Below are 137348 nucleotides of genomic sequence, written 5' to 3' on the forward strand. Positions count from 1 at the left end.
AGTACCCACCCAGGCCCTACCCTTGGGGTTCCCAGCCTGAGGAGGGCTCTGGCCCCACTTGGAAGCCCAGTCTAAGTGAGGTGAAACGCTTAACACATGTACTTTTACTATTTTAATTTCTATTTATTTATTTATTCGTTCATTCATTCATTTATTTATTTTTAACACATGTACTTTTTTTTTCTTTGCGGTACGCGGGCCTCTCACTGTTGTGGCCTCTCCCGTTGCGGAGCACAGGCTCCGGACGCGCAGGCTCAGCGGCCATGGCTCACGGGCCCAGCCACTCTGCGGCATGTGGGATCTTCCCGGACCGGGGCACGAACCCATGTCCCCTGCATCGGCAGGCAGACTCTCAATCACTGTGCCACCAGGGAAGCCCAACACATGTACTTTTTAAAAGGCGCGCTGCACGCCCTGCTGTATGTAAAGAGCCGCGTACTAGGCCGTGAGGCGCCGGGGCCCGGGTGCGCTGCTTGGGAGAAGGCTGCACCACTCAGGGTCCCTGACAGTGCCCACCACCCTCAGGGCCGGGGCCGGCCAGGGCCTCCTCCGCAGTGACACAGGGATGGACAAGGGGGACACAGAGTCCAGGGCAGAACACGCTAGGAGAGGAGATGGGGGTGGGGGGAGGGGGAGCCTCAGGGCTGCTCGCTGACAGGCTGGGAGGGGAAGGCAGGGTTGAACTTGTTTTGGGGTGACTTTGGCTGCTTCAAGAACCCACGAAGGAACAAACTGCTGGCGTTCCTCCTCCACCCCCTCGCAGGGGCCCGCCTGGAGAATGAGTGGAACACAACCCAGAGACAAGAGCTGAGGGGGAAGACCACCAGGCTCCCCTCCCTGCCCCTGGGCACATGCCCAGCCACAGCCTCCTCTGCTTCTCTATGGTACTGGGTAGATAGGCTGAGAACCCCTCCTTTTTGCCCCAGCTGTCTTGAGTTGGCTTTTGTCACTTTCACCCAAAAAGGTCCTCACCGCCACATTACCACACCACTGAGCTTGTGCATGGGCAGGCAGTGTCCCAGGGAAGGCCTCTGGCCCAGCACATGAGCCCAGGACTGACTCTTCCACAGAGATGGTGGGGACCCTGCACTCCATTTTCTTCCACCCTCATGCCCTCCTTGCAAGGAGCCCATTTCTTGAGCACCTTAGGGTCAAGGGTAGGTTTGGGGTCACTTCTAGACCATGATAGCCCCACTCAAGTTCCTTGCTACCACACTGTCCATGTTACCCTCAGAGGCACTCGCTGCTGCCCGCTTCCTCCCAGTGTGGCTCCAGTCACCTGTCATGCTGCCAACATCGTCGCCCCCCGCAACGGTTTTCACTGTCCTCACCTGGCAAACCCCAGCCCCGCACAGTCCCGCCCATCCGTCTCCTCGAGGCCTGCAGCGCCAGCTGGTGCAGAGTAGCCACAGTGACCCCGCGGCCCCAGCTGTGGATGCACTCTCGCCACTGCCCAGCCTGCTGACATCTGGTCAGCTCTGTTCTCTCTGCAGTCTCCTCTGACCCCCTTCCCGTGTCTCAGAAATGACCCCACTGCCCTCCTTCACAGAGAAAACAGACTTGCATCACCCCAAGTCTGCCCCCTCACCCCCGCCTCCCCCTCCACAGCGACCACAGAGGCTCTGCCCCTCCTGCCCCCTCTCCACCTCTGGCTCTTTGCTAGGTGCCCCCATCCTCAATCTTCCTCTCTATGGATCCTCGCCATCGGGATTAAACTCAGTCTCTCTCACCTGAAAACACTCAAGCAAAACCTCCCTAGATGTTGTCTGCCCAGCCAATTGCCACCCTCGTTTTTCCTGCTCCACGATGATTTCTCTCTAAAGCATTCCTCCAGGGGAACCTCTGGAGGTTCTGTGTGCTTCTTGTGTGTTTCCATGGGTGAGCGGTGCTCTGGGTGGCTCCGCAGAAGCGGCTCCTCCACCGAGGACCAGTGGGGGAAGCCCGTGGATTTCCCCTTTGGGGGCACATGAACAGTTACAGACCACAAGTGCCACGAGCTGTGCTGTGCAGGGGCTGTGGGATCACAGGGGGTCTCTGATCCAGTCAAGAGGGATAGGGGTGAAGTAAGCTCCCAGGCTGAGGCCTGAGGCCAGAGGACACCCTGCCCGTGGCCTGTCGGGGAAATGAGACCCTAGGCCTGCGGTGGCAGCCAGTGTTCTGAGAGAAAGAGTGCAGTGGCCGAGGGCCTAAGAGACTGCGAATTTGTTTCTATTTCTTCTTTATTGGTGGGGTGAGTGATACGGTCCCATGTGTTTTGGAAAGACGGTACTGGCAGCGCTGTGGAAGGCAGATTGAGGGAGGATGGGGGTGCTGGTGGGAGAAGCAGTAGCTGCAGAACCGGGCCACCCCTGGGGTCCCTTGCCTGCCCCTCTTCCCACGCTGTCCTCTCTCTTCACTCTCTGTGGTGATGCTCACCACACTTCTCACCTCTCAGAGCCTTGCCAGTTCCAAAGCTCCCCAGACTGTGTGCCAGGGCTGCCTTCTTTTCAGCCCCAGGCCCAGGACGCTGGAGGCCAGCAAGACATCCCTGCCAGGATGTCCCCCATGTAGCTAACCCCTCCCCCCACCCTCTCTGCCTCAGCAAACAGATGGGTGGGCTGACCCTCCTCATCGGCCCCCCTGCTCTGCTCTGTTTCTCTGACCCATCCTCTCTGTCCCCACTGCACCCTTCCTGCCAGCCCTTCAGCACCCACCTGCCTGCTGAATTCCACTTTTCTAATATAAATGTGATCACATCACCCACCCTCTTTCCGGTAAAAATAAATAAATAGAAACGAGAATACCTGCTGATGCTTCCCTACCACTCTTTAACACGGCAGGTGGTCACCACTTGTTGATTTATTCATCCAGCTAATGTTTGTTGAGCTCCCACGGGGCGTGCAGAAGGAGGGACGGAGAGTGACCAGGTCACTCGTGATGACCCGATAGAGGGAGCAAGACTGGGGCAGGGAAGACAGAAGAGGAAATACAAATGGATGCAGAGATGCTCAGATGATCAGAAATGCCTGAGTGTGTGATGGGATAATTGTCCCCTCTCAGAGGGACAAAGGGATGAAGAACCCTGGCACCAAGTCCATTATCGGTTGACAGTGCATCAGCTTTGTGGAGAGCAGTTTGGCTCCATCTGTCAACACAAACACGGGCTCACCTTCAGCCAGAATTCCCATGTCTGCGAAAGTATCCTATAGAGACACATCCATGAGCTCATGAAGAAGGGTTCTTGCTCTTGGAAGGCTTGGAAATCACCTAATTGCTTCCCAATAAAGGATCAATTAAGTCACAGGACACCTACATTTTAGTGTAGGATCAACCATAAGAAAGAATGGCAGTCTCTATGTTTACATATATTTTTACCTATATGTGCATATGTGTCTGTATATAGTGCACACACACAGGATGCAACCCCCCGTCAACAAAATGCACACAAGAGAAAGTCAAGAATGGGGCGCCCATCCGGACCTGGGAGAGGAATCCACCGGATGGCAGTGAGAGGTTCTCACTTTCTACTTATTTAAATTTCTTACAAAAACCAGTTAATACTTCAGTGATGGTGCGGGGGTGGGGAGGGTAGAGTTTTTAGGAATAGAGCTGCTAGGACCTCTTGAGGAGGGGTCTCAAAATCGCCTCTGGCCAGGCCCCTGCCACTCTCCGGCGCGGATATTTGGGAGGCGAGGCCCAGGGACCTAGAGGTGGTGGGCGGGACGCAGCCCCGCCGATCGCACGCCGCAGCACCCAGTTCTTTACCCCTCCAGGCTCAGGGACAGTGTCCCCCACCAGAAGGTGGCAGAGGTGAGGCTGGCCCGCCGGGGTCTCTGGCTAGCCGCCCGCGCTCCCTACGGCCGCCGCCCTCTCTCGGGCGGCGGGCGGAGTTGGGGTCCGGGCGGGAGCACCCCGCCCCGCCCCGCCGGCGCGTCCGGCTCCGCCTCCTTGGAAGACTATTTAGCCCCGAGGCGCTGAGGCTCCGGCCCCAGCAGGGCCCCGGCCGCCAGCTGACCCAGGAGGTTCACGCACCACCTGCAGGAGACTCGCCCGCCCGCTTCGTGTCGCTTCGTGTTGGAGACCCTCGCCGACCTACCGGCGCCAGCCCGCGCGCCCCGAGGTGCGGGCGGAAGCGGTGGCTCAGCCTAGGGCCGCCCCCAACACCTGCCCGGCTCACTGCCCCCTCCGGCCCCGCCCTCATGGCCCGGCTCTTGACGGTCACCCTCGGTTGCATCAGCTTCCTCTACCTGCAGCTCCCAGGCGCGTTGTCCCTCGGCCTGGCCCGGAGCCGGCCGCCCGCGCGAGCCAGGTGAGCAGGTCTCAGACCACCCTGGCTGTCGGGGCAGGAAACCAGAGTGCTCGGGGGAGGCCTCCCTCCGACCCCGACCCCTCCCCAGGCCCTCTAGCCCCTGGTTGGGGAAACCCCCCACCTGCTGCTGGGGCTCACCCCCTAGATCAAGGGCCAGCCCCAGGCCTTAAGCAACCCCCGAGCAGGGCAAGAGGCTCCTCTTTCTCTGCCTCTCCTCCTAAGGCATGCCCACTCCTCCCCTGGCAGAGCAGACCCCTCAAAAGGAAAGGTCAGCTGTGGGAGGGAAGGCTGGAGGGGCCCTCAGGCCTGCCCACCCCACCCCCAAGGGAAGGGCTGAGAGGGAGTCACCTGAGTCCTGAGCTTAGTGGCCCACAGAGGCCAGGGCTGCCCCTTGCCCAGGGAGGAGCAGGTAAATGGGCTACTGAGTGGCTGAGGGCCAGGCCCTGAGCCCTGAGCTCAGTGGGCTTCCCCTGCCAGTGACCCCAGGCCTGTGTGGAAGGGAAAGTGGGTGGGTTTATGGGTCCCTGAAAGGCTGGCCCGCCGGGCTTACTTCCTCCATCTCCCTCTGCAGGGAGCCCCCAGCCCGGACTCCTTCCAGTGGCTTGCAGTCCCGGCACCCTGCAGCCCGGCCTGTGTCCTGGAAGCTGCACCAGGCCCTCCAGCCCCAAAGGAGTGCCAGCATGGCCCGTGCTATGGGTCAGCCTCTCCGGAATGGCCCCCGCCGACACTTGGGTCCCCGCAGGCCCCGAGCCCAGCTCCTGCGTGTGGGCTGTATGCTGGGCACCTGCCAGGTGCAGAACCTCAGCCACCGCCTATGGCAGCTTGTCGGCTCAGCCAGCCCACACGACTCCGCCCCTGTGGACCCCAGCAGCCCTCACAGCTACGGCTGAGGCGCGGCAGGCCATACCCCTGCCTGTCCCAGCTGGGATGCTGCGCCCTAATCCCAGAGCTGAAGCTGAGCCCCCAGCCCAGAACCAGCCCCGAAGCTCCTGCAAAGAGCAGTCACTGGAACAGCGGAGCAGGCTCCTGAGGACACCCCCGCCCCACCCTACCCCCACCAGGTTCTGCAGCAGCCAACCTCGAATGACCGTGGACACAGAAGCCAGTGCACGTGTGTGGACCCAGCAGATCCTGAACACCAAGGGGCTCTGCCCCTGGGGAGTGTAACACTTGGAGGCGGTTGGCAGCATTAGAGGACAGGGTCTGCCCAAGGACGTAGGGCAGATGCCAGGGACCTGAACACCCTGGGCCACCTCTGGGCAAGCAGGAGAGAGGAGGGGCCCAGAGTTGGCCCAGCATGGCCTCTTCCCTGCTGGTCCTGACATGGTAGGATTAAGGCTGGACTGCCCTGTTCCAGCTGGGCCCAAGGTCACAATGGAGACTCCCTGCCTGGGTGCCCTGAGGGCAGCTGGGGAAAGGGTATAGGGGTTCTGGGGCAGAGCAGGGCAGAACACCCTTCCCACTCTCTAGGGCAGGGTGGGAGTGGGGTGGGGCAAATCTCCTAGCCCAGATCTCTCAGTTAAGGCAGAAGCACCACCACCTCAAGGTGGGTAGGGATGGCCGAACAAGGGTTGGGGTCCCGCGGGCCACAGGGGCTCCCTGAGCCCCATCCTGCCTGGTGTTGGGACAACAGGAGGCTGGAGCAGGCTTGCCAGGAGCCTGGGGGAGGGGACTGGCCTCAAATTATCAGAACAAGTCCACAGCCAGAGGGCGGAGTTCCTAGTGTGTGTCTGCCCCCGCCTCCTCGCGCCGCCACGGGGTGGGGGGGAGGGAGGGGGAGGGGCTTTAAGTGACACCAGAGCCTTTTGCTAGTCCTGTAGTACTGGCGCCTTATGCCTCACGGGTTCAGAAATGTGGTTTCCGTTATTTAACAAATGTTCATACAGCACTTAATTTGTCAACGTTTGCCATGTCACCCTCTCAGCCACCCTGTGAAGAGAGCATGCCTTTATACCCAGCTCTTCAGCCAGAGATCAGGGAGGTGCCTGCGGTCCCTGCAGTGCCCACCCACAGAGCCCATACCCTGGGTCGCTGGCAGGCCTGCCCCTCAGACCCCCGGGGGCCCCCTAAGGGCGGGAGGCTCCTGGAAGCGCCATCTGGCCTCCCACCCTTGCGCTTGCTCTTCCAGCTCAGGGCTCACCTTCCTTCCAGCAGGCCCCGTGGGAATAGTTCAGGCTGGTCCCTGCCCTGCTGGGGAGATGAACTGAGGACGGCAGGGGCCCCGGGGGAGGAGCCGAGAGCACCCAGGCCCTGAGCCCAGGGGAGGCGTAGATGTTGGGGGGAGGCTGGAACAGGTGTGTGCGTGGGGGCTGGATGGGCGGCAGGCTGGGCCTCAGAGCTGGGAGCCTGTGGCCACCGAGGGGTGTCGGTAGAGCAGGCAGGGAGGGTGGGCTATGGCACAGGGCCAGGGGGACTGGGGGATAAGGAAGAGGAGGGCTCCGGGAGGGCCCAGTCAGGGAGAGTCAGGAGCTCAGCTCGGGCCAAGACCCTCCCTGGCTCCAGCCCTGGGGCAAAGTCCCTTGCGGTCCAGTTCTCCACGCCGGATGCTCCCCCTGCCAGAACACCACCCCACACTGCACCCTCCTTGTGGCAACACAGACTGCCAGGAGGCCCCCAGGATTGCACCACCTGGTGCCCTTGCCGAGGTGCTGCCTGAGCCTTGGGCTGTTTTTCCTTAGGGTCACCTGCCATGGTCACAGCATCGCACTGTGGTCCACATGGCCCCTGAGCTCCAGACCGTGTCCTGGCTGCCTATCTGGCGCCCCACTTGGAGGCCTGGTGGCAGCCCTCCAGCCCCCACAGCTCTCCCACCTGCTGCCCTCCCACTGCTGCTGCTCCCCTCCCTCCTCATCTGGATCCCTTGGCCGGCCCTTTGTCCCTTCTCTTGGTCCAAGCCACCACCTGCTTTGGGGTGATGGTTCCAGTCCCCATCCTACCTCCCCAGGCCCCTCTCCATACTTGCAGCCAATATTTTCTGAGCACTTGTGGAAACAGAGAATAAACCCTGCCCCCCACCCCCAGGGACTGAGATTCCAGTGGGAGGAGGCAGAGGAAACCAACCTCAAAAGTACGGTGCATGAGGGATGCACATGCACCTGGGAAGCTGGAGGCGCTATGGGCTCACAGGGGCCGAGGGCACTTTGCCGTTTTAAGTGGGGCCCGGTTGATTCTCAGCGTGGGCAGGAGGCACCTCGCGGAGTGCCCAGCACCTCGCACCTCGCCCACTGCCCTCTCCCGTCCCACTCACCCTGACTGCACTCGGTGCCCGTCCTTCGTCAGAGCGCCGGCCTCTTTCCAGTGACGGGACCGTCGGCTCCAGGCGGTGCGGTCCCTGCTGTGTCCTCACTGCCTAACTCAGCCCGCACATGACCAGTGCTGTGAATTCATCTCTGCCCTGACTCGAGATGGAGCCCCTCGCTCCAAGAGCCTGACAAAGACCCCCGGGACCAAACGTGAGCCCAAGGCTCCAGCCTCGCCCAGTATTAGCAAAAATCAGGCCCTTGACAGAATCCTGGGGTTTAGCAAGAGTGCCCCCACCCTTGATGTCTCCTCTGGCTATTTTCCCTCCTGACCCCTGCCCACCCAGCCCACCCCAGGCCCCCACCCTGCCTGGTGGCTGTAAATCCCCAGCTGACTGTGCTGGGGATTTACTCTGTGTTCAGAGTGGAGCCCGACCTCTCCCTTCTAGGAAAACGTGAATAAAGTCTTCTATCCCATTTTAACAAGTGTCAAAATGATTTTCTGAAATAAGCCCCGCCCCGCCCCGCCCCAAATCCCAGGTGCCTGGGGATGATAGGGTGTTGGGAGGGGCCTACCGCCTGGGGCATGGAGGTGTTTAAAGCTTGGGAAGCAGGAGTGGGAGTCTGGCTACAGAGCAGCCTCGACCTCCCAGGCAGGTCAGTTGCTCCAGGGACGCTGAGGTTGGCTGGGGGGGGGGTGGGGGGGGTGGGGGGCGCGGCCACTGGGACTGCTCCTGTGCTGACACATTAACTCTCAGAGGCCAGGAGGACGGTGGATGGTCACTCATTACCGAGGGCCAAGGCCAAGGGGCTGGGTGGTGTCCGGTCACTTATGTAACCTGTGGGCATATATACGGGCACCCGGGCCTGTGGAGCTCTGCCCCCTCTCAGGATGAAGGTGGCTGTGGTGAGTACCCCAGACCCCGCACAGGCTGCTCTCTCGGGGAAAGGGCAGCAGCACCATGCCCTCTCCCAGCGGGTTTCTGCCGGCCCGCTCATCTGGGTCAAAGGTCTCCCTCCTTCCTGTCGTGGTCTAGCTGGGGCAAGGGTCATCGGCCCAACCCCTGGGCTCCCTGCGGACCCAGGTCTTGAGGAGGAGATGCCGGGTAGGGGTGCTGCCAGAGCCGTGCATCACTGGGGAAGCAGTCATCCTCGGCATCCACCCTGCAGCTAAGGACACCAGGAGCCTGGAGTAGCCACCCTGCCTGTGCTGGGAGGGGCTGTGCCCTGGGGCGCCCACTGCATCCCGGCTGCTCCACCTCTGACAAGTCTCGTGCCCCCTTGGGGATGTCCTCACTCCCTCACGGAGCTGGCATTGTGGTGAAATGGGTTCACTCCCCCACCCAACCAGGACCCGGACCCTTCCCTGGTCTACCGGCCTGATATGGAGCCAGAGGCGGCCAAAGACAAAGGCAGCTTCCGAAACTACACGGTGAGCACCTGCGGCCACCGCCCCCTGCGCCCCTGCCTTTCCCGCCCCTGGGAAGGGCAGCACCTGTCCCCTTGCACAGCTCCAGGGGCCACCCTGGGGATACCCCGTTCACATCTTGTGGGGCCAGGCCTGGGAGAGGGAGGCAGTGGCCCCCTGGGTGTGAAGGGCAGGGGTTGGCGAGCTGCCTGGCTGACCCTCTGTCCTGCAGTCCGGCCCTCTCCTGGACCGTGTCTTCACCACCTACAAGCTTATGCACACGTGGCAGACCGTGGACTTCGTCAGGAGGAAGGTAGCTGGAAGACTCCTAACCCGAACCCCCCAGGGCCGACCCTGGGGCTATGCTGACCTCTCCCTTACTGGCCCAGCATGCCCAGTTTGGGAGCTTCTCCTATAAGAGAATGACTGTCATGGAGGCTGTGGACATGCTGGATGCGCTGGTGGACGAGTCGGACCCCGACGTGGACTTCCCCAACTCCTTCCATGCCTTCCAGACGGCCGAGGGCATCCGGAAGGCCCATCCCGACAAGGGTGTGCTCCCCACCCGCCCCGGCTGGTGGTGGGGGAGGGTGGAGGTCCGGCCCTCTCCCAGCAGGCCCTGCCCCCACCCCGGCCCCAAGGCTGTCCCTCTGCCCTGGCCCCTGCACCCCCTCTAGCCTGCCCTGCCCCTCTCTCTCCCCCAGACTGGTTCCACCTCGCCGGGCTCCTGCACGACCTGGGCAAGATCCTGGCTCTGGCAGGGGAGCCCCAGGTGAGGAGAGGGGTGGAGGGGGTGGGCAGGGCGGGGCCCAGGGCAGCCTCGGCTCTGGGCTCTGGACACCCACTTGGTGGGCAGGCCAGTCAGGCCCGCCCACCGCTGCCTGTCCCTCCCCAGTGGGCAGTCGTTGGAGACACCTTCCCAGTTGGCTGCCGTCCCCAAGGCTCTGTGCTTTTCTGTGACTCTACCTTCCAGGACAACCCTGACCTCCAGCATCCTCTGTACAGGTATGCCTCCCTCACTGTTGGGCCTCCCCCCTGCAGGGTGCTCCTGAGCCCCCCTCACACTCTGTCTCTCCCTGCAGCACAGAGCTTGGCATGTACCAGCCCCACTGTGGGCTCGAGAACGTCCTCATGTCCTGGGGCCATGACGGTGAGGCCAGTTAGAGACAGGAACAGTGGGGACTGAGGTGGGGGCCGCGCCTCTGGGTGCCTGGGAGTGACACCGTCTCTCCCCCAGAGTACATGTACCAGATGATGAAGTTCAACAAATTCTCCCTCCCACCGGAGGTAGGTGTGGGGGAGGAACCAAACCAAGAACCCCACCCAGCCTAGCCCAGTCCATCCCAGTTCATCCCAGTCCATCCCAGCCTGGAGCGTGGGGTGTGGTTCCTCCTGCCCCAGGCCTTCTACATCATCCGGTTCCACTCCTTCTACCCGTGGCACACGGGCGGCGACTACCAGCAGCTGTGCAACGAGCAGGACTTGGCCATGCTGCCCTGGGTGCAGGAGTTCAAGTACGGTCATGCCCGTGGGGGGGGGGCGGGGCGGGGGAGGGGACCCGGGGCTTCACGAGGCACTGTCCCTCTGCGCTGCAGCAAGTTTGATCTCTACACCAAGAGCTCTGACCTGCCAGACGTGGACAAGCTGCGGCCCTATTACCAGGGGCTCATTGACAAGTACTGCCCTGGTGTCCTCCGCTGGTGACCGGCCTGCCCACCCTGCCCACACCCGGCTGGGTGCCCTGGGGTGACAGGCACTGTCGGGCACAGTGACGACCCACCCTGGCCTTTCTAGGGGACCCCACATACCCACCTGCATTCCCTGCCCTGTTGGCCCCTCTCCCCGGTTGCAATAAAGACTTTAAAGCAGCTCGTGAGTCTGACCCTCAAACCCTCATTGAGACCGAGGCGTGTCGTGGCAGGGCAGTCACTTGAGGGGGCGGGGGGCGGGAGGGGCAAGTCTGCGATCTCGTGGACACGCGTGCCTGGCCATTCCTGCTGCCATAAACATCTTGCTCGTCCTCCCAGCTCTGGTGTCAGGACCTGGGGTCACCCTGCCCACCTCCACATTCTGAAAACAGCCACCGAGTCCTCTGGGCTCAGTCCCCTTAAAGAAAACAATACAAAATACCTGATAGCTAGAAGAACGCACTACAGGAAACGTCATGATAAATGCTCAGGTTAACTGCCATGAACACGACCCACGAAAACACGCCAAGAAACCCTCCGTGGGCCCCAGGGTGCAGCCCTCACCTTGGCCGACAATCACCTTCTTTTCCTTGTGGTTTCATCCCCCAAGTGTGCACCCCTCATGCTGCAGCTCAGCGTCAGCCTTCCCTCTGCTAGAAGTTTATTCCTTTGAAGAAAGTGGCTCATGTGTCTAGGGACTTCCTGTTGGGATTTGCTGGTTGCGTCCCCATGGTATCTATTAGTAGACTTTCCTCGGTCTTTCTTGCTAACTGGTAAATAAATTTAGAGGCTTAGTAGGATTCAGGTTTGACTTGTTGAGGGCAGGGGTGCCCTAGAGGCGGGGGGGGGGGGGGGCTGTGCTCTATCAGGAAGCCCCGCTGTTTCCTGTGTTGTCAGAAGCTGCTGTGCAGCAGTTTCGGGTCTAAGAACACCCTCCACCGGATAGAGTGAGAACAGCAAGGCTCCATTTCCATCCTCGCTCACCTGGTAGAACCCGGCAGTAAAGAGCCGCTCCCCTGGTGCTGTTTGCTTCCTGTTTATGGAGGAAAGGGAAGTAAATGCTCCTGTCTTCTCACTTAATGTACCATTTTGCAACAGCCGGTTCCCTAGCATCCTTCAAACATGATCAAGTTGTCTGCTTTTGAATAAAGAACGCATAGATTTCAGCATATTTGCGCCTCAGTGAGTTATTCTTACTGGTGCTCAGACAGGGTTGGGGAGGGTCTTTCCTGTGGGCCCCTGTCTCCTTCTGACCATCGCAAGGGTCTCTGGGATGTCTTGCCATCTGGTGTAACAAGACGCCCGACTGTTTGTTTCCTGTGTCTGCTGTAACAAATTACCACAAGCTTGGTGACTTAAAACAACAGAAGTTTATTCTCTCAAGTGCTGGAAGGAAGCCAGAAGTCTGAGATCAGTGTGTCAGCAGTGCCCTCGCCGGAGGCTCCGGGAAGATCCAGACTCAGGTGACAGCCAGCATACCCTGGCTGGTGGATGCCTGTCTCTCCTCTGCCTTCACACAGCTCCTTCTCTGTGTGTCTGTCTCCCTCTGCCCCTCTTATAAAGACACTTGTGATGGCATTTAGTGCCCACCCAAACTATCCAGGATGACCTCCTCATCTCAAGGTCCATAATTATATCTGCAAGATGCTTTTTCCAAATAAGGTTACACTCACAAGTTCCAGGGATCGGATGTGGACATCTTTGGGGGCCATTTTCCAGTTTACCACAGAGGCTGCCCTAGACGTAGAATTGGCCCTTTCTCCAAGGAACCTTGGTTTTGCTGAGTGGGAGGTGGTATTACAAATCCACGTGCTGGGGCTGAAGACCCAATCACTTCTTGAATGTCCACTGGTTGTAGCCATGAAAGGTGGCGTTGCCCGCTGCCCTCCCTGCCTTGCCCAGGCTGCTGCATGGTCAGACCCTCCTGTTCTGCTCAAACCCCACCCCGGCCCTCCCTGTGTACCCCAGCCCCTCTGGGCGCTGGTGTCAGGAGAGGACAGGCTCGAGTGTGTCAAGAGGCTTTGCCCAAGCTCTTCTCCACTCGCTGTGCTTCCTTCTGGAGAATTCCTGCCTGCCTTGGGCTCCCTCGCACCGTCCCTGGGCAGCCTTCCCAGCCGCGGCCCCCTCTCAGCCTTTGAGCTCAGGCAGGGCAGGTGCAGGGCGCCAAGGGGGTCCCTCCCTAAAGTTGCTTGTGGGGTGCAGGGGGCTCTGAGCCTGGACTGGGTGTGGGCAACGGGGCCTCTCAGCCTTCCTGAGAGCAGGGAAGAGGCTGGGGTGAGGAAGAGAAACATGAGCCCCGGAGCTGGGGCAGGGGGATGTTTGACAGACTGCCCCTCTGGGCCCGAAGTTATCACCCTGAAACCCCCCCGCGGGAGCCTCCCCAGTGCAGAGCAGGAGTGGTCACCTTTGCCCCTGCCCCTGGGTCCTCAGGCCTCTCTGTGGCCCTGCAGACCCTACCCTGGCCATCTCCAAAAAGGCCCCAGTGTGGGGGAAGGGCAGCGGGGGCCAGGGCTCCCGTATTTCTGTCTACCAGGGCCCCACTGGGAGCCTCAGGGCACTGGGGCAGCTGAGGAGCCCGCAGAGAGGAGGAGGGGCTTGGTCCTCCCTCCAGCCTGCTCTGTTTTCCACCACCGGACCCGCTGCCTCACTGCACCCACCCCTCCTGCAGCCCGCCGACTCCCACGGCCTGGGTCAGGCCTTCCAGCACCCTTCTAACTAGCCACGTTTCTCTGTCAAGGAGCCAGTTTCTTCTAAGAGAGTGGTAGCAAGCCACAGAGTCTTAGAGGAATGTAGAATTTCTTATCAGGCCCGTTTGGGGCTGAAAGTTGGCAACGCCTGCTGGTAATGAAAATCTGGCGGGTTCGTGGCCTGCAGGAGCTTAGCGGCTGATTATGGCCGTTGTTACTCTGGCCAGGCCGAGGGGACTGTGACCAGGCACTAGAGGAAGGTGGCTGCTTCCAAGGGCACTGATGGCCTAAGAAAATACAACAATAAGTTCAAACCCCTAAATTTCAGGCGCAAGCCTGGACTGAAAGAGAAACAGTCTGTGGCTGTACCTAGACCGCAGCCCTTAGGGTTTGGTTGGCAGCTGCCTGGCTGCCCCCGAAACTCTAGGCTGTCAGGGGCCCGTGAGGTCACTGCTATTTTCACCCAGAGACGTCATTGCCTTTTCACTGAGCTCACATTCCCATGGTGACAGAATGTCACAATGGGGGCAACGGTCATGGCCTGGCCATGTCCCTCTAGTCCTCACTCTTGCAGTTTAAAAAAAGGTAAGTTTTGGGCTTCCCTGGTGGCGCAGTGGTTGAGATTCCGCCTGCCGATGCAGGGAACATGGGTTCGTGCCCTGGTCCGGGAAGATCCCACATGCCGCGGAGCGGCTGGGCCCGTGAGCCATGGCCGCTGAGCCTGCGCGTCTGGAGCCTGTGCTCCGCAACGGGAGAGCCACAACAGTGAGAGGCCCGCGTACCGCAAAAAGAAAAAAAAAAAAAAAAGAAAGAAAAAGGTAAGTTTTACTTAAGAATGTCTTTTTTAATCTTTTGGGCCACGCCATGTGGCTTGCGGGATCTTAGTTCCCCAACCAGGGATTGAACCCAGGCCCTCGGCAGTGAAAATGCCGAGTCCTAACCACTGGACAGCCACGGAATTCCCAAAAATGTCTTTGATGAAGTAGTAAAAGCTATTGATACTGTTAAGTCTCCTCCTTGAGTGCAGCTCTTTTTTAAGCTGGGGGGACAGGAAGCTCTGTGCGGGCATCAGCAGGACAGCTGCCTAGGGAGAGCAGGTGTGGCCCCAGCTGCCAGCTCAGCGCGTCAGTCTTACTCGGGAGAACAACTGACAAACACACGAGTCACTCAGCCTTGGGGATTTGGTGATCATTTCCTCAAAAATGGACAAAGTGAGGGCTTCCCTGGTGGTGCAGTGGTTAAGAATCCACCTGCCAATGTAGGGGACATGGGTTCGAGCCCTGGTCCGGGAAGATCCCACATGCTGCGGAGCAACTAAGCCCGTGAGCCACAACTACCGAAGCCTGCGTGCCGCATCGAAGAGTAGCCCCCGCTTGCTGCAACTAGAGAAAGCCCCCGCGCAGCAATGAAGACCCAACACAGCCATAAATAAATAAATAAATAAATAAATTTATTGTTTAAAAAAATGGACAAAGGAAAACGATGACAGCATTTATCGCCAGTGATAACAATTTAGCTTTCAAGAAAAAACTGGGATTTGGGAAAACTTGTGTCCACCACTGTGAACTTGACAGCTTCCTCATACTTAAAGATTTGTTAAAGATTTGTCTGATAAGGTGGATGGTGAAATTAATGAGTGTGATTTTTTTAGACTGTATGATGGAATGTGTCAACATCTGGAAGATTTGCATAACTCACTGAGATTTTCCAAATGACCAATATGTGACCCACCAAAATCTCTCCTGAGTAAAAATATCCATTCAGAGGGAAAGATGCACACATGGATTTTCACGTGGTAGAGGACAGAAAGCTCACTGGTAAGGTTTCAGATTCCAAATTGCAGTAAACCCCCAAGTAACTACCACTCACACCCCACGACCCCAAATCAATGATCTGATGGAATGGTGCAGCCGCCAGTCGAAGCCCCAGCTGTGGTGCCAGCTTGGAGACGGTGCCTCTGGGAGTCAGGCTGTGGAAAATGCCCTGTGTCTGGGAGCCATCTGGTGCATGTGGGCAAGTGGCTCTCACTCCTGCACCCGCGACCCCTGGAGAAGCTGTTGCTGCCTGCCCCAGTGACCGGGTGATGCTGCATGTGGAATGCACTTCTCAAGGAAGCAGTGCTTCCTCCCACAGACAGCCCTCTGAGCTGGGCAAGGCCAGCCACGTGGCTCTTCTGAGCACCTCGACCGCTGAATGAGCAGGCAGCTGAGGGGCGCGACCAGTGCTGACCTCCACTGGGAAAAGGCTGCTGGTGCAGGACTGAGAGGCCAGGAGGACTGGGAACAAGCTCCTGGAGACCCATAGATGTGCAGTGCTGAATCCAGCAGCCAGTTTAGTGGAAGACGGCAGCGCCCTCTGCAGACGGGCCCGAGGACTCAGATGCCTCAAGATGGTGGGCGTGGAGGCCCGACCAGCCCTACCTCGTGATTGTTGCAGGACCAAGCACAAACTGTATTTTTTCCTTGCTGTCCTTCAAACATCTTCTGGTGGCTAACTTCACCGTTCAATGAGATGTGAGATGTAGAATTTTGAGATGCGACTGTACTGAGCTCAGGGGTGGGTGTCCAGCTGGAGCCTGGAAGTGATGTGGGTGCCTCCTCACCTGGCATGAGCGAGGGGTTTCGAGTGAGATGTAGAGTGGCTGCCTTGCGTTAGTGGAACGTTGAGTGGGTGTGGGGAGGGAGTGTGAATCAGACAGATGGACTCATCAGGGGCCTGGGCACCTAAGGGGGTGGGTGTCGGAACTCTTCCTGTGGACGGAGGCTCTGCCTTTCCACGAGTCTGGGTGGGAGGCTGGGCTGCACTTCCTCTCCCACCTTTCCTTTTGGAAGCCAAGAAGGGGAGAAAGTTGGTGCTCGCCCAGGAGCCATGGGGCCCACATCCCAGCCCCACTGGACTCCGGAGTCAGCTCTGGGTCCCGGCACTCTGTGTCCTCACCAGGCCAGGCTATGGTAAGGTTTTGCCTCTGGTCAATCTTAGTAAGTTTATTCTTGGTAAAGGGAGGTTCAAGTGAATTACTGGCTCATTGCATTTGTATGTTTATTCATTTATGGGGTTTTTTTTGAAGCTTGGGAAGATTGTGTTGCATCAGATGACTGAACAGTTAAAAAATAAATTAAATTTGTAAAGCACCTAGAATATTTTAGGCATTTAAAATTTATAAATGGAACCCTTCAGAGTTATTGCTAAAACCTGCTAGAGTTAAATAGAAGAGGGAAAATGAAAGTACATGGATTGGGAGGCTCACTATTGTTAAGAAGACAATACAGTTAACCCTTGAACAACTCCGGTTTGAACGGCAAGGTCCACTTGTATGTGGAGTTTTTTCACTAAATACATATTACAGCACCACATGACCCTCGGTAGGTTGAATCTGTGGATTTGGAACCTCGGGTATGAACGGCAAACTGTAAGGTTATCCTCGGATTTTCGACTGGTTAGGGTCGGCGTTCCTAACCTCAGTGCTGTTTAAGGGTCAAACTGTACTATCAAAGTGATCTACAGATTCCATGCAATCTCTATCAAAATTCCAATGGCACTTTTTTCTTGCAGAAATAAAAAAATCCATTCTAAAATTTCAAGGGATCCCAAATAGCCAAAAAATCTTGAAAAACAATAAAGCTGAAGGACTCACACTTCCCAATTTCAAAACTCACTATAAACCTACAGTAATCAAAACAGTGTGAGGGACTTCCCTGGCAGTCCAGTGGTTAAAACTCCACACTTCCACTGCAGGGGGAGTGGGTTTGATCCCTGATCTGGGAATAATGATCCAGCGTACCACGTGGCGAGGCCAAAAAAGAAAAGGGGGGGGCAAAGGACTTGGATAGACAGTTCTCCAAAGGAGATATACAAATGGCCAATAAGCACATGAAAATATGCTCAACATCATTAGCCATTGGGCAAATGCAAATCAAAACCACTTGGAGGACTTCCCTGGTGGTGCAGTGGTTAAGAATCCACCTGCCAATGCAGGGGACACGGGTTCGAGCCCTGGTCCAGGAAGATCCCACATGCTGCGGAGCACCTAAGCCCGTGCGCCACAACTACTGAGCCTGCGCTATACAGCCCGCGAGCCACAACTACTGAGCCCACGTGCCACAACTACTGAAGCCCGCGCGCCTAGAGCCCACGCTCGGCAACAAGAGAGGCCACAACAATGAGAAGCCCGCACACCACAACGAAGAGTAGCCCCCGCTCGCCGCAACTAGAGAAAACCTGCATGCAGCCACGAAGACCCAACACAGCCAAAAATAAATAAATTAAAACAAAACAAAAACAAACCACTTTGAGATACTATTTCTTACCCATGAGGATGGCTTTTATCAAAAACGGGAAAATAACAAGTGTTAGTGAGGATGTGAAGAAACGGGAACCTTGGTACACTGCTGGAGGGAATGTAAAATTTAAAAGATGCAGCTGCTGTGATAAAGTTTGGTGGCTCCTCAAAAAGTTAAACGTAAAATTGCCATACGATCCTGCAATTCTACTTCTAGGTATACACTCAAAAGAACTGAAAGCAGGGACTCAAACAGATACTTGTGCACCCACGTTCACAGCAACATTATTCACAACAGCCAAAATGTGAGAATAACCCAAATGTCTAGTGATGGATCAATGGACAAAATGTGGCATAAACGTACAATGGAATATTATTCAGCCATAAAAAGGAATGAAGTTCTGACACAGGCTACTGCACAGATACACCTTGAAAATATTATGCTAAGTGAAAGAAGCCAGACATATAAGGGCACAAATTGTATGATTCCATTTACATGAAGTGTCCAGAATAGCTAACTCCACGAAGACAAAAAGTAGATTAGTGGTTGCTGAGGTCATGGGAAGGAGGGGTTGGAAGATGCCAGCTAGGCAGAACAGGGTTTCTTCTTGAGATGATAAAAAGGTTTTAAAATTGACTATGGTGATTGATGCACAACTCTGTGAATCTACTGAGAGCCACTGAACTGTGTCCTTTAAGTGGGTGAGTTGTATGGCACGTGAATTACATCTCAAAGCTGTTATGGAAAACAAAACACCTCCCCCACCCCGCTCCAAAAGAGATTCATACACTGAGCTTAAAAGCCTAAGAAAAAGAACAGATTTTTAAAATTTAAATATATTAGTTTAAATATATATATAGTTTAAACTGTTATATTACAGTTGTCCCTCCATATCCAGGGGGGATTGGTTCCAGGAATCCCCCCAGATACCAAAATCCACAGATGCTCAAGTTCCCTTACATAAAATGGTGTAGTGTTTGCATATACCTACACACACCCTCCATACACTCTAGTCTCTAGATTACTTATAATACCTAATACAAGGGAAATGCTATATAAATAGTTGTTGATTGTGTAACCAATTCAAGTTTTGTTTTTTGGAACTTTCCGGAATTGTTTTCGATTATTTTCAACCCGAGGGTGGTTCAGTCCGTGGATGCAGAAGCTGAGGATACAGAGGGCCAACTGTACTGTCTTTGTTTTGCTCTGTTTTCTTCATTGCTTTCTATTCCGTTGATTTTTGCTCGTTTTAAAAAATATTTTTTATGGCTGTGTCGGGTCTTAGTTGTGGCATGTGGGATCTTTTGTTGTAGCGTACAGGCTCTCTAGTTGCGGTGCGCAGGCTTAGTTGCCTCGTGGCATGTGGGATCTTAGTGTCTGGACCAGGGGTTGAACCCGAATCCCCTGCGTTGGAAGGCGGATTCTCAACTATCTGACCACCATGGAAGTCCGCGGGCTGCTATGTACTGTCTTAAGCCAAAGGTCAACTTATAGATCGTTTAATTGTGTCTAAGAGCATCCGAAGGCTCAGGTCACAGGTCCCCTTGAGCCACGTGTGACAGTGGGCACGGGCTGAGCATGGAGCACTGTCTACTTGGGTCAGTCGGGGGGGCTCAGTGACTTGGGGGGAGGGGTTGGGCACACTGGGGGGCTCTCCAGGGGTCTGTGAGGTGAGAGCATGAGGGGTAGGGGCTGAGGGCAGAGCCAGACACAGGGGAGGCAGTGACTTCCTGATTGACAACCGATCTCCAAACCGAAACCTGGACAGTGTCTTCAACTGCTGCTCCCAGGAACTGGTCAGAGCACAGGTGGTCATACGTGTCCTCCCTCTTCCGCCCCCAGTCCAGGGCCTCTGTCCCTCCATGCTCTCCCAACCCACACCCCATTCCGCTGTCACGGGCCTGACGAGTTCCCTCCCCCACCTCTGCTCCATCCCTGCCTAGGCAAGGGCCAGTGTGCTGACCCTTCAGTTCTGCCCTGAGATGAGGAAGCAGGGAGCAGGAGAGTAGGAAGGGGCTGTGTTCTGGTGAATTCTCCAGCCCTCAAGATGGTTTCAGGCCCCACATTCCAGCACCAACCTCGCGGCCTTGATGTGTACAGCTGACAGGCCGGCCAGGCTGTGCGGCACTGAGGCTCAGGGCCTCAGGCAGTACCAGCTCAGACCCTTGCATCCATTTAATAAACGAGAATGTTGAGGACTGCACAGCGAAGGCACCCAGGAAGACTGGTCAGCGATCAGCCGGACAGTATCTGGGCTGTGTCCACCGTCAAAGGCAGGGACGGCCCACTGCCCTCAGGCCTCCCCAGTGGGAAGGAAATGGCAGGCACAGGATCAAGCACGAACTGGCTTTATTCGTTCACGGATCCGAATGACAGGACAGGCTGCTGTGGAGATGACCTCAGGGTCGTCTTTCCTCCTCTCCCGCTAGCAGGTCAGCCTCATCCCTTCCTGTGCAGGAGCTCGCGTCAGGGGCATCAGGCTTGGACCCCTACGGTGGGAGCAAAAGGGAAGGACCTCCCACAGCCCTGATTACAATGCCCTGGGAAGGACCCTGGGCCAAGTAACACACGGGCCTCCTGGGCCATCCATCAGGCCAGAGAATGCCCTGGGACGGGACGTGGTTAGCGTGGGTGGACGAGTGGGCCCTCGAAGCAAAAGGGCAGCCAGTGCCTGCCCCACAGGGCAGCACCCCAACCTGCGTCTGCGTGGCAGCTGGCTAAGGCACAGTGGCTGGGCCACGTCCTGCTGCAGAAGGCCAGAGACGAGCCGGGACCCTGACCCTCTCCGGACGTGTGGCTGACAGAATGGGGCTACTTCTTCCGCCGAGGAGTCTGGGAACCGCTGCTTACGTCGCGGGCTGGGGAAGTTTGTTTGCTGGTGGCCACTGAGTCCTCCGGCGGGGCTAGCCTGTGCTTCTCCCCCTTGGCCCGAGGGGAGGACTGGGGGCCCAGTAGGGCCTGCATGACCCTAATGGCCCCCACGGTTCCAAGGAGCCCCCAGAGCAGGGCAGGGGCCTCCAGGGGAGACAGCTGTTTCCGCATCCAGTGGAGCGCCTGAGCCAGGGTGCTGCTGGAGCTGCGGGCCCGGGGCGGGCTCTTGTCCTGGGGGGGTTGGGGGGTGGAGTAAGGCGTGGGCCCATCCCTGCCGCCCACCCCTGCCGCCCACCCCAGGCTGGCTAACGCCTTCCCACCTGAAGGCCAAACTGCCCGAGCAGCGTGTCCAGCGTCGGGTCCCCCAAGGACACGGACGGGAAAAATTCCTCCACCCACTGGCGTCGCCACCACTGGCTGCAACAGCACGGGGCACTTAGGCGGCGCCAGTACACAGGCCCCGCACCCCGCCTGGCGCCCGGCCTTACCCCTGCTCCCCGGGCTTCGAGAACCGGTACTTGTAGCGCTGGGCCCGCACGTAAGTGGGCGGCTGCTTGTGGAAGGGGTACCTGGGCGTGTGGTTCTGGATGAGGCGGATCACTGCGAGGGGCGGGGAGCTAGCTCAGCACCCGGCAGCTCCCTCAGCCTGGCCCCCACCGCGGCCCCCCCAGGCCCCGCCCCTCCCCGCGACACCTCCAGCAGCCCTGCCCCCGCAGATCTCCCAGACCTGCCTATAGGCTCCGCCCCACAGCCCAGGCTCACCAGGCTCTTTGCCCTGCAGCAGGCGGAGGACCAAGCTTGTGAACCAGGGACTGTGCGTGTGCGGGCCCAGGGCCGCGAACCACATCTGCCAATCCAGGCGCGGCTGGTGGGGCGCCACGATGGGGGGCGCCCGGCTCACGTTACCGGGCTTGTACATGAACTCGATTTCCTGCTGGGCAGAGTTAGGGTTAGCATTGCCATCAGGACCTGGTTCCCGGCTCTTCCCCCCAACCCCATGCCTGTGGCTCCCCAGCCCCGTGGAGCCCGCCAGGCGCCCCAGGCAGGGGCCCCAGGGAGCTCTCACCGTCCAGTGATGCCCGTCATAGCTGCCCTCGAGCACCACCTCGGGCCGTCCACCCAGACCAGTCATCCGGCGGAAGAGGCCATAGGAGTGGGCCAGCTGCAGGTGCTCCACGGTGCCAAACAGGCGGTGGGCCCCAGTCCAGAGGCGCCCATGGGTCGAGGGCTCCATGTAGGAGTATGGCACCTAGACACAGGTAGGCAGAGGCTCAGCAATGACCTTCCAGCCCTCTCCCGACCCCCTACCCCGGCCGCAAGGGACTACTCACCAGGCTGATCATGAACAGAGCCACCGTGGCAGTGCCAAAGATGGACAGCTGGACTGCAGCACAGAACTTCTGCAGCCACCCTCGCACTTGGGTCCACCTGGGAGGCAGGGGACCGAAACGCAGTCAGGCCTGCTCTGCACAGCCCTACCCCACCCCCGTAGACTATGTACCTCCAGAGGGCGGTCAGCAGTTCCCAGGCAAGGGAGGCTGCACCCAACCACATGGTGGGTAGGGTCACCATCTTCAGCCACTGGGAGAACTGGTGGAAGGTGAAGGCTGTGGAAGGAAGGGGGTGTGAGGAGGGATGGTCCAGCCTCTGCCCTCTGAGCCCCCAGCTGGCACTCACTGGTTTTGGAGTGAACAGTGTGCTGCTCCCAGTCCACCTCCAGGCCAAAGCAGTGCACCACGCCATAGGCCAGCAGCCCATAGACGGCCAATTCCAGCAGCAGGGCCAGCAGGGCCAGCAGAGCCTTGGGCCAGGCTGCAGGGCAAGAAGGTCATGGGTCGGTTGGGAATAGGGCTGGAGGGTCTACGGCCGGGGGCTGGGGCGGAGCTAGAGCAGGGTCACTTGGGGGGTGCTGGCAACACTCTGGCGGGCAGCAGGGGTGAGGATGGCTGTCTGTCCGGGACAGGCTGACACTCACAGGTGGGCGTCTTCTTGCGGCGGCTGTTGCCAGGCTCAGCAGCCAGGTGTGCGTCATCCAGGAGGGCAGTGGTGAGCACCAGGGTGAGCAAGTTGAAGAAGTTATAATTGCCAGTGACGATAATCAGGACTTGCAGCAAGACCTGGGAGGATCTGGACTCAGCGCTTGCAGCAACCGCCCCTTCCCGGGCCCGTCAGAGCCCACTTCCAGGCCCCTCTGCACCATCCCCACCCCCCCGCCCCACCTAGATCTCTCCTGCAGGCTCCTGTGCCCTCCTCGTCACTGCACGCAGGCCTCTGTTTTCCCACTCCACCTGTCCTCCCCCTGGGCTCACACCTTCCATGGCTCCCCACCACCACCTGGACAAAACCCGAGCTCAGCACGCCTCACGCGGCGCCCTTTCCCCACCTGCCCCTGCTGACCCAAGATGGACATCCTCCAGCGAGGCTGCAGCCCTGCCCCATAGGTACACCTTCAACCTCAGGCTGACTCACTCCTCTGCCCATGAGGCCTTCCTGACCGCTGGCAGCAGACACCCCATCCCCAGTGGGACCCTCTGGGCAGTGCAGTGCACGTCCTGCCTGTCTTCCTGATGGCTAAGGACCCCACCCACCTGGGAGTAGAAGGCAGCCAAGCGCAGGCGGCGAACAGGAGCGAAGAACAGAGGGGGCACTGCAATCTCGATGAGGAAAGTGGCCACCACGCCGAGCTTGTGCAGCCAGACGGGCAGATGGTGGGCAAACCAGGAGGCGGGCGTGGGCAAGCACTGAGTCTCGAAGTGATAGGTGAGGGCTGCGGGTGACAGGCGGGTGGTCAGGGCTGGGCAGAGCCCCCAAGACTGCCCCACGTCCAGACAAGGACCTCACCGGTGAGCCCCCACCACGCGGGGCAACGGCTGGTCAGCTTGACCACACCCGAGGCAAACATGAGGCGAAACAGCAGCCAGCGCACGAGCCAGAAGGGGAGGTCTTCGTGGGGCAAGACCCCTGCCAGCCTGCCCTGGGCCTGCTTGTGGCGCGGGGGCAGCCTCAGAGGGGCCACCAACAAGGCCAGGAAGCCAGTCTCCAGCAGAAGGGAATCCCTGTGGGGAGAAAAAATTGCACAAAGGACCTCCTCCCCATCAAGGCTGCTCCCCTAAGGGGTCCTCCCGGGAGAGACAAACACACCCCACCCCATCCCACCCAGCCTCCTGCAGCCCCACACCCAATAGTCACTCACCACTGGAAATAAAGAAACACCTGGCCCACCTGCAGGGAGAAGGGCTGTCAGGGAACAGGGGGTGTGTGTCTGCAAAGGCAGGCAAGGCAGAGGCAGGGGTGGGGTGGAGAGCGCATGGGCCTGGAGTGAGCTGGAGATAAGGGTCCCAGTGGTGTAGGGGGTAGCAGGCAGCCCTCACTTGCCTGGTAGGCAGACAGGTAGGCGGCCCAGAGCAGCAGGTAGACAAGGAGGTGGCGCAGCTGGTGCAGCAGCAGGGCTCCCAGGGCCAGCAGGGTGCCCAGCAGGCTCAGCAGCTCCAGGCCCTGCGCTGTGTCCAGCCCCAGTAGCGGAGTCTCCCACAGCAGTGTTGGGGTCTCCCACAGCTGCGGCCAGCGTCCCTTTCCCTGCGGCCGCAGTGTCCTCCGTGCAGGCAGGATGCCCTCAGGGCCGTACAGGCCTGTGAGAGGGCACGTCAGGGCCAGGCACTGGACACTGCCCTCCAAGGATTGACTCCTCCCACCAGTCAGGGCCTTCAGACCCGCCTCCCCAGGTCAAGCCCTGCAGACCCCCCCCCCCAAATCTAGGTCAGGACCTGCTGACTCTACCCGCTCACAGGTCAAGGCCTGCAGACCCTCCAGACACCCCCACCCAGGTCAGGCCCCAGGCCTACCCGACGCCCCCAAGTCAGGATCTTCCACCCGGCAGGGCCCTGTTCCCCCTTCCTCCACGCCAGAGCCTGTTCTTTTACCTGCCCACCAGGTCTGGGCCCACCCCCCTCAGGGCTCTGACCCCCGCCCCAGGTCAGAACGCAGAACCCTACTGAAAAGGGACCCTTGCACGCCTTCCCACTGCCCACACCCCCGCGGCCCGCAGGACACAAACCGCAGCCCCCTACCCCGTGCATCAAGGCCTGGACCTCACTCCCGCCCCCAGGCAGCGGAGTCTCGGGTGGGGAGATGAGGGGTCACAGGGCGCGGGTTGTCGGGGGGGGTCCCGCCCTCGGCGCCCTCACCCGGGATCTGCATGTAGAGGGAAGCGAAGGCGAACATGAAGACGGCGGCCACGCCCTGGAGAAAGAGCTGCCGCGGGAGCCGGGAGCCAGCCATAACCGCTACGCTGCTGCGGGATGGAACGGATCCCAGGGTCCGGTCCGCCCCGCCCCGCCCCGCCCCACCCCACGCAGACGCAGGCCCCGTCCCCACGCATGCCCCGCCTCCGGCGCGTCCTGAGACCCTTCCGGCGCGATCCGGCAGCTCACGTCAGAGATGTGCGCGCGTCGCTGCGCGCTACGTATTTTCCTGGGCGGGAACAGTAAAATGGCGCCAGAACTAGTGGCGGGCTGAGCACACTGGGACACTCGAAGCCGGCCCTGCGGTCCCCGGGCCGACCCGGCCCCTCCCGGACATGGAGGACGTGGAGGCGCGCTTCGCTCACCTCCTGCAGCCCATCCGCGACCTCACCAAGAACTGGGAGGTGGATGTGGCGGCCCAGCTGGGCGAATATCTTGAGGAGGTGAGGGCGGCTCCCGGGGAGTGGCGGGGGGCGGGGGCTGCCGGGGGCCCCGCCGCCTCCTTGTGTGTGTCCATCTGGCGCTCTGATCGCACTCATCCTCAGGGTCGTTTCTTTTTTCCCAGCCCCGTCTCTGCCCCTCGAAATCATCCTTTATTAGATTAACCTGGAGCTGTCCTTACAGCACCTGTAACTACCCGTTAGGCAGCCTTGAAATCGACTTAGTGAGTGGCGACCAGCATTTTTCTCTGATAGAGTAGAATACGATTTGTGTGCATGTGTGGGTGTGTGAGAGGTCTGGATCACGATGTAAGAGGGATATCTTATGTTAGATTTTCAAACCAGTTTCAAGCGACTGCCATGTTCCATCTCGTCAGCATTTAACCTTTTTTCCCTATTTGACAGCTGTGTCTAGACGTCGTTAAGGAGCTGTCCGCTCCATTTCTGCACTTCACTTTCACTCCTCAGCCCGCTTGGACTGCTCTTGTCTTGATCAATAATGATATGCCTCTTACCAAATCCTAGGGTCACCAGAAGTGTCATCTTATTCAACTCAGCAGCATTTGGTGGGTTGACCACATCCTCTTTTTTTTTTTTTTTTTTTTTTTTTTTTGCGGTACGCGGGCCTCTCACTGTTGTGGCTTCTCCCGTTGCGGAGCACAGGCTCAGCGGTCATGGCTCAAGGGCCCAGCCGCTCTGCGGCCTGTGGGATCCTCCCGGACCGGGGCACGAACCCGCGTCCCCTGCATCGGCAGGCGGACTCCCAACCACTACGCCACCAGGGAAGCCCTGCCTAGTTCTTTTTATGACTAATTCTTTCGCATCCTGTATCTCTCAGTTGAAATATCAGCTGATCACCATGTCTAAAACAGTTCTCTGTCATAGTACCTTCTGTGTTTTAGAGTGTTCATCGTAAGCTATTCTCTAACTTGTTTATGGTCTGTTTCCACCCTAGAATGTAAGTTATGTGAGGGCAGGGACTATGTTCATGCTCTCTCTCCTTTGCTTAATAGAATGCCTGACACATAGTAGGTGCAGAATAAATGTTTGTGAAATGGACACTTGATCTGACAATTGACCTCTGCTTGGACATAGAGTCTCCTGAGAACATGCAGAGAACTATGCTAGGTGGGGCTGCTGTGGATTCAGGCTTCCGCACTGAGCAGGGTGCTTGTGGATGCCTGGTAAACCTACTTGCTTGGTCAGCTTCCCTCCTGCTTCATGTGTCTGCTTTTCCAAACCTTCTCTGCCCGCTGAAGTTCTGATTTCTCTTCCTCTAGTTTTGTCTTTCTCCTTTCATTTTCCACATAGCTACCAGAACATTCTTTCTTTCTTTCTTTTTTTTAAAACACATTTTATGTTGCTGTCCTCTTCACAGACTTCCTCTGTCTTTCAGGAATTAGCAGGAGCGGTGCCATGGTGGCTCCTCTCAGACTCTCCCCCTTTGTTGTGCCGCCATAGTATCTAGTATCTCGCCTTATTCCCCAGCTCACCCTCTGCTTTGGACATGTTTGCATAGTACTCATTTACCTAAATCGTTGAAACCTGTGTCTGCTAACTGCCTCTGTGTGGGTGCCTTTGCTCTTCCTAAAATGCCGTTCCCTTGATCTGTCTGGGGAGCATCGATCTGTCTTCAGGCGTAGCTCCGCTGTCACCACCTTGCTCATCAGACATTTACTGAACACCGGTGTCGGGCACTGAGCTGAAGGCTGGAATCACCCTAACGTTGCTCACAGTCCACTGGGGAAGGAGAGCCTCGGTGTGACAAGACCACCCTAGCGGTGGTGAGGCCCAAGGCATGTCCTAGGGAGACTGCTGAAGGGGTCAGTCTGAGCACGCTGGGGCTGGACGTTCCAGGCAGATGGAAAGCAAAGGCAAAGAGCTTGAAAACCATGTGGAGGCTTCAGAGTACGGTTCCCTGAGAGGAGCAGGGAGGCGCCGGGTTGTGGGGAAGGTCCTGAGTTAAGTGGACATAGAGTTTGGGGACTTTGGATGTCTTGGTGGACACACCTAGTGGGCAGCTATAAACACAGTTCTGCAGCTTAGGAGAGAGAGCTGGTCTAGATGGGTTTGGGGACTGTTGGCATATGGTTGGTGGACACAGATTTAAGGGGTGGTAGGAATTGGGGCTCGTGAGGGGCTGTGGAGTTGGTGGTTGCAGAGGAAGGAGGAGGATGTACTTGGAAGTGTTTCCTGACTTTCCTGCTCAAAGGATTGAGACCCCAGCATTTTGTCTCTGTCTCCCCCACCCCTGAGGGTCCTCAGTCCTTCTCTCGGGGTGGGCGTCTTCCTGCTGGAGTCTGGCTGAGTAGGCCCCGACTAGGATGGGTGAGGTGTGAGCACCTCTGGAGAGGAGGTGGTGTGTAGCTCTGGCCGTTCGTGGACGATACTCTCTAGGGGCCTCCCGCTTCCAAAACACTAGGTCTCAGAGGTTACAGGAAGTAGGGAAAATCACAAAGACCTGTCTTTTGCCTCTAAAAAAATGCACAACCGGTGAGCCCTAAGCAGAGCCAGAGCTGTCGTTCTGAGGGGCTGCTTGTGGTGATGGGTACTTTGGGCCAGTGGCACTGGGAGAAGGTGGGGTGGCGGGTGGGCTGCCGGCGAGAAGGGTGCATAGACTTCCCACTGCCCTGCGTCGTGTCTTGCAGCTGGACCAGATCTGCATTTCTTTTGACGAAGGCAAAACCACAATGAACTTCATTGAGGCAGCACTACTGATCCAGGGCTCCGCTTGTGTCTACAGTAAGAAGGTGGGCCCCTCCTGGCTACTGGTCTTGGTGTTGTAGTGTCTCGTGAGACCGAGGTCTGCTGTCCTGCCGGGGCAGGTGGCAGGCTCACCAGCGCCTCCCACCTCCTCCCCGAATTCCTCGCCACCTTTTAACACCGAAGAACAAACTTGGATTTAATAATTGCAGGGTTGGGACTTCCCTGGCCGTCCTGTGGTTAGGACTCCACGCTTCCAGGGGGCATGGGTTTGATTCCTGGTTGGGGAACTAAGATCCCACATGCCGTGCAATGTGGCCAAAAAAAAAAAAAAAGAAGAAGAAGAAAAAGAAAGAAAGACATTTTATTGTAAAGGGAAGGAAAGAGATTGGGCAAATACTAAATCGGTGGCTCTCAACCCAGGCTACACTCCAATTAATCACCAGTGCCTTGGCCTAACCCAGACTGATTAAATCAGGATCCCCGGGTGGTGGGGTGGAGGGGCAGGCAGGTCGCAGGACTTTCTGAACTACCCTCTGACAACCAGAATTGAAAACCACGGAAATGGGGTGGCCAGCCGGGTGTGGGGAGGGGAAAGGGGAGCTGGGAGAGGAAAATGGATGAAACAAGGAACCAGAAGAAATAGGTAAGGAATGGTTCAGAAACATGGGCTGACGGGCTTGCCTTGAAAAAAAGAAAAGACAACTCATCTCAGGAGACTGCAGGGAGAAACGCTGATGCAGAGAAGGTGGTCCCAACAGTTTGCAGAGTTCACACCTAAGGCCCCAGTTTTCACAATGGAGCATGTAAGTCAGCTACTGAGAATCAGCTACTGGATAGGAAATTTGGAGAGTGAGGTTTGGCGAAAGTTCAAAATATTTGCTGAGGGGAATGCAAAATAAAAAATTAATTGAAAGCATTGGTAGTCTAGTGAAGATTAAATGCTGGAAATCCTTCTCCAGCAGCAGTAGCTGTCCCCTAGTGGAGGAGCGTGGAAAAGCGGACCGCAGCACTGATCCCAAATTGGTGGTTTAGTGGGAGGGGGGAAAATAAAAAGTGCACAGGAGCTAAGAGTCCAGACGTGTGTTGAGGAGATCAGAAATGGAGTCCCAGCCAGACAGAGGAGGGGGAGTAACCTACATGCAGGTTAACAGGCGCAGGGCACAGCGGACCTACCTCTGCACACTGTAAGTTATTAAGATGGTCTGAGATTTCATTGGTTTTTGTTCTAGATGATCCAACTAAATTGGATTCTTTTGTTCTGCATTTGTCCTAAGAAGGAATATCTGCAACTAACTTTGAAAGCACAAAACCTAAGGTGAACCGATAGACAAATATGTAGCCGGGTAGATATGTGATAAAGCAGGTGTAACAATGTTAGCATGAAGTCTGGAAGGTGTGAGGGGAGCGTTGGCTGTAGTCAGCACCATCCAGCCGGACCTTCCGAGGTGATGGGAACGTTCTATGATCTGTGCTGTCCAATACGTGCGGCTCCTGAGCCCTTGAAATGTGGCAGGCGTGACTGAGGCATCTTGCGTTTTATTAACTTTTAATAACATTTAAGTTGATTGCGCCACCTGTGGCTCATGGCTGCTGTATTAGATGGTGCACTGGATTTCTACATCCCGGGTGCAAGTCCTGGACCCACTACTGACTGAGGTTACTTTGACTCTCTGAGTCTCAGTTTATCTCGTATACAATGAGAATAGTGATGGCACTTAATTCAGACAGAGTAAATGAGATGAAGCATGAAGCACAGTCCTGTGTATGTGACAAACACTTAAGAAAGTTAATGTTTATTATTCCTGGTGAGTGGGATCCATGCGATCAGGGGCCACCATCTGTTTTGCTCACCACTGTCTTCTATCGGGCGCTGTCACCCCAGAGGAAATGGCCCAGGGGCAGCGTGTGTATGTACCCTCCTGGTGGGTGCTTTGTGGTATCTGGAAGATCCCAACCCTCACCCTAACAGTGGGGCCCCACAGGTTGTGGCTGGAGCTGTGACGGGCTGGCAGAGACCCCCTGGGTGCTGCTGCAGGCAGGCTGGTTGGTGTGCCAGCAGTGAAGGCAGACAGGGCTGCGTGGAGCACAGGGCGGGGTGCCACAGTGTGGAGGCGGCCACACCTGCTGCGGCGTGGTGTGAGGACGCAGAGCAGCGGTTAGGTAATTCTGGGGAAACATACCAGTTTGATTGGACAAGTATTTCTGGCAGCCACGTTGGCAGGAATTGTGCTGGGGGTTTTGGAGAGGACACCTGGGCTTCTCCGTGTACTCGGACGACTGGTTGGAAAGGCTCTGGGGAGGGCCCCTCCTCTCTGCATCCTCACTGCCCGCTTCTGGTTGCCAGGTGGAATATCTCTACTCGCTGGTCTACCAGGCTCTTGATTTCATCTCTGGCAAGAAGTGAGTACTGGAGGTGGGGCCTGCATGCAGCTCGGGAGGCCCCGCGGCCTCCTGTGATGCCCTTGCACTGATTCTCTCTCAGGCGGGCCAAGCAGCTCTCCTGTGAGCAGGAAGATGGGCCCATTGGGGACGCCGGCTCCAGGGCCCCCCAGGAAGTGGAGTATGAGGTGAGGTTTCCTGGGTGCCTGGCATTGCCCCCTGTGCTTGCCAGGCACCCCCTTCTGAGCTCTCCATTCCCCCGCAGTTCCTGTCGTTGGATGACCTCTCTGATTCCCGTGCTAACGTGGATCTGAGGAGTGACCAGGCCCCCAGTGTGAGCGCCCCTCTCCCGCGTTTAGCTGATGGGGGTGTTGGAAGGTGGTGTCATGCCACGTGGGTTCTCATGGTTCACCCACTCTTGGCCTCTGTTCAGGAGACCCTCATCGTCCCCCTCCTGCCCATGGCCCTGGTAGCCCCTGATGAGATGGAGAAGAATAATAACCCCCTGTACAGGTGCGGGCCTGAGCCTGGTGGGTGGAGGGTGGGCTGTGCTGGGGAAGGGTCACTGTAGCACGTGTGTTTGTGCCAGCACAGCTGTCGGGGGGAGGTCCTGACCAGCCGGAAGGATTTTAGGATGAATACGTGCACCCCCCACCCCAGAGGAGCCTTCATGTTGGAGCCGATGGGCATGTCCCCCATGGGGGCACTGCTGCCGAGGAACCAGAAGGGTGAGGGCTCGGATGTTGGTGGGAAGGAAGGGGCCTTCTGAGGGGTAAGCGGGGCTGGCTCCGTTCAATCCCCCGTCTCTCCCAGAGGCTGGGAGGGCTGAGGAGCAGCCAGTGGAAGCCTCTGCGTGCAGGAGCCCAGTCCCGGTGCTCAGCATCTCCCAGGAGCCAGGTGAGGAGAGAGCTGCTGGGTGGAGCTGCAGGGGGGGTGGGGGGATGGGGCCCTGCACTCCTCCACCCCAGCCTGCCCACCGCTGTACAGCCTGTGGAGGGGTGAGGCGTGGGGAGCAGGCCTCTGTGCTCAGGGCCCACCTTGGCCAGCCGTGCTGTCTTGGTTCAGTGACCACCCCCTGACCATTCTGGGGCCCTGAGGTTTGGGCCCACCCCCTCCTCTCTGGGCAGACAGAGGTGGCAGCATTTAAAGAGAAGAATTACTAAGAAATAAAATGAACCAAACAAAGCAACAGTATGATGAGAGTGTAAAACGCCCTGCTGCATTGTCTGGTTGTAACAAACAAAGCTGAGAGGAATGGCCTCTCAGGTTCTCCTTGGGGTTGGCCCCTCATCCCAGAGGGGCAGCCCCCCTTCTGCTGTCTGGTCTTCAGGCTCCTTGGGGCTGACTGGTCTCTTCCTTCCCTGCCTAGGCACCACTACAGAAGGCCCAGTGCCCGGAGGTGGGGGTGAGGAAGAGGATACAGAGGGGGCAGCAGAGCCCCCCGAGGCCTCAGCCCCTGAGGTCCCAATGGAGCTGCAGGAGCCCAGGAGCCCAGAGCAGGTGGGACCCACAGTCCGGCCTGCAAAGCTCTAGCCCTCAGCCCTGGCGGGGAGAGTCTCGCTTACACAGGGAAGGCAGTCCCCTGGTCTTTGCTCCCAGGCCCGCTGGTCTCTGCCCCCTCTCTGGTCCTTGCACACCAGGGCAGTGGGTGCATCCCCCAGCCAGCCCTAGACCTGGCCCTGCACCCTGCCCTTTTGGGCAGCAGCTTTCATGTCTCTCCCCTCTCCGAGCAGAGCAGCTGCTGCTCTCAGAGGGGGCGGCTGGTGTCCAAGGGTCCAAGGCCCACGGTGCTCAGGGTTACTACCCAGAATGGCAGCTGGTCTCCAGAGCTGACTCTCCCAAGGCCAGGCTGGCAGGAGTGGACAGGCCGGCCTCCCTCACCCCCGAGGGTCACCTCTGTGCTCCAGCCTAGAGCTAAGAAATCTTTTTTTATAAGGAAAAATCCTGACACATATAGGAAAAAATGTTAACATTTGTCAATATTGGCTGGTAGATACATGGATATCATATCATTCTATTCTTCTCTTTTTTAAAGAAAAAGTACCCCGTGACCACTAGTTTACTGATTTGTATGTTCTCCTAAAGTTTTTCCTAGAACTTTTGTTTTACCTTTTAGTCATTAAACTATTTGAACTTCCTGCCCCCAGAGAAGATCCCTGCAGGGTTCTTGGTGTCTGGCCCCAGAGCAGGGCTGCTGGGGTGCCTGGAGCCTTGGGTGGAGGAGGAGAGGGGAACCCTCGGCGTTTTTTTTGCAGAGTGCGGCCCAGCCCAGGAGGTGTGCACTACGGGAGCAAAGGGAGGCCCTGGAGCCTGCGTCCCGGCTGAAGGTGAGGGCTGGTGGGGCCTGGACCCCCAGCAGGGAGGGTATGCTTGAGGCCCCTCTGCAGTGGCTGTCTTTCGAGCAATCTTCTTCCCCAGAATTGGACCTCTCTCCTGCAGCCCCAGGGCACCTCCCTCCCTATGTCTCTCGACTGGGGGGAGGGTGCATGTCCTCCACTCTCCTGTGTCTGCTTGTGCTCTGTGCTCAGGAGACCCCAGACCCCTGGCAGGGCCTGGACCCCTTCGACTCCCTGGACTCTAAGCCCTTCAGGAAAGGTAACTGGGGGAGAGGCACTGCCCCTGGGCACCTGGGGCTGGGCTCACCTGGCTTGAGTGGAGGCTGGGGCTCCAGGGCCTGTGGGCATGGTGATCTGCTCTGGGCCATGGTTGTGCTCCGAGACCGTCTGTTTGCCCCCAGGTAGGCCCTACTCTGTGCCCCCCTGTGTGGAGGAGGCTCCAGGACAGAAGCGTAAGAGGAAGGGTGCTGTCAAGCTGCAGGACTTCCACCAGTGGTACCTGGCTGCCTGTGCGTGGGCCTGGGGGCTGGGCCAGGGCCAGAGGGCCTGGGTGTGGCTGTGGGACTTGGCTAGGCGCCTGCTGACCCAGTCCTCTTGCAGATGCTGACCACGCTGACAGCAGGAGGCCCCGGCGAAAGGGCCCTTCCTTTGCAGGTGAGGCCGGGGCCTTGTGGGCTCTTCTGAGGGATGATGGCACCATGCTCTGCCAGCTCTCCTCAGCCTGGGGACACCTAAGGCCCTGGGTGGATTCGGGTGGACCTGGGCAGGATGAGGGGGCCCTTCTCACAAAGCTTTCGTGTGCAGACATGGAGGTCCTGTACTGGAGACACGTGAGGGAGCAGCTGGAGACCCTCCGGAAGCTGCAGAGGAGGGAGGCAAGTACCGGCCACCACCTGAACCCCACTTGGCCCCTGGTGGGAGGCGGCAGTGCCCCTCAGATGCTCTCTTTGCGCAGGCAGCTGAGCGGTGGCTGCCGAGGGCTCAGGAGGAAGCGTGGCCTGCGGAGGAGGATCGGCTGGAGGACTCCCTGGAGGACCTGGGAGCGGCAGGTGGGTGCCTACTGGGGGCAGGCTGGGTCGGGGCTCAGCGCCGGCTGTGGGCTAACCTGCCTTCTGCTCGGGTCCTCCCCTCCCAGCAGGTGACTTTCTAGAGCCCGAGGAGTACGCAGAGCCTGAGGGGGCCGAGCCTGGGGAAGACGCAGACCTGGGTAGGTCTGGGAGTGGGCTGCCGGCCAGGGGACCCTGAGGGGAGGAAGGAGAAGGTGAGGCTCACGGCCGGAGCACCTCATGGCTGCCCTTTTCCAGAAGCAGAAGCCATGCCGGCGTCCCTAAGCTACGAGGAGCTGGTCCGAAGGAACGTGGTAGGCCCAGGTCAGAGCGGGTGGGGGAGCCGGGCAGTGGGCGCTGCACAGAGGCGACAGCCCCTGCTCCTCCTGCAGGAGCTCTTCATCGCCACCTCGCAGAAATTCGTCCAGGAGACAGAGCTGAGCCAGCGCGTCAGGGACTGGGAGGACGTCATCCAGCCCCTGCTCCAGGAGCAGGTGAGGTGGGCTGGGCCAGGGCCTCTGGTGGACAGCTGGAGCCTCCTGCTGCCTGCCTTGGGCCAGCCCCAGGACCTGCCCCTCCCCTTTGCAGGAGCAGCATGTGCCCTTTGACATCCACACTTACGGGGACCAGGTAGTCTCAAGGTTCAGCCAACTCAACCAGTGGTGTCCCTTTGCGGAGTTGGTGGCTGGCCAGCCTGCCTTTGAGGTGTGTCGTTCCATGCTGGCCTCCCTGCAGCTGGTGAGTGGCCTGGGAGCCTGGGAGGGAGGCGGTCCCTGGTCTCTGCTGACAGTCTGTCTCTACAGGCTAATGACTACACAGTGGAGATCACCCAGCAGCCTGGGCTAGAGGCGGCGGTGGATACCATGTCCCTGAGACTGCTCACGTACCAGCGGGCCCACAAGCGCTTCCAGACCTATGCTGCCCCCTCCATGGTCCAGCCCTGAGTGGGGAGCACTGAGACCGGGGTTGGGCCCTGAAGCCCTGTCCCCTGCAGGTGCTGGGCATGCGTCTGCTCACTCCACTTTGCTTCCTGGCTCGCCCAGCCCAATAAAGTGTTGTCATTCCGCCAATCCCTTTAAAAAACCTTTACAAAACCGTTCCGTGTGGAGGAAAGGGCTGTCTGTCCTCTGCACCCCAGGAAGCTACCATGTCTCCAGCCCCTTTCCTGCCATGGCCTCCAGGGGCTGCTGGTACAGATCTCAGGCACACACAGCTCCACCACATCCTTTTAATGACCCGGCTCAGTGCAGGACGCTGCGGAAGGCAGCCATATGGCGCCGCACGCTGTCTGCGACCTGCTCGGCCGACCTGGCCCTGCCGTAGTAGTCTGTGAAGAGGCCGTCAGGGCTGAGCAGGTAGATGGCGATGGAATGGTCCACGATATAATCCTGGTCCTCGTCCTTGGGGCTGGCGCTGTAGTACACGCGGTAGCTGCGGCTCACCTGGGCAACCTGCTCAGCAGAGCCGGTCAGGCCCAACAGCCTGGGGTGGAAGTCCTGCACATAGCGGGCCATGGCCGCCACATCATCCCGCTCGGGGTCCACGGTAATGAAGATGGGCTGCACGGGGGGCAGGCCAGGCTCCGCCTCCAGCTGCCGCACCACCTGCACCAGCTTCTCCAGTTCCTCGGGGCAGATGTCAGGGCAGTGAGTGAAGCCGAAGTACATCAGCACCCACTGGCCCCGGAAGTCAGCTTTGCAGCGAGCCTGGCCCCGGTGATCCAGCAGGCTGAAGTCACCCTGGCCCACGGCAGCTTGGCGCAGGGCCTCTGTCCGTCGTTGCTGCTGCCACTGCTCCTTCTCAGCTCTCATGGCCAGCCAGACCCCACCCAGCCCAGCCCCAATCAAGGCTGTGATCAGCAACCTAGTTCGTAGCCCAGGGCCCTGGGGCTGGTCCTGCCTTCCCGTCTCTGCAGGGCCCTGCCTTGATAGGAGCCGGCACCTCACATGCTGGGCCTCTCCTCCTGGGGTCCTAGGGAGGGCTGGAGGCTTGAGCTGAAAGAGCCTGTGCCAAGCCTTGGGTGCCTGAGCCAGCAACAGCATGGCCTAACGCTCCTGGAAAAGAGCAAGGGTGTCAGGAGCCAGAAGGTGCCTCGGCCTACTGGGTCATACCCCATCACTCTGGAGATGCTTGCTGCCATCTGAAGGACCAGCCCTACACAGGGTCTGCTATCAGCAGCTGCTCACCTGGGGTCAGAACTGCTTCACCTCTGAAACCTCAAACTCCAGCTTAGGTGTCATCAAGCGTCCACCCTTGTCCCTCCTGTCCTTTAGCCTGAGAGCCTCAGTCTATCGCATCCCACCCGGACTCTGCCCCCGGTCCTGTGCCTGCAGCTCTAACCAGCCCAGCCCTCGCCTGCACCACAGCGTCTGAGCTGACCAGGAGCATTCCAAGCGCATGCCTCGCCCGGATTCCTGAGCATATTTATCTGTTTGCAATAAACTCCCATTTCTTGAAAGGAGGTAGGTGAGTCTCTGGCCTCAACACCCCCCACCACCACCACCAAGACTGACTCCTCCGGCCCTTTTGCAGCCTCTCCCCTCTGAGGCCGCTTCAACCGTGGTGCTTTGGGCCCCAGCCCCGCGGAAATCCTGTGCCACCCGCACCGCAGCCTGCAGCACCTTCCCCCCGAGCCCCTCGCACGTAGAAACTTCCGGCCGGCAGTCACCCTGGAAGAGAAACAAGGTTTCCACTTGCCTCGAGCCCACTCTCTTCACAGCCGGGTACCCGACAGCAGCTCAGAGCTCGTGGCCCACGCCCTGCTGTTGCTTCGGTGACCTCTGTGCCTTTCTCAGGGCCCTCTGGAGGTTTGCTAGGCGGAGGTCTTAGGACCCCGCCCCCACCCCCACCCCCCGCCTCACCTGTTCAGCTGCTGCTGGGAGGACCCTCTGGAAGACTCCTGGACGACCTTGGATACGCCCCTTAGCCTGTTCACATCAGCTTCCTCCTTTACAAAATGTGTTCTAAGCGGTGCACGAGATGGACCTGCAAAAGGAGGCAGCCTGCGAACGTTTCCAGGGCCCCTCTCCGGGAGGCCCCTTTCCTCCGGGAGCCCCGTTCAGGGCGCCCTCCCGGAACGCGCCTCGCGGGCCGGTCTTCCAGGTCCCCGGCGCCGGGGTCGGTGTCAGGAGTCTGGGGACGCGACCTGGGAAGCTGCAGAGATCATCCGCCTCGCACCACACCAGCGCGCATGCGTCAACGACGCCGCGCTCGCGCAGACTGGCCTGGAGCTGGCCGGCGCTCGGCCGTGCGCGTGCGCCGAAGGTGGTGGGTCCGCCAGAGGTCACGTGTTGGAGGCGGGGCTTCCCTGCGCCTCCGCCCGCCGCGGCGGCGGCTCCTTGTTCGGCGCTGTCTCTAGTCGCTGGCCCTACCCGCCCTCTCGCTTACGACTCCGGCGCACCAGGTACCTGCACGGCTGCGCGCCGCTCGGGCTTCGTTGCTGCGTGTCGGCCTGCGCGCGCGGTGGGACGGGGAGTGAGGAGCCGGGCTCAGGAGGGGAGGGGGTCTCTGGGCGTAGGGCTGAGCCAGAGCGGGTGCCCCTTTCCCTGTCCCCTCACCGAGCCTGGTGATGGGTGACCGGGTCCGCAGGCCCGGTGGCCCCAGGCCGTCCAAGCACAGCAGCGCTTCCTCCACTCCAAAGCGCGGCCTACGGCGGGGTTGTCCCTGGCGATCAGAGCGGCTGCCCCATGCCAACCTGCGGAGACACGGTTCAGCGTGGACCCACCCCGCGTCTCGCGTGCAAACTCCAGCCCCTGATGCCCCCTTGGTTGCCAGTTCCCCTGGAGTGAGGGGGCGGGGGAGACGTGAAGCGGCAGTGTGCCTGACTTCAGAGGTGGGGGTCAGGAAGACCTTGTACCCGGCCTGGGCGGGAGGGCAGTGAGGGTTTCCCCAGACCCGAGGCCAGGTCAGCCTTGCTCGGATAAGGTCACTGGGTTGGAGTTGAAGAAGTTGGGGGCGGGGGGACCTGCCAGCGGTGAGGCCTGTCCCGGCAGAAGCAGGGTGAGACAGGGCTGCTGAGGTACCTGAGAACCAAGGCTGCCGGAGTTATGAACGGGAGGTTGGGGCCACATAAGGAGATCCACGCCAACAGACATGCCACAGCCACATGGGGACCCCTATGGAGAGGCCACACAGGCTCCAGGTGCTCCGGGGCCTGTGCCTGGCTGGGAAGGACTGCGGCCTCTCTGAACTTCCTGCCTACCATCAGAGCAGACAGGCTGTCCGCTGCCTTCTTACTGAGGATGAAGGCTGTGTGGGGGAGGCTAAGGTGATGGAGATCCTGCAGCTTCCTGTGAGATGCAGGTGATGCTGACTCTCGAGTCAGTCATGAGGGGTCAGGGACCCTGAGCATGGAAGGTCAAGTCCCCTATGTGATGGGATGACCGGTGCATCAGTCAGGTCACCTTCTTGAGTGGGTGGTCAAGCATCCTGTGATGTGGGACACTGACCCTGGGTTTGGGTCAGATCACCTGTGGTTGTGTGTGTTCATAGGTCCCGGGTCTTTAACATGCAGGAGGTGGACCCCGGAGTCTGGGGTCAGGTCACACATGATGAGTGGCAGGCTGTCGACAGTGGCCATCACATCTCTTGCTTCATGCAGGATTCCATCTGCAGGAACAAGCTTCCTGCTCTGACCCACAATACAGTGGCCCACTTGCCCTGGCAGCCCTTGCATCTGGCCAACCTCCCCTGCATCAGGGCTCCCAGTGACCCTCAGTGGCCTCTGATCAGTGATCGCATCACTGACCCTGACCAAGGACTCATCAGCAACCTTGACAAATGTCCAAAATAATGACCAGTGACGTGAACGGTTCTGATAAGTCCTCACTAATGACCCATCAAAGATATGAATCAATGTCCTATGGCCCATTAATGATTGATCAGAAGCCCATCAGTTATTTTGACCAAGTCCCTATTAATGACTCCAATCAAATTTCTGTTGATGATCTTGACCAAAGTCCAATGACCCATAAATAACTGATCAGTATCCTCCCCAATGATCCTTCAGAGATTCTGGCCAATGTTTCTATCAATAACCCAGATCAATGACCAATCAGTGGCCGGCCTGTACATGCTCTGGGCTCTGGGTGACAGTGAATCCATGAATAGACTCCAGTTTACCCAAAGTGCCCCCCCACGTCCCCCAGACCACGTCTGCTGACTATTGGTACATGCTAGGCAAGGATGCTGTTCACCTGCACAGTCACCTCCCCACCCCCACATTTTTCCTCACCTTCCTTGGTTAGGACTCAGCTGGAGTTAAGTATTTACTGAGCAGTGTAGTGGGTGTCCAGCTGGAGAGGGAGTGGAAAATATATTGTCCTTGTTTGGGATGGGGGGTGTCAATTGGGGGAGGAGGCTGGTACCTACTGCTGGGGGTACAAGTGTGGGGGATGGAGGGAGAGCAGTACACAGCTCTTCCCTTGGGAACCGAAGGGGAAGGGGCAGCTGGATAATTTGGTCCTGTTATTGGGGGCTGACGGGAAGGGAGATCCAAGTTCTGTCCTGGGGCTGAGAAACCTGGGTCCTGCCTTTGGGGGCTCTGTCTGGGTCAGGCGTGAGGTTAGGAGCTGCCTGTGGCTGCTGGCCTTTTTGAGGTCAGCGGTTCTGGTCTGGAGAGGAGGTGCCTTCTAACCTTGCAGCCACAGGCAGCCAGGGCAGGTGCCAGGACTCTGCCTCAGGGCATGTTTGTCCCCAAGGTATTGGCACCAGGCTTGCGGCCACTCCAGCTGCTGCCCAGACTTGGCCAGGGCCGCGGTCTCCTCCAGATTCATGCTTCGCCAGATGGCCAAGAGCATGGCCCCTCGGCATGGGTAAGGTGGTGTAGACAGCACAAAGGGGGCGTTCCCACAGCAATGGGTTATCCTCAGTGTCAGTGACAGTGGTGGGGCGCTGTGGCATCCCTGGGGGCAGGCAGTCTCTGGGCCTGACCTCTGGGTCGGGGTCAGGGGCAGCCAGCCGTCCTCACGCACGGATGTGTGCGCCCTGCGCGTCCGGTCCAGCACAGCGCGCACGAAGCCTCTGATGTACCCTTGCTTCAGGCGGATCAGCCCCGGCAGCTGCTTGTGCTCTGGCTCCCGCCCCGGGAGAGATCAGCAGGTGCGACAGGGGTAGGTGGGGCCGCCACCACTCCGGGCTGCGACATACATCTGGAACCTGTCGCCGCCCTGTGTCCGTGTCACTGAGGCCAAGTGCCCTTGTCCCGACCCCGTTCTCGTTTCTCTCCCGTGTCCGCCCCTCAGTCCCGTGTCTGTGTCGCCCGTGTGCATGTCTCCGTGTCTGGCTCTCACGTCTCGGTCTCACAACTTGATCCGGGGCCGTACCTGTCCTGCACAGCGGCGCTCGCCGGTCCTTTTCGGATCCCAACCGGTTGCCGTCCCGTCTTGCGGGAGGCCACAGGGTGGGAACAGTGGGACTGCGCGCCTGGCCGGAGCCGCGGAGGGGCGGGGCCTCCCGACAGGCAGGGTTTTAGGCCAATCGCCGCCTCGGAGGGGCAGGACTACCCGGCTCACTTCAGTCCTGGCCAATCACGAGGGCCTGCGGGAGCTTGAGAAGTCCGGGACTTCGCGGGCCCTCCCACCTGTCCGTTTTGCCCGCCCACCTCGCCGCAAGCACAGAGAGGCCGACAGGCTGCTGGCTCCAGAGGTTTTAAGAAACATTCGTGGGGCCGCGCCCACCCGGCTGGTCAGTCATCCACGTCGATCACCATCGGGGCCAGGTAGTCCGAGTGCCGGATCCCGAAGCTCCAGCCGCGAGGCTTCCGGTGCTGCGGACCCAGGAGACGTCGCTGGCCTGGCGCGGCCGGCCGGCCCAGGGCTCCCGGGTCCCAACCTCACACCTCAGCCCCTCGATCCAGACCCGGACCCCTTTACCCCGCTTCTGACCCTTGACCCTGAACTGCAGAGCACCTGGTCCACGTTGTAGGCTGCAGGCCCGGGATTCAGACTGTTGCCTTGGGGGAGCGAAGTCCGCCCCAGCATCGAGAACTGGGGGGCCCGGGGCTTGTAGATACCAGGGCTCACCACATGGTAGGCGCAGGGCCCGGGGGTCTGCGGGAGGGCGGGAGGGGCGCTGTGTCCGGCTTCTCGGACCGTCGACCGCTGACCCCTCCCCGCGCGGTGCGGGCAGCCCCTTCCCCACCTTACTGAGGTCCTCGCAGAAGCTGCCCACCGCGCTGCGGCCGTAGATGGAGTAAATCGGGGCCGAGACTTCACCGACGACGCGCGGGCCCAGGAGCGACGGCACAGTGTAGGTCCCGGGGCCTGGGGGAGCCAGCGAGGATGGGTCTTTGAGGACCGGCCGGTCTCCCCGCCGCAGCCAGTGTAGGGTGGGCCTTCCTGGGCTCACCTGGGGTCTGCGACTCCGCGCGGAGGCCCCAGTTTCGGGGAGCGATGGTGTGCCGAGGCGCGCTGGGGTACGCCGCGTTCCCCGCTCGCTCCGGGAAGTACCTGCCTACGGGGCGGACCGGGGTGTGGGCCGGAACTGCATTGGGGGCCTGGTGAGTGCCCAGGCTGGAGTCCAGGGATTAGGGGGAATTCGAACCACGATTTGTCAAAGCCCGGTGAGGCTTGGAGCTCTTTTGAGATCCGGAGATGGGGGGACCGAATTGGGAGTGTTAGGGTGCCCGAGGGGGACTCGAGCTCAGTGGGGGGTTCCCGAGTGGGCGTCCCTGGAGGCGGCTCGGCGTTGGGGAGGCCGGGGTCCCAGGGTCCTGACCCGGTCCGGGAGTGAGGAAGGGCGCTGCGTGGCGCGGGCGGCCGAAGATGGAGTAGGCGGGGGCGCCGTCGCGGCCGCGCACGGTCATGCGAGCGGGCAGCAGGTGACCTGGCCCGGGGCCGCGCGAAGTCTGCTGCGTGGGGAGGCGTGCGCCGAAAGTGAAGGCGGGGGCGCGGGGCCGCGATGGGTCGTGCAGGATGTAACCTGCGGGGCGCCCCAGAATCACCAGGGTTAGGGTTAGGGTTAGGGTTAGCCCCTGCCTGCCCGCCTCCCCCGGCCCGCCGCTGGTACCGGTGCTGGCTGGCAGCTTGTACTTGGGCCCCGGGCCGCTGTAGAGCGCTGCGATGGGGCCGCGGGGCCGGTGCGGCCGCCACGGGCCGACCCAGACTTCCGAGCCCATGGTACGATGGGAGCGCTTGCTGCCGGCAACACCTGCGGACACAAGGTGGCGGCCCCGGCCTCTCCACCCTGACTCGCGAGGCCGCACTCCCTATCCCCTCCAGACGGGCCGGACTCCGGGGCGGGGCCCGCGCCTATCCCAAGTACCAGGGAAACAAACGGTAGCTTTCCCAGCTCCAAAGGGGCGCGGGGCAGGGACAGAGCTTCGAGGCCGTCTCTCGTCCCCCACCCCCAAAATGAGTTCAGTGGAGGTGTATGTGCGCGCTCCAAGTTTGGACTCAACCCTGCGGGAGAGGAACTCCCCGGGGTTCTGGAGAACTGGGATATTTTAGGGACATTGGGGGAGGATACCGAGGCGAGGGAGCGGCGTGGGGGACCTGGTGCCGGAGGGGGGCCCCCGAAGTTGATGCACTGACCTGCTCCCGTGTCTCCTGGCTGGGAAGGCAGGGTGGGGTGTCTGGATTTCTGCCCCTGCCCGGCCCAGCTCCCAGACCCCACTGTGTCCAGGTCGCGCCTCCAGGAAACCAGACGGACCGTCCCACCTGGCTCCGCCCCTCCCCTCCCCCGCCTCTCCTCCTTGGAGTCCATGGCAATGGTAGGCGTCCCGCAGGCTGTGCCACAGACCAGAACTCTGTCCTCACCCTTCCCCAGGCTTCAATACACCCATTCCAGAAATGGACAGATATGCAGACAAAAAACAAGTGCGAGAATAAAGAAATCAAGCTTAATTTAATTGTTATGTGTAGGGAGAGAACTTTGCATCTATTTAAACCCATGGAATATTTGCAGAAAATAATCATGTACTGGGCCACAAAAACGTCCATACAATTAGCAGATGTAAACTGTTATATATAGGATGGATAAACAACAAGGTCCTACTGTAGAGCACAGGGAACTACATTCAATATCCTGTGATAAACCATAATGGAAAAGAATATGAAAAAAAGTGTCTATGTGTGTATAACTGAGTCACTGCTGCACAGCAGAGATTGAGACAACATTGTAACTCAACTCTACTTCAATTAAAAAAAAAACCCATACGAGTTGAATAAAGAGATATAATAGGACACATGATTGATCACAATTCAAAATAATTCTTAGCAAACAGTAAAATGTGTTTTTTTAATTTTATTTATTTTTTTATACAGCAGGTTCTTATTAGTCATCCATTTTATACACATCAGTGTATACATGTCAATCCCAATCTCCCGATTCATCCCACCACCACCCCACCGCACCGCCGCTTTCCCCCCTTGGTGTCCATACGTTTGTTCTCTACATCTGTGCCTCTATTTCTGCCCTGCAAACCGGTTCATCTGTACTATTTTTCTAGTTCCACATATATGCGTTAATATACGATATTTGATTTTCTCTTTCTGATTTACTTCACTATGTATGACAGTCTCTAGATTCATCCACGTCTCTACAAATGACCCAATTTTGTTCCTTTTTATGGCTGAGTAATATTCCATTGTATATATGTACCACATCTTTATCCATTCGTCTGTTGATGAGCATTTAGGTTGCTTCCATGACCTGTCTATTGTAAATAGTGCTGCAGTGAACATTGGGGTGCATGTGTCTTTTTGAATTATGGTTTTCTCAGGGTATATGCCCAGTAGTGGGATTGCTGCGTCATATGGTAATTCTACTTTTAGTTTTTTAAGGAGCCTCCGTACTGTTCTCCATAGTGGCTGTACTAATTTACCTTCCCACCAACAGTGCAAGAGGGTTCCCTTTTCTCCACACCCTCTCCAGCATTTATTACTTGTAGACTTTTTGATGATGGCCATCCTGACCAGTGTCTGTTGCACTTCTATGCACTAACAACGAACTATCAGGAAGAGAAATTAAGGAAACAGTCCCATTTACCATTGCATCGAAGAGAATAAAATACCTAGGAATAAACCTCCCTAAGGAGGCAAAAGACTGTACTCTGAAAACTATAAGACACTGATGAAAGAAACTGAAGTTGACAGAAACAGATGGAAACATATACTGTGTTCTTGGATTGGAAGAATTAATATTGTTAAAATGACCACACTACCCAAGGCAATCTACAGATTCAATGCAATCCCTATCAAATTACCAATGGCATTTTTTTTTTGCAGAACTAGAACAAAAAAATTTTAAATTTGTGTGGAAACACATGTTCTCTTCATCATTCCCATATTGTTGAATGCTTATGTGTTTTAATTTTTTCCATTATAAATCACATTGTATTGTTTGTCTTTTTTTTAAAATTAATTAATTAATTAATTAATTTATTTATTTATGGCTGCATTGGGTCTTCGTTGCTAAGCCCGGGCTTTCTCTAGTTGCGGTGAGCGGGGGCTACTCTTCATTGCAGTGCATGGGCTTCTCATTGCAGTGGCTTCTCTCGTTGCAGGGCACAGGCTTTAGGTGCATGGGCTTCAGTAGTTGCGGCATGTGGGCTCAGCAGTTGTGGCTCACGGGCTCTAGAGCGCAAGCTCAGTAGTTGTGGCTCACGGGCTTAGTTGCTCCGCGGCATGTGGGATCTTCCTGGACCAGGGATCGAACCCGTGTCCCCTGCATTGGCAGGCAGATTCTCAACCACTGTGCCACCAGGGAAGCCCTGTTTGTCTTTTTAAAATAACTTTTTTCTGCATAAACCTTTCCCCACCTCAGATGGATTCCTTAAAAGGTATCCCCCGTTGGGTATAACTATATAACTATTAAATCTGAGATTTATATTTTCTAAGCCTCAAACATTATTCTAGATTTATTTATACATATATAAAAGTACATGTATGCTTTTAACATAAACATGATTATATAATATTATATTCTTTGTTTTATATCATTTCTGATTATGAAATCTTTCTTCCAATAATAGAAAAACCCCACATATAGTGGCATCTGCAGCTCTCTATCACCTTATTTATATTAGCTGTCCATTTGTATTTAGCTCTCCATGTGGAATCATGTCTTCATCACACTAGGCTTTTCCTCCACCAAATGTTTCAGAAAGGCACCATGGGAGCTAGCGTAGTTGGGGCTTGGTGACCAGTTAGTGGGGGTCTTCCTGTGGGTGCTGCAGTGGATCAGCTCATGTGGATCGATTTCCCCACCTGCCGGGCCCCCAGCTCCATTGGTCATGGTTGCTGGCAAGCAGGTGACTGCCTCCATTCCTGTTTTGCTTGTGTTGTCTCCGAAGAAACAGGATCTCTGGGTCCATAAGCCCAAGTCCCTCTATTCCTTGGAGGGACTGGGACAGGGGTCCTGCCTCAGCAGGCAACTGGAAATGGAGCTCTGAGGAGGCTGCTGCAGGTCAGACTTTCCCGGGACCCATATTTTTGATCTTTATTTTGACCTCAATGGGAATCTGTGATATTTATGCCATCATAGCACAACCAGAACCATTACTTATGTTTCACAATTTCTGTGGGTGATCCTGTGTGCTTCTGAAGTTCTGTCACCTTTGCAGCAGTGCCACATTTTTACTCTCTATGGAAAGAGGGCAAAACTCCCACTATTTTGGGCGGTAACATGTCTCCAGTCACCTTCCCTGTAGGGAGCTGCTCCACGAAGGGCAGGGTTTGCCCTTGACAAAAAGGTGTTTTCTTTCCACAGAGGAGGGGACTAGACCCTTCCTTGGTCACCTGTTTGTCTCTAGGACCTGTCACGGTCCTCAGCACCTTGTGAAGTTGGTGTCCTAAGGTATCCCTAGTGGACACTTGTTCTCTGGCCACAGCCTGGTGCTCAGACCGACGACAGGGGTCTTCAGTTACTGGGTGGAGATGCGTGGTGGACACCACGTGGCCAATACAGAGGTGCAGAAAATGGTGTCATCTCCATCCTCTCAAGGTTGTTGGACCCCAAACTTAACCAAGAGGCAGAGCCTGGGACCAGGACAGAGAATAAGGGCGGCATCCAGGAAGCCCGCCACCAGCGTGAGGTCCACCTTAAGGCAGGGCCCCCTCCCATCCTTCCTCTTACTATCACTTGATACGCTCTGGGAGGGGGGAGGCGGGGAGGGGACAGGTGGGTGAGATACCTGAGGCTCAGCAGAACCCAGGCTGGGTGCCAGGGACATGCCTTGGCCATCTCGCTGCCTGAGTCAGGGAGAGTCCTCTGTCCCTGAAGAAGGAACAAGTACATGTCGTGGGGGCCTGCCTTTGTCCCAGGAGCTCCAGGCTCTTTTTCATGTCTGGGTCCCACATGGCACCTGTCCTGACACTTACTCCTCGGCCTAAGTGAGAAGCAGATGGAGGAGATAAGGCTTGTCCCCTGAGAAGCCAAGCACTGCAGGGCACCTACACGCTGGCCTGTGAGGGGCCTGAGTCCTGGCGAGGAGGGAGGGGGTGGACGAGGGAAGGCTGAGGCCTGAGATGAGGCACCAGAAGTCAGACTGATAGAGCCCCGGGGCCAGAGGAGGGTGTGTGAAGTCTCCCAGGGCTGAGTGGTGGCGGGAGATGGAGCTGGCAGGGGCTCAGGGTTCTCCACTGCGTGAGAGTGGCGTGTGGCAGTCAAGATGGCCCAGAGGGAGGCCCGAGGGCTCTAGAAGGTTGTGATAAACCAGGCCAATAAAGAGGAAAACACAACTTTTGGATTTTCTTTACTTTGTTCACTCTTTATTAGTGATAGCTTAAAAATTCCTTTTGACAACCATCCCATCTCTGCTGAACTCAAGGTACGGAGAGTCCAGAAGCTGCTGGAAGAGGGGAAGGGAGAGTCGGCCTTGGCCCCCCCAAGCACCTGTGTGTCTGGGAGGGAGAAGCGCCAGCCTCTGCTTCACACCTGTGCACCTTCCTGGCAGCCCATCTGTGTGCTGGGCAGTGCTTAGGGTCAGGACCCCCGCCCCCGTGGTCCCCCTCCTCAGGGAGACCCCCCCACCCTGGCCGAGAGTGGAATAGTCTTCTCCGGTTTCTGGTAATTTCATCAGGGCCTCATCGTGTTGCCGCAGCTACAGATAACATCTTCCTGTGGGTAACTCTTCCCCGCCAGAGCCCCCTGAGGCTGGCCTCGAGCTCAGAGGAGGGACGCGGGGGTGTGGGATGAATTTGGGGGTGTGAGGGTCTCTTAGGCAGAAGTGGGTCGGCTGGGATGCCAGAACAGTGCTGAGGAACGCTGCCATTTGCCATTGGAACCTATGGAAAAAGGGAAGGGGCAGGAGCTGGGCAGGGGCCTGGGGAGGCCCCTGAGCTCCTGGAGCTGCTGTGGGTTATGCTGTCTCCTGATACCTCCAACCAGGCCCTCCTAACAACACCCAAGCCCCGGTGCAGACACAGAGACCCACCCCTCCCAGGTTGGGCGGCGCACTGGCCCCAGCACAGGGCCACCTTAACTGGGCAGCCCTCTGGGCGGGGCACGTCACGGATGCCATCTGCACGACACCAGGTGGCACCCAGGCCTGAAGCAGGACCTGGTGTGCGCAGCACATAGCTCCCAGCCTGCTGTCCAGCTCCTCACGCTGGGTCTCCGCCCAGACCATGACCCAGGGCGTCTCGGAGGCTGACGGCCCCGGCTGGGGCTGGGACGGGGATGGGGACGAAGACTGGGATGGCGTCGTGCTGACCCTGCTGGCGCTGGCTGTGGTGGCCGCCACGGCGCTAGCTTTGCACTGGTTTGGCTCTGGGCAGGACCAGGAGGCGGCAGGTCCAGCATCCACAGCCTCTCGACCTTCACAGGTGGGAGGACCTGGGCCAGCCCTGCCCCCGAAATCCAAGGTTAGTGGTGGTGTCGAGGGACACAGCCCAGGGCAGGAGAAGCCATACCCTCCAGGACGTGGCCAGGGGAGTCCAGCTGCAGCAGGGGCCCAGGATCAGGAGCCCCCGCGAGGTGAAGGTCTGGCTGCTACAGCTACACCTCCACTCAAGACACCTGGTGAGGTGGCCAGCGGAGGGGCCTTGGGACAGCAGCATGGTAATGCCACTCCAGAAGCCCACCGAGGAAAAGGAAGGGAGCCTCGCAGGCCAGGTGCTGCCCTCCTGGGTCAGAGCAAAGCAGAGGGGACATCTGCCCCCCTCCTGATACACTTCACCCCCCGGAGTCCTGGCGGAGAAGTGGAGGTGCAGGTAGAAGCAGGAGGTGTCCAAGCCAAGGCACCAGCTCACCAGGCCCTCGTCCACATGGTGGAACGGGACACCAGCCCCTGGCAGCAAGGTGTGGCATCACCTGGCCCACTGGGGAGGGGCCCAGGCAGCCGCCGATGGCAGGTGGACCGCAGCTCAGGAGAGAGAACCTGCCGCTCCCCAAGGCTGGACCCCCTGTCCCTGGGCACTGTGGTGAGTGTGTGGGATTCTGTGGGTGCGGCCAGCAGCCTCCCCGCGGGCTCCCAGGGGCTCCCTTTGCCCCAGGAGCTGCCCCCATCGTACACCCTGAAGACTAGTCCCCCGATGGGTGTCTCAGAGAGGGGGCGTGGGAAGAGCAGCCCCCAACCAGCCCCAGTCCTAGCTCTGGACTCAGGAGCCAAAGCTACTGAGAGCAGGGAGGCTGGGACCCTGGCCCCCAGGGAGTCTCAGAGGTCCCCAGCCTCCATGGAAGGTTGGCCCTGGGTGAGGAGGGAGGTCCTTGTCACCGGGAGCTTCAGCCAGGCCCCAGGCTCCATGGGCCTATCACAAGAGGGGCCACAGGGGGGACACCCACTCTTGTCCCAAGGGGAGGGGACCACAGAGGCCAGCACTGTGGGTGAGGCTGGGGCTAACGGCTCTGGAGACCACCCTTTCTTCAGTTCAGGCCCTGAAGGGACAAAGGAGCAAGGGGGCCACAGTGTTAGAGAAGGGGGAGGATCCCTGCAAGGCCAGGTGGCTAGTGGCTCTGACAGAGGGAAGCGAGCTGCAGAGGTTGGCAGCTGCATGCCCTCCCTGAGCCCCTCCCTCACATCCTCTCCACGCACCCCTAAACCCCTCCCGCCCACAGCACATCCCCATCCAGGTCTCTTACCTGCAGCCCCAACTCTTCTGAACTCCTCTCTGTCAGTCTCTTTGCCCCCCAGAGTTGGCCAGGGTCCTGCTGAGGATGAAAATCTCAAAGCAGCGCCATCCCCTGCCCCAGGCCCATCCCCTGTCACAGCTTCAGCCCCTGCCCCTGTCACAGCTGCAGCCCCTGCCCCTGTCACAGCTGCAGCCCCTGCCCCTGTTACAGCTGTAGCCCCTGGGCCTGCTAGTGGGTCAAGGCTTGCCTCTCAGAAGCCCAGTGTGGTTCTCTGCAAGGTCAGTCAGGAGGGGCAGTTCTCAACTAGCTGGGGAAACCTTATTTCGATGGTTCTTAGGAGTCACCCCTTCCCCAGGCCAGAGAGGCCCCAAGGGACAGTCCCAAGGGCAGCTCCGGAGAGCCCCAGAGATCCCAGCACTTCCACACCCTCTGAGAACAGAGAGTCTGGCTCTTCCCCTGAAGAGGCTGTCCCCAGCCGTGAGGACAGGCATGGCTCGGCTGGACTGGTCACAGGGGCAGGCACAGGGGGCCTGGCTGAGGCTGGAGCTCGGCCACAGCAGGGCAGCACCGAGACCAACGAGGCTCCCACCGCAGGCCCTCCCTCAGGCCCAAGAGGGGAGAGGATTGAGGAGAAACATCCAGACTCGCTGCCACCTGGAGCTGCAGAACCCAGGGCCCCCTCACGGCCACCGGAGCAGATCCAGCCTGGCTCTGCACCCTCCCCAGTTACAAGGCAGGACTCACAGCCTGTCCCCCGGCCACGGAAACGCAGCTTGTGCGAAATATCCCAGAGCTCTGAGCGTGAGGCCAGCCCAGCGGCCCCAGGGCAGCGCCGAGGACAGGAGCCCGGGGAGGGGCCCAGCCCTGCAGGCAGCGGGCAGCGCCGAGGACAGGAGCCCGGGGAGGGGCCCAGCCCTGCAGGCAGCAGGCAGGTCCTCACTGAGAAACAGAAGGAGGCCCGAAAACTCATGGTGTTTCTGCAGAGGCCGGGGGGCTGGGGGGTGGTGGAGGGGCCCCAGAAGCCCATGTCCTCGGCGGCAGCAGCTCTGCAGCGATGGCTGGACCTGGGCAGCTGCCTGGAGGCACTGGCCTTTGCCCAGCAGCACGGGGACCACCGCCTGGCCCAGGAGACCTATGCCTGGATGAGTGACAATCTGCTACACGTGCTGGGAGACCCGAGCCTCTACCGGCAGCTGAGTGGGGCTGACCGGGAGCGCATCCTGAGCCTTCGGACCAGCCGGGGCCAGGCGGTGCTGGGGGTTCTCGTGCTGCCCAGCCTCTACCGGGTGAGCCGCTCAGGGCTCACAAGGGACCCTCGTGGGGTGGAAGAAACTCCCGCGGTGCGGCCCGCGCCCCCGCCTCCCCGCACGTACCTGCACGTGTTCCACCCCCGGGAGAACGCGTGGCGGCCCCTGACCCAGGTGCCCCAGGAGGCCCCGCTCCGGGGCTGCGGTCTCTGCACCCTGCACAACTACCTGTTCCTGGCGGGGGGCATCCGTGGATCCGGTGCCGAGGCTGTCTGCTCCAACGAGGTCTTCTGCTACAACCCTCTGACCAATATCTGGAGCCAGGTGCGGCCCATGCAGCAGGCGCGCGCCCAGCTCAAACTGGTGGCGCTGGACGGGCTACTCTACGCCATTGGGGGCGAGTGTCTGTACAGCATGGAGCGCTACGACCCGCGCACGGACGCCTGGACCTCCCGTGCGCCCCTCCCTGCAGGCACCTTCCCCGTGGCTCACGAAGCTGTGGCCTGCCGGGGGGACATTTATGTTACCGGCGGCCACCTCTTCTACCGCCTGCTCAGGTACAGCCCCGCGAAGGACGCGTGGGACGAGTGCCCCTACAGTGCCAGCCATCGGCGGTCCAGCGACATTGTGGCTCTGGGGGGCTTCCTGTACCGCTTCGACCTGCTGCGGGGCGTGGGCGCCGCGGTGATGCGCTACAACACCGTGACCAGCTCCTGGAGCCGGGCCGCCTCCCTGCCCCTGCCCGACCCCGCCCCGCTCCGCTGCGCCGTGCTGGGCAACACCATTTACTGCCTCAACCACCAGGTCACAGCCACCTTCACGGTCTCCGAGGGAACCGCCCAGTTCCAGGCCAAGGAGCTACAGCCTTTTCCCCCGGGGGCCAAAGGGGTCCTCTGCCCATTCATCCTGACGCTGCCCCCCGTGGACCCGCTGCAGACTGCCCTCTGAGTGGCTGCTGGAACACCAGGGACTTCAGCACTGCTCTCCGGGGAGGCCCTGGGGCGGAGTCTGAGGGCAGGAGGGGCACAGGGAGGAGGCTGTGATCCAGAACTTCCTGCTGTTGTTCCCGGGACAACTTTCCTTTTCTGTTCTAATAAGCCTCCTGACTCCGCCTTCCACCCGCTCCCCTCCCCTAAGCCTCTCCCCTCAGAGCCCAGGCTCCCCGCACCTGGGAGCTGGTCGCTGGGTGTCCCTAGCCTGGTATCCTACCTCCCACCACACCCAAGCTGCTTCCTTCCTCTAGTACTTAATTCCTTCTCTGGTTACCCAGCGCCTCTGCTGGCTCACCCACCCTCCTCCAGACAGAGATCCTCTCTCACAGCACCACCCCACTGCCTGGGAATTACCTGCCCATCGGACTCCCTGGGCTCCGAGAGCCTGACGTGTCCCTGGGCACCAGGGCTTGGCCCACTGAGGTGCCTGGCAACCCCTGAGCCGAGGAAGGAGATGGCTGGGAACACATTCTGCTTCCTAGGGTCTGTCCCTGGGGCTCCAGGCCAGGCAAGGAGCCCTCAAGGGGGTGGAAAGGGGGACCAGGGAGCAAACAAGTCCCCAGGAAAACATCCTTGCCTCTGGGACTTTCTACCTGTCCTGAGGCCTCTGGGAGCCTGGCTGGCTCTCCCCTGGAACAGCTCTGAAGCCCTCTTTTGTCTGACTGACCTCAAGGGCCTAGAACTCTTGTCTGTGAAAGTGCCCTGCTGGCTCTAGCCCCTGCCCAGACCCCAGCCCAGGCCGTGCAGGACCACTCAGCTCATACCCCTCTGCAGCCTGGTGGGGTCTCTCCTGCCGGCTCAGCCCCTCCAGGAGCCCGCCCCACTTCCCGCCAGCCCCCTTCCTAGGTGAGGCCTGGGTTTCGCCCTCGTTCTGCCCCTTATTAGCTGTGTGGATTGGAAGAGACGTCTAACATTGCTTTTCTTGTCTGAAACGGGGCTGTGAGAACATAAGGACACACCCGAGAGTGCCCAGCCTGGTGCCCCAAATACACAACCGAGTAACTAATGTTCCCCCCTTATTCGCTTTGGAACTCACTGTAGGAAGGTAAATAAATCTGACTGAATACTGCTGCCTGTCCCACCCTCTGACCTGGTTTGTCCCCGTCTGGCTCCCTTTTTGTTTTTTTATTCTAAGTTCAGCGCCACTGGCACTGAGTACGTCTACTTCATCGAGAGCCTCTGCACCTCGCCCTTCTCACGTGCTGTCCACAAGGTTTGATATGCAGCTGGGTGGGACAGAAAGGGTCCTTAGGTTGTGCTTGGAAAGAAGTTTACTGAGAAACAAGCTCTGGGCACAGCCCTGCTCCGGGGCCGCTGCTACTCTGCCAAGCCTGCTCGGACTGCGCAGGGCGGGTGGGCCTCCTGCGTGCGCTTGGTCTCGTCCAGCAGCTCCTGCCAGTTCTTCTCCACCTCCTCCTTGCAGCTGAGGAAGGCGTCCTCCAGCCGCCGCATGGACTCCGCCAGTGTGGGGTTGGTGCGCATCACCACCATGTCATAGGCCATCCATGTGGCCTGCACTGCAACAACCAGACAGGCCCTGGTCAGGCCACAGGGGGCGCCTCCGCTCATGCCCAGCATCCTGGGGACAGGACGTGCTGAGTCACCCAATTACTCGAAGGAGAGAAAGCGGGTCGGCCACGCGTTACAGGGCTCGTGACAACCCTATTAAAACTCCTCTCTGCACAGAGCAGTCATGAACCTTCCCTAATCTCACACAAGTCTTAACTTCTGGATACACCAGCCCACGACACTAAGAGGCTGGAGGCCAATCTGACATGAAATGTTAGGAAAAATGAGAGTAAACACAGGTCCTCACCTATCTGCAGTTCACAGCTAGTGGTTGCCGGGTGACCCCCAAGAAGTCATAACCCCGCCCAAGCTCACATACTCAGGTAGGGCTGACCGCTCCCACTCCTCCAAGGCTAGAGCCTCAGGTTATCTCATGCTCATCGGCCTGGGATGCCTGCCCACCTCCACCTTGGCACCTCTCTGCTTTCAATAAGGCCAGTCCAGGGGCTCCTCCTCCTGGGAAGGTTTGCCGAGTTCCATGTCAGGTGTCCTTTGGCGCTCACCACTGCACTGACCACCCTTCTTGCTCTTTCCCTTTGAGAGCAACTTGAGGGCCGCATCCCCTGGGCCTATAGGTGAACATGTGATTCCTGTACAAATCCAATGGTGTGTGCAGAAGCCCCACCTCCACCCCTTCCCTCTGCAGCACCTGCCCCCCACTGGTGTGGTTCTCCCCTTTAGAACGAAGAACAGGGTTGTCTCTCTGTGCAGTAAATACATCTCCTTAGAACTTCTCCTGTATGGGTTAAAAAATGCTGGATACTCTGGGAAACTATGTCCTTCAGGAAATTAACCAAAGAATAGATAGGCAGGGAATTCCCTGGCACTCCAGTGGTTAGGACTCCACACTTTCACCGCTGAGGCCATGGGTTAAATCCCTGGTCAGGGAACTAAGATCCCGCAAGCAGAATGAAAAAAAAAAAGAGATAGGCAGAATGATTAATAACAAATGCACATGTATGTCTACACACAACCGAGGTCAGCAGTGTGACAGACTTGAAGTTTTATAGAAAGTGGCATCTGTTTGTTTAGGGAAAAATTGTTAGAAAGATACGTGCAGTACACCTCAACAGACAGAGGGCATATGATATATAGCTAGCACAGGGATTCTCAATCTTCTGGAAGTATGAGAGTCACTTGGGACACCTGTTAAAATGTAGACCACTGGCCCCTCTCAGAACTCAAAGAAGGTTCTTGTGCAGCAAGTTGGGAATGGTGCCCAGGAACCTGCATCTTGACAAGCATCCTGGGTAATTCTGGTGCAGGAAGCCTGTAGACCACCATGTGAGGCCACCTGAGCAGCAGGTGGAGCATGGACTTGAAGCCAGGGCAGAGTCTGCTTCCCAGCTCTCCACTCACTGGCTGTGTGACCTGGAGTAAGTGATTTAAACTTACTAACCTCATCTCCTCTTATGTGAAGGACGGAAAATGTCCAGATCTCATGGCTTTGCTGTGAAGATTAAACCGATGATGTATGTAACCTGTCTCCAACATATTAGGTGCTCAAGAAAGGAGAAACTCTTACTATAAAATAAATAATTCAGGTATTCAGGACAAAGAACTAGGGTGGGTAAACAAAACAAAACAAAACAGCTCACAGAAATGAACCTCATATAGTCCTACATAGCAGCTGAAATTCTAGTCCTGAGTTTCCTGAGGTCAAAGCAGAGAAGGAAACATGCTCGGTTATAAGATTCAGTGACCATAAAATAAAAACAAACCCATTGTTTAAGACACTTTTACCCTAAGAAAGAATTTCCTTATAGGTATATTTCATGAGCGGTGTGTAACATAATGGAAAATGTCCTTGACAACATCCCTACTTTAAAGCATTTTATAGAAAGACATTCTTCTATGTCTACAGCTGTAGGCACTGGTAAAAGAAAGCTGGTGGCACAGTACCAAAGCACACTTCAGAAAAAGCAATTCAATGAGACACTAAAACACTATATCAAGTGCATAGCCCTCTTATGGTTTGATCCAAGGGGGAAAAAAAAAAGAAAATATGGAATAGGAAGGACTCACAATCATCTGAAAATCCTTTGGAAATATATGTCACCTGAGTTTTTCATTCATTCAATGTTTATTGTGCACCTGCTCTGTGTCGGCGTTTTGCTAAGGCAGCCCTGATGATACAGCTGTCTGCTACAGGATAGACACATCCCTGCCCTCGTGAGCTTCTATACTAGTTGCAGTGGGAGGAGACAGATAATAAACATATAAGACAATTACACATTGTGAAAGGAGCTGCGAAGCAACGTGTATTGTGACAGAGAAATGGGACAGGAAGAGTCTTATTTTAGACCAGGTAGTGAGGGCAGGCCTTCTCAGAGGGCTTTTGGTAAGGCCTATGCAGTAGCAAAGCCAAGGTCCTAATCTCTGGAGGGGCCTGAACAGCAGGTATTCTGAGAGGCTAGTTAGGACTCGCCTCACAAACTGTGATAACCTGCTGGGTAGGGCCAGGTCCTCACACAGAAATTTAAAAAATGGTCAAGATGTGCACTAGATGCAGGGTTCAGTAAAGGATGAGGATAAAGTGTTCCAAAAATCTGTGTAGGAGAGGGAGGACTAACGAGGGATGCAGCGAGTAGGTTTATTCTGACAGTAGAAGAGGTAGAAGCAGAGAACAGGAATGTCAAGGCTAGTTGAGCCAGGCATAAAGGGATGAAGATAAGCCTGGAGTTTACAGCCCACAGGCTAATTCACACCACTGGCAAAATAGAAGAATCAACATTTTAAAATGTAAATGGTGAAGGTCTACCTCCTCAAATCTCAGGTCCCAAATGGTTTTAGAGATGAGTTCCACCGAACTGTGGAAGAACAGTTAATTCTTATCTAACGTAAGTGATTCCAGAAATTAGAAAAAGAGGGAAGACTGATAAGCTGACTGTATGGACTGGTGTTAACTTTTTAAATTTTTTATTTTATTATTATTATTTTTTTTAATTTTTTTGGCTGCACCACGTGGCATGTGGGATCCTAGTTTCCCAACCAGGGGTCGAACCTGCGCCCCCTGCACTGGAAGCGCGGAGTCTTAACCACTGAACTGCTAAGGAAGTCCCCTGGTGTAACTTTTTAAGAAAAGCATTTTATAGAAGTATTCCATTTACACTGTAGAAAATTTGAGAATAGAGATAAGTAAAAACAAAAACATAATTTTCCCTAAGCTGGTTTATTTTAAAACCAGACAAAGATTATATAAAAAAATTATAGGTCTGTCTCACATGAAAATAGATGTAAAATCCTAATATAATATGACCTAACCAAACCTAACAATGTGTTAAAATAATATGTTATGATCAAGTAGAGTTTGTAAAAGAAATTCAAGGATAGTTGAGTATCAGAAAATCAATCAGCATAATTAACCACATTAATAAAAGGGGGAAATCATAGTAATATCTCAGTTAATGCAAAAAAAGCAGTTAATAAAGTTTAATACTTATTTGTGATTTCAGAAGATCAAAACTAACAAATTAGGAATAGAAGGAGACATTTTAACCTAGTAAAGGTGATACACCAAAAACTTACAGCAAACATTATACTTAATGGAGAAACTGTGGATAAATTCCTTTGGGAATCAAACAAGGATGCCTCTAATAATGTTATGGGTATTGAAGATGTTGGTAAATGGAATTTAAACATTTAAAAAAAATAAGAGGTATAAGGTAAGAGATAAAACTAACAGTATTTGTAAATTATAAAAGTGTATATGAAAGAAAAGAGGTCCAATAGTCAAGTCAATCTTAAAAAAATAACAGCTAAAAGGGGGGAATATACTCTATTAGATATCAAGACATCCTATAAAGCCCTGTTTTATTTATTTAGCCACACTGAGTGGCTTGTGGGATCTTAGTTCCCTGACCAGGGATTGAACCTGTGCCCTCAGCAGTGAAAGTGCAGAGTCCTAACCACTAGACCGCCAGGGAATTCCCTAAAGCCCTTTTTAAAAAAAATAGTGTGGTGCAGACAAACAGACCAATGAAAGAAAATAGTATGCTCGGAGACAGACCTAAGTGTATATGGAATTTAGTATATGATGAAAGTAACACTAAAAAATCCTTCAGAAATATATGTCTCCTGAAAAAAGGAGAAAAAAGGACAGTATACTCCAGATGGATTAAAGACATAAATATGAAAGATAAAATAACATTTATAGATCAAAATTTAGCAGAATACCTGTGATCTAGGGACCTCTTAAAAACCACAAACCATAAGGCAAAATACTGGTGAATTTCTTTTTATCAAAAATTTTTTTTCTACTAAGGACAACATGGACAAAATTTTCATACAAATGATAGAAGAAATTTACAATCTTAAAACTGATAATGGGTTAATATCTAGAATATACAAGAAATTACTTCAAATCAATAAAAGAAATTCAGTAACAACAAAATAAAACCCTGGAAAATAACAAGTGTTGGTGAGGATGTGGAGAAATTGGAACGCTTGTACATTGCTGGTGGGGTTGTAAAATGATGCACCATTGTGTAAAACAGTTTGACATTCTTCAGAAAGCTAAATATAGAATTACCATATGACCTAGCAATTCTACTCCTAGATAGTGTCCCAAACAATAAAGAATGGGCACTCAAACAAATACTCGTATACAAATGTTCATGGTGGCACTATTCACAATAGTTAAATATTGGGACACAACCCAAATATCCATCAGTGGATGAATACACGGAACATTATTTAGCCATATAAAGGAATAAAGTACTCATAATATGCTACAGTATTCAAGTGAAACTTGAAAATACTATGTTAGGTGAAAGAAGCCAGAAACAAAATGTCACATATTATATGATTCTCTTATATGAAATATCCAGAATAGGTAAATCCATAGAGACTGGAAACAGATTGGTGGTTGCCAGGGGTTGGGAATAGAGGTATGGGAGTGACTGCTTAATGGGTACAAAGTGTCTTTTTTGGGTGATGAAAATGTTGCGGAACTTGACAGAGTTGGTGGCTGCACAAAATTATGAATGTATTAAGTGCCCCTGAATGTATACTTTAAAATAGTTAATTTTATGTGAATTCACTTTGATAAAAATTTATTTAAATATAAGATGTAGATATTATAATTATCTTCATTTTTCAAAAGTGGAAATGGACAGAGAGGTTAAGCAGCTTGCCCAAGTCATACAGCTAATAAGTAGCACAGGCAGGATTTTACCCAAGTAATCAAGCACCTGTGTCCATGTTTTTAGCTGCTTATGGTCCACTGCTTCCACTGCTTCTTACATTCCCTAAGAAGAAACCCAAAAGACTAACAAGCATTTGAAGAGAATCTGGAATTCATTAGAGAAGTAAAAACTAAAACAATCAGATATCACTTTACTCCTATTAGACTGGCAAAATTAGAAAGCTGGATAGTATCAAGTGTCTGTGAGCTCGTGGGATCTAAGAACCCCCAGGCACTGCTGGTTGGAACAGAGTCTGACTCAGTCGTTCTGTGAGGTCATCTGGTAACCCCTAAAATGATTACACAGGTCCTTGAGCATAGATGTGTGAAGATGTTCATTGTAGCATTGTTTTTGTGATGAAGAGTTGTAGGCAATCTAGGTGTCCATCACTGGGAAGAATGGAGAAGCAAAAAGTAGTGGCTCACCATGGAATAAATACTATATTGCAGTTAAAAGTAATAGATAACATGTACACATGGCTACTCAAATAGGTCTTCATAACATAGTCTTGAGTTTAAAAAGTAAGATACAAGCTGGAGATATAAAACAAAAAGTATGAATTTTACAGAAACACATAATAAGGGATATACCAAAAAAAGGAATGAAAAAAAAGAGCATAAATAAACAAATAAGTGAGGATTGTTACATGGGCCAGTGACGCTAACACGCTATGAACTGAGAAGTATGGTGTCAACCTTTCTGCCAGAGAACCATAAAGAGAAACAAACTAACAAATAAACCAGACTCATTAGGAAATAACAAATGGGGATCCACTATGGCAGACAGACATGGAAGAGAACAAAGTCAATCACAAATATAGAAAACATACTATATTCTCTTCACTGTGCCAGGCAAGTGGGTACCAAGGGAAACAAGCACATTCCAAATACGATTTCACTGTTAGCATTGAACTACGCAAGGGAGATGCCAGGAGGCTTAAGACACAAGCTTTCTCAAAATGCATAAAAAGTCAGGGAGTTAAGACACATCATTCAACTGAAAAAATATCTATCAAGCACCTAGTATGGGTCAGCACCTGTTTAAGTTCTGGGGACAGAGCAATGAGAAAAAATGTCAAAAAGTCTTGCTCTCATGACCATTATATACTAAATAACAAACTTACATAGTGCCTATAGTAAACTTATACAGTGTGTTAGAAGGTAACAGGTGCTAAGGAGAAAAATAAAGCAGTGAAGGAGGGTTGAGGATGCTAGGAAAAAAGGATCTGCAATTTCAAGAAGGGTGCTTGGGAAAGACTTCACTGAGGAAGTGACCTTTAAATTAACTTTTGATGAATAGAAGTTCTTAACATTAGTGTAGTTCAATTTCTCAATCTTTTATTCTGTATTTAGCACTTTTTGCCTTTTGTTTAGAAAATTCTACGCAACCTTCAAAGTTGCAAAGATATTCTCCCTTATTTTCTCCCCAAACGTTAAAATTTATTTTTGATAATTAAGTTCTCATCACTCTGAAGCTACTGTGTGTTTGTGTGTGTGCAGGGATCCGTTTTAAATTTTTATTCTTATTCACAACCAATTCTTCCAGCTTACTTGTCAAATAGTCCCTTCTTTCCTCCACTGATCTTCCATGTCGCCTGTGTTATGTAGAAAACTTTGTGTGTGTGTCTATCTGTTTCTGGGCTCTCTGTTGTACTCCGATGCTCAACTTGTCTATTCCTAAGCCAATATGACACTATCAATTATATAGTTTTATAATAAACTTTGCTAATTGTAGGGTGAATCCCCTGTCCTTGTCTTTCTCAGAGTATCTTAGCTACTTTTGGCTCTTAAGTCTCCAATAAATGTTTTATTTATTTATTTCTAACTAATTAATTAATTTATTTTTGGCTGCGTTGTGTCTTCATTGCCGTGCGCGGGCTCTCTCCAGCTGCCGCAAGCGGGGGCTACTCTTTGTTGTGGTGCGCGGGCTTCTCACTGCGGTGGCTTCTCTTGTCGCGGAGCACCGGCTCCAGGCGCGCGGGCCTCAGCAGTTGTGGCACGTGGGCTCCAGAGCACAGGCTCAGTAGTTGTGGCACACAGGCTTAGTTGCTCCGTCGCACGTGGGATTCCCCTGGACCGGGGCTCGAACCCGTGTCCCCTGCATTGGCAGGCGGACTCCCAACCACTGCAATACCAGGGAAGCCCAAGTCTCCAATAAATGTTTTAGAATCAACCTGTCAAGTTCCATGAAAAACCCTATTAGGATTTTTATTAGAACTACTTTGAAGCCTTGGATGGAATTTGGGGAGAATGAACACATTTATTATATTTTCTTTCTACTCATGAAGGTAGCTATAGCTCCATTTATTTTGGTCTTTAATATCTGTTAGTCAAGTTTTGTAACTTTCTGCATATAGGCCTTGCATATTTCTTGTTAAACTTCTTCCAAGGTAATTCATAGATGTACGTGTTTGTGTTACTGTTATTGTTGTTATTATAAATCGTGCCTTAAAAAAAGTATGTTCTAATTCTTTGCTGCAGGTATATAAAAATGCAATTAACTTTTGTACATTGATTTTATATGCAGCCACCTTGCTAAGCTTTACTATTTCCAATAATATGTGTTTTATGTTCTACATAATAAATTCGGTAATTAGCTCCACGTTGGCCCCAGGAGTCCCACCTTCTGGTAGTCGCACCCTTCTGTAGTTCTCTCACATTGTGCCAGAGTTGATCCATGTGACCAACAGATTATGGCAGAAGTGATGGTATGTCACTTCCAAGATTAGATGATAAAAGACTGTATCTTCTGTCTTGGGTTCTCTCTCTATTATATATATAAATATTTCTTGGATCACTTGCTCTGAGGGAAGTTATTACATGACCAGCCCTGTGGAGAGGTTACATAGAAAGCCTCCTGCCAACAGCTACGTGAGCTTGGAAGGAGACTCTCCAGCATCCAGTCAAGTATCCAGAGATTGAAGCCATGACCTAGAGCTTGACTGCAAACTCATGAAAACCACATCCAGAACCACGCAGCTAAGCCATTCTCAGATTCCTGACCCTCAGAAACTGTGATAATAAATGTTTCTTGTTTTAAGCTGCTAAGTTTGGGTTAATTTGTAATGCAGCAAAGAGATAACTAATACAGATTTTGGTACTGAGAGTATGGTGCTGCTGTAACAAAAACCTAAAATGTAAGAGTAGCTTTGGAATGGGACAGTTGTTGGAAGCTAGAAAACCTGTAAAGATTTTGAGGAGAGCATTAATGAAAGTTTAAAGTGCCTGAAACTCACCGTTCGTAGGATTTTGGATTTTGAGGAGGCTGCATCCGACATCATCTATAGTTCTTGGAGATGTAAATATGTTGACTCTTGTTTCTGTGGACTTTCACTAACAGTGGCTTATCATCTCATGTATTTATTGGTTAGGTCATTGCTGAGCTAGCTCCCAATGTCCTTTACACTGCTACAGAATCTTTCTAAAACACTTATCTCTTCATGTCATTCCACTGCCTAACTTTCTTCAGTTATTCCCGTTGCCTGTAGGATGATTTCTTGGTGTGGCACACAAAATATTTCATGATCTGACCCCAGAAGATTCATTTAGATTTACTCTCTATCACTTCCACTTGTAGTGTATTCAACAGTAATTGAACCCTAAGTCCAACCAGCTTTCTTATACTTTTGTTCCTTGGCACAAACTGTTCTTTTTGTCTGAAAGCCTTCCCTACCACCTGTCTATCTGGGGAACTCCTCACAATGCTTCAGAGGAATGCTCCATACCTCCTCTTAAAAAATTCCACAATTTACTACACAGGTTTCAGCCACTCATCCAAAATCTCATAGAAATTTTAATATCTTTTTATTATAGCAAATAACATAGTATGTTGCATTTATGTGTCTGTACATTTATTTCTCCATTAGATTATAAGCAACTTGAGCTCAGGGCTTGGCATAGGTAGTTATTTAGAAAGTGTTTGTTGGCACTTCCCTGGTGGCCCAGTGGGTAAGACTCCATGCTCCCAGTGCAGGGGGCCCAGGTTTGATCCCTGGTCAGGAAACTAGATTCCACATGCATGCCACAACTAAGGGTCCGCATACTGCCACTAAGACCCAGCGCAGCCTAAATAAATAAATTAATAAATATATTTTTAAAATAGTGTTTGTTGAACGAATGAATGAATGAATGAACGGTGCTTTAACCCCTCAGTCTTTGAGCTCTGGGATTATATTTTTCCAGCTTTATTGAAGTATAATTGACAAATAAAAATTGTATATATTTAAGGTGTACGATGTGATCTTTTGATATTGTATGCATTGTGAAATGATTATCATCATCAAGCTAATTAACATTTCCAAAACCTCACAGTTATGTGGGTTGTTTTTTTTTTTGGTATGGAGAGAACACTTAAGATCTACATTTATAGTAAATTTCAAGTATACAATATCATAGTAGCTGTAGTCATGATGCTGTACATTACATCTCCAGAATGCATTCTTCTTGCATAATTTCCTGGATATATACCCAGAAGGGGAATTGCTGATCATGTGGTAGTTCTTTTTTTCTTTTTTTTTTTTTTGCGGTACACGGGCCTCTCACTGTTGTGGCCTCTCCCGTTGCGGAGCACAGGCTCCGGACGCACAGGCTCAGCAGCCATGGCTCACGGGCCCAGCTGCTCCGCGGCATGTGGGATCTTCCCGGACCGGGGCACGAACCCATGTCCCCTGCATCAGCAGGCGGACTTTCAACCACTGCGCCACCAGGGAAGCCCCTAGGTAGTTCTATTTTTAATGTTTTGAGAAACCTCCATACTCTTTCCCATAACGGCTACACCAGTTTATATTGGTACATTATACCGTTTGCACTGGCTCTGTGATTATATTTTTGACAGTGTGTAGAATATCTCCACCTCTATATAAAACTGGCCCTGGGCTTCCCTGGTGGCGCAGTGGTTGAGAATCTGCCTGCCAATGCAGGGGACACGGGATCGAGCCCTGGTCTGAGAAGATCCCACATGCTGTGGAGCAACTAGGCCCATGCATCACAACTACTGAGCCTGTGCTCTAGAGCCTGCAAGTCACAGCTACTGAGCCCGCGAGCCTAGAGCCCGTGCTCCACAACAAGAGAAGCCACCGCAATAAGAAACCTGCGCACCACAACGAAGAGTAGCCCCCGCTCACCGCAACTAGAGAAAGCCCACGCACAGCAACGAAGACCCAACACAGCCAAAAATAACTAAATAAAATAAATAAATAAAAAATACTCAAATCTACAGCTCTAGAGATCTAATATGTCCTAGGAAATATGTCAGAGGGTATTAACACCAATCTTATGCTGGTGAAGTATAGAACTCCAAGAATAAAGAATCTTACAGGCAGAAAAGTCACTTTTAAGAGGCAGAGTGTTTCACACATCTTCACAGTGCCACTAAATGCTGAAAACATATTTTACGTTATAAAGAAAATAATTATATACCTAACCAAGTTACCATCCAGTTATAAACACAGATATATTCTTAAGCATTTATGAATTCAAGGAATACAATGTCCAAAGCTATAGTTACTAGGTTTAACTCTTTGAATTATTTGAATACAGAATGTGTGAGTCTCAACAACCTTAGGAATTATGATTACAGAATAGAGTATAAATGTTGTAAATGTTATTGTTAATGTAAACATTATTTGTACTTGATAATATACAAATACAGGTAATAGTATAACGAAGGACAGTTGTGCCTCAGTTTCTTTATTTGTAAATAGGGATAATAACAATCCCTATATCTCAAAAATTGTTGTGAGGATTAAATGAACAAATTCATATAGTGCTTAGTATAGGATCTAGCAATTAATAAGTAAGGCATAAATATTACTGATTAGTATTATTAGATCCTGAATAAAGATAAAAGATACAACTGAAGAAATAACACTAATTTCCTTAATGTTTCCCCATGAACTTTCTTAATTTTAGTATAGTTTTTATGGTGAAGAAATATTTATTTTAAGTAAAGAATTTCTTGAGTTTCATTTCAATTTAAATTCTTAAGTAAAATTAAAGGTAGTACTCTTTATTTTAAAAGTAGCTTGTATAGTATGATTCCATTTTCATTAAAGTGTATTTGTCAAAAAAAGATTCCTCTATGCATCCCATATTGGTCCATTATTCTGTTTTTGCATAGAGAGAGACTTGGAATCATGTTTGCCAGTGTTAACAGTAGTTAATTCTGAGTGGCTGGATTTTGCTGATTTTAAACTTTTCTTGTAATTTTCTATTTTAATTGAATTTACTTTGGATTTTAAAAACAATGTACATGCAATATTTCTTTTAAAAGTCATTGTTTATTTAATAATTATCAACTTACGAATTATTAATATTTATTAAATAATAAACATGATTATTCATTATAATCATCTAATAATAGTTATTTATTTTAAAATGCTAATAATGCTGTATATATCAGTAATCTAATAAATTAGAAAATACTGATGAAATGGATGAAGTGGGAGGATAAATGAAATACACAAACTGACACAATCTTAAAGCATTAACCAAAGAAGAAATTGAAAAAGTTATCAGAAGTTATCTCTAGTAGTTTCACCATTAACTGTTCAATAAAGAGTTGTTTACAAATACTATACATATAATTTCAGAATATAGAACAAGACAGAAGACTAGGCTGAGTAGAACTGGATATTACTACAGTTTGACCAAGTGCCTTTGAGCAAGTTATTTATTTATTTATTTATTTATTTTGGCCGTGTTGCACGGCCTGTGGGATCTTAGTTCCTTGACCAGGGATTGAACCCGGGCCCTGGCAGTGAAAGCGCTGAATCCTAACCACGGGATCGCCAGGGAATTCCCTGAAAAAGTTATGTAAACTCTGTAAGCTCTAATTTCCTCCTCATATGTAAAGTGGAAATAATAATAGTGTCTCTCCCCCATAAACTTCTTAGGAAGAATAAATGAGATAATGTGTGTAAAGCATATGGTAAAGAGACCAATACATGGTAAACAATAAACATAAGCTATGAATAATAAAATTACTACTACTATTATTATTATTAGAATAATATAAAATATCCAAGAATCTACAGCCTTCCTATACACTAGTATTAATTATTTGGTAAATAAAATAGAAAAACACCCCATTTATAATAGGAACAGAAACACAGAAGTAAATGTACTGAAAAATCTGGAGAGTGCCCCCTTTGACGGCATATATACTAAAATCGGAATGATACGGAAAAGATTAGCACGGCCCCTGTGCAAGGATGACATGCAAATTTGTGAAGTATTTCACATTTTTATGTAATGAACAGCATGATGACTATAGTTAACCAGACTGCGTTGTATATTTGAAAGTTACTAAGGGAATAGTATCTTTAAAGTTTTCGTCGTAAGGGAAAAAATAACTTGTAACCATGTGAGGTGGTGGATATTAACTAAATGTATTAGGGTAATCATTTTGCAATATATACATATATCAAGTCATTATGTTATACAATCTAAACTTATACAATATTATATATCAATTATATCTCAATAAAACTGGAAAAAATAAAATAAAATTGAAGGCAAAAAAAATCTGGAGAAAAATATTGCAAAACCCTTTGAGACATGTTACAGAACACTGCAATAATTGGAGAGAAATACCACATTCCTACCTGAGAATGCTTAATGTTAAAAATATATCATTCTTTCTATATTAACATATAGGTTTAACACAATTCCAAATAAAATATTAAATGAAGCTATTATTCATCTTGAGAATAAACATGTGAGAAAAGGTAAAAAAGAAAAAAGGAAAGAAAAAAGAATAATGAAGGGGAACTCACTGATGAATAATAATGAAACCAGTGTGATAAGCCATAAAACCTAACATATTATATAACAGGTTAGCTATCTCTGCTCTACTATATATAAAAACGTCATGAGTAATAAAGAAATGACTTCTAAACTAACAGGATAGGATGGGATGGATTTGGGGATGAGGGAAACCAAGTTAGAATCTCTCCTTCTACCTGAGAAATTTTACATTCTCAAGGCTCACCCCCATAAGGCATTCTACAGCTAAATTTCTACTGTATCCTAGGTCATGAGTTGACTTAAGTTCAAGAGAACAGAAAGAGAAACTTTAAGCCTTGGAGTCAAGGTGATTTGGCTTTTTAATATTGCTTAAGTTATGCATATATACTTAATAGTTTAAAATAAGCATATATATTTATATAAATACCTATAAATATGCAGACTTACATTTATTTGCTGGTTGGTGCTTTTGATAGTTGATGACTGCTTGTTTGGTGATTTTCCTTGCCCTGTGTGGTCACTGGAAAAATTGGGCAAGAGCCTTCCCAGGGGCAACAGAGGCCAAGAACTTACGTGTTGGGCTTCACTTTAAATTTAAGCTAAAGGGTAAGGGTGTGAGATTCATCATGGCCCAAAATCATGCTACTTCTGCCAACAATATTTGTCCTAACTTGACCTAGGGACACTATGACAAAATAGTTCTGCTGCTTACACTTCAGGTAGAAAAATATTTTATTGTTCTCAACCGTTGGATTTGAGTCCGTGGACCCAAGAACGTATTGTTTACTTAAGAAATTACAAAAGGTGAATTTTACAAAACATTTTAATACTATTTAACCTGTGGTTGCTTATATGTTGATAAAAACATATATTTACCAGCTGATAAACTGCTAAAGAAAAATTTTGAAAGATGTATATTGCCCCCCAAATTAGACAACTGTGCAGAACATTTATATAAAAATAGAATAATAAAAAGAGGAAAATATGTGCAACTAAAACGAAGGAAAGAATAAGCTAAAGGGGAATTAATGGACCTTCCATCAGCTCAAGGAATGTGATGTGGAAAAGCACCAAGGGGAGGGGATGTGGAATCATGCACAACAGAAGCCTCATTCATGCCAAGCAGATGCAGGCTACATTTGTTTTATTTCTGTGAGAAAGGAAGTACACAAGCCTTCCAGGATGTGCAGATGCTTAAATACAATAGTTGAATCTATCAATTTCAGGTTTACTTAGAAAACTTAAAAGACAAATTTTTAAAATTGTCAAAGCTAAGTCTTTTATGTGACTTGTTTCCATATAAACACCTGTCAACCTTGTCTCTAAGGTGAGAGAGCATTTTTTTACAACACTATTACCTTAGTAATATCATCTTAGCAATATTAACTTTTATTATTACTTAAGAACTTACTTAACTATTACCTTAATTACCGTTGGAATTATTTGCCAAAAAGAGAGTCTCTAGTGAATCTAAATAAAAATGCAGTACACAGCCTGGTTCCTTTGGTACACCAGATAGTTCAGAATTAAATGTTTAAAAAAACAAACAGGGCTTCCCTGGTGGTGCAGTGGTTAAGAATCCACCTGCCAATGCAGGGGACACGGGTTCGAGCCCTGGTCCGGGAAGATCCCACATACCGCGGAGCAACGAAGCATGTGCTCCACAACTACTGAGCCTCTGCTCTGGAGGCCGCAAGCCGTAACTACTGAGTCTGTGTGCCACAACTACTGAAGCCCACGTACCTAGAGCCTGTGCTCCGCAACAAGAGAAGCCACCGCAATGAGAAGCCTGTGCACTGCAACAAAGAGTAGCCCCCGCTCACCACAACTAGAGAAAGCCCGTGTGCAGCAAAGAAGACCCAACGCAGCCAAAAATAAATAAATAAATTTATTTTTAAAAAAAGAAAGAAAGGGCTTCCCTGGTGGCACAGTGGTTGAGAGTCCGCCTGCCAATGCAGGGGACACGCGTTCGTGCCCTGGTCCGGGAAGATCCCACATGCCGCGGGGCGGCTAGGCCCGTGAGCCATGGACGCTGAGCCTGCGCCTCTGGAGCCTGTGCTCTGCAATGGGAGAGGCCACAACAGTGAGAGGCCTGCGTACCGCAAAAAAAAAAAAAAAAAAAAGAAAGAAAAAACAAACACAAAGTAGAAGAAAATATAAATGACTATTTCACTGATCTTGGATTAAGGAAAGATTTTCTAGGCATCACAGCAATGGGAATAAATCAGAAAGGAAAATATTGATACATTTTTACTACATATGACTTATGTTTACCAAAGCTTCATATATAAAATTAAAGGAAAATAACAAACTGGGAAAAATATTTACTACAATTTTGAACAAGTCTTAATACATAAAGAGCTCTTACAAATCAATAATAGATGCTATCACAGAAATCTGTTATTCTCTTATTGTTCTCAGTGCCAAGCCTGAGGTAAGGCTAGCTCCTTTTTAGCCTTTAGTTCTGCAAAACATTCCTAATTGGCCTTCCTGCCTCTAGTCTTCCCCCTCCGAACCACCTCTCACACTGCTACCAGAGGTATCTTTTCAAAAGGCAAGTGTCTTCCTTGAAATCCCAAATGGCTCCCTAACACCTAAACAAGAAAGGTAAACCTCTTTAGCTTGGCACTGAAGACCCTTCTTCTCACCTTTTCAGCCTCTTCTTTCCTTGGCCTGCCTCCTTGTGAATCTCATGCACAAATATGACTTCTTGACTATGCCAGTCTTTCCCTCACGGGCACACAGCCTTGGCTATCTCCTCCTACCCACGGGCCCTACCCCATCTGTCCAATCCCTGCTGCTTCCCTAGTGCTCTGTTCTGCTCAAAGCCTCACTTGCTTCCCTAGGCAGTCAGACTCTCCTTCTTCTCTGCTCCCTCCCTGGACTTGGTATACACCATTATTAGCATTTCCCAGGTTATAATTTTAACATAAATTTAAAATGTGCTTTAATTTTAATTTATATATTTAAATTATAATTAGTCATCTTGATGTCTGTTTCTGGCCCCTGCCCACTTCTTCTAATGAAGGAGCATCTCTATTTAACTTTGTATTCTTAGAAAAACACATAGTAGGTGCTTAGTAAATGATGTTAAATAAGAGACTATTTAATTAGATTGAAGGAATTAAATAACTTATAGTGGAAAATGAATTATAGAACCTTTTAGCAAGGTATATATAAGACTTTCAAGTATATGGGCACAAAATTGCAAACATTTCTAAGCAGAAATTTTCTGAAGACTGTTGTAATAAATGGAGATTATTTATAAACTAATAATGTCCTTAAAAATAATTTGTTTTTGTTTGAGTAGAGTATGCAGGCTTTCTAAAATTTGTTTTACATTATGATTTTCTCTAGCAAAACTTAGGTTCACACAATTATAAGAATTACACATATTCTGAACTAGTAAAGAACAAATTAAAGAACTTATAATGGTATCACTACCACTGCTAGTTACCGCTTAGTGGAAACATGTTGAATAAAATAACAGACAAACAGTTTTTTCCCAAAATGGAGAAATTTGTTGAACTCTACTGCTGCTTCATTACACTGGCTGTACCTCCCATTTCAGCACCTCACCAGTCTTTGCACTATTACTCTGAACTCTTCTTATTTAAATGATTCACAGAAAGTATGTTCCAACTTTGTTCACAGGTGTTATATTAACATCATTTGTCATTTGCTGAGTACTTGAGCTTGGGTATGGTACTGTGTGCCCAGTTACAAAAGAAGAAGTCACTATTTCTGCCCTCAAAAAGATAACAGCCCGGGCTTCCCTGGTGGTGCAGTGGTTGAGAGTCCGCCTGCCGATGCAGGGGGCGTGGGTTCGTGCCCCGGTCTGGGAGGATCCCACATGCCGCGGAGCGGCTGGGCCCATGAGCCATGGCTGCTGAGCCTGCGCATCCGGAGCCTGTGCTCCGCAACGGGAGAGGCCACAGCAGTGAGAGGCCCGTGTACCACACACACAAAAAAGATAACAGCCCATTTGCAGAAATAAGATGCAAACGCACACAAAATAATCAGAAAACAAGTCAAGGCAATATTCAGCGGTTACTGTAAAATCTTGTGGTACAGTAGTTATATGGTGTAGAAGTTGAAAAGTAGTCAGGGAAGACCTGGTTGAGAAGGCACTTGATTTGAGCTTAGAAGTGTAGGGAGGATTTGAGCTCTTGGAAAGAAGGGTGAAGGTACCCTGCCTGGGAAAACATCTTACCTGAGATTTTTTCCATCTCTTCCAATAGCTTTTCCAAGTCTTTATTCAGGTCTGACAGCATTTTCAGCATGTTGTCATAGTTTCTTTCACCAGGGTCAGAATCAGCCATCTAGGCAGTGCACAGAGAGAAGATGCAGTGAGACAGACCAGTGTTTCAATTCTAGCTCCACTACTCACAGCTGGGTAGCCCAAGCCAGAAAACTTAGGTCATCTTTAACTCCTCTTATCTTCCTGACCTAAGGGGTCACTGAAACTCACCAATTTTATTTGTTTATGGAATAAACATTAAATCATCTATGGGTCAGGAAGGGCCAGTGCTTGAGAGCCACCAGTACACTGAATCCTGCCCTTGTGGAGATCGTAGCCTGGCCCAGCTCTTTAAAGTCTCTCCTATCACTGCCTTCCTCCCTCTCTCCAAGGTTGCTGCTTTAATTGAGGTCCATTCCATTATCCACCATTGATAACAGATTTACTGGGCATCTACTATATGCCAGACATCTACTATGGCTCTGGGGACACTGCAGTGTATCTGAGGATCCAAACAGACTGGATGCTGTCATGGAGCTTCCATTCCAGGGAGAGAGACTGATAATAGCCAAGTTAACAGTTTCATAAAGATACCTTCAGTTTGTGGTCACTGCTACAAAGAAAATAAAAAGGATGGTGTAATAAAGATTTTTCATGGGGAGAAATGCTTTGGCTTGTAAAGTCCAAGAAGTCCTTTCTAATGAAGTGACATTTGAACTGCCATTTGAATGACAAAAAGGTGTTGTCATGTGAAGGTCTAAGGGAAGAGTTCTAGACAGAGGGAATGGCTCAAGAAAAAGTGGGAGTGTCCCTGGTGTGTTTTAAGGAATAGAGAATGGAGTTGAGGAGAAGAGTGATAGGACATGAGATCAACTAAGTAGGCAAGAACTTTGGTTTTATTTTGAGAGTGCGGGAAAAGCCACTGGAGGTTGAGAGAGCAGGGGATTATGTGATTATGTTTTAAGGTAACAGCAGACTTCAGCTGCTGTTTGGAAAATGGACTGCTGCAGAAGGTGGAGAGGAGGAAAGAGTGGGAAGACCAATTAGGCAGGAGAGCACCTAAGTGGTCTAGAGATGACAGTGGCTTGGACTTCAGTGATAATATGAATAGTGAGAAGTGAAGTGTTCTGGTTATATTTTGGAAGATAAGCCAACAGAATTGGGTAGAGGACTTGTGTCAAGGTTTGCAGGGGCAAGTGATGGGAAGAGAGAAAGTAAAATGACTTCTAATTTTGGTGAGAACAACTTAATGGATGGTGGTGTTATTAACTGAAATGGGGAAGAGTAGGACAGGAGCAGATTAGAAGGTAAACCAGGTGCTTTGCTTTTCTCTTCTTTTTTTTTTTTTTTAGGCCATGCTGTGTGGCATGTGGAATCTTAGTTCCCGGACTAGGGATCAAACCCGTGTCCCCTGCAGTGGAAGCTCGGAGTCTTGACCACTGGACCGCCAGGGAATTCCCAGGTGCCCTACTTTGAACACGTTACTACTATGAGATGCCTATTAGGCCTCCAACTGGAGATACAAATAGGCAGTTGAATACATGGGCCTGGAGTTCAGGAGATAGGTTGAAGCTAAAAATATAAAGTTTGGAACTAGTGGTACAGGCTCTCTTCATCTTTCACTTGGACTATTGTCATAGACTCCTAACTGGTCTCCCTGCTTGTAACTTCCTCTTGTCCAATCTATTTTCCAGTTCACTCCCAGAGTGACCTTTCCTAACATACAAAACTAACCATGTCACACTGTTTGAAATCCTTCAATAGCTCCTATTTCTTTTTTTTTTTTTTGCAGTACGCGGGCCTCTCACTGTTGTGGCCTCTCCCGTTGCGGAGCACAGGCTCCGGACGCGCGGGCTCAACGGCCATGGCTCACGGGCCCAGCGGCTCCGCGGCACGTGGGATCTTCCCGGACCAGGGCACGAACCCGTGTTCCCTGCATTGGCAGGCGGACTCTCAACCACTGCGCCACCAGGGGAAGCCTGCTCCTATTTCTTTCAGGATAAAATACAACCTCTTTACTATGGATATAAGATCCTTCATAATCTAGCTCCCAACTGCCCCTGTTCTCATCTAGTTCCAAGATGTGACAAAACAGCTGAAAGCCTTAAGAGATCCAAAATGTAATGAGATATTATTAAATATAATAATAATCTCTTGCAAACAGAGATTATTATTTACAAGAGATGTCATGAAAAGATATCCATGAAAATAACGCAAAACTCTGGAAAGTTAAAAATCTCTACAGTTTTCTTACCAAAGAGCTAAGGAAGTACAAAATGGAGTAAAATAATTCTATCATGTGGGTGGTTACAAAAATCTACGTGAAGGCAAAGAAGTAGGTAATTACATACTTCATATCTAAGTTGTGTGGACTGCTTGTTCAATTCATTATAAAGTTCCACTTATATTATTTTATCCATACATTCAACACTTATTTATTGAGTACTATTTTAGATCTGAAGATACAGCAGTGAACAAAACATTAAAATCCTTGAACAAGATTAATGAGTGAAATAAATATAAGGAGGGGATAAGTACTAAAGAAAAAAAGTCAACCGGAGGTGGAGGGTGGGAGAGAGTATGTACAGGGTAGTGGCTGTATTTCAGATAAGTGTGCAGGGAAGGCCTTGCTGAAGTGATTTTGACTAGAGAGCTGGAGGAAGTGAGAGAATGGTGAGCCATACAGATATGTTGGGAAAGTGCATCCCAGGCAGAGGAAATAGTAAGAACAAAGGCCCTGAGCTAGGAGCCTGCTGGATGAGTTGGAGGAAGAGCAATAAGGGTGGTATAGTTGGTATAGAGAGAGTGAAGTGAAGAGTAGTAGAAAATAAGGTCAAAACTTGGTGGGTGAAATTGAGGTGGGCCTTAGAGACCACTGAAAAGACTTTGGTTTTTTCTTTGAGTGAGATGGGAGCCTGGAGGGTGATAATCTGATTTACATGTTAATAAATCACTAGATTGAGAATAGCGTATATGGACATGGGTGGAGGCAGGGAGACTAGTTAGGAGGAGGTCACTGGAATAATGCAGGTGAGAGATAATAACAGCTCAGATTAGCATAGGACTGATGCAAGTAGTGTGAAGGAGGACCGTTCAGGGTATATTTTGAGGGCAGGGCTGACAAGATTTGCTGATGAGTCAATGTGAAGTCAGGGACAACGCTAGGGTATTTGACTGGGCAACCAGAAGTGGTGGTACAATTTAACTGAGACGGAGGAAGACTGGAAGAAGATAGTTTGCATGGGAAAGAAATAACTCAGTTTTGAACATATTAAGATGCTTATGAGGCATCCAAGTGGGAATGTTGAGTAGGCAGCTGAATAAATTAATTCAGGGGAGAAGGTAGGCTAGAGATAGAAATTTGGGAGTCATCAGCATATAGGCGATATTTAAAGACATGAGAATGGGAGAGATCAAGGGAGAAAACACAGATGGAGAAGAGGCCCAACATCAAGACTGGGGAGCTGCAAAGGAACCAGCCAAAGAGACTGAGGAAGAGGGGCCAGAGAGGTAGAAGGAGAACCAGGAGGGTCATGTTTTGGAAGTCAAGTGCAGACTGTTACAGAGTCACTGAACCCCAGCCAATGTCCTCTGATCATTATGAAATCTCGGCAAGCTGAGAAGACAACTCTAAAAGCACAAGACACTGGGAACTATACTCAATATTTTGTAATAACCGATAAGGAAAAGAATCTGAAAAAGAATGTAAATATACATACATAAAATTGAATCACTGTGCTGTATACCTGAAACTAACACGACGTTGTAAATCAACTATACCTCAATTTAAAAATAAATAAATAAAATAAAAATAAAAAGTACAAGAGAAGGAAACTCTAAAAATCATATGGGTGAATAACATAATTCTGGGAAGGTAGGGAACTAAGATAGGAAATATTAAGAGCACAAAATCTAGAAGTACAGGTTTCCCCACTATCCAAAAGTAGAGTGTTTGTATAAAACCTTTCATAAGCCAAAATAGCATAAGGCAAAGAAGCAATTACCTTAGGACACATCTTGCTAATGAACGCACAAAATAAACCAAGATAAAGCACAGATGCTCACAGACAAAGTTCAAAGCTGTGGCAGCCTGATGCTGAGATGCAGAGTGTAGTTCCCCGGGAAGGAGTTTGGCGGTGCTACTCTCAGTGCTGGGGTGCACACTGCCTCTATACGGCTCGCTGCAAAACAAATGCTGGACGATATTTTTATTTTTTACATTTTTTTTTATAAAAGCCAAAATCCTCTTCATATTTCTTTTGGTTAGTGAAACAGGTACTAATGTAGGTTTTTCATAAAAGTGGAGTGGTGTAAAGTGAACTTTCACAAAGCAGGTGATACCTGTACTATGACTATCTGGTATTGAGAATTTTTTTTTTTTTTTTTGCGGTACGCAGGCCTCTCACTGACTATCTGGTATTATATGCATTTGAATGTTTAAGAGAATTTGGTCTACCAGAGCAGCAGCTCAGCTTTGTCATTGGAGTTTAAAATGTGAAATTGATTATGGGTTGTAATTTTAAGTCACAGTCTTAGTAAGTTTATAGGAGTTCTAGGACATTTAAGAGATCTTGAGGTTTACAATATTTATAAGTTTTACTTATGATTTTTATAAGAATTACATGGGACTTCCCTGGTGGCGCAGTGGTTAAAAATTTGCCTGCCAGCGCTGGGGACACGGGTTCGATCGCTGGTCCCGGAAGATCCCACATGCCGCGGAGCAACTAAGCCCATGCGCCACAACTACTGAGCCTGCGCTCTAGAGCCTGCGAGCCACAACTACTGAAGCCCGCGCGCCTAGAGCCCGTGCTCCACAAGAGAAGCCCCCACTTGCCGCAACTAGAGAAAGTCCACGAGCAGCAATGCAGACCCAACGTAGCCAAAAAAACTTTTTTTTTAATTAAAAAAAAAAGAATTATATAAGAAGGTAGGATGGTTCGTTATTAAGACAATTGAGGTACTTAAAGAAGTAGAATACATTAAGTTTATAATTAAAAGTTTAAGTTTGTAAATGGAACAAAAACATTGTTACTATTAAAAATATGCTAGACCTAGAATAAGATTAAAAGTTTAGAATAAGATAATCCTATTTAGGGACTTCCCTGGTGGCGCAGTGGTTAAGACTCCGCACTCCCAGTATAGGGGGCCCGGGCTCCATCCCTGGTCAGGGAACTAGATCCCACATGCATGCCGCAACTAAGGAGCCGGCGAGCTGCAACTAAGAAGCCCACCTGCCACGGCTAAGACCTGCCACAACCAAATAAATAAATAAATATTTTTTTAAAAAAGAACTAATGGATCACTAGACAAAACAGATAGGGCATGCAGACTTAGATGAGGAGGGTAGAAAAAAACAGGAGATAGTGAGAAGGTGGTACACAGTAAAAGTTTTTTGTTTTTTAAATTAACAAAGGCAGAGACTTGCCTGTCTTTGTTCTGTGTGGAAAGGATTAGCTGTACAGAAAAGGCTGAAGAATCAGGAGAAAGGGTTGCTGATGGTGCAGGGACTGGTCTCAGACAGGAGAATGGTCACCTTACCCTATGAAGGGAAGGGAAGGTAAAGAGGTACGGGTGGAGTCAGGTAGGTAAAGGTCCAGGTGAGTCCCTGTTCAAGTCTGAGGTCTCCAGCTTGCCTACGAACGGCAATGAAAAGGTTTTTTCCTGAGAACAGACGTTCGACAGAGAGCTGCAGCAGAGAAACAGGGGTAGTGTGGCTGAGGCCACATGGCTGCATGGTATTCTCAGGACCCTGGGGTGGCACACAGAACATGGACAGAGTGTAACTGGCCTGGGAACTGAAACGTGTACGCGGTGGAGGCACGACGAAGGCGTGTGTAAGATGAGAGGTGGATACAAAGCGGAGGCCTCGAGGGACATGGAGCTGAGGGGCGGGTAGGCTGGGGGATGGAGCACGAGACACCTAGAAGGATGGAGGCCGTGGTCAGGTACCCCTGGATCTCAGAGGAAGGGTGGGCCTGGAAAGCAGATCCAGGGAAGGGGTGTGAGCTGGAGTGAAGGAGGAAGACCATGGCATTAAGGTCCATGGCACTCTTTCCTGGTGAGGCTGCCGAGGCTGACCGCAGGGTTAGGATGGAGAGGAGGCCTGGGCCAGCGCCAGAGCCAAGGGAATGAGGGTAATGTCTGACTGTGGGGTGAGGTGGGCAAGGGAAAGTGGGGGTGAGGGGGTCACCTTAGGGTGTGAAGGTTTGAGGTGCTGGCGACTGAGGAATTCAGAGGCATGAGAAAGGCAAGGGCCTGGGGCCCTCTCTGTGGTCTGAGGGTCTCGCTCGCCCAGCACGAAGAGCTGTCATGGAGGCTGGGATCCTTCCTGGGGTGAGAAATGTGAGAGGATGAGAGGGGAGCCTGGACTGGCGAGTCTGCGAGGCGTGTGCGTGGTGTGAACAGCATGGGAACAGAATGTGTGTGGGATGCTTGGGGTGGTGGTCCTGCAGTTGAGCGGTGTGAGTCTGGGACCACGCCTACCGGTGTGCAGATGGGAGGGAATTTGACGTGTGTGATGTGAGTCCAGGTGGGGCGTGAGGCTGAGAGGTTCAGGTGTACAGAGCTCAGAATGTGCGGTGTGGGGGGTCTGGAGGACGTGTGGGTGAGGAGCCGGGGGTGCGGCGTGAGGAGAACGGCGTGACGGGACCGGGTTGAGGGCCGGGTGGGTGAGGAAGCGGTAGGCGCCCCACCGGTCTGGCGTGAGGCGGTGGGCACCGCCTGGGGACGCCGTGACTCGGGGGTCGGGGCGCCAAGGGAGGGTCCGGGACCCCCAGGCGGGCTGGCCTCGCTCACCTCCAGCTCTCCGACGCTCGGGTTCCCACTCGGCTGCCCTCCTCAGCAGCCTGAGACTTGAGGCGGCTCCTCAGAATGACGCCCCTCCCCTTTCCGTTACCAGACCCGCCCCCGGAGCTGGCCTCTGGCCTTCATTGGCTGGTCTCCTGGAGCGGAAGGGGCGGTGCTGAGAGCACCTGACTACGCCCACCTCACGCTGGTCCCAAGTCCCGGCCTTGAGGTCTCATTGGCTGGTCGCCTGGAGCGGAAAGGGCCGGGTTGTCCCGGCTGGTCCCACGTGGTCCCGCACTTGGGTTTCTCCGTCTCAGTGGGCCGAGTGCCTGGATTGAAGAGTGGCTGAGGTTGAGGGATGGTAGAGCTGAAATGAGGCGGGACACCCCCGTCCTTATGGGAGTGTTCTCCCCCTTGCACCTGGAGCGTAAATCCGTGCACGGCGGGGGTGGGGGTGGGGGCGGGGCGTCTGCTTGACCGCTGTGTCTCCAGTATACGTCAGCAAGTGCTAGTAACCTTGTTGAGTGAGTAGCTGAATGCCCAAGTATTTTGTCTCGCAGCTACCGTGGGTGGCCGACATTGTTGCAGCTGTCTCACAGAAGAGGACGCTGAGGCCCAAGGAGATGAGGCAGGGGCCCAGGTCCATGCACCCGGGAGGTGCGGGCCTTGGTTACAGCCGAGGTCTGCCAGGCGTTCTGGCCTCCAGGCAGTAAAGCACAGATCAAGCAAGGCCAGGTGAGCGTGCTGATCAACCCTTAGAGAGGCTGCACGTAAAACTCTGGTCAAGAGGAGGCTAAAGAGATCACTCTGGCCTCCATAGGTCAGTCCAGGGAGCTCGGTCTTTATTTGGAGGGCGATGGGCACCTTAGAAGGTTGGTAAGCAGAGGAGGGGCATGGCGAAGCAGTCTCTCTTGCCGGAGGGAGAGTAGAAATGGGGCTGTTGTTCGTTTTTGGGTGAATGATGGTGGAGGTGGGGACAGGGAGGCAGTGGTCGTGGCGGAGGGAAGTACACGGAGTCAGAAGCCATTTGGAAGGTCGCCTTGACAAAGCTTCGTAATGTGGGAAGGGAGGGAGAAAGAAGGAATGTCTGAGTCGCTGGAGGGTGACACCACCGGCTGAGATGGGGAAGAGTGGCAAAGAAGCCAGTTTGGGAGGTTGTTAACTTCGGTTTTGAATACCTTGAACTCTTTGAGATTCCTGACAAACCTGGGACCCACTGCATTTTCCCTCAGGGATTCCGATCCTTAGCAAACTGATCGCAGAGGAGGAAACACAGCTGGAGCTGAGCCAGACAGTTCTGGGCATAGAGCGCTGACTCGTCTCTCTCTTGAGGAGTCTGCTGTCTGGGCCATGTCCCCTCTCCAAGCTGCCAGGCTCCTTCCCCTTCTGAATCTGGTTCTCCAGCTGTTGCTTCCTACCTGTGAGGCACCTGCATACTTCGAATCATTCCACCATTTGCTTAGACTTTCTAGAGCTGATTTCTGTTATAGCACCCCAGAAAAATATGAATCAGGAAGAATTCTGAGGGGTAATGAAGGCAGCTTCAGGGAAGAGTAGGAGTCTACCAGGCTGAGAAACAATGGCACAGGATTCCAGGCAGGAGGTTCAGCAAAGGTAAGGGTGTGGGTGTGCCTGCCTCCTTTAGGAATGGAGAGTGAAGCTGGGGCTCAGGGTTCTTGTGGAGGAGCGAAAGACACTCAGAGAAGATCAGTTGGTCTGGAATATGAGGGCCCAGCAGGTGGAGGTGGGCGTCTGAAACACCCTGAAGAGCCCAGGCCAAGAAGGATGGGCCCTCAGGGAGTCCAGAGACATGTGTCTGGTCTGCCCATACCCTTGTGCATCCGAAACTGGCTAACTGTTCATCAAATGTTTCCTTTATGTCCTGGGCACACAGCTAGATTACATTTCCCAGCCTCCCTTGTAGTATGAGTCCTGGCTGGTGGGATGTGGGTAGAAATGCTCTGTATCACTACCAGGCTGAGTCCATAAAAGCCTCCCATGAGTGAGCCCTCTCCTCCGTGTACTTGTGGGATGTTGATGTCCAAGGCAAACTGGGAGCTACCTGAGGAAGGTAGGACCTCTAACAGCCAAGTCTTTGAATAATGGTATGGAGCAGAGTCTTCCTCTCAGCCAAGTGAACAAGAATTAAACTTCTATTGGGTTAAGCCATTGAGATTTCAAGCTTTGTCTGTTATGGCTACTAGCCTTAACTAATGCAGATCTGCACACCTCTGGGGTACTAATGCAGATTTGCATTTGGTGGGTGGTCACCAGAAGTTTATACCCTGGTTTAGCACTGTGTTTTCTTCTCTTATTTCAACCAAGAACAAATCAGATAAAAGAATTTTGACTGAATTTTAACATTAATTAAAAGCCAGCTTGTTGGAATCTCTGCTCACTGTTCTTCCAGGCCTGGGTGAGGTGATGTCTCCCAGAAGCCTACCAGATCCCAGACAGTTTCCCAGGGTAGGTCACGCAGGCACCTGAGAGGCAAAGGTCTGTGAAGATACTTTTGGAAGCCCAGGAAAGCTCTGATACGGAATGTACTATTTTGTGAGCATAGATTTATTTTTATAAGCTTCTCACAGAGACTCAAAAGAGGTTAGAAGCCTCTGTCCTGGGAATCTTCTCATGTTCTCAGTGTTCAAACAATCTTCAAAGCTATTATCAGGAACCTAAATCTTTCTTTCAATTTATATTTTCAAGAGTCTATGAGACATTTTCACAAATATTTCTTACAGGGATGTTAAACTCAACATTTAAAAATCTTCTTTAATCACCTAGTCACCCAAAGAGAACACGTGAATCATCTTCGACAGCTCCCTAGCATTCTGAATCTCCATCCCTTAGTTAGTCCCGTCATTTCTCCCAACTCTGCCACCACCATGAGCAGTACCCTCTGCTAGGCCTTCTTGCTTCTATCCTTACTGCACCCTACTTTGTTCTAATATTCTGGTTAGCCAGAGTGATCCCATTAAGAACTTACAACAGATTATGTCACCCTCTGCTCCAACCCTGGCGGCTTCCCCCATCATTTGGAGAACCCAGAGCCTGGCCTACGAGGCTCTTGCTGCGCCACTCCACCTGTCCCCTCCTGCTGCTCCCGACTCCACGCCAGCCACAGGCCCTCGGGTACTGTTCCTCCACAGCAGGCTCCTCCCACCCCAAAGCATTGGCTGTTGCTAACCCCTTGGCCAGGGATACCCTGCCCTGAGGTACATACATGGTTTGTACCCTCATCTCCTGCTGGTCTGAGTCAAATGGCCCCACTCCAGAAGGCCTGCCTCTGCCACCCTGTCTGAAATTGCCATCCACCCGCCATTGCTCCCTCCCCTTACTTCTCTCCTCAGCACTTACTGCCCTCTGACTTATTATGTCATTTGCTCATTCTTCTTGGTTATTGCCTGTCTCCCTCACTAGACTCTGAGCCGCACAGGGAAGGATTGTTTTTGCCAGGTTTGTTCACTGCTGTATCCCAGAGCTTAGCACACTGTAGCACTTAGTATTTGCTAAATGGATTATTCAAGAGCCTGAATTCCCTGCCACCGGCTCCAACCCCTGATCCATGCTTGCTTCACTAAGTAGTGAATTCCCCATGTGCAGGGGGTGCCTTGTTCACCACTGAATCCCCAGCACAGAGCCAAGTAGACAGTGGTTGCTCAATAAACACTGGTTAATAAGAGAAGGCCTGGGAGTGTATCTAATTCATGTCCGGTTCTCATCGCCTACCAGAGTAATGAGATGTAGATTCGTTTAGGCATGCAGCAATAGTAGTTGAGTACCTGCTTAGACTTTCCATAATAATTTTTTGTTTACTCGTGATATTATTTTAATAAAAAAGCTGACCCAAGGGAAGGAGCACGTGTTGCTCCAGATTATCCTGTGCGCCCTCTCACAGACATGACCGCCCGGCACCCAGACCTCAGGCCTGGGACTGTAGCTCCTTCCTATGCCGAGGGCCTCTACAGAGCTGTGCTCCAGCCCAACGGGGTGCAGAGGACATGTCCGTGCACAGAGGGCCCCACTCTCCAGAAGACAAACAGAAATGGCCCCAGGGAACAGGTGGAGGTTCTGAAGCAAGAATTTATTCCAAGTGCGTATGTGGGTGTAGACAGCAGAGACCCACCTTTCAAAGCAGGTCAGAACCTCTCACAAATAGTCTCCAGCCCTAGACCTTCCCTTGCCACGTCCCTGGCCTGAGGCCGGAGCAGGGGAAGGGCCTCCTAGTTCCCCCACCAAAAAACACAGGTACTTAAGGGCTAAAATAGAATTATACAGCCTTATTTTTATTAACATCTAGCAAGAAAAAAAAAAAAAGAAGATTCCCTTCCTGCTCCAGCCCTACCTCCACCACTTGAGCCCTCAGGGAGCAGCGTCTGCCCAGGGAGCACCTGCTTCCAGAGGTGTCCTTGGAGCCTGGGCACCTGTGCACGGCCACCTCTGTGCCTGCAAGCGGACCACAGGCCTTTTCCTTCACAATGTGGGGACAGAAGGGCAGCTGGCATTTCTCCAGCCCTCAGCTGTCAGCCTTGGGAACTTGGAAAAGATCAGCGATGTCCAGCAGAGCTTGGCGGATGTGGTTCCCAAAGCGCTGGGCATTCTGCGGGAGTCAAGAGCTCAGACCAACCTCCGGGTGAGCCCCCGCCCCTCTGTCCCCACAGGGAAGGGTTCTTCCCCAGCCAGACATGCCCTGGGGGGCGACCCCTCCTCAGGCTGAGTGGGAGCACGAGACACTCACTGTCTCTGAGCTTGAGAACTTGCTGGAGACGTGGAAGAAGATGGTGTTCTCACCCGCGATCATGTAGGAAACCCCGTAGCCATCATTAGCTACCTGAGGGCAGCACAAGGGGTGAAGAAGAAGAGGTGAACTGAACCTTGAGGATCTGGAAGCCAAGCTGATGTTATCCTTGCTCCCACAAGATTCACAGGAAGGGCCCATCCCCAGGAAACAGTATGAAAACAGAAGAGAAGACCCCACCAGGGGTTCCAGGACCTCAGGTTCCCTCAGGAGGCCCCCCTGTCATGTTTGCAGAGGGTCTCTAGCTCCCCGACAAACTAGCCCACATGAGTGTCTCAGTGGGAGATCTGGACTCTCCATAAGCCCACTTCAGAGGGTACAGAAGCCCCGGGCAGGGTCACTCCAGCAGTGGGTGTCAACATGGGTGGGGTCCCAGCCACCTTTCTTGCTGGGGTCGACAGGTACCTATCCTGTTTCCAGGCAGGGCAGGTCCAGGGCTGTGCTCCTGCCTCTGGTCTGACCTCCTCAAGGCCCTGCACTCTCCCCTGACACCCCGGCCCCTGGTCCTTCCCACCTGTCCACCTTCAAGGGCACTTACAGGGCCAAAGCCACCGCCAGCACCCAGGTGATTGGGGTACTTGTTTGGGTCAAACATGCGGATCTGGAATTGAGCAGTTTGGCTGGTGGAGAGGCGCCAGGGTTCTGAGAGCACCTGCAACAGGGAGGCCCGGCAGTCAGGTGCCACACACACCTGTGGACAGGTGCGTGAGCCTGGCACTGTCCTGGCTAAGGATGCAGAAGGGACAGGACGCAGGACCTTCCTGATTGCTGTCCACGGTCCCCTAGTCTGTTCTCACCATCACAGCCTCTGCACAAAACCCTCTGTCAGGTGACCTGCCTGTCCGCCCCCTGGCTCCGCCCCCCACCCCTCCTGCTGTCCCTCCTGCATCCCACACTCCTGCCTCAGTGTCAGTGTCCGGGCACTGGAGGTTCCCTCCACCTGGACGCCCCGATTCCCCTGAGCCTCTGCCCTTCTCTCACGAGCGCTGCCACCACCTGACATATGTTTGCCTGTCCATCCCCCCTCACGCCAACAGCAACTCTACGAGGGGGAGGCTCCTGCTTGGTGCCAGTCCACAGGCCTGGGTGGAGTGTGGAGCAGGAACACTGGCCCCAGCTGTCCAGACAGAAAACAGGCCGAGACCCACCAGGAGAGGGCCTGAGGACAGAGGACACGCCCATCAACACTGACCTCAGCCAGGAAAGGGGACTTGACCCCCAGGTACTTGGAGACCACGTAAAGGCAGAAGAGGTGCCTGTCAATCCCAGCCCCTGTCATGGCCAGGCGGTACATATTCTGGTGTTTCTCAGCAGCTTTCCGGAACAGATCTTGGAGGTCTGCTTTCTGGGGGCAGAAATGGAGCAGTGAAGAGTAGCCCTGACCCTCGAGCAGGCAGGAGGTCGCACAGTCACGTCAGCACGAGGCCCTGGGGGGCTCACCAGGTGGCGCCCCTGCACCATGGCCTGAACAAAGGCTGTGGACTCGCAGGTGCAGGAACGTACGGTCTCTGTCCGTCCCTCCCGGAACATCCTAGTCATCGAGGCTTCATAGGTCAGGCAGAACTTGCCTCTGTCCTAGGGAACACAGAGGGGTGAATCTTGCAGGTGTGCCCTGGTGCCACCCCCGCCTGCTCGGTGGCCTGGGGCTCCTACCCGGAAGTGTGCCAGCTGCAGGGCGATCTGTACGAAGGCGTCAGGGCTGGTCCGGCACTTCTTGATGAGGCCTTTGCCAAAGGGCAAGAACTGGAAGCAGTACAATTCCACGTCATCAGCCAGCGCCTTGGCCACCCGGTAGGAGCTCTCGATGACTGCCTGGCACTGCCAAGACACGGAGGGGTCAGCTGGGGGCAGAGCTCTCCAGGGGGACTCCAGGGTCACGTCCAGGAGGCCTGAGCGTTAGCAATGGATGAAGGCAAGGCTGGGCAGGCCGCAGTGTGCTTGACATCCTCAGGAGAAGGAGATGCAAAGGACAAGCCAGGGGCATCAGCACAGAATCCTGGCTGGGCTTTGTCGGGGAGGAAGGCACTGACAGGTGCTCCCTGGACACGAGTTCACACCTCATGTCTTTCTCCAGTCCCGAAATGGTCCTGGGATCTCTATTCTCCCTGTAGCCAGTCTAGACCATGAGACACTCTGGACTCTTCCCCTGAGGGTGGGGCTGGGACAGAGGGGAGGGCCACAGGGCATCTCAGACACTTGTCACTCTCGCACACCCACCCCTGCCCCTTCTCGGCCCGCACACCTGCTCAGGAATGTCCCACTGCAGCCGCTGAGGGGGGGCCAGCACAGGGTTGGGTTTGCCCAGACAGTGCCCAGTCTCTGTGTAGCCCAGGTCGAAGCTGTCGGTGCCCAGGACAAACTGCAGGGGCAAGGTCAGGCTGAGAGGCCGTCCTTGCCCGGCTGCCCCCGTCCCCGCCCCGCCCCTGCCCTGCGGGACCTCTCCCAGGGCCTGCTACCTCCCAGAGGTGCCCTATGATAGGGGCGTCTGCCCACGCGTGTTCTGTGTTGAGGCCCAGCTGGCCGTTCTTGAAAGCGATGAGAGTGAAGGACTTGTCGAACCACCTGCAGCGGGAGGAGATGGGGCGACGGTGTGGGGGCAGGGGGAGGAGCCCGGAGGTGGGCGGGGTGGGCCGTGCAGTGGAGCTGGGGGTGCGGTACCTGTTGTAGCAGCTGCCGTGCAGCAGGGCCTTGCCATAGAGGCTGAGGCTGGCCTCGTCTTCGGGGTCATAGCGGTGAGACTCCTCATCCAGAGCCACAAAGAAAGCAGCGCGCTCGATGGCATCCAGGGCAGCCTTGTTCTTGCCGGAGCCGAAGAAGGCCTGGCGTACCTGAGCCCACTCCACTCTGAGGGCGTGAGGGCAGAGTGAGCTGCGGGGGGGCCCTGTGGGCGTGAGGGCACCTCCCAGGTCCCCCCCTCCACACACCCCCACCTAGCCACCGGCAGTTAGAGATCACAGCAGCTACCCTCCTGCCGTTACCACCAGCGCCCCTCACGACCGCAGGTCCTGGTTTACGCAGAGGACGCTGGGGCCCAGCTCCTCCCTTGCTGAGGGCTCTGGCCGAGTTCCAGGGTGGCACACAGGACCCAACTCCTCTCCACACGGCACCTGAACCTGGGCCCCAATACCTTCCCCCTGCGGTGAGGGCTGCCAGTCTCTCCTCCCCAGGCTGGGGTGGGGAGGGGTCATCCAGGATCCTCTGGAACTGCATCTCCAGGTCCCGAGGCTTGAGCAGGCGGGAGCCCTCATAGAGCCACAACTTGAAGAAGCGGCCCTTGTGGTAGACGGCTACGTGCCTGCTGTCTGTGAGGTGCTGCAGCACATCTGCGGCAGAGGCCACGGGTGGGCTCAGGCGGGAAGGTAGGGAGCTATTCCTTCCCCCACCCCATGCCACTCAGGATGGCCCCCCAGCCTCACACCAGGTGACCGCATGGACCCTTCGCCTGGCCTCCCTTCCCCTTCCCTGGGCGGAATCTGCTGGCACCAAGCCAGGCCCCGTGCCCTGAGCTTCCCTGTCTGTCATTTAATGCCAACCACAGTCCCATGAGGCATTTCACAGAAGAGGAAACCAAAGCTCTAGGAAATCCCACAGACTGTCCTGGCATCGGAAACACGGGTGCTGCTTGGCGGCCCTGGGGCCCTGGGCGAGCCCGCCCCTCCTCCTCTACAGGCTCCTTGAGTGGGGAGCCCCACTAGGCCTCCTGTTGCTCTTTGCGCGGAGACTCCTGAATTGTGAGCCCCTGCAGGGGGGGGGCTCTGACCTGGGTCTCCCAGGGTCCCAGTACTAGCACCGTGCCTGTAAACAGCAGGTGTCTAGTAACGGCCGCAAACTATTTTTCGCAGTTACATGACCCTGAGACACTGAGGACGCGTGGTGACCAGCAGGCAGTAGGGCATCTGGCCGTGGCGGGCCCACAGCTGGGAGGGGGTGGCCTCCACCCTGCGGCCCCAGCGCAGGCGCCCGGCCGCTAGTACCTGTGTCCTTCCCCGGGATCCGGGTGGTGTTGAACATCCTCTCCATCTGGTAGGAGCACATGGGCACAATGCCCAGCGCCATCACCTAGGAGGAAGGCCCGGCACGGCTCAGACGCAGGCCTCCTCTCCCGGTCACGCCCTCGTCCCCAACACAACTCACAGGCTTGATCTCTTCACGGTCAAGTTTACGGCGATACGTGATCATGGCGTGGACAATGTTTCCCAGGCGGGCTGCCTGCACGTCTGTGTTCTTGACGAGCACTAAGTCCTAAAGGGAGAGAGCAGAGCCTGCAAGGAGGCTGCGACAGGTGTGCACAGTGGCATCTCTCTGTCTGGGGTGTCTTGCCCCCTTTCCCCAGTCCATCCTGCACACCCTCTGAGAACCAAGTACAAGAGGTGAAATGCATAACTGATCAGATAACCCCCTGCCCTGGCTTTGACCTGAGCTGCTTTTCCAAACCCATTGTATTTGTTGATGTTTTGTTTATTTTTCTTTGAGCAAGGGGTTCTGCCACTACAAAACAGCTTAAAACCTCTTGTCTAGACAAGTATGCATATAGGTTTCTGGAAAGACAGCTTTGTGGAGGAGGGGAATGCCAGCATGCTACTTGAAACGTGCTTTGGAAGTGGGAGAGCAAAGAGGTGCACAGGGCAGTGGCTGGGCAGCCTCTCCCAGCTGGCTGTGCAGTCTTGTACTAGGAGCAGGAAAAGGGCCAGTCATGTGGGATAGGGACCGACAGTGACCCCCTGAGCTCTACAAGCAGCAGCTCTGATCTGCTTAAGATACACTTAAGGAAGTTCCCTGGTAATGGCGTCAGGACAGCTGGGAAGTTGTGGCTGGAAAGCCAGTGAGGGAACAAGGAAGGAAGTGAGAGAGCCTGAGCTGGGCAGGACAGTGAGCCTGAGGAACTATGGGAGTGACAGTATCAGGCTGTGGGGTCTACTGGGCTCTCCAGATCCTCAGTATCCCCGTCGCCTGTGAGCTGCTTCCTGACTATTCTTCCAGGATATGACACACACACACACACACACACACACACACATCTTCCCTCTCCTTCAGGCCTCACTTCAGAACCTCCATTTGCCTACAGAAACCACCACTAGGGCTCTGAACTGTCCTCCAGGTTCCTTGCCTGAGACCAGAGCTGGGGACAGAGCTGAGCACACAGGAGCCCATGTGGCTCTAGCCCTTACCATGACATAATAGTTGCTGTTCACCATGAGGGGAGTCCTGCCTTGAAGGTAGACATACTCTTCCCACCAGTCGCTCACCTGTGGGTGGGTGGGAGGTTGGAGCTGGGGCAGAGGAGGGTGGGGTGTGAGCAGCCAGGACACAGGGTGGGTGAGGGTAAGCCCAGGAGGTAGAACTCACATAATTGGTTGCCCACCATGACTTGAGTACCAGGTACTTCTGCAGCCTGGGGGCAGTCTTCTCCTGGAATTCCTTGGCCAGCGTCTCCATTCGGTAATATTCCTCGTCATCCAATAAGTGTTGCACGGATTCTAGGTACTGTCCAGCCAAGTTATTGCCCATGTGAGGGCCAGTCAGCAAGAGCTGCCTCTGTCCTGACCTTCTTCCAAGCCCAGCCCCATTGCTCCCTCTCAAGCCGACTCTTTGTAGGGGACAGTCCCTTATGTTTGGATAAGTCCTCTGAGTCCAGCCTTCCCTACCCACTGGGATGTCTGACCCAGGCCCTCACCCGATGAATTGTGGCTGACACGCTGGGCACGGGCAACTTGGGCAGAGATGTCTGGAAACTGTAGAGCATGGGCCGCCGGCTGGACAGAAGGCGGACACACATCTGGGGGTACAGAGTGGAGAATGTTGAGGGGGAAGCCGGGGGAAAGAATGGAAACTAGCAAACACTGGAGGGGCTACCCCAGACCCTCAGAACTGGGACAAACCCCGCCAGGCACCAGTGCCCCGCCTGGCTGTCCCCTCCAGCTCAGAACCCAAAGTGAGGCCCTGGGGTCTCAAACCCGATGCCTGGACCCCTCCACCAGCTTCTGCTCACAGCCCAGACTCTGGTGAAGTGGCTGGTCTGGCCGTGCATCTCAAACATCCAACCGTGGTAGGAAAGCAGCAGTTTCAGGGTTTGGCGGAAGAAGAGGATGCCCATCATCCAGACCCCCGTGGAGAAGATGGCCATGCTGAGAAGTGTCCGGGTCTGTGGGGTCCGGTAGGGGCCACATCTATCAGAGAAGGGGAGAGGACTGCAGGGGGGTCCACTCGAGACCAACCTCAGGGAGATTCTGACTCTGCAGTCCTGATGTATGTGAGCCATCTTGGGGGAGGCACCAAAGGAGGAAAAACTCCATGGACACACTCACATCTGAGCCTCTGAGTGCATCACGCACGAAGTTACGGAAGTAGGGACTGAGATGGTGGTCGCCCCCAGGGAGGGCTGCCCCTATTACCTCCAATGGCTGTTGTCCTGTAACTGCCCAGCTCAGGAACCTTGGCCTTGGAGCCCACCCAGCCCTTTCTCATGGCCCCACTTCTTACCCCTCAGGAAGCCATCTCTGGATAAAACAGACCAGCCCCATGGAGATGTCCACGTTGCAGTAGGAGGAACCCAGTGTTGTCAGGACGACGACCAGCCAGCTGGTGGGGCTGCCAGGGTACACACCCCTGAGGATGCCATTCTGTGGGCAGAAACAGTTATGCTCACAGAGCAAGGACTGGGGTAAGCAGGCACCTATCAAGTCTTTGCCTGTTTTCACTTCTCCTTCACGTCTGGTGGACGCCCCTCCACATTCCCACACCTGCAGCACCTGATTACTGTGTCCCACTGACACTTCCTGCACACCCATCTCCTCTCCACGCCTTGAGCACCCCTCTGGTTTCTGCACTGCTGGAGCCTGTCACTCCATAGAGCTGCCAGCCGAGGTGGGGGTGGAGGACCTTGACAATGGGCAGCAGCTGACACCTAGCCTCTGCCTCCCTGGAAGGCTCGATTCTGCACCTGCTGGAAGAGACCAGAACCACCCGCGCCCACCTTGATGCGAATCAGGCGTTTCTTCCAGGAGTTGATGCCGGACAGGTAGATGTGTTTTAGGGCCTCCCGACTGAGCCGGAAGTCGACCCCCTCTGGCGTCACCGTGAACTGGAAGGCCACAGCCTGGTGCGCTTCCGCCATCCTGTGGGTTGCTGGGCACCCGGGAGTTGCTGGGCACCTGGGAGGCGGCAGGAGGTTGTGCGGGCAGCTCGGCCGCCCGCGCCGAGGCCCCGCCTCCGGCCACTGGCCGCGCCCCCAGTCCGCCTCCCTCCCCTTCCGCCCTGGGTCGGCCACCCGCAGCGCCGAGGCCCCGCCCCCGGCCGCGCCCCCAGCCCGCCCCCCTCCCCTTCCGCCCTGGGTCGGCCACCCGCAGCGCCGAGGCCCCACCCCTGGCCCCCAGCCTCGCCAACCGCCGCAGAACCTTCGCGCAACGGTGCGGGGGTCGGAAGGGGGTCAGGGCCTTGAAAACGTCAGGAATCCCGAGGACAGTGTAGGGTGGTGGGGGCTAGAGGGGCCCCGGAAGCGGAGTCGGTCTGGTCTGGAGTGAGGCGGGGTCTTCGTACCCCCAGCACTGCCACGTGGGACCCTGGCACCAGCCTCTACCCCCCTCCCCCGCCCCCCCTGCCGGCTCAGAGCCCTGGGCCAGGCCGGCATCCCAGAGCCACCCCCCAACTCCACTCACGGCTCGGGTGTGCTCCTGTCCGCTTGTGGGGACAGTCACTCTGGCCTGTGTCCCCACGTCCTTCAGGCCTGGCCACCTAAGTCCCGCCCTCACCGGGAACCTGACACCCACTCCCAAATTTGGGTTGAGAGAACACTTGGGGGGCGGCAACCAGAATCTCCCCGGCTCCGTGGCGGGAATCAGGAGTGGGGGGGAGCCGGGTTTCTGCAAGATGAAGATGGCTCAAAGGTCTGAGAGCCTGGGGCGCCCAACGGGTCTCACGTGAGGATGGTGGCATTAGAGCTAAAAATAGCCGAATGTAGGGAAAAGGTCACCAGTGTGTCAGCTGTGCCTGCTGTTCCCTGATGTCCGGCGCTCAGGGTTGGGCGGCCCCACCCGGGGCCCTCTTTGTACCCTGTAACTCCCCACTGCCCGACCCAAGTCCTCTGAGTATTTATCACTTCTAAGCTGGAGCCGGGGTGGGGGAGAGCAGAATGGACCCCTAACCACTTTCAAGCCCAGATCACCCAGCAGCCACGCTTCTCAGGAGGGGAAACTGAGGCTCCTAGCAATGGCCCCTTTGTCAATCTGTGTGCAGCCCTTGGTCGGTACTTTCCGCCGCCCCCAAGCAGGGTTAGGACGGTGTGAAGAAAGAAGCTAGTTTATTGTCTTACGGTACACATCCCAGGGCTTCTGCCCACTTGCCTGCGGTGGGGACCTGCTCAAACGTGGAGGTGGGTGGGTGGGTGGGGGAGGTCAGCCTCCTCAACCCCAGTCTCACTCGTGCTCAGCCCAGTCCCCAGGGCCTCCCCTTTGTCCCTCCCTCCAAGGTCCTGCCCTGGAGGCTCCAGGAGAAATCCAAGGAGTTGAGAGGTGGACAGTCAGGATGAGGGGTGGAAGCTGGTCAGCTGTCCCTTCTGCTGGAAGTAGAACTGGAACCGAGACTGGGCGTACTCCTAAGGAAGGAACCCCGCGCACTGGTGAGAAGGGTTGGGACTAGCACCCCACACCCCCCTCAGTCTGCCCACAGCTGGCCTAGAGGGTCCGAGGCCTCTGCTGTGCCCCGTCCCCACACCTAACTCACCCAACCTGGTTACTTACCAAGTAACCAAATTCTATAGTGGACATGGATGCCTGGAGGATGGACCAGAGACCCCAGAAGAAATGAGATGCCAGAGCATACCTGAGGGGGAGCAGGAAAAGGGGGGTTCAGAGCACATTTGGCACTGCCTGAACCCCCTCCCCCAGGCTGGTCAAGCCCCAAAGCTCTAACTTCTCCCCTATCGTCCTAACCCCTACCCTGTCCTGACTCTTCCCACTCTCAAACTGTTCTTCCCCATCAGCCTCAGACCTCATCCTCACTTCCTGCCCCCACTTTGCACTGACACCTAACCTGCAGCCCAGTGAGTCTACCTGCCACATTCCCCGCCTTGCCTCTGCACCCTGCTCTACCCCTGCCCCACACGTCTTTCCTCACCAATTAGCCTCTGCCAGCAAGTCTGCTTCCAGTTTCCTCTGCTCCTCTTGGGAGATGGTCTCACCTTTCTTTACCTCCGCCAGGTAGTGGCGAATAAAATGGAGCTGAGATCAAAAGACAAGAGTCAGAAAATGGGGAGACTGGGGAGCATTTCCCAGTTAACACCCTTGCTCGCCATTCCTTCCAGACTTCAACCTCCTCCTCCCCTCTAAGCCAGCTCCTGCTCCCCAGCTCCTGGCCCACATACCTGCTGTCCCCGGGTGGGGTAGTTTGCAGGTCGCGCTTTGTAGAAAGGCCACTCCTCGTGAGTGTAATCGTAAACCCACTCACAAAAATGGTTCCCAATGTCAAAGCCCCTGAGGGAATAAGGTGGACACTCAGTCCCCAAATACGCTGGGCGGCTGGGATGCAGAGATGAAGGCCTGGTCTGCTTTACCAGGGCACTGCGGGAACAGACCCATGGGAGGCCACCCTCTTACCCTCACCTGTAGTTGTAACTGCTGTACTCGAAGTCGACCAGCATGAGGCCGTCAGCGTTTTCTGGCTCTGAGAGCAGTAAGATGTTCCCTGGAGGAATGTGGTGAGGCTCTAGTCACTCCAGGGTCCTCTGGCCCCCCTCACCCGAGGTTGGGCGACTCAGATGCCTTCTCCTACCTTCCTGGATGTCATTGTGGCAAAAGACCACTGGTGATGGGGTAGAGTCTAGCAACTTCCTGCAGGGGAACACGGGCATGGGTCCTGAGCAGGAGTGACGAAAGGAGGGTCAGAGGCACCCGCGTGGGCGAGGCCTTGACCCCAGCCTTCAGCAAATCCTGGGGAGGACCCCACTAGGTGCCTGGCACATCTCCTGTGCTCTTCTGTCCCCACCCCCCCACCCCTGCCCCATCCTGCCTGCCCTCACCTGAGGCTGCCCATCTCGTCCTGCAAGCTGTACATCTCCAGCAGGTTCATCTGGGGGAGGCCAGTGGGGGGTAGGTCCTGGATCTGCTTTAAATACCTGAAGCCCAAAGAATAGGATATACTCACTCTGCTATCCCTCCCCTCTACCCCAGGCCAGGCTGTCCTACCCATTCGGTCACCGAATGACTTGTCTGGCAATCATCTGGAAGCCTGTTGCGTGAGAAACCATGCTAGACAGTGGGACACTTGATCCACTCAACTGGAGAGTTGGACAGAGCACTAGATGCATTCAGTCACAGCCCAGCATAGTAACTGCCAACATGAGGGTTCAGCCTATGTGCAGGAGCCCTGAGGAGGGCCCCGACTCACCGCTCCATGGTCCCAAATAGCCAGTGGGGCTCCTTAGTGAAAGGCATTTCCATGCCATGGAACTGGGCCATCTTCGTGGCGATGGCTGCGGACAACACGGGCTCTCGAAGTTCATGCGTCTTCAGTGGCCGGCTCTGCACCCAGGAACCTATCAGGGTGGTGAAGGGGCTGGGGCAGGAGGGGGGAAGGGTGGGGCAATGGAGGTGGGGGAAGTCAGGGCTTGGGGAAAATTCCCTACCTGGGGTGAGGGATGTGAAGGCAGACATTGGGAAGGGGAATAGGGGCTGGGGAAGGAGATGCTTCGGGGAGGTCGGGGCCGGGCTCGTACTGGGATGTACTGTTCCAGCCGGCCCTCTGGAAAGACTCCGTAGAGCTGGGGCCCCAGTGACCGCTCTGCAAGGATGGCGAACATCACACTTTCAAGGACCAAGGAGTCCACTCCCTGAAGGAAAACAGACAGCGAAGCGACCATGGTCACAAGGGGCCAGAGGCAAAGTGGCGCTGACACACACAAGGTCTTTTTGCTCCTCCCACCACATCTGGGACTTCTTGTTCTATTGCCCGGGGGCTCCAGAGCGCAGGAATTAGTATCATAATGGACAAAATACTTAACCCCTAAGGCTCAGTGTCCTCAATTGCTTAGTGGGGACCATACCACCTGCCACACTTGGGTGAGAGGTCCTAAGGCCACTGCGGCCTTCACTCCCTCCTCACCTGCAGGATGGCCCCGTACAGCCGCAGCAGCACCTCCCGGGGCTCCTCGCCAACGCTGGGCAGGTGGTCAGGCAGCGAGCAGCGGAAGAGCAGGTTACTGAGGCCTCCGCTGCAGACCCACAGCAGGGCGCGCTCAGCCCGCCATCCGCTCCACCGGCCAGGCGTCCAGCCCCCGCGCCCCGCGCTCCCCCGTAGCTCCCGGCCCTGCCCCGCCCCCGGCCCAGGAACGCTGAGTGTCCCGCTGGCCCGAGCCTGAGCCTGACCCCGGCCCGCGCACAGGAGGGGCTGACCCCTGACCTCCCACCTCACGGGGTTAACCCTCAGCTCCTCCGGCCGTACTCGGCGCCAGGCCCCGCCCAAGTACTCCCGGCACCACTGGGAGGCTCGGCGCTCGGCGTCTCGCGACCGCGCCGAGGCGCGCCTCCGGTTCGGGGCCGCGTCGGGGCACATAGCCTGCCGCAAGCTGTCCTTGGCCAGGCGGCCTCCAACAGCCCCGCCTCCGGCCACTTCTGTCCCCTCAGCTGCCATGGCTCGGGCTTGGCCCGGCCAACGCCCCGCCGCGCACAGACCCTTCGGGCGCGCTCGGCTCCTTCCGGCTGCGCTCGGCTCCGCTTCCGGCCAGCCTGCGCTGCTCCGGTCGTACTCGGGTCTCCTTGGCTCTATTCGGCTCTTTGCGGTGCCGTTCGGCTGTCTCGGAGACCCTCGTCCGGGTGCTAGTTCCGAAGGCTGTGCCCCGCCCCCTGCTCAGAGCGAAGACCAATGGCCTCTCTCTCTTGGCTGGGCCGCTCGAAAGACAGTGCTGTTTGGACCTTAACACGGAAGCAGGAAATGGCGCGGGCCAATCAGAAGCGCCCTGAGCGGTCGGGCCCACGACGCAGTGGCGTGTCACGTGAGCGAACCACGTGGGCGGGTGGCGCGTAACAGGCTGAGAAGCTGGTCCGGCGCATAAGGGCGGTGTCACTGGTAAAGTGCCCGTGAGGCGAGGTGGGCCTTCGTCAGGGTCTGGGAGCGGACAGGGCAGCGCGGGCAGCGGCGGCGGCGGCAGCCCCTCACTGGACAGATTTGGCCCCCGGGGCAGTTGGGCAAGGAAGAGGGCCGTTGAATGAGTGTGGCGAGTCCTGAGTTTGGGGGAAAGGGAGAGAGTACTGTGTGTGACTCACATCTAGGGGGTGGGGAGTGTGGGGCACCTGGTAGGTGCCGAATAAACATTTGTTGATGCGTAACCTTAAATCCCTTCTCACCGCTGAGACTCCCTTGTCAGTTGAAGCCCGCCGCTGAGAGGAGGCTATTGTTACCCTGCTTGAAACCACTGTCTTCATGTCCTGCTCCACTACCCCTCTTGCCTCCAGACCTAAAATCAAGCCCAGGAGGAGAGGCTCACACCTTGGAGCAGGCACCTGGGGCTGCATCACGTCTCCTTGTCCCACCACAGCAGTTTGAAATGCCTCCTTGCATTTCTTCTGCCTCATGCTGGAGTGGCGACCAGGAAGACTTGATCCACGGGAATCTGTGGCACTGTTGGACCATGGTGTTCTTTGGGGTGAAGTAGATGGACAGCTGACCTGAGTGGTGTTTGATTTGAATAACGAGAAAGAAATCAAGAATTGGTGATCAGAAAGCAAATGTCAGTTACTGCAATGGGAAATCATGATCCCTCACTCTGTATTTAAATCTGAGCCAGTTCTGAGACCTGGAGTCCACTGGTTGAAAGGGAGGCTTGGTCTCTTATAGAAAGGATCCTACAGTGCCACCATAAGTACATAAAAATATATTCCCCTAATCCTTCCCCAAAGGGACCCAGCGCCTCTTAAAGTAACACATTTACTTTGGAAAAGGGACTATCCAGACCTTTCAAGGGCTGTTAGATACAAGATCTGAGGTGACATGTGTGCCAGGGTACATGAAGCATCATGAGTCACTGGTTTGAGTAGAGGCTGTGGAAGTCAGATGATAAACAGAGTCCTGACCCAAGTCTTGAGGTCACTTCTCTGGTCCCAGTACATACTTGGGGTAATTATACCTAGCAGTGGGGAGAGCCTGTACATTGATCCCTCACCTGTGGAATAAGAGTCATGGTAGGAAGAGCGAAGTGGAAGCCTCTGAAACTCCCCACCCTCTCCAATGCTGCATTCCATGTGGGATTGCAGAGATTGCTTACTCTCAAAGACATAAATCCCTACTACATCACCTTCAATTCACCTGAATGGCCCCTGCAAAATCCAGATGGATTCAAGTAAATGATGGTGGACTACCACAAACTTAGCCAATTAGTATCCCTAATCACAGCAGCTGTGTCAGGTGAGGTATCTGTACTGGAACTGATTAATGCACCTTTGGCACCTGATAATGCAATTGATGTGGTGAACATTCCTTTTAATTTCCAGTAGTAAAGAGTAAGTTTCCAAAAGCAGTTCACTTTTATATGGGAAGGACAGCCAAACATATACATTGTCTTACTTCAAGTCTGTTTTAAGTCATGCTTTCTGTCACAGTGTAATCGTTGAGACCTTGATCATCTGGACATTCTCCATAAAACTGATGAAATTATGCTAATTGGACACGGTGAGGAAGGAAGTGACAAGTGCTCTGTCCCTGGTAAGACAATGTATGTCAGAGGATGAGAGATAAACCCTCAGAAGTTCTGGAGCCTGTCATCAGTGAAGTTTCCAGGGGTGCAGTGTTGTAGGGCAAACCAGGCCATCACCTCTGAGATAAGGGCAAGTTACTGCATCTTGCATCCCTAACATGAAAAATGAGGCCTACCACTCCATGCACCTCTGGATTTTGGAGTCAGCATGTACCACACTTGGGAATACTGTTCTGACCCATTTATCGGGTGGCTTGGAAGACTGCTGGTTTTGAATGGGACCCAGAGCAAAGGAGGGCTCTGGTGAAGATCCACACTGGAGGATGGGTTCCCCTGTCTCTTAACAGAACCAATGGGTTATGGCTTATCTGTGGCAGATAGGGACCCTGTGCAGCGCCTTTGGTAGGCTCCAACAGGAGATTTGGAGTGCTCACCCCTAGGGTTCTGAAGCAAGACCATGCCAGCTACAGTGAAGAACTACTCACCAATTGAAAGCAGCTTCTGGCACACTATGGGGCCCAATTGGAGACTGGGTGCCTGATTATGGGGCATCAAATGATCATGTGACCAAATCTGCCTGTCCTAAACTAGATACTGGCAAATCCACCAGGCTCAGTAGCAATTCACTGCCCAGTGAAAAAGGTTTGGACCCCAGTCTGTCCAGAGAGTACTGGTCATTTATAGGAAGAGGTGGCTGTGGCCCGCACATCTCCCACCTTGTTGTATCAGTGCTTCTTAGCAGACAGGAAGAAAAATTTAGGTCTGGTTCACAGATGGGTCAGCTTGATGTGTTGATATGAGCTGAAAATGAAGTACTGCTGCACTACCATCCCATTTCAGGTGGCTCTGAAGGACAGTAATGAAGAGAATTCTTCCAGAGACCAGAGCTTCGAGCAGTACACTTGGATATTCACTTTGTAGGGAGGGAAGGGAGTGGACAGAAGAGTGGCCTAAGGAAGGTGTGCACATAAACTTCTGGGTTGAGGCAGATGTCTTGCTCGTTGGTCAGGGACCTGGAAAGAGCAAGAGGGGAATACTGGAGACAAGGAGGTCTGGGAAAGAAGATGGACCTATAGCACTGGCCACAGGTGTGTGTATCTTTGTGCCTCATGTTAATACCCACTGAAAAGGGGTCACTGGGTAACAGATTGGATGTATAGATGTCAGTCAGCTTCTGTCCTTGGCTACACTTGTGCTTGTAAGGTGAGGCCGTGAATGGAGTTGCCATGGTGGCAAGCTATGCCCACCAACACAGGGTCTTTCTTATCAAGGCTTATCTAATTATTACTGCCTATGAGTTTCTGACCTGTTAGCAGTCTTAGTGCTGAGCTCCTGATATGGTACCATCCCTAGATGACTCGGTGACAGGTTCGTTACAGCAGATCCTTTCCACCCAGGAGAGAGATTGATTCATCTTTACTGGAATTGATACCTGCTCTGGATATGAGTTTGCCTTCCCTATCCACAAGGTCTTACAGTAGCATTACCATCTAGCAGCTTAGAGAATGCTCGATTTACCAACACAGGATCAGGTATAACATTACCTTGGACCAAGAAGCTCATTTTACAGTGAAAAAGGTACAGCAATGTACACATTGCCGTGGGCTGTACCGCTTCTGTGATACCCTGTATTGCCTACGAGCAGCCTAGAGCTCTGCTGGATTAGATCCCCTGGTTCCCAGGTAGGAAACACTTCCACAAGGGAGCTTCCGCTGATTCCGGGGAAGGACGCCTCCACTGAACCAGAATCTGCAAATTCCACCAGGTCACTTTGAGCTGCTTATGCCGGTGAACCAGCAGGCAAAGAAGGAGGGGATAATAGATCCTGATTATTAGAGGTAGATAGGGTTGCTGCTACTTAATGGGGCAATCAGGAGTTGGTCTAGCATGGAGGATTCGCCTGGTTCTGTCTGGTTGCTTCCATGCCAAGTGATAAGAGCAGCCACAGCCTGCCAAGGGCTCAGAGCCTTCAGGGATGGAGGTCTCGTAACCTGACCAGGAGAGCCATGTGGACCAGCTGAAGTGCTGGCTGACAGTGAGGGAAACCTAGAATGGGCAGAGGAGAAGGGACATGACCAATATTAGCTACAGCCTCAGGAGCAGGTGTGGCAGTGGGGACTGTATTTGTTCTACTAACACTCTTATATTAAGGCTTTTGTAAAGGTTGTGACCTTCGAGACTTCACCTCAAAGAATCGTGGCAGCGTGGACTTAATGTGGTGCCTGCGTAGACTGTGGGATACAAGAGCTGGTGTCTTGAATGATGCCCTCAGCACACCTTTAATTGCCGTGGACTTACAGAGATGCATCTCTGGCACCTGCTGTGTGTCTTTGAACTTCCTGCCCTAGGCCTTCTCTGACACCACAGGAGCCTACCTGGCCTGCTCACCAGCACAGCCTAGGTCTCTGGGGGGCAACCTCAGGGCCTGGAGACAGGAGTCAGTGGAGGAATGGTTGGACAATCCTAAGAGGTATTCTGTACACTTCTCAGGAGGTCCTGCTGAAGCGAAGGCGTTGTTACCCAGAGCAGTAACCTAAGGAGCACACACCTATGTTTCGATTCCTCCTTTCCTGTCCCATTCTTTTCTTCCTTCATTTCTGTTTCATGGAATCACTTCCTGAACAAACCATTTATACCCAAGTCTTTGGGTTTGAAATCACTGTCACTGTGCTGAAATGATGGTGTCGCCAGGGCTGCACTTCCTTGGAAGTTCTAAGGGAGAATCCATTCCTTGTCTTTTCTGATGGCTGCAAGCATTCCTGAGCATGTGGCTGCATCACTCCAATCTCTGCTCTGTGGTCAACACTGCTCCCACCTCTTCTGTCTGTGTAATCTCCCTCTAACTCTCTCTTTTTTAAAAAAAAATAAATTTATTTATTTATGGCTGCGTTAGGGCTTCATTGCTGCGTGCAGGCTTTCTCTAGTTGCGACGAGTGGGGGCTACTCTTTGTTGCGGTGCAAGGGTTTCTCATTGCGGTGGCTTCTCTTGTTGTGGAGCACGGGCTCTAGGCATGCGAGCTTCAGTAGTTGTGGCTCGTGGGCTCTAGAGCGCAGGCTCAGTAGTTGTGGCACACGGGCTTAGTTACTCTGCGGCATGTGGGATCTTCCCAGACCAGGGATCAAACCTGTGTCACCTGCACTGGCAGGCGGATTCTTAACCACTGCACCACCAGGGAAGCCCTCCCTCTAGCTCTCTTATAAACACACTGTGATCATATTCAGGGCCAACCTGGATAATCCAGGATAATCTCCTCATTTCAAAATCCTTAATTAAATCAAATCTGCAAAGATCCTTTTTCCAAATAAGGTGACATTTACAGGTTCCAAGCATTAGGATGTGACTCTCTCTTGGGGGATCATTTTCCTGTCCTGCCACAGTCACTACTTCTTTCCCTCACAGCTGTTGTCTCGTCATTCCATTGTGTCCTAGACTTTGAATATTGGAGATGAAAAGTTCTGAGTCCAGAGTAATTTTTCTCCCTTGGACAGGATTTGATTTTTCTGACTGAACACTTGAAGAAGTATGGTATATGCATGAGGGAATGATTTATTTATTCATTTAAAATGATAATAAGCCCTCAACATGTTAACATAAATAATATCTTACAAAATAACTATTTTATAAAATAAAACTTTGATGAGAATAGTGGCATTGTTTTTTACATTTTTGCACGTTTCTTTAGTGTCTGCTTAGCTGGAGATGGCTGGTTCTTGTACCTGCTTCTGCAGGCAGTCTCTTCCATGTGTTGTTTTGGTTGAAATGTGAAGAAAACCCAGCCTGACTTAGGTTTGTAGTTGGAAGCAAACAATAGCTTTTTCAGATAATTGTGGATCTTCGTTGATACTACACCAAGAGTTGACAAGAGGTAGTTTCTTAGAGGTTAGTTGCAATTTGGAATTTGAAACCATATCAATGAACTTTTTTGTCTTTTTTTTTTTTAGAAAAAAATTTTAAATAAATTTATTTATTTATTTATCTTTTAATTTTGGGTTGCATTGGGTCTTCATTGCTGCACACGGGCTTTCTCTAGTTGCAGCAAATGGATGCTACTCTTCGTTGCAGTGCATGGGCTTCTCATTGCAGTGGCTTCTCTTGTGGAGTACGGGCTCTAGGCACACGGGCTTCAGTAGTTGTGGTGCACGGGCTCAATAGTTGTGGCTCACGGGCTCTAGAGCGCAGGCTCAGCAGTTGTGGCACACGGGCTTACTTGCTCTGTGGCATGTGGGATCTTCCCGGACCAAGGCTCGAACCCGTGTCCCCTGCATTGGCAGGTGGATTCTTAACCACTGAGCCACCAGGGATGTCCCCTTTTTCGTCTTCTGCTACATTAAAATCCATTGCTCTGTCTTGCATGCAGAATGGGTCTTTTAGTTATGCATAATTTTAAAACATCATGCATTCATTTGTCATTTGGAAAATACTGGTTCCCTGAGTTATATAGATCTTCCAATTTTTGGCAAATTTTATTATATAATATTTTAAAAATCACACTTGTTAATGTCACCACCAATCTCATCAGAAAAATATTTAAATATTGAGAAACTTTAAGCTCATGATGATAGATACATGTTTTCCAAAAATCTAAGTTTTGCTTAAAAGCACAAATTTTATCATTGGCAATAAATACTATCAGTTGTTTTCCATGAAGTGACACACTCACTTTATTCATTTTTGAGAAAGTGTTTGCCAAACACTCAAGTCAGAATAACCATAGTTTGTCAATTTTCTTTCAAGTAAAAATAGTGTTTTGTGGAGGGATATCTGCAACATGGCAAATTGAAACCTTCCCTTTGTCTCTCCCCTTCAATCTTCAACCAGTAAAACATTCACAATGCTAAAAGGGTGCCTCTGCCCCATACACTAGGGTGCTGGAGAATTCCACACTTCTGTACATCTGAAGGTGGGTGGACCAGAACCCATAGAGGAGGTGGAACTGGGGGAGCAGTGGGGTGGTGCCTGCAGTCCTGGATTCCCACCTGCAGCAGCTGAGCCTGCAGCCCCAGAGAACTTGGCAGTAGCAGGGGAAGTGACGCACGTGATGCCATCGCCCCAGCCACCGTGGCAGCCATGGGCAACTGGCAGTGGTGGCCATGAGGCCTGGGATCCCATCGCTTCAGCTGCAGAGGGGCCCATGACTCCCCCCACCCTGCAGTGACAGAGCCTGTGCACCTTACAGTGGACATGACAGGGGTACCTGTGCAACATTGGCTACCCCCACCCAAACCCTCCCCCAGCAGTGGCAGAACCTGCGGCCCAGGGGATCCCAGGCAAAATGGAAGAGCCCACTCTCCTGGTGCCCCAGGGAGCAACACTAGCAACACTGGCAGCAGCAAGATACCAATGACTCCAGAGGTACAAGAAGTGATCATGAGGGCACAGGGCGACACCCCTGGCAGAGGCAGTGGAGGGTGGAAAGTGCTGACTCTCAAATATAACAAGAGGCAGCTCAGAATCAAGCAGAAAGCTGTTTGCAACTTCACATGCACTGGCAGAGGAACAACTTATCAAGCACCACAAAGAACCATGGTAACACTGCACCACGAAAAGAAAATGAGAGTTCTCCAGAAACTAAACTTAAAATCATGGAATATTGTGATCTAACTGATAGAGAATTCAAAATAGCTGTCATGAAGAAAATCAATTAGCTGCAAGAAAACTCATAAAGGTAGTTAAATAGGCTCAGGAAGAAAATTAATGAACAGAAGGAATACTTTACCAAAGAGATTGAAACTCTAAAAAAAAAAACAAACAGAAATTCTAGAGCTGAAGAACTCAATAAATGAGATGAAGGATGCATTAGGAAGAATTGGAAATAGAGCAGACCATATGGAAGAGAGAAATAGCAAGAGCAAAAACAGAAATCTAGAAATGATACAAATATAAGAGGCAAGAGAAATAAAATATTTTTTAAATGATGAAATTCTTTTTTTTGAGGCAAGGAATACAACTTTATTCGGAAAGCCAGCAGACCGAGAAGATGGCAGACTAGTGTCTCAAAATAACCATCTTATTGAGGTCTAGACGCCAGTTTCTTTTATAGAATCAGAGAGGGAAGTAAAGTAAAAAGGGCAAACATCTGGAATGGCCAGCCTTGGACGTGTTAATTTCTTCTTTCTTGCAGCCATTCACAGGTGGGTAGGGTTCCCTGAGGCAGGCCATTATGTATGATTATAATAACAAAAACAATGAAAAGCAAAGGCTACAGGCAAAGAAACAGATCCAACATGGAGTCAAAATTGGCTCTTCCCTGTTATGGATATACAAGTCCATGAAGTTAAGAGAACACCTAATTACTTCAATGCAAAAAGACCTTCTCCAAGACACATTATATTAAAATTGTCAAAAGTCAGTAACAAAGAATTTTGAAGGTAACTGGGGAAAAAAGGATGTTAACCAACATCGGAACCCCATTAATTTATCAGCAGATTTCTCAGAAGAAACTCTACAGGCCAGGAGGGAGCGGAATGATATTCTCAAAGTACTGAAAGATATAAACTGTCACCCAAGAATACTTTATCCAGCAAAGTTATCATTCAAATATGAAGGGAAATAAAGACTTTCTGAGACAAACAAAAGCTGAGGAAGTTCATTAATACTAGACCTAATGGTTAAGCAACAAGTTTCCACCGTATAGCTCAGGGAACTATATTCAATGTCTTGTAACAAACCATAGTGGAAAAGAATATGAAAAAGAGTGTACTGATATATATGTATAACTGAGTCACTTTGCTGTACAGCAGAAATCAACACAACATTGTATTCGACTATACTTCAATTAAAAAAAAAAAAACCCCACTAGATCTGCCTTACAAGAAATGTTGAAAGGAGCTCTTTTACCAGAAACAAAAAGGCTAAAGTACACAAAACTTCAAGTAAGGTGATAAATAGACAGAATCAGAAAATTGCAACTCTTTATCAGAATAGGTTTTTAAACTCTTTATTATAGCATAAATGTTAAAGGGGGGAAAAGAAGAAAAAAAAAACTATGGCTGCTTCAATTTGGTAACAAACTCACAACATAAAAAGAGATAATTTGAAACAACAAAAACACAAAAGAGGAAGAGGAAAACGACAGAACCCATGTAGGTAAATGAAGATAAGATGCTATCAGCAGAAAAAAGACCATTTTATCTCAGAAACATTTTATACAAACCTCATGATAATGACAAAACATAAATCTAGAGTAGAGACATGAAACAAAAAAGAGGAAACGGAGAAAAACATAAGAGAAAATGACCAAACCAAAATGGCAGACAGAAACACAAGAAAAAAGAAACAATGGAGATGTAGAGCAACCAGAAAACAAGAAATAAAATGGCAATACTAAGTTCTCACCTATCAATAATCATGCTAAATATAAATGTGTTGATGTCACCAATCAAAACACACAGAGTGGATTAAAAAATAAGACCCAACTAAAGCTTCCTCCAGGAGGCTCACCTCAGCTCTGAAGACACACATAGGCTCACAGTGAAGGAATGAAAGATGATGCTCCAAGCAAATGGCAGCCAGAAGAAAGGGGGTGCAGCCATATTCATATCAGACAAAATGGACTTCAAGCCAAAAAAGGTAACAAGACACAAAAATGGATAGTATATGATGATGAAGAAGGCTACTCATCAAGAAGACATAACATTATTAATATATATGCACCTAACATGGGAGCACCAAAATATTTAAAACAAACATTAACAGACCTAAAGAGAGAAATTGACAGTAACACAATGATGGTAGGAGATTCTAACACCCACTTACATCAACGGATAGTTCACCCATACAGAAGGTCAACAAGGACACAGTGGCCTTAAATGAAACATTGGCCCAGATGGCTTTGATAGATTTGTACAGAACATTCCATCCAAATGCAGCAGAAAACACATTCTTCTCAAGTGCACATGGAACTTTCTCAAGAAAACACCGTATGTTGAGACACAAAACAAGTCTCAATAAATTTAAGAAGATTGGAATCATATCAAGCAATTTTACAATCCAACGGTATGAAACTAGAAATCAACTACAAGAAGAAAGCTGGGAAGATCACAAATATGTGGAGACTGACCAACATGCTACTGAACAACATTGGGTCAATGAAAAAAATCAAAGCAGACATAAAAAAATACCTGAAGACAAATGAAAATAAAAATACCACATATCAAAATCTATAGGTAGTATAGTCATTTTCATAATATTGCTTCTTCCAATCCAAGAACATGGTATATTTCTCCATCTGTTTGTGTCATCTTTGATTTCTTTCATCAGTGTTTTTTTGTTTGTTTGTTTTTGTTTTTTGCGATACGCAGGCCTCTCACTGCTGTGGCCTCTCCCATTGCGGAGCACAGGCTCCGGACGCACAGGCTCAGCGGCCATGGCTCACGGGCCCAGCCTCTCCGCAGCATGTGGGATCCTCCCAGACCGGGGCACGAACCCGTGTCCCCTGCATCAGCAGGCGGACTCTCAACCACTGCGCCACCAGGGAAGCCCCCATCAGTGTTTTATAGTTTTCTGAGTACAGGTCTTTTGCCTGCTCAGGTAGGTTTATTCCTAGGTATTTTATTCTTTTTGTTGCAAGGGTAAATGGGATTATTTCCTTAATTTCTCTTTCTGATCTTTCATTGTTAGTGTATAGGGATGCATGGTAGTGTATATGTGTCAATCCTAATCTCCCAGTTCATCCCACCCTCCCCTTCCCTCACTGTGTCCACATGCCTGCTCTCTATGTCTGTGTCTCTATTCCTTTCCTGGAAATAGATTCATCTGTACCATTTTTCTAGATTCCACATATATGCATTAATATATGATATTTGTTTTTCTATTTCTGACTTACTTCACTCTACATGACAGAATCTAGGTCCATCCACATCTCTACAAATGACCCAATTTCATTCCTTTTTATGGCTGAGTAATATTCCATTGTATAACCACATCTTCTTTATACATTCACCTGTCATTGGACATTAGGTTGTTTCCATGTCCTGGCTATTGTAAATAGTGCTGCAATGAACACTGAGGTACATGTGTCATTGCAAATTATGGTTTTCTCAGGGTATATGCCCAGTAGTGGGATTGCTGGGTCATATAGTAGTTCTATTTTTAGTGTTTTAAGGAACCTCCATACTATTCTCCACAGCAGTTGTATCAATTTACATTCCCACCAACAGTGCAAGAGGGTTCCCTTTTCTCCACATCCTCTCCAGCATTTGTTGTTTGTAGATTTTTTGATGATGCCCATTCTAACCAGTGTGAGGTGATACCTTATTGTAGTTTTGATTTGCATTTCTCTAATAATTAGTGATGTTGAGCATCTTTTCATGTGCCAGTTGGCCATCTGTATGTCTTCTTTGGAGAAATGTCTATTTAGGTCTTCTGCCCATTTTTTGATTGGGTTATTTGTTTTTTTGTTATTGAGCTGCATGAGCTGTTTGTATACTTTGGAGATTAATCCCTTGCCTGTTGCTTCGTTTGTACATATTTTCTCCCATTCTGAGGGTTGTCTTTTTTTCTTGTTTATGGTTTCCTTTGCTGTGCAAAAGTTTTTAAGTTTAACTAGGTCGCATTTGTTTATCTTTATTTTTGTTTTCATTACTCTAGGAGCTGGGTCAAAAAAGATCTTGCTGTGGTTTATGGCAAAGAATGTTTTTCCTAGGTTTTCCTCTAAGCGTTTTATAGTGTCTGGTCTTACATTTAGGTCTTTAATTCATTTGGGGTTTATTTTTGTGTATGGTGTTAGGGAGTGTTCTAATTTCATCCCTTTACATGTAGCTGTCCAGTTTTCCCAGCACCGCTTATTGAAGAGGCTGTCTTTTCTCCATTGTATATCCTTTCCTCCTTTGTCATAGATTAGGTGACCATAGGTGTGTGGGTTTATCTCTGGGCTTTCTAGCCTGTGCCATTGATCTATATTTCTGTTTTTGTGCCAGTACCACACTGTCTTGGTTACTGTAGCTTTGTAGTATAGTCTGAAGTTGGGGAACCTGATTCCTCCAGCTCTGATTTTCTTTCTGAAGATTGCTTTGGCTATTCAGGGTCTTTGACATATACACACTACCATGTGTAAAATAGATAGCTAGTGGGAACCTGCTGTATAGCACAGGGAGCTCAGCTCAGTGCTCTGTGATGACCTAGATGGGTGGGATGGGGAGTGGGAGGGAGGTCCAAGAGGGAGGGGATATATGTATATATATAGCTGATTCACTTCATTGTACAGCAGAAACTAACACATTGTAAAGCAATTATACTCCAATAAAAAAAATTTTTTTTAAATCTATGGGGTGGGATTTCCCTTGTGGGCCAGTGGTAAAGAATCTGTCTTCCAAAGCAGGGGACACATGTTGATCCCTGGTCGGGGAACTAAGATCCCACGTGCAGCAGGGCAACTAAGTCCATGCGCTGCAACTACTGAGCCCAGGCTCCTCAACTAGAAAACCCATGTTCTGCAAACTACAGAGCCCACACGCACTGGAGCCTGTGTGCCACAACTAGAGAAAAGAAACCCTCATGCCACAACTAGATAGAAGCCTGAGTGCCGCAACAAAAAGCCCACGCACTGCAATGAAAATCCCATATGTTGCATCTAAGACCTGACACAGCCATAAATAAATAAATAAATACATAAATAAATAAAGGAATTCAAAAAAAAATCTATGGGGTGCAGTAAAAACATAGTTTATAGCAGTATAGGTCTACCTCAAGACACAGAAAAATCTCAAATAAACAATCTAACTTTGCACTTAAAGGAACTAGAAAAAGAAGAATAAACAAAACCCGAAGTCACTAGAAGGAAGGAAATAATTAAGAGCAGAGCAGAAATAAATGAAGTAGAGATAAAAAGATAATAGAAAACACCAGTGAAACTAAGAGATGGCTCTTTGGAAAGATAAACAAAGTTGACAAAGATCTATCTAGGCTCACTAAGAAAAAAAGAGAGAAGACTCTGATAAATAAAATCAGAAACGAAAGAGGAAAACTAATGGATACCTCAGAAATACAAAGGATTATGAGAGAATATTACAAATAGCTATATGCCAACAAAGTAGACAGCCTAGAAGAAATGGACAAATCATTGGAATCATACATCCTTCCAAGACTGAATCACAAAAAAATAGAAAATCTGAATAGGCTGATCACTATTGCAGAGATTTAAACAGTAATCAAAAAGCTCCCCCCAAACAAAAGTCCAGGACCAGATGGCTTCAAAGGTAAATACTACCAAACATTCAAAGAATATTTAATACCTATTCATCTCAAACTACTCCAAAAAACTGAAGAGGCGGAAATGCTTCCTAACTCATTTTGTAAGGCCAACATCACCCTGATTCCAAAACCAGACAAAGACAACACAAAAAAAGAAAATTACAGGCCGATATCTCTGATGAACACAGATTGAAAAATCCTCAACAAAACACTAGAAAACCAATACAATAATACATTAAAAGGATCATACACCATGATCGAGTGGGACTTATCCCAGGGAGGGAAGGATGGTTCAATGTCCACAAATCAATCAATATGATACACCACATTAACAAAATGAAGGATAAAGACCATATGATTATCTCAATAGATGCCGAAAAAGCATTTAACAAGATTCAACACCCATTTATGATACAAAAATAAAAACTCTCAATAAAGTGAGCATAGAAGGAATGTACCTCAATATAATAAAGGCATATATGATGAGCCCACAGCTAACATCATACTCAATGGTGAAAAACTGAAAGCATTACCTCTAAAATCAGAAACAAGACAAGGATGCCCACTCTCACCACTCTTATTCAGCACAGTATTGGAAAACCTAGCCAGAGCAATTAAGCAAGAAAAAGAAATGAAAGGCATCCAAAAGGAAGGAAGAAGTAAAACTGCCACTATTTGCAGATGACATGATTTTATATATAGAAAACCCTAAAGACCCCACCAAAAAATATTAGAAATAATAAACAAATAGGGAGGAACAAGATAAGTGTAGGGGATTAAGAGGTACAAACTACTATGTATAAAGTAAATAATCTACAAGGATCTATTGTACAGGGACTATAGCCAATATTTTATAATAACTATAAATAGAGTATAACCTTTAAAATCGTGAATCACTATGTTGTACATCTGAAACTTATATAATATGTAAATCAATATACCTCAATAAAAAAGAAATCAAATAAAATGGGGAAAATATATATTTCAGTGAAAACATTTCTGTGAAGATGCAAGGAGTTTTTTTTTTTTTTTTTTTTTTTTTTTGCGGTACGCGGGCCTCTCACTGTTGTGGCCTCTCCCGCTGCGGAGCACAAGCTCCGGACGCACAGGCTCAGCGGCCATGGCTCATGGGCCCAGCCGCACCGCGGCATGTGGGATCCTCCCGGACCGGGGCACGAACCCATGTCCCCTGCATCGGCAGGCGGACTCCCAACCACTGCGCCACCAGGGAAGCCCTTCAACATCTTTTTTTTTTTTTTTTTTTTTTTTTTTTTTTTTTTTGCGGTAGGCGGGCCTCTCACTGTTGTGGCCTCTCCCCTTGCGGAGCACAGGCTCCGGACGCGCAGGCTCAGTGCCATGGCTCACGGGCCTAGCCGCTCTGCGGCATGTGGGATCTTCCCAGACCGGGGCACGAACCCGTGTCCCCTGCATCGGCAGGCGGACTCTTAACCACTGCGCCACCAGGGAAGCCCCAAGGAGTTTTAACTTTAGCTTCCTGATAATAAAGTGGGATATTTTTTAATTTTCTAGAAAAAAGAAATAATAAATACAGTAATCTTGTGGGGTACAAAATCAACATACAAAAATCTGTTGCATTTAGGGGATTCCCTGGAGGTCCAGTGGTAGGACTCTGTGCTTTCACTGCCAAGGCCCAGGTTTGATCCCTGGTTGGAGAAGTAAGATCCCACAAGCCGCACGGCACTACCAAAAAAAACAAAAACAAAACCTATTGCATTTCTGTATGCTAACAATAAGCTAACAGGAAGAGAAATTAAGAAAACAATTTCATTTCACTTATTTCTGTTTTTTCCTTCTAATTCATTGGTTCTTCTCCTCCCATCCAGGCTTTTACATTTAGTTTATTTTTTTACATATTTATTTATTTATTTGGCTGTGTCAGGTCTTAGTTGCGGCATGCTGTTCTCCATTGAGGCATGTGGGATCTTTCATTGCAACATGCAGGTTTCTCTCTAGTTGTGGCATGTGGGTTTTTCTCTCTCTAGTTGTGGTGCATGGGCTCCAGGGCACATGGGCTCTGTAGTTTGTGGCATGCGGGCTCTCTCACTGAGGCGCACAAGCTCAGTAGTTGTGGCGTGCAGGCTTAGTTGCCCCACAGCATGTGGGATCTTAGTTCCCTGACCAGGGATCAAAACTGTGTCCCCTGCATTGGCAGGAGGATTCTTTACCACTGGACCACCAGGGAAGTCCCTAGTTTATTTTTGTTTTTATATTAAAATTCATCTCTTGAGACAGCCTGTAGTTGGGTCTTACTTTTTTATACAGTCTAACAATCTCTGCATTGTAATTTAAGTGTTTAGAATATTTCCATTTAATGTAATTATTGACATTTTGGTTTTAAGTCTACCATCTTGCTATTTGTTTTATATTTGTCCCATCTTACCTTTGTTTTATTTCTCTTCCTTTTTGCTTTCTTTTGTATTAAACAAACATGTTTCAGAATTCCATTTTATCTCCACTCTTAGCTAACTAACTATATCTCTGTGATTTTTTTTTTTTTGGCCACACCATGCAGCATGCGAGATCTTAGTTCCCCCACCAGGGATTGAACCCGTGCCCCCTGCATTGGAAGCATGGAGTCTTAACTACTGGACCTCCAGGGAAGTCCCTCTATGATTTTTAATGTGTATTCTCTTGAGTTTGTAGTATGCATTTTTAGATTATCATAGTTTACCCTCAAAAATATACTATCTCACATATAAGAACCTTACAACAGTGTATTTCCTATTCTCCCTCCCACCCTTTGTGCTGTTGTTGTTGTATGTTTTACTTACACATATGTTTTAAACTCTACAGTACATTGCTGATTTTAAAAATGTATACAATTATATTTTAAAGAAATTCAAGCATGAAAAAAGTCTTTTAGGATTACCCTCAGTTCTCTTTATTCCTTTGTGTACACCCAAGTTCTCATCAGATGTGTTTCATTCATTCTAAATAACTTATTTTAATATTCCTTGTATTGCAGATATGCTAGTGAAAAATTATCTCAGATTTTATATGTCTGTTGTTGTCTTTATTTCACCTTCACTTTTTGGAGGATATTTTCACTGCATGTAGAATACTAGGTTGAAAATGTTTTCCTTTTAGCAATTTAAGGATGTCATTCCATTTATTATGGTTTACATTGTTTATGATGAGAAATCAGCAAAAATTCTTATCTTTGTTTCCTGATACGCATGTGTCTTTTTTTCTGGCTGATTTTTATTTTTATTTTTTTTTGCGGTACACGGACCTCTCACTGTTGTGGCCTCTCCCGTTGCAGAGCACAGGCTCTGGACGTGCAGGCTCAGCATCCATGGCTCACGGGCCCAGCCGCTCTGCGGCATGTGGGATCTTCCCGGACCGGGGCACGAACCCATGTCCCCTGCATTGGCAGACGGACTCTCAACAACTGTGCCACCAGGGAAGCCCTTTCTGGCTGTTTTTTTTGTGTGTGTGTGTGGCACGTGGGCCCCTCACTGGTGTGGCCTCTCCCGTTGTGGAGCACAGGCTCCGGACACGCAGGCTCAGCGGCCATGGCTCACGGGCCCAGCCACTCCGCGGCATGTGGGATCTTCCCGGACCGGGGCACAAACCCACGTCCCCTGCATCAGCAGGCGGACTCTCAACCACTGCGCCACCAGGGAAGCCCCCTGGCTGTTTTTAATACTTTCTTTTGATCATAAATTTTCAGGAACTAGATTATTATATGTTTTGAAGTAGTTTATTTTGTGTTTCTCCTGCTTGGGATTTGTTGAGTATTTTGGACCTGTGGGTTTATAGTTTTCAAAACATTTGGAAAAATTTCAGCCATTATTTATTTCAATACTTTTGTGTGTGTGCTTACCCTTTGTGCGTGTCTCCAATTATACAGTTGTTAGACTGCTTGATATTTTCCCAAAGATCAGTGAGGCTTGTTAATTTTTTTTCAATGTTTTTTCTCTCTGCTTCAATTTGGATAGTTTCTATTACTCTGTTTTCATGTTCACTTATCTTTTCTTCCTCAGTGTCTAACCCACTGTTAACCTCATCTAGTAAAATTTTCATTTCGTATACTGAGTTTTCATCTCTCAAAATTCCATTTGATTCTTTTTTATGTCTTCCATTTCTTTGCTCACTGCGTTGATGTTTTCTATAAATCCATGAGTATATTTATTATAGTTGTTCTAAGTCCATGTCTATTAATTCCATGATTTCTGTCCTTTCTGATTCTGTTTTGACTGATTTTTTCCCTCCAGATTTTTCCTGGTTCACTGCAGGTCTGGGATTTTTTGTTGTTGTTGTTTTTGTTGCAGGACATAAGTGCTTGGATTTCATTATCCTCCTCTACATAGTATTAAAGTTGGTTTTGGAAGTCAGTTAAGTTTCTTGTGGATCAGCTTGATTCTTTTCAGGTTTGTTTTAAAACTTTGTAAGCATCAGTCTAAAGTGGTCTTTACTCTGGGGTTAGTCCAGCCCTACTGAATGTGACAGTGTTCAATATGTCTCACCACTTAGCTATTGGATCTTGACCCTCCCCCAGTCCTACATGAGCTCTGGGAATTTCTAGATTACAGTTTCCCAATAGCTTTTCTTTATCCAGCCTTATTGAATTTTATTCTATGTAAGCACAACTGAGTATTTACTAAAACTTAGGGGGATCCTATTGTAGATTTCTGGAACTCTTTCCCTGAATTGATCCTTTTCCTCTAGTACTTTTATCTGAAAATTCCAAATACATCAGCCTCCCCAAACTCTGACTTCTGTCTTCTAAACTCATCAAGACCACCACACTCTAATTGGACCCTCTTCCCTACACTGAAGTCTGGAAATGCCTCCATTTGGAGAACCAGGGAAAACCAGGGCAATCATAGGCTTTATGTAATTTGCTTCCTTTCTCTCAGGGATCACAGTCCTGTGCTGTCCTTTGTCCAATGTGTGAAAATAGTTGCTTCCAATGTTTTGTTTACTTTTCTGGATTCTTCCCCCTTTGGCAGGTGGGCAAGTCCAATAGCTGTTATTCCATGATGGCTGGAAGCCATTTAAAAATTGTAATTAATTGTTGAATGTTATAAAATTCACATTGACTACTGAAGCCCATGTTCCTGGAACCCATGCTCCACAACAAGAGAAGCCACCACAATGAGAAGCTTGCACACCACAACGAAGAGTAACCCTGCCTCGCCACAGCTAGAGGAAGCCTGTGCACAGCAACAAAGACCCAACGCAGCCAAAAATAAAAATAAATAAATAAATAAATTTATTTTTTAAAAAATCACATTGCATGAGATGATCATGCAATTTTTCTCTCTTTGTCCATGAATGTGTTGAATTACCATTGAAAATGAAAGTGGGATGTTGAGACATCCTTGGATTTCTCTGTTAAACCCACGTAATAAGGATGCATTTACAAAAATAAACTGTTGAATTTCATTAGCTAATATTTTGTTGGGACTTTTGCACATGCTCGTAAGAGAAATAGACGTATAATTTATTAATTTTCTTGAGCTATTCTTATCACATTGTAGCTTCATAAAATGAATGGAAATGTAATAAGGTGAGCTAGATTCCTACATAGAATTTCCTGCTGAAAATGGTTAAAAATCCAGGATAAACTATTTTCTAAAGAAGTGTTTTCTAAGATCATTGATGATCTAGTAAGAAAACAGGGACTAAATAAGACAGGAGCCCAGTGGGACAAGTGGAGCACTGCACATTGCTTTTGATCAAGGCATTTGGTGAACCAAGAAAACTTGGATTTGGGATTTTATAGCCTATGCCATGTTGAATAGTGCCCCCCCCACCAATTCATATCCACTCAGAACCTCAGAATGTGACTTTATTTAGACATAGGGTATTTGCCGACGAAATTAGTTAAAATAAGGTCATACTAGATTAGGTTGGTGACACCAGTCACCTAATCCAATGACTGTTGTCCTTATAAGAAGAGGGAAATTTGGACACAGAGAAACATAGGAGAGAAGGTCACGTGACAATGGAAGCAGAGATTAAAGTGATGCATCCGTAAGCTGAGGAAAGCCAGCAACCACCAGAAGCTAGGAAAAGGCAAGAAAGAGCCCTTCCCTAGCATCTTTGGAGAGAGCATGGCCTGCTGACTGTGCAGAGAACAGTCTGCTTGATTTTGAGCTTCTAGACTCCAGAACTGTGAGAGAATAAATTTCTGTTGTTTTAAGCCACCAAGTTAGCGGTATTTTTTATGGCAGCCCTAGGAAACTAATATGTAATCTTTGAGATGTAGAGAACAGATATAAAGCACAGAGCCCACCCAGGAGGAGACCCCTAATAAGAGACCAACCCTCTACAAAGCTTAGACATTGAAAGGTTAAACCCCCCGTGTAGGGATGAAGTAGAGGTACGCTCTGTCTTTCGAGGATAGTGAAGAAAATTGACAGCTTCGAATCTGGGGGCAAAGCGAAGTTGTGTGTGTGTGTGTGTGTGTGTGTGTGTGTGTGTGAGAGAGAGAGAGACAGAGACAGAGACAGAGACAGAGATGGAGACAGAGACAGACAGACAGAGAGATACAGAGGCAGAGACACAGAGACAGAGAGAGAGAAAGAGATGCTGAAAATTTAGAACAAGAAGCTGGTCCTCACATGAGTTGCAGCTCAAATTTATACAGTCAGGGTGGTCCAAGAAACCTCAGTAGGCATTAAATATAGAATGATCTCAGGTTTGTAATTCTATAGGTGCCTGGTAGAAGCAAACAGAGATTCTCTCTGCAGGTACTCACTTTCTTCTTAGGCCTCAGAGTTTTCCATAAATACAATGCCAAGGCTAACAAGCACCTCTAAGTTAAAAAAGGTAATTAAACAGAAAGATAATGAGAAATCATGGCAGCAAGCCAGCAGTAACCACAGATAGCACATTTCAAATAATGAAATTATCAAACATTATAAAATGCCTATGTTCAATATAGTAATAAAAGGCAAGTTTGAAAATATGTGCAGAAACTACAAAAACTATAATGAATAATCAAGCAGCTTGAGAAGAATTTCCAAATGGAAGTTCTAAAATAAAAGTTTTAATTTAGTAAAAATGTTAATTGAATTTTAATTTTAACTAAATTTAAAACTCAGTATACAGCTTTAAGAGCAGATTATAAACAGTTAAAGACAGAGTTAGTGAACTAAAAGATAAATGTGAATAAATTAACCTGAATATTGCCTGGAAGGACATAGAGATGGAAAACATGAAAGAAAGGTGAGGAAATATGGAGGCTCGAATGAGAAGTTCCATCCAGCATGAATCTGTTGGAGTCCCAGAAAGAGGAGAGATGGAACGGAGCAGAGGCAATATTTGAAGAGATAATGGCTGTGAAATTTCTAAACTGATGAAAGAGAAATCATATAGTGAAGAAGCTCTGTGAACCTCAGCCAGAAAAAATAAATACACCACACCTAGATACACCGCATCAAAACATCAGAGCACCAAAGTCAGGGAAAGAACTCCTAAATGCAGCTGGAGAGGAAAGGGAAATTACCTTCAAGGAAGTGGCAGACAGAGAGGTGGCTTCTCATAGCAACAAGGGAATTCAGAGGAAGACACTGGGTGATGATGGAAATGAACTACCTGACATAGAATTCTATATCCAGTAAAAACATCTTTCAGGAGATAGGGCAAAATAAAGACATTTTTAGACAAACTGAGAGTTTACCTCCCAAAGCTCTCAATAAGGAAAATTCTGAAGAATGTACTTCATGCAAAAGGAGTCTTTTAAGACATTTATTTATTATTTTGAGGGAAGTTTTAACATTTTCATTTTATATACAAAGAGCTTGCATTGTTTCTGCATAGGGTAGATGTCCTCGATGACACATTCAAGGAAGTTCACTTAGTCCAGCTTCATTTATGAAGCCGATATCCTTCGCGTACTAGCAGAAACACTGGTGGCACATATTGAGGCCGTATTTCCAGATCAGACCAGGCCGGTTTGAGCAGACGTGGCAAGAGTGAGAACCTTGCCGAATTTTCTCCGATGGCTCCAGTAGAGCTGCGGGTGACCCATCTTGCTTTCTTGGCTGCAACGAAGCAAAAAGCTAGACATTTAGATTTCAGAGATTGTTATTATTTCCTCATAACGATCCCTTTAAAAAAAAGCTTCAAGTCCGATTCATTGTCATAATAGTTTTCCTCATTGGTAGAAATCTGTTTTCCAAAAGGTATAACTATTTGTAAGCATTCTTTCTTAAACCAAAAGGACATTTTAACTGTCCTGTCCTTTAAGGCATAACAGTACTGAAAACCCCATGGCTTTGGATCACTTTTATGAGCAGAGATGAGAATATACCATTTATTTTTAACACTAGATTATGCTTGTTTGCTGTTGGAAATGATCCAGAAGAGAAGAACTTGATGATTCCAGAAAGGAGTTTAATTTAAAGCAAGGAACTTGAGTTGGCAATGAGAAAAGTGGGAGGATCGGGCATCCCTGGTGGCGCAGTGGTTAAGAATCTGCCTGCCAACTTAGGGGACACGTGTTCGAGCCCTGGTCTGGGAAGATTCCACGAGCCGCAGAGCCCCAACTACTGAGTCCACACTCCTATAGCCCGTGCTTCGCAACAAGAGAAGCCACCGCAATGAGAAGGCTGTGCGCCGCAACTGAAGAGTAGCCTTCACTAGCCGCAACTAGAGAAAAGCCTGCGCGCAGCAACGAAGACCAAATGCAGCCAAAAATAAATAAATAAAATAAACAAATTTATTTTTTAAACAGGGAATGTTAAAAAAAGAAGTGGGACGGGCTTCCCTGGTGGCGCAGTGGTTGAGAGTCCGCCTGCCGATGCAGGGGACACGGGTTCGTGCCCCGGTCTGGGAAGATCCCACATGCCGCGGAGCGGCTGGGCCCGTGAGCCATGGCCACTGAGCCTGCGCGTCCGGAGCCTGTGCCCCGCAACGGGAGAGGCCACAACAGTAAGAGGCCCGCGTACCGCCAAAAAAAAAAGAAGTGGGAGGATCAATGGACTGGAGATCTGTGTTGGGTTTATAACATGGTCCCCCAGTTCTTTGACACTCGTCCCATTAAGAGGTGGGTCTGTGACTGCTCTCTTGAATCTAGATGGGATTGTGACTGCTTTGACCAATAGGAAGCCATATGACTTCCAAGGCTAAATCAGAAAAGGCCACGCAGCTGACCCCTGGTCCTCCTAGTACAGTCACTCTGGGAGAAGCTAGCCATTATGTAGGAAGTCCAATTATCCTGAGACTTCCATGCTGGAGAGGTCAGGTGTAGGTGCCGGTTGACAGCCCCAGCTGAGCTCCCAGTCAACAGTCAGTACCAACTGTCAACTTTGCAAGTGAGCCATCTTAGACATCCAGCCCAGCTTACCTCCAGCTGTAACCAAACTGCATGAGAAACCCCAGACAAGAGCTTCCCATTGGAGTCCTTCCCAAACGTAGGACCCCCAAACTGTAAGCAGAGTAAAGTGGTTGTCTTCATTCTCTAAATTTGGTGGTAATTTGCTACACAGCAATAGTACCTGGAATAAGTTTCTTTCTTTTTTTTCTCCCTTGGCCGTGCTGTGCAGCTGGTGGGATCCTAATTCCCCAATCAGGGATCGAACCTGGGCCCTTGGCAGTGAGAGCACGGAGCCCTAACCACCGGACCGCCAGGGAATTCCCTGGAATACGTTTCTTATGGAGTCAGAGAATTGTGTCATGGTAATACCATAAGAAAGCGAGAAAAATAGGAGGCAATCATCAGAGAATTGGAGGCTTAAAATCAAGATTCAAGAGGTGGTGAAGTTACTGGTTATGACAGTATTCCCAACAAGGTGTGGCTCTTAAGCTTTTCTTTCTTTTAAAAAATATTTATTTATTTATTTTGGCTGCACCTGGCCTTAGCTGCAGCACACAGGGTCTTCATTGCGGCATGTGAACTCTTTAGTTATGGCGTGCGGGATCTAGTTCCCTGACCAGGCATCAGACCCCAGCCCCCTGCACTGTGGGCACAGAGTCCTACCCACTGGGCCACAAGGGAAGTCCCTCTCAAGCTTTTCATTTTTCAGTTTTAGCTACTGGTATTTTTATTTTGTTTGTGATTTCGGTGCTATGTGAGTAGAGTAAAAGATAGAAGGTTTGCATTTATTTATTTTCTAATCTATGAGAAAATTGTCAGAAAGTATCCTCTGACGTTTTAGGATTCATCTGTCATGAGGATTGCTGAGAGTGTGTTGCTATTTCAGTTTTCCCACGTAAGTCCAGTCGATTTTGTGTTTTGTACTAGGTGTACCATTAGTGGATCATAGACCGTCAGACTTGATCAGGAGTCAAGGGTGTTGGATGGGTCACTTATGTGGATGTCCAAGTTAATCGGTTTGATGACAAGACTCGGGATAGAAAGGAAATCTGGGAAGTTTGGGTCACAACTCTTTGTGAGTCCAGCCCGGATCAGCACTCCTTGGGCAGCTGCCTCTGCCCAGCACTGATCAGCACCCGTCGGGGAAACAGCTCCTCCAGTCCCAGTCAGCACGTTTTAGGGAGAAATCTCCGTGGGCCCAATCAGCACCCTTTGTGGGACAGCTCCGACCAGCCCTGATCAGCACCCAGACGTGGACAGCTCCTCCAGCCCTAGTCCACGCGCCGCCCAGTCTCAGTCTGAATCACTCAGAGCCAGGCTTGGGACCCCAGCTCTTCTGTTCTGATTCCTTGGGACGTCAGCGCAGCTCCTGGGGCTGCACCCACCACTCCACCAGGCCCCGTCCCACCCCACACCCCAAAGTCAGTTAATTAGAGGTCTGCGGACCGACTTCCCCACAGCAAGTTCCTCATTTAAGCTCTCACCATACGAACGGATCCCCCATCCCCACGAGTCCGCTTCTCACCTGCCCCCACCCCGAAAAAACCAAACCGCAGCCCCATTCTCCCCCAACCCGAGCCTCTTAGTCAAACCATCTTGTCTCCTCCAACCAGCTTCCCCGCCGTCCCCTTCGCCCTCCTCCCGGGTCCGCCCCCCTCCCCTCCCCCCGGATCCTCCCTCCTCCCAGGTCCTCCCCTCCCCCCCCGGCTCGCGCTGCCGCGGTGTCCTGGCGTCGAGGTGTGCTGGCAGCGGGGTGTCGCAGGGCGTGTCACGAGGTGACTTGGGGCGGGCTGAGGGCGGGCGGGAGGGAGCGACGAAGGGCGTGCGGGGCTGTCGCTCCGGGCACCCCTCCCCCGCCGCAGTCGGCGGACCTTTCCCCGGAGAAGATGGCGGATCGGGCGGAGATGTTTTCTCTTTCCACCTTTCACTCGCTGTCGCCGCCAGGCTGCAGGTACGCACTTGGGCGCCCCGGGCCTCGGCAGGCCCTTCCCTTCGTACAGCACCCGCTCTGACCCAGTCCCCAGACTTCTCCGACCCGACCCTGCCACCCCCCCGCCCGCCGCTTTTGGGGGCCCAAGCCCCAGACCCCACTCTGGTCCTGAGGCCCGTGGTTCCTGCGCCTCATCCCCCACCCCTCGGTTCCGGGTCTCTCCATTTTTGTCCTTCCCTTATGCCCGTCCTCCAGCCCCAGTGACCGCCCCCAACCCCAAAGTCCTGCTGGGATCCAGTGCTGCACCCAGCCTGAACAGCCGACCCCTCCAAGGTGGAGGTCCTCCAAGGTGGAGGTCCTCAGAGATCGTGGGCGGAGCCTCTGAGGGGTGGGCTGCCTGGGCAGGATGCTGAGCACGCACTCTGTGCTTGGCAGTGTCCTTTTGGCCTTGTTGGGCCTCTGGTGGAAGCCCGGCCTGGTCTCTAGGGCTCTGGGAGGGAGAGAGCTGAAATCAAGCCTGGGGCCTGGGGGAAGGGACTAGGGTGGGGAGAGGGCTGGACCTCTGGGTGTAGGCCTGCCTTCCGCAGGAGTGGGGGACAAACTGGCCGGATTCTGCTCCCGGAACAGGCTTGACCCCTCCCCCTCCTCCTGCTGCTGCAGCTTCAGCTCCCCCTCCCCCCTCTCCGCTCAGCCTGACTCCCCTGAGGCTGAGCCTGTGACCCAGAGGGGCCTGGAGCTGAGGGTAGAGGGGGGTAGAGGCTGCTGGCTCCTTGCGGAAGGAGGGCCGGGAGGAGGGTTTGGGGGACAGGTGCCTCTTCTGGGCTGGTCGTGGCTCAGATTGAGGGGGAAATCCGTTGGAGAGCAGAGTTTGAGGTCCAAGATAATGGCAGGATGCAGGTCTGGGAACTGGGGGCTCTGGAGATCACGGGGCCTAGGAGCTGGGGAGGGGGGGTCTCCCTTGGCCCCTCCTTAGGACCGGTTCCCAGCCAGCGAGTCCAGGGTTGGTGGCTCTCTCAGGAGCCCTGTCCTTGCTCTCCTCTCCAGGCCTCCACAGGACATAAGCCTGGAAGAATTTGATGATGAAGATCTGTCTGAGATCACCGATGACTGTGGTCTGGGCCTCAGCTACGACTCGGACCACTGCGAGAAGGTGGGGAAGGGGCTGGGGGCAGAGAACTCTCTCAAGGGAGAGTCTCGCTTAGGTTATGCTTAGCAGTCTCGGGGGCTTTAGGGTGGGTCTAAGCTCAGCCTTGAAACAAGAAATCCTCTGATTGACCCCTCTCCCTTGGCCTCTCGACCTGGGGTCTTCCTTGATATCAGACCTCTCTTTTTCTAACAGAGGTCCACTGAGGACCTTCCCCATCAGTCCTCGCTTGACCCCCACCAGCGGGCTAGCTTGGGGGAGGGGAGATGTGTCTGTGCTTTGGTGCCTCTGTGCTCAGCTCACTTCCCAGAAAGATCTAACCCCTTCCAGCTGCCATCTCACCTCATCTCCTCCTTTGCCCTTTCCCCACCTCTCAAGTCTCCATCTGTCTGCCTCATGCCTCCACCCCTGAAGTCTCCCCCCTGCCCATCTCCTCCTCGCCATCTCTTTACGTTTTTGTTTTCATTCAAGAACATTTCTGAGCAACTCCCATGTGGCAAGTGCTGGGGGCTTCCAGGTGCCTGGGAAGAGAGCAGGACAGGTGTGGCTCTTGCCCTCAGGAGCTTATAACCTAGTAGGGGAGAAAGACATGTGAGAGGCAGTGGCTGCCTGAGTGTCAACGACTGGATTCCAATGAGGGGACAGAAGGTGCAACGATGGGAACCCACCCAAGACTGAGGCCATCAGGGAGATTTTCCAGTGGAAATGGCGCACAGCCGTGCCCTTAGGGAGGACTAGAAGGAACTGGCAGTTGAGGGAGGTATGAGGGAATGGAGGAGAGGCATTGCTGGCAAGGGATTAGTGGGTCAGAGGCCCTGAGGTTGGTGAAGCCTGGTGCTGGCTGTCTTTGCTTCATGCATTCATTTGATATTTACTGAGCTTTTACTGTGGGCCCGGTCCTGTTCTCGGTTGGGGGTGGGCTGTACCAGTGTCCAGTATGGGCACGGCCCTGTCCTGGTGGGGCTTGCAGCTTGGTAGGGGAGACAGACCCGAAACTCTACAGTAACTATGAGTTGTGTTAAAATGCTATGAAGGGGGCTTCCCTGGTGGCGCAGTGGTTGAGAGTCCGCCTGCCGATGCAGGGGACACGGGTTCGTGCCCCGGTCCGGGAGGATCCCACATGCCGCGGAGCGGCTGGGCCCGTGAGCCATGGCCACTGAGCCTGCGCGTCCGGAGCCTGTGCTCCGCAACGGGAGAGCCACAACAGTGAGAGGCCCGCGTACCGCAAAAAGAAAAAAAAAATGCTATGAAGGAAAAGTGCTGGTGTCAAATGTGATGGGGTTTGAGGGTGAGATGAGGCTGGCAGGTGGGCCGGGGCCACTTTGAGTCTCTCTGTCACCCAGACTGAGGAGTGTGGGCTCTTACTTACCAGGAGCTGTAGGGATCCTTATGTATCTTAAGCAGATTTTTTTAAAAAGCGGCTCTGTCGGTGGAGGGCAGGGTGAACTGGAGGGAGCCTTCTGTCCCCTGACTTATAGCTTCCTGCCTTCCCCTTTCCTGGCGCCTGGGACCCCAAGTCACTGGCCCACACTGGCCCAGCTCTGCCCTGCCCTTCTTTCCTGCAGGACAGCCTTTCCCTGGGGCGTTCGGAGCAGCCGCACCCCATCTGCTCCTTCCAGGATGACTTCCAGGAGTTTGAGATGATCGATGACAATGAAGAGGAGGAGGACGACGAGGAGGAAGAGGAAGAGGACGAGGAGGAGGAGGAGGAGGAAGCAGAAGGGGAGGGCAAGGAGGGAGGAGGCCCTGGCTCAGAGGCCCGGGCTCGGGATCCCCTGATCCCCTCCCCCTCCCTAGAGGAGCCCCACAAGCACCGGCCCACCACGCTCCACCTGACAACGCTGGGAGCCCAGGTGAGCGAGCACCCAGACCCACAGCTATCCGTGGTTCCCAGCATCTGGGACTGGGCCCCGCGGCAGCCTGTCCCCCCACCTACCCCTGAGAGCTGGGGCCCCTCCTCAGCGCTGCTCTCCTCCCCCTGCCCCTCCCCTCCCCCCCAGGACTCCCTGAACAACAACGGAGGGTTTGCTCCAGGGCCTCCAGCCTCCAGGCAGGAAACAGTGCTGTGCCCACCCGCCCAGGAGCCCCTCAGAGGTGAGCTGGGCGGCGGTGGGCGGGGGTATGCCGGAGGCGAGGGAGGGAGGAGTGGGGGAGGTGGGCTGGCTGACCCAACCCCGTGCTCCGCAGAGCCGCCCGCCCCCCTCCCGCCCACGGACCGAAGCCCCTGCGGGGCGCAGTCACCTGTGCACCCGGGTTGCGACTCCGAAGGCAACCAGCCCGCAGGGCCCCTGGAGTCAGGTGGGGCCTCGCCCTCCTCGGATCCGGGCATCGAGGCCGACCTGGGGAGCGGCTCCAGCGGAGGCCACGGGGGTCGGCGCAGCAGCCAGGAGCTGTCGTCGCCGGGCTCCGACTGCGAGGACGCGGGCGGCGCGCGCCTGGGGCGCATGATTTCGTCCATCTCAGAGACAGAGCTGGAGCGGAGCAGCGACGACGGCGGCAGCAGCAGCGGCCGCTCCTCACACCTCACCAACTCCATCGAGGAGGCCTCGTCGCCGGCCTCGGAGCCCGAGCCCGAGCCGCCGTGCGAGCCCCCGCGCCGCCCCGCCTTCCTGCCCGTGGGCCCCGACGACACCAACAGCGAGTACGAGTCAGGGTCCGAGTCCGAGCCGGACCTCAGCGAGGACGCCGACTCGCCCTGGCTGCTCAGCAACCTCGTGAGCCGCATGATCTCCGAGGGCTCCTCGCCCATCCGCTGCCCGGGCCAGTGCCTGTCTCCCGCGCCGCGTCCTGCCGGGGAGTGTGTGTCGCCCGCCGGCGCGGCCCCCGAGGCGGCGGCGGGGCCGGGCGTGGAGCTGGTGGACATGGAGACGCTGTGTGGGCCGCCGCCCCCCGAGCCCTCCGCCCCCCGGCCTGGCCCCGCGCAGCCCGGGCCCTGCCTCTTCCTCAGCAACCCCACGCGCGACACTATCACGCCCCTGTGGGCCGCTCCGGGTCGCCCTGCCCGACCCGGCAGCGCCTGCTCTGCCGCCTGCTCGGAAGAGGACGACGAGGATGAAGAGGAGGAGGACGAAGCTGAGCCCGGGGCAGGGCCCCCCGGGGGCCGGGGCACGGGCCCCGCGGCGCTGGACGCCTCGCTGGTTTACGATGCGGTCAAGTACACGCTGGTGGTGGACGAGCACACGCAGCTGGAGCTGGTGAGCCTGCAGCGCTGCGCGGGCCTGGGTGATGACAGCGAGGACAGTGGTGGCGAAGCCAGCGAGGAAGAGGCGGGAGCCGCACTGCTGGGCCGTGATCAGGGCCCCGGGGATGCTTCCCCGGACAGCCCTGACCTCACCTTCTCCAAGAAGTTCCTCAATGTCTTTGTCAACAGCACCTCTCGATCTTCCAGTGAGTGGGAGGTGGGGAAAGGGGGTGGTCCCGGGGGGAACAGCCTGGCTCCTTGGCCCCAGGGCCCACGCAGAGCCCCGGAGTGCCCGGGATAGCCTGAGGGTCTGCAGGTGGTCAGGACTGGGCTTTGCCCGCTTACCCAGCACCTGGGCCTGGGGCTTCCCCCAGGCCCCCATAGGGTGGGGAGTTGCGTGGGGAAGGCTGCTCTGTCTGCAGCCCCTGGTGAGCTACTTCTCCCTCCCTCCGTGACAGGACAACCCACACCAGACTGTTGAGAGGAGGGGAACGTCTCTTCCTGCCCCTCCCCTGAGCCTTTGTCTCTTTGGTTTCTGTCTCTCAGGCACCGAGTCCTTCGGCCTTTTTTCCTGCCTGGTGAATGGGGAGGAGAGAGAGCAAACCCATCGGGCTGTCTTCAGGTACAGCCTCTCCCCCTCGCTGCTAGTGGCGCTCCACCTGAGTCTACAGACACTATGGGACACTGGTGGACACAGCCCAGCCATTCCTGCCCCTGCCCCAGTGAACTCCTACCTCTGACCTGACCTCAGGTTCATTCCCCGCCATCCTGATGAGCTTGAGCTGGATGTGGATGACCCGGTCCTGGTGGAGGCCGAGGAGGATGACTTCTGGTTCCGTGGCTTCAACATGCGCACGGGGGAGCGTGGCGTCTTCCCTGCCTTCTATGCCCACGCGGTGCCTGGCCCGGCCAAGGACCTGCTGGGTGAGGCCCCTTCCCCAAGGGGCGTCTTGTCACCCCAGACCCTCTCTTGCTCACCTGACCTAGGCCCCTTGTGATCTCCCAGGGAGTAAGCGGGGTCCCTGCTGGGTGGAGCGCTTTGACGTGCAGTTCCTGGGCTCCGTGGAGGTGCCCTGTCACCAGGGCAATGGCATCCTGTGTGCAGCCATGCAGAAGGTCAGTCTGGAAGTGGGGGCCCCTGAGCCCTGCAGGCTGGCACAGCCCTTGGAGGCCCCAGGCCTCCGCCCTCTTCCACAGAGGGTTCCAGGATGCTTGGGGGCCTCAGGGCCCAGGCCCCCCCAGCCCTGATTCAGAGGCCTGGCAGACAGGCCTCGGGTGGCGCTCGGCAGCTGTTCCCCGTCACCTTCCCGCCGGCCCCTCCCCCCCTTCAGCCCATCCTATTCGTGTCTGAAAATCAAGACCAGCTCTCACAGACCCTTCCCTGGAAGTCATTTGCTCACTCGTTATTCACTCAGTGGACACTCGGTGAGGGCCGGCTCATCTGCTGGGCCTGCGGACGAGCGGGAGGGCAGCAGGGGCGCAGCACGGCTCTGCGCCTGAGAGCCCGCGTCCAGCTCACGAGACGGGCAGTGAGCAGGCCGGGGTTGGTGGGGCCGTAGTCCTGGGGAGGGGCGGAAGGCAGACGAGGCAGGCTGTCCTGAGGCCGAGGAGAGGTCAAGGCCATGCTCACATCTTCCCGAATCGCTGTCGGGAGTCTTCAAACCTAATCGACAACGTCCCACCAGGAGGGAGAGATACCCTCGTAGGCCCTGGAGACCCTTTTCTCCCCTCACTTCTTCTGCAGATCGCCACTGCCCGGAAACTGACCGTCCACCTGCGTCCTCCTGCCTCCTGTGACCTTGAGATTTCTCTTCGGGGGGTCAAGCTGAGTCTAAGTGGAGGACCCGAGGTGGGGTGTGGGGGCCTGAGGCACAGGGGACGGTGGGAGGGGTGAGGCAAGGGGGCCAGACAGGCGCGTCCAGCAGGGGCGGCCGGAGTGGCCCTGGGCCGCTCTGTCTAATGTGGCCCTCTCCTGCCACCTCTCCTCTAGTTCCAGCACTGCAGCCACTTCTTCCAGATGAAGAACATCTCGTTCTGCGGCTGCCACCCCCGCAACAGCTGGTAGGAGACTCACCCATCCCCTGGTCCCCTCAGACCCTGAGGGCTGCCCATTCACCATCCCACCCACTCACCCACACCCACTTGGCTCCAGGAGTTGAGTCCCCACATGGCGCCCACTCTGTTCTGGGCCCAGGACACCTGAATCAGACAGGCTCCCATCTGGTCTGGGTAGGGGGACAGACACACAGACAAGCGAGTGCTCGAAGCGCTCGTGGGGATCTGGTGGACGTCTGCGTGGGGCTCCAGTGAGCAGGCCTGCAGGGAGGCGGGCGCATTCTCCTGGGACTTAGAGGGGCGACTGAAGACCACTCTACAAACCTTGAAAGGCAAGTGGGTGACACGGTGGATCTTTTTGGCAGGGAGCCAGCTGAGCCAGGGCTGTGGGCAAGGGGCACTGGGGGCTCTTTGGGGGCAGCTGGGTAAGGCTGGAGGGACACTAAGAGCACCTGTGTCTTTCTGACTATGCCAGGGAGCTTATACTTAATCCCATTGGCGGTGGGGTCATGGGGTGACACAGTCAGGTTGACGGGCTGCCTCTGGCTGCTGTGCAGAGTGGAAGGACCCAAGTGCTGCTGGCAGGAGACCAGGTGGCTGCTGAGGTTATGCAGGTGCTGTGACCTAGTGGCATTTAGGAGGTGGGCGGGCAGGACCTGAGTTGATTGGATGTAGAGGCTGACCTGGAGAGAGAATCAAGGGTGACCTGGGTGTTGAGCAGTCAGTAACCCACACACCAAGAGAAGAGGCATGGAGTGAATGGGCCTGACAGGCTGGCGATGCAGTATTCAATCCAGAGGCAGTGAGGGTGAAGTGGCCGTTGCTACATGGTCTGGAATGTGGAAGGGAGACGTGGGGGGAGGTTCGTTCGGAGCAGGTAGATAACTTCGGCTACGGGGCAAACAAGATAGCCAGGCAGAGAGAGAAGAGACGGGAGCGAAAGAGAAGCGTAACCAGCGGATGGAGGGCTACAGCCTTCCTGCCCAGCCGGCCTCCTGCGCGCGGGATGCCAGTGCCGTAGGTGAAGCGACAGGAGGAGCTAACCTGTGACGCAGGCAGAGCCAAGCAGAGGCTCAGAAGGGCCCAGTGGTATCTTAGGAAGCAGGTCCTCAGGAGAGGCAGGATGTGGGAAGGACACACTGCTGCTGGGGCTGAGGCTTGTGACAGATACTGAGGCTGGCATGTGTGTCACCTGGACACTTGTGGTAAGAGTGAGGGGCGCTCTGCCTGCTGGCTGGGCAATGGTGTCCACCCTCAGCCGGGTCAGAGCCCAGTTGGGCTGCTTCTCCTTTGAGAGGGAGATGGTTTGATGGGGTCACAGTTTCGATGCTGCCCTGAGGGGTGGAGGGCTGGGGTGGAGGGCCAGGGCTCAGAACAGGCGGTGGGCAGATCTGGCGCCGTGAGGACCAGTGTGCACGTTGGCCCACACGGACGGTGGGCTGAGGGTGGACACCCGAGAGAGGAAGGACAGCAGAGGGAAACTGGGTGCCACAGGCTCAGGCGTCCAGGCCAGACGCTGACCCAGATGCAGTTCTGTGGCCAGGAGTGGACCGAGGAGGTGCTGTCCTGGCCCAGATTTCCTGGTACGTGTTACTGCAGAACTCAGCCCAGTCCGCACAGTGAGGGGGCACGAGGAGACAGTGTCAGGCATCTCGCTGTGAAGCGGGCTGGATTAGGCATGTGCTGGGTGCACTGTGTCCGGGTAAGGTGGGAGCGTGTGGCGTGTGAGATCACAGGCGGTTGAGAGCGCTCCCGGGGCGCCACACACTGGCTGTGTGTCCGACGCCCTCTGTGCCTTAGTGCCCTCATCTAGAGACCCACCGCGCAGGGCCATTGTGAGGGTTATGGGAGTTAATGATATAAAGAGCTTGTTTAGGACGGTGCCTGGCACCCCCCCATGAATTGCGATCATCTGAGCGTGGCATTCAAGACAAGGCTGTGACGTGTTTGTGGTCAACGTGAGCACGTTGTCCCAGCCGTGATGCTGTCGTGTGGATTCCCATCTGGTGGAACCACAAAACCCTAATGCCACCTGACGTGGACTGGATCGGCCACAGCTGGGGAGGTCTCAACCCTCCTGCTGCAGGATTCTGGCAGTTCCTCCCTCTGGACAATAATTTTTATTAATGTCTTGATGAGAAGAAGGGCAGATTCAGGAAAGGCATACATGGAACAGAGCTTGGGGCGGCCGAGCCAGGGTACAAGCTCCTTCCGGAAGACTGTTTTACACATCAGGGCCCGCGTCAAACCCCACATCAGAGCCCGGAAAACAGCTGTGGGTTTGCAGGACCAGAGGTGGGACTGGGCCGGCTCAGGGTGTCAGGTGACGTGACAAGGAAGAGTCAGCTGAGATGCGGGGCCCAGAAGACGGGGAGGCCTTGCTCTGTGGTCCAGGGGCAGGCTTTGGGTGGGGGGCCACAGAGGCAGGTGGCACTGTCTCGGGAGAAGGAAGATGCAGCGGGACACCCTTGTTGTGGACAGATTAGCATAGATCGCTAACTCCTCACAGATGCCCAGCGCTGTGCTTGGACGGGGACCCAGAAAGGGGCCTGGAATCTTGAAATCAAATGCCGCACACATTCCCCAGCCCCACACGCCCTCCCTGAGCCCTCTGTTCCTGCCTCTTCTCCCCGATCCCTGGGGGCTGAGGGGTGGACCCGTGCCCTGACGTCCCCGTGTGCTCACCGCCGCTCTCCCCGCAGCTATTTTGGCTTCATCACCAAACACCCGCTGCTGAGCCGTTTTGCCTGCCACGTTTTCGTCTCCCAGGAGTCGATGAGGCCCGTGGCCCAGAGTGTGGGGTGAGTGGGTCCGGAGGGTGGGTCGCAGGATTAGGGTTGGGCCAGTGTGGAGTGACCGCTGGGACTGGGGTGGGGATGTGGAACCGGTGCAGCAGCGGTGCCCGGGGGGTGAGCAGGCTTGGAGGAGGGAGGGAGATGAGGTTTGGGGAGACAGGGGAGGGGAACGGAGGGCAGGCCAGGTGAGGGTGGTGGTGGAGGGTTGGGAAGGTGGTGGGCAGAATGCTTGGGGCAGGAGCGTGGAGGGGAGTCCTGGGCGTGGGAACGGCACGGGCACACTGACCACGGGGCTGGCGGGAGGAAGGCAGCATTGAGGCTGGACTGTAAGGAAAAGGGTCCGGGCCACGAGGGCTGAGGGGTGCAGCGGGGGGCGGCGTGGGCAGGCCCAGGTGGGTGGCCCCGGGAGCCTGGGGCTGAGGCCGCTCTCTCCCCAGCCGCGCCTTCCTGGAGTACTACCAGCAGCACCTGGAGTACGCCTGCCCCACAGAGGACATCTACCTGGAGTAGCCACCTGCCGCTCTCCTGATCCGGGGCGGCCGGGGCTGGGGGCGTCTCATGCGGCCACCTTGGCTTTGGCAAGGACTGGACTGGGGGCACATGGGACCTGACATCTGGCGAGTCTCCGGGCTGTGCTGGGAACTCTCCTCCTTGCTCCCCAGGGGCTGCTGAAGAGTGGAGCCTGCACCTTCGCTACCCCTGATCTGTTCTCTCTGTGTCGCCCTGGTCTGCCCTTGGCCTCCCTCCTCTCTCCTGTCTGTCTCTGCTCCTCTGTGCCTGCAAACTCTTGCCCTCTGCTCTTTACTTTGGGGTCAGAATTGGGAGGGGCGTGTGGAGGAAGCTCCCAGGTGATCCCCTCTTGCTCTTCCCATGTGATTTATAAAGGAATTTTAATTTTTATAGTGAATATCAAGGGATCATCCCATCCTCACCATAGGGACAAAGAGAGGGACCCCCCCCATAGTGCCCCACGAGGAGCTCAGGGGTAAGCAGGGAGGGGTTCCCCAGTAGGGCCCTGAGGGAGACTAGGAGTCGTGGTCACCCCAAGCCCCAGACGCTGCTAGGAGGAGGGTGCCCCGGCCCAGGTCCCGGCCACACCAGCATCCGCTACGCCGCTGCAAACACTCCCCGCAGTCCAGCACCTCAATAAACTCTCTGCTTGGTGTGACCTTGGCTATTTCTGGGTTGGGGGGGAGCAGATAAGGGGCCAGGGGCCCAGGCATTGTCCATGGCCGTGGGGACTGAGACCCCAGGGTGATGGAATCAGGAGAAGTTTCACCCCTTCAGTGTGCTCTGAAATCACGCCGGTGTCCCTGTGCGGCACGCGGGGGGTGCTCCCCAAATACACGTGCTTGGTCAGCGAGGAAACTGAGGCCAGAGAGGAAGGTCACGCAATGTGTGTCCTTTCCACCTGCACTGGAGCGCCGGGCTGGGAAGTGTGTGCGTGCTTATGAGTGTGTATGTGAGACAGGGCAGGCGTCAGTCTGCTCAGATGTTAAGATTAGTGTTTTAAAAATTCTCCACAGAAAGCCAAGAGAAAAGAGGTGACTGTCACATGCCCTAGGTGATTACAGATGGTACCTCCTGGAGAAAGGGCTTCCCTGGCCCCGGTGAGCCCCAGCTCTCAGCTGCTGAGGTCAGCATGGTGGTCAGTGCCTTTCTGAGGGTGGGCCTCCCCCCCGCCCTAACCCCCCGAGCCCAGGATGAGAGCAGCACCAGGAAGACAACAGGTGAAGGTTAAGAAATGAGAAAGGCCAGTGTAGACAAATTCACTCCATGAAGGTGGAAAACCACTGTCTATAGAAATCACACACCTCTACTCAAATTAAGGGCAGCCGGCAAACAGAACGTAGTCACGGGTTAGGAATCAGTAAATGACCACCCTTCAGCATTTGGGTAGCCCCGGCGCAGGCCAGGGCCCCCGACCCTGCAAGAAGACCGACCCAGCAGAACATCTACAAGAAAACTTTCCTACTAATTACAGTTGAACGAGGCAGAGAACCCCTGGACGCGCACCTCTGCCCCTCAGCCTGGGGGCGTGACTCTCAGGTCCCTGTGGCTACACCCCGCCTGCTGTTCCTGAAGCCTCCATCTGCCCGGCCCCCGCTCCGCCCCTGTTGGGCTCAGGCCCTCCCTCCGACTCGTCTCCTCATGTCTCTGTATCCATACCTTTCCCTTCCTGCGGAGGCCCTTTGGGACAGCAGCCGGACACGCTTGGGCGTCCTTCACCTGGAACAGCTTCCTGTCTGTAGGGCCGTTCCCACACCTGTCCACCTTCCTTCCACCTCTGGTCTCCTTTCCTGCACCGGCCTGGGCACCTTCCTTCACCTCCCCAGCTGTTCCTTCTCGGGGCTGGTTCGTGGCCTGCCCTGGCTCAGCTGCGCTCCAGACCCCGCCCTGGCTCTGTCCTGGGTCCCCTCACTGGCTTCCTCTCTCCTGCGGCCTCGGTGCCTTCCCTGTGCTGAGGGCCCCAGAGTCCTGCCCCCGGCAGACCGCGTGGTTCAGCTCTGTGCTGCGCCTTAACTCACCAACCCCAGCGCCCTCCAGGAGTGCTGCTTCTGCCAGTCACAGGCCAGGCGCCTGGTGGGGTTCAGTAAACGCGGGATCCTAACCAGGGCTCTGAGGTGCAGAGACACAGAACTCCGGGTGGGAGCCACGGACACTACAAACTGACGTGAGCCTCTTCCCCATGTGCCCCATTCTATATTCTGTGCTTTGTGTCTCTTCCAGTTGCCTGAGCAGGAGGCCTGGAGGCACCCTAGACTGCCCCTGCTGTCAGCGTCACCCCCGACCACCCCAAACCTGCCCCTCCGCCTCCCCGCCTCCGCCTGGATCTTTGTGCGTCAAGCAGCCTCTTCTAGCCTCCCACCTCCACCTGTGTCTGCAATCCACCAGCTCCTGCAACCAGACCCAGTTGTTTAAACAGAAACCTGAGCAGGCCACTCTCCCTCTTAACTCTGCTGTGGCTCCCTGTGCGACCTCAGCCTGCCCTGTCGCTGCCCCTCTCCAGCCCCTCTTCCCTCCACCCTTTATTTCCACCCTTGACACTGAGCTTCCTGTGGGCCTGCACTGCCTTTCTCTGCATGCGGCTGGGTGACCTCCTATCCTCCTGGACCCAGGGGGACCCTGGGCAGAGGCTACCAACTGTGAGTCTGCTAATGCCCCTGTCCTCCCAGAGCCTGGCACACGTGCTGGGGGCCCTCAGAGCCCTGAGTGGTGAGTGAGTAAGCGTCCAATGCCAGGACTGTGCCTTCTGGAAATCCAGCCAAGGAGAGCATCCTAAATGAAAAGCTTTGTATTGTACATGTTCTTGTTTAAAATGTTGAAAACATAAAAAGCAATCTAAATATTGACCAGTACGGTTAACTGAATTAAGGTATATATACCTAATTGGAATAGTGGGCTGGTAGGAAAAAAGTGTGCTTACAAACATTTAGTAATAATACAGAAATATTTGTTATGCTATTAAGGAAAAATAAATATGCAGAATCTACACTAGAAACTACACTGAAAAAGAATGAAAGAAAACACAAAGACTGCAGTCATTGTCGCCAGAGGTGGGGCTGACAGTTTCTCTTCCTTTTTTTCTCTGCAATGAACATGTCTTAATTGTTTCAAGCATTATATGTTGCTATTAGGGACCCCCGAATGCAAATAGAAACACCCACAGAAAACTAAAAAAAAGTACAGGTATATTCATTAAATCCAAACACAGGGACTTCCCTGGTGGTCCAGTGGTAAAGAATCCACCTTAAAATGCAGGGAACGCGGGTTTGATCCCTGGTCAGGGAACTAAGATCCCCCATACCGCAGGGCAACTAAGCCCGGGAGCCACAACCACTGAGCTCGTGCTCCTCAACTAGGGAGGCTGCGTGCCGCAAACCACAGAACCCACACGCCCTGGAGCCTGCACGCCACAACTAGAGAGAAACCCGCACGCCACAACTAGAGAGAAGCCTGCACATGACAATGAAAGAGCCCACGTGCCTCAACGAAGATCCCGTGTGCCGCAACTAAGACCTGATGCAGCCAAAAATAAATAAATAAATAAATACATACATCTAAAAAAGAACAAAAAAACCCCAAACATAAAAAGTTATTTTGGCCACAGTGGAAATACCCATCTCATAGGATTCGGTGAGTTCAACTGTCAGGCCAAGAGGAGGACTCCCATGAGTGTATCTTTTCAACTTAAAGACGATTGCTAATATTTTGGTGTATTTTTTTTCCAGTTGCCTTCCTATATATGAGTTTTGTTTTATTTCGTTTGAGGCCAGAAAGAGATTGGGAGAATCAAGGAATAATTTAGGACAAAAAGATTAAGGCAAATGGGCTTCCCTGGTGGCACAGTGGTTGAGAGTCCGCCTGCCGATGCAGGGGACACGGGTTCGTGCCCCGGTCCGGGATGATCCCACATGCCGCGGAGCGGCTGGGCCCGTGAGCCATGGCCGCTGAGCCTGCGCGTCCGGAGCCTGTGCTCCACAACGGGAGAGGCCACAACAGTGAGAGGCCCGCGTACAACAAAAACGAAACAAAACAAACAAAAGATTAAGGCAAAGTAGCTAAGACCATTATAAAATAAAGAATGGTGGTCTCAGCTCAGATTCTAGTTATGAAACTGCTGACCAAGAAATTCATGATTTAAAATGTTTGAGTGGCAAGAAAAGGAGAAAAACATAATCATAGATTCAAAAATATAATCAGTAAGGTAAAAAAAAATACATGTACACCCTGGATTTTATATTCTGCATGTCAAGAGCACCCTTCTTTTTGGATGTCACTGGGAATGTTTCAACAGTGGTTTGTGTGATAGGTGGGACGCAGAGCATTCAGCTCTAAGAGAAATGCCCAGGGAGACAGTCTAATAGATCAGGGCGTTTCTTGTGCCGCAGGAGGCCTGGAGGCTGGTGTGGCTTCTAGAAGGTGACATCGAGAACAGCAGGCTCCTTCCCTTGGTCCTGTGTCCTAAGTGTGTGGTCTTTGCCCTCATGACTGCCTGAGGGCTGCTGTATCTCTGGGCATTGTGCTCAGTTCCATGCAAGAGGACATACAAGGGCAGAGGGGCAGGCAGCTGGTTTTGTAAAAGCCCCACTGTGTGCTGTAGTGAGGAGAGGGCACGAGTGAGATAGGGAGGGAGCGAAAGCCAGTGTAAGGCCCATCCTTAAGGCTGGGTGCCCTTCTGAGAAGCCTAAGAGTTCTTCCCTGAACCATACACCCAAAGGATGGGAAGCAGGAACTTACCTGCTGGCTCCTGGCCCCCACTGGTTGAGGGCCACCCGGGAGCGTGCACCCCTTGCCCTTTAGAGCAGCTTGTTTGCGGGCTGAGAGCAGAGAGAAGAAGCAAGCCCTCTCAGGACTGCCCGGCCAGTTGCAGCAAAGGTCAGAAGACCCGCCCAGGCTGCAGATCCTTTAAAGTTGAGCAGCCACCCTGACATTCCCAAAAGAAGCACAGAGAGTAAAACCTACCCAGGGGGCTCAAGGTATCCCCCCCAACCAAGGGTGAGGGTGTTGGGGAAGTAAATGGCACCCCCAAAGAGGGACTTTTAAGGAACATTGCCTTGGTGCTGAGCAGAGCAACGGTACCAGGCCCCCCATCCCTGAGACAGCCGCCCTGAAACGGCCTCACCTGGTCTGCAGATGTGGCGGGATGTGTGAAGGTGTGAGGTGCGTGTGGGATGGGAGTTGATGCACGCATAGGGTCTCTCCCGAAATGTGCCCCCCACACCTGGCTCACGTTTTACGGAATTAGCATACACCCAGCATACAGGCCCTGTCTCACGTCCTGGTTCCTGTCCTGTGGCAGCACCCACATACTCCAAAGTCAGCTGCACCGAGTGCCACGCCCTCTCTCCTGTGAGTGAAGTACAGCTTTGCAGGGAGGAGGATAAAACAATGCAGCCCTAAAAGCTGCCTCAGCCATCATCTGGGTTGATGACAAAAGGACAACTTTGTTTTTGTTTCTTATTTCCTTTGTGCAGATTTGGAGCAGACAAGAGTGGCCAGCCCCTGGCATCTACCTGACGGGGGGGGGGGGGTGCCTGGCGCCCCACCTCTGAAGAAGTGGCTCATCACACTCGGCCCGCAGACAGACCAGAACCCTGTAGAGCGGGAGCCCCTGTGCTTCCCTGGGGCGTTCTGCATGAGGTCACCGGGCAAGGAGCCTGACGACCCAGTGAGGTGTCTGCAGCCTTGCTCTCCCCGCGGGGAGGTGGGAGGAGTCAGCAGCCTCAGTGCCACCAGCCACCAGGACCTCGCCCCGTCCTCCCTCAGGGACTCCCCCCCCCCCTTAAGTGACTGGACTGTCCTCACAGGAGGAAGTGTCTCAGGGCGGGTGACTTGTCAAGTCATGGGTGGCGAAGCAAAGGGAGAGGGTCATGCTGTTTATTAGGGCACATGTCCCTGTGGCCACAGGGCAGGGTGGGCACAGGTGGACCCCAGGGCTCTGCCTCAGTGTCTCCAGGAGGCAGTGGCCCATCCTCCACTGCAAACACTTAGCACGTTACACTGACCCTGTCTGTGGCAGCGCCGTCACCCTGGATGGCAGGGACCACGGCCCATTCCTCACCACTGGCCCACGCTTGCTGGGATGAGGAGGGTGGGGTTAGTAGTTAATTTTCTTCTGTGGTTGCAGCCAACCTATAGACACTGACTCTGGGTAACTTAGCCAAAAGGGAATTTATTGGGAGGCTGCTGGGGACTCCCGGGTGGAAAAGAAGGCACAAAAAGGGGCCCTGCAGAGGGCCCGTGGGCAGCTCGGGCCCAGGGTGTGGGGAGCTACCGAGGAGGATGCGGTTCGTGCTGGAGGCTGGCACGCCTCTGCCCCCAGGGCTGCGACCGCCTGAGGGGAGGTCTTCACACGAAGGGGCCAAGGAGCTGGGGCCACAAATAGATGCCCTCGTCCCTCTGTTACCGCTCTGCCTATACCAGGCCTGGGGTCAAGGAGCTGGCAGGACTCTGCAGACATCCCACAGGCAGTGTCCAGCCGTGATGAGGGTCAGGGTCGAGTTCAACACCCACAGGTAAGATGTGGGCTTCACAGGTCATGGGGGGAGGAGGGGCGTGTCCAGGCATCTCTTCTTCCCTCCTGAGGGAAACCACGGCACCCACAGCACAATGTTCTGTTCCTTCCAGACACACGTAGCTCCTTCCAGAGGATGCTGGGCTCCCTGAGGAAGCCACTCGGTGGGCGTGGATGGTCTCAGGCTCACAGGAAAAGGGCCGCTTTTCAAGTCAACAGCAGCAGGGAAGGGACATCGCAGACAGCATTTGGGGCTGTGCGTGTGTGTATGAATATGCGTGTGTGCATGTCTGTGTCGAGCGTGCAGGCCCGTGTGCAGGCACGTGTGCACGAACGTGGGAGAGCGCGTGCGCATACCGGTGCCTCGACAAAGAGGGCGCATCGCACTAAAGCAGCTAAAGTGATGAGAAAGAAGCTTTTCTGCTCTCAAAGCATCACAGCGAGACCAAAAGTGGAGGGGGAGGGGGAGAGCCTTGCGTTCAGAGGGTGAACACCCGTCAGGTCTCAGCGGACCGGGAAGCAGCCCTAACTGGTTCAATCATTTCCCGCACCCTGCCCTGCCCCGCAGTTGCGCTTTTGTGGCACCAAGCTCTCTTCCTTTGTGGTATTTACTACGGTTAAATTTTTTTCTTCCAGTTTTCTCGAGATACAGTTGACACAATCACGATTAATATTTTATTTCTACTGAAGTATAAAATATACATGGCATCATAAAGGGCACTCAAGCTACACACTCAAGTGTGTAGCTCAAGTGCATTACACATATGTGTGCACCGCGTTTCCACCACCCCCAGTCAAGACAGAGAACTTCTGTAGCACCTGACGGTTCCCGATCGCTGTTCCCAGGCAATACCCACACCCTGAAACCTGGGAAGCTGGGTTTCTCCCACGCTGAACTCCACTTGGTCTGAGTGTGCAGGGGTGATGTTCATCTCCCTTGCTAGACATTAAGCACCACAGGAGCAGGGGGATCTGTGCCCCGGCCCTAAGCACAGCCCTGGGTGATAAGTAAAGGTCTGTGGAACTAATAAAGTGATGCTCACCACCCAGCTGGGCAGCAGACCTGGACAAGGCGCCTGCAGGTTATGCCTGGGTGCTGGCATTCATTTATTCTTGCTGGAGTGTTTGATCTTTGGATGTGATACAGAGATGATGCACCTGCTTCCATTCCTCTCTGTTTTCATCCTGAAACCAAGGCACCTCGAGGCGACTGCAGGCCCCCTAGGAGAGAAGCTGCAGGCTGCAGGGGGTGGGCATGCCCAGACCACACGTGCACGTGGGCCCTCCTTTTGTCAGCGTCAGTGGCTGAAGGGGCCCCCAAGGAAATCACTGCCCTATGGGGGCAGCTCCAAGATACAGCAGGATTTGGGGCATGGTTCGTGCAGCCCCCAAACCAGACTAGAAGTGATGGGAGAGTCACATGGAGAACACAGGAGGGGCCTCAGCACGCGGTATCTGACATCACAGGCTCACTCAGGAGGACCCCTGCACACATACACATGCCCTCTACACGTCCCGTTCACACGTCATTCCAGCAAGACTTTCAGCTGCAAGTAATAGACAAGCCAGCAGCACTTGGCTTAAATAGGCTGGTTTATTTTCTTACATTGTGAGCTCTGGAGGTACATGGCTGGAGACACTCATTTAGCAGATGCACGATGTCTGGTCAGGGCCAGTGATGCTGCAGCACCGTCCTCACAACCCCTGGAGGATGAGTGGTGCGGAAGACCCCGGGATTCCAGGAGACTGCCCCTGACCTTTCACTGACCAGGACCCTTGGTCACACGCCTCTCTTGGACCAATCACTGGATTGTGATTGGCTCAGACTGGCTACTACCCTCCTGGGACTAGGAGAGCCTGTACCTCAGAAGTCACGGGGCCTCTGCCCACCAATGAAAAAGCGAGGACCATTAGTAGGAGGGGGATGGCTGTTTGGTCTACCATGAGGACAGGACACCCACTTGGGGTCCTGAGCACCCAGACAGCACTCTTCTTACTCAACCAATGCTGAGGGAGCATGAGGGGTGTGACAGCCGCTCTAGGAGCAGGTGGCCCTGGATTGGTACGCACACAGGGGACCCCAGGAGGGCTACATGCCACCACGCAGATGCCAGCGGGTGGGCAGGCAGGGGGCCCCTCTGCAGAGAAGATGCCAGAGTCAAAAATGAGCATCTTGCCCTGATGATGGGCAACCCGGCCAGCTGCCAGGGCTGACGGACGAGGGCTGTGGGGTGGGGCATGGTGGGCCACTCCAAGGAGTCTGGGTTCTATTCTGAGCATGATAGGAAGCCTGCGGTTTTGAGCACAAATGGAGCCAAACCTGCTTGTTTTTAAGAGATCACTTTGCCGGTGGGGAATGGCTCCCATGGGGGCAGAGGCAAAGCCAGGAGACTGGAAACGTGTGTGCAGGTAGGAAACGCAGCGTTTTGGAAGGGGCATTAGGGGGCCGAAGGGAAGCCTCTGGAGCTGCTGACGTGCCTTCCTCAGAGCTGGCAGGGCTCCCCAGCCCACTTCATCACGTAGACCGTGTAACCCCTCACCCTCCTCCAGACAGGTTTCTAACAGCCAGGGCGGTCCAGTTCCTGTGCTTCTTCCCCAGGGAAAACCTGACTCTTATGGGCACTCTGCGTCTTCGGGGTCTGCTGTCCGCCATGCCCTCGCCCCCTCCTCACCCCGTCCCGGCACATAAAAGCACCTAGTGTTGCCCCTGTGAAGAGGTGTGCCCACACTCACCACCACGCTTGTCTGCACTGACAAAAGCAATCACCAGGGGGAGGGGGGCAGCTTCCGGAGCCAACCTCTCACTGGCTGGGTGACCTCAGATAAGTTGCTGGACCTCTCCACGCCTCAGGTTCCTCATTTGTAATGGGCAGAACACGTAGCTCAGGGCTATCACAAGGATCATGTGAATTATCTCACCTACAAGTGTCAGCTGGTGTTATTAGCATTCTCAGGTACAAACCACCTCTACACACCCACAGCACAGCAATGAACCATCACACGCCTGGGTGGGGCGCGGGGCCCGGGGCTGGCCTCCGCCTATGCTCTCAGGGCTGGAGCTCAGGGCAGTGGCAGCAGGATGGCCTGGGGGTGCAGCTGGGCTGACAGCAGACCTGCAGGGCAGGGTCCTCGCCCCGGGCTATCTGGCTGGGGCTGAAGGTCACGGCAGCATCAAACTGGGCCTTGAGCAGCTGAAGTTGCTTCAGCGCCTGCAGTGCCTCTGGGGCGACCTCAGCCACACCCCCCAGAAGGTTGTAGTTCTCACCAGGGTCCTCAGACAGGTCAAAGAGCAGCGGGGGCTCATGGGCAGTCAGAGGACTAGAGGCATGGCAGGCAGGGTCCGCAGTGGTGTCGCTGTGGACAGAGCCTGGGGAGGGGGGCACATCTGTGTACAGGGCAAGGTGGGGTGTAGGCTCTGGGGCTACGAGGGGTGGGCAGGGCTGGGGGAGAGGAAGTTACCCTGGGTGAAGAAGTGTGCCTTGTACTTTCCGCTTCGCACAGCAAAGACCCCTCGGACCTCGTCTGGGTAGGCCGGGTAGAAGAAGAGGGTCTGCCGGGGGCTCTGGGGGCAAAGTCAGGGGTCTGCACATACCCAGAGCCTCTGCGTTGGGCCCTGGATGTGCAGTGGCTCCCTGCCCACCTGAGAGCCCCAGGGGTGGCATCACTTGGACGCTGCTCAACAGAGGGTCTGCCCAGTCCCAGGGACTTCAGTTGCTGCCCATACTCACTCCCGGGGAGGGTAAGTTGGGGGGGCCCAGGGGGGGTTGGGGGGAGCTGGGGTCATGAGGTCACGGGCCCTACCTTGCCTGTGCCCAGCAGCAGGGGGCTGAGGTCAACGCCATCCAAGGTGACATTGGGCAGTGGGGCCCCTGCCAAG

At 52.9% G+C, this 137348-nt stretch overlaps 12 protein-coding genes across 19 annotated transcripts in view; 5 read left to right on the top strand and 7 right to left on the bottom strand.

The window, feature by feature from the left end:
• Nucleotides 1-4178: 4178 nt before the first annotated feature.
• On the top strand, nucleotides 4179-5178 carry ADM2 (adrenomedullin 2; the record flags this gene model as incomplete). Its single annotated transcript, XM_079716048.1, has 2 exons — nucleotides 4179-4288; nucleotides 4860-5178. The coding sequence occupies 2 exons, from the start codon at nucleotides 4179-4181 to the stop codon at nucleotides 5176-5178; spliced, it is 429 nt and encodes a 142-aa protein (XP_079572174.1).
• Nucleotides 5179-8303: 3125 nt separating this feature from the next.
• MIOX (myo-inositol oxygenase) lies at nucleotides 8304-10639 on the top strand (the record flags this gene model as incomplete). The annotated part of the gene is given in 11 exon segments (XM_079715172.1): nucleotides 8304-8394; nucleotides 8397-8434; nucleotides 8879-8959; nucleotides 9168-9248; nucleotides 9325-9487; nucleotides 9640-9707; nucleotides 9831-9940; nucleotides 10018-10085; nucleotides 10173-10222; nucleotides 10337-10449; nucleotides 10531-10639. Coding segments are annotated over 11 exon segments (972 nt in total).
• A 9283-nt stretch (nucleotides 10640-19922) lies between these two features.
• LMF2 (lipase maturation factor 2) lies at nucleotides 19923-24739 on the bottom strand (the record flags this gene model as incomplete). Of its 3 annotated transcripts, none has more annotated exons than XM_079715814.1 (14): nucleotides 19923-20692; nucleotides 20782-20878; nucleotides 20950-21061; nucleotides 21224-21308; nucleotides 21528-21710; nucleotides 21793-21889; nucleotides 21963-22068; nucleotides 22139-22273; nucleotides 22437-22578; nucleotides 23050-23228; nucleotides 23303-23517; nucleotides 23655-23683; nucleotides 23837-24090; nucleotides 24646-24739. In XM_079715814.1, the coding sequence occupies 14 exons, from the start codon at nucleotides 24737-24739 to the stop codon at nucleotides 20402-20404; spliced, it is 2019 nt and encodes a 672-aa protein (XP_079571940.1). In that variant the 3' UTR covers nucleotides 19923-20401. The 3 variants fall into 3 exon arrangements, with proteins under 3 accessions (XP_079571940.1, XP_079571939.1, XP_079571938.1); XM_079715813.1 differs by having other exon boundaries at nucleotides 21224-21389; XM_079715812.1 differs by having other exon boundaries at nucleotides 21224-21392.
• A 233-nt stretch (nucleotides 24740-24972) lies between these two features.
• On the top strand, nucleotides 24973-34679 carry NCAPH2 (non-SMC condensin II complex subunit H2). Of its 4 annotated transcripts, none has more exons than XM_079715908.1 (20): nucleotides 24973-25145; nucleotides 27791-27892; nucleotides 30193-30248; nucleotides 30331-30415; nucleotides 30493-30561; nucleotides 30661-30740; nucleotides 30822-30955; nucleotides 31041-31124; nucleotides 31597-31727; nucleotides 32483-32554; nucleotides 32756-32822; nucleotides 32965-33072; nucleotides 33164-33217; nucleotides 33368-33442; nucleotides 33523-33612; nucleotides 33699-33770; nucleotides 33868-33923; nucleotides 34002-34103; nucleotides 34198-34314; nucleotides 34413-34679. In XM_079715908.1, exons 1-20 carry the CDS (start codon nucleotides 25038-25040, stop codon nucleotides 34551-34553), a joined length of 1803 nt encoding a protein of 600 aa, XP_079572034.1. In that variant the 5' UTR covers nucleotides 24973-25037; the 3' UTR covers nucleotides 34554-34679. The 4 variants fall into 4 exon arrangements, with proteins under 4 accessions (XP_079572034.1, XP_079572035.1, XP_079572032.1 ...); XM_079715909.1 differs by having other exon boundaries at nucleotides 34198-34347; nucleotides 34400-34532; XM_079715906.1 differs by having other exon boundaries at nucleotides 24975-25145; nucleotides 34198-34347.
• Nucleotides 34680-34837: 158 nt separating this feature from the next.
• On the bottom strand, nucleotides 34838-36570 carry SCO2 (synthesis of cytochrome C oxidase 2; the record flags this gene model as incomplete). Its single annotated transcript, XM_079714614.1, is given in 3 exon segments — nucleotides 34838-34855; nucleotides 34857-35663; nucleotides 36471-36570. Coding segments are annotated over 2 exon segments (813 nt in total). The 5' UTR covers nucleotides 35652-35663; nucleotides 36471-36570.
• Nucleotides 36571-40294: 3724 nt separating this feature from the next.
• Nucleotides 40295-41725, bottom strand: CIMAP1B (ciliary microtubule associated protein 1B; the record flags this gene model as incomplete). Its single annotated transcript, XM_079715375.1, has 6 exons — nucleotides 40295-40375; nucleotides 40518-40658; nucleotides 40750-40871; nucleotides 40957-41061; nucleotides 41326-41529; nucleotides 41617-41725. The coding sequence occupies 6 exons, from the start codon at nucleotides 41723-41725 to the stop codon at nucleotides 40295-40297; spliced, it is 762 nt and encodes a 253-aa protein (XP_079571501.1).
• A 5452-nt stretch (nucleotides 41726-47177) lies between these two features.
• On the top strand, nucleotides 47178-50816 carry KLHDC7B (kelch domain containing 7B; the record flags this gene model as incomplete). The annotated part of the gene is made up of 3 exons (XM_079714922.1): nucleotides 47178-48231; nucleotides 48419-48530; nucleotides 48683-50816. 3 exons carry the CDS (start codon nucleotides 47178-47180, stop codon nucleotides 50814-50816), a joined length of 3300 nt encoding a protein of 1099 aa, XP_079571048.1.
• A 1312-nt stretch (nucleotides 50817-52128) lies between these two features.
• SYCE3 (synaptonemal complex central element protein 3) lies at nucleotides 52129-76421 on the bottom strand. Of its 2 annotated transcripts, none has more exons than XM_079714373.1 (3): nucleotides 76396-76421; nucleotides 69574-69682; nucleotides 52129-52377 (listed from the first exon to the last, which is right to left on the bottom strand). In XM_079714373.1, the coding sequence occupies exons 2-3, from the start codon at nucleotides 69680-69682 to the stop codon at nucleotides 52178-52180; spliced, it is 309 nt and encodes a 102-aa protein (XP_079570499.1). In that variant the 5' UTR covers nucleotides 76396-76421; the 3' UTR covers nucleotides 52129-52177. The 2 variants fall into 2 exon arrangements, with proteins under 2 accessions (XP_079570499.1, XP_079570500.1); XM_079714374.1 differs by lacking the exon at nucleotides 76396-76421 and adding an exon at nucleotides 75791-75873.
• Nucleotides 76422-80651: 4230 nt separating this feature from the next.
• Nucleotides 80652-88298, bottom strand: CPT1B (carnitine palmitoyltransferase 1B; the record flags this gene model as incomplete). Of its 2 annotated transcripts, XM_079714712.1 has the most annotated exons (18): nucleotides 80652-80986; nucleotides 81125-81217; nucleotides 81723-81836; nucleotides 82377-82529; nucleotides 82625-82759; nucleotides 82838-83002; nucleotides 83427-83543; nucleotides 83641-83746; nucleotides 83843-84028; nucleotides 84312-84507; nucleotides 85159-85243; nucleotides 85319-85426; nucleotides 86353-86430; nucleotides 86531-86668; nucleotides 86859-86960; nucleotides 87174-87351; nucleotides 87665-87804; nucleotides 88158-88298. In XM_079714712.1, 18 exons carry the CDS (start codon nucleotides 88296-88298, stop codon nucleotides 80903-80905), a joined length of 2319 nt encoding a protein of 772 aa, XP_079570838.1. In that variant the 3' UTR covers nucleotides 80652-80902. The 2 variants fall into 2 exon arrangements, with proteins under 2 accessions (XP_079570838.1, XP_079570839.1); XM_079714713.1 differs by lacking the exon at nucleotides 86859-86960.
• Nucleotides 88299-89463: 1165 nt separating this feature from the next.
• Nucleotides 89464-92806, bottom strand: CHKB (choline kinase beta; the record flags this gene model as incomplete). The annotated part of the gene is made up of 11 exons (XM_079714806.1): nucleotides 89464-89774; nucleotides 89920-90001; nucleotides 90296-90399; nucleotides 90543-90651; nucleotides 90781-90862; nucleotides 90950-91008; nucleotides 91197-91292; nucleotides 91565-91698; nucleotides 91893-92006; nucleotides 92279-92387; nucleotides 92583-92806. The coding sequence occupies 11 exons, from the start codon at nucleotides 92804-92806 to the stop codon at nucleotides 89700-89702; spliced, it is 1188 nt and encodes a 395-aa protein (XP_079570932.1). The 3' UTR covers nucleotides 89464-89699.
• A 24428-nt stretch (nucleotides 92807-117234) lies between these two features.
• MAPK8IP2 (mitogen-activated protein kinase 8 interacting protein 2) lies at nucleotides 117235-126963 on the top strand (the record flags this gene model as incomplete). Its single annotated transcript, XM_079715815.1, has 12 exons — nucleotides 117235-117299; nucleotides 118323-118428; nucleotides 119988-120275; nucleotides 120423-120516; nucleotides 120610-121809; nucleotides 122150-122225; nucleotides 122355-122527; nucleotides 122610-122719; nucleotides 123348-123452; nucleotides 123594-123664; nucleotides 126361-126459; nucleotides 126891-126963. The coding sequence occupies 12 exons, from the start codon at nucleotides 117235-117237 to the stop codon at nucleotides 126961-126963; spliced, it is 2460 nt and encodes an 819-aa protein (XP_079571941.1).
• A 9555-nt stretch (nucleotides 126964-136518) lies between these two features.
• Nucleotides 136519-137348, bottom strand: part of ARSA (arylsulfatase A) — a gene marked incomplete at its 3' end in the record, with an annotated part of 2193 nt that continues 1363 nt past the window's right edge. Inside the window, exons 5-7 of the mRNA XM_079715291.1 lie at nucleotides 137273-137348; nucleotides 136931-137033; nucleotides 136519-136838 (exon numbers count right to left, since the gene is read on the bottom strand). The exon at nucleotides 137273-137348 is cut by the window's right edge and continues 52 nt beyond it. Coding sequence (XP_079571417.1) covers nucleotides 136519-136838; nucleotides 136931-137033; nucleotides 137273-137348 — 499 coding nt within the window. The remainder of the gene's footprint in view (nucleotides 136839-136930; nucleotides 137034-137272) is intronic.

Source organism: Hyperoodon ampullatus (assembly GCF_949752795.1).
Source record: "Hyperoodon ampullatus genome assembly, chromosome: 11".
Lineage (NCBI taxonomy): Eukaryota > Metazoa > Chordata > Mammalia > Artiodactyla > Ziphiidae > Hyperoodon > Hyperoodon ampullatus.

Coding starts and splice junctions, on each gene's coding strand:
- NCAPH2 (XM_079715906.1), top strand. CDS start 25,038: ATGGAGGACGTGGAGGCGCGCTTCGCTCACCTCCTGCAGCCCATCCGC. Junction 30,956..31,040: donor GCTGCCGAGGAACCAGAAGG/GTGAGGGCTCGG, acceptor CGTCTCTCCCAG/AGGCTGGGAGGGCTGAGGAG. Junction 31,728..32,482: donor AGCCCAGGAGCCCAGAGCAG/GTGGGACCCACA, acceptor TTTTTTTTGCAG/AGTGCGGCCCAGCCCAGGAG.
- SYCE3 (XM_079714373.1), bottom strand. CDS start 69,682: ATGGCTGATTCTGACCCTGGTGAAAGAAACTATGACAACATGCTGAAA. Junction 52,378..69,573: donor AGAGATGGAAAAAATCTCAG/GTAAGATGTTTT, acceptor TGGTTGTTGCAG/TGCAGGCCACATGGATGGCC.